Source organism: Thalia democratica, chromosome 4, assembly GCF_965202585.1.
Source record: "Thalia democratica chromosome 4, ktThaDemo2.hap1.1, whole genome shotgun sequence".
Taxonomy (NCBI): domain Eukaryota; kingdom Metazoa; phylum Chordata; class Thaliacea; order Salpida; family Salpidae; genus Thalia; species Thalia democratica.
Window position 1 is genome coordinate 27,831,133 of NC_139168.1, and position 144,179 is coordinate 27,975,311.

General features: G+C 26.4%; 2 protein-coding genes across 2 annotated transcripts; one reads left to right on the plus strand and one right to left on the minus strand.

Annotated features, from left to right (window-relative positions):
• Positions 1 to 24,339: 24,339 nt before the first annotated feature.
• LOC145834982 (AP-3 complex subunit mu-1-like) lies at positions 24,340 to 28,614 on the minus strand. The gene is made up of 7 exons (XM_082942511.1): positions 28,384 to 28,614; positions 28,151 to 28,227; positions 27,902 to 28,033; positions 27,602 to 27,802; positions 27,035 to 27,129; positions 25,921 to 26,173; positions 24,340 to 25,378 (listed from the first exon to the last, which is right to left on the minus strand). Exons 1-7 carry the CDS (start codon positions 28,598 to 28,600, stop codon positions 25,103 to 25,105), a joined length of 1,251 nt encoding a protein of 416 aa, XP_082798637.1. The 5' UTR covers positions 28,601 to 28,614; the 3' UTR covers positions 24,340 to 25,102.
• A 15,388-nt stretch (positions 28,615 to 44,002) lies between these two features.
• Positions 44,003 to 106,574, plus strand: LOC145833199 (uncharacterized). The gene is made up of 48 exons (XM_082940398.1): positions 44,003 to 44,009; positions 44,142 to 44,227; positions 44,931 to 44,981; positions 45,055 to 45,147; positions 45,607 to 45,735; positions 45,800 to 45,922; positions 47,464 to 47,584; positions 48,436 to 49,430; positions 59,771 to 59,993; positions 60,212 to 60,415; positions 61,071 to 61,571; positions 61,939 to 62,075; positions 64,039 to 64,177; positions 69,003 to 69,084; positions 69,368 to 70,209; positions 70,962 to 71,197; positions 87,945 to 88,119; positions 88,264 to 88,298; positions 88,890 to 89,064; positions 89,205 to 89,239; positions 89,829 to 90,003; positions 90,144 to 90,175; positions 90,968 to 91,150; positions 92,134 to 92,187; positions 92,354 to 92,522; positions 93,375 to 93,552; positions 93,964 to 94,098; positions 94,290 to 94,440; positions 94,758 to 95,150; positions 95,579 to 95,745; positions 95,916 to 96,193; positions 96,428 to 96,666; positions 97,218 to 97,295; positions 97,581 to 97,662; positions 97,926 to 98,081; positions 98,396 to 98,412; positions 98,647 to 98,678; positions 98,877 to 98,930; positions 99,260 to 99,303; positions 99,999 to 100,172; positions 100,361 to 100,516; positions 100,835 to 100,903; positions 101,442 to 101,621; positions 101,851 to 101,937; positions 102,122 to 103,614; positions 103,807 to 103,896; positions 106,198 to 106,384; positions 106,513 to 106,574. The coding sequence occupies exons 1-48, from the start codon at positions 44,003 to 44,005 to the stop codon at positions 106,572 to 106,574; spliced, it is 9,504 nt and encodes a 3,167-aa protein (XP_082796524.1).
• Positions 106,575 to 144,179: the final 37,605 nt, after the last annotated feature.

The following is a 144,179-nucleotide window of genomic DNA, read 5'->3' on the forward strand; positions in this document are numbered from 1 at the left end:
TAATACAAATCTTTTACTAACAGCTTTTTTTATTTTAACCAACAAGATTGTACCTGCTCATATACTTTTATAAAATGTATTTTTTATAAAACCATTTAGTAGCTTGATAATTGCTTATGATACTTTATCCTTTTTCAGGTATGTTAATCGACAAAAATTTGCTGACACCACCACTTATATAAGCTTTATTGAAATTTATTTTTAATGTTATATCAAGGTAGTACTGAAAATTTTCATATATTGAGTTTATTAAAATTATAAATTTGTCTGGAATATATATTTGCTATTTTAAAAGTAAAAATAAATCAAACCACGAGTTAAAACCAATATGAGCCCAATAAACACCAATTCAATATTAAAGTAGAAGCAAACTAATTTGCATTCTTTTATAGCGAGCAAGGTCTACTAGAATAATTGTTTCGCAGAAACTCTGTAGTTAAAAAAATACTAATCGTTTTGAACAACTTATAGAAAGTATTTTATAAAAATTATCATTTTTGTACATAAATAACTGAATGAGTTCAAGTTAAGAGTACAATTATTAATGTTTTCTTCGTAAAAGGTCAATTTCGTTAGTTTTAAACAAGTTTTTTCTGAACCTAAATACGCGTTGTTATTATAAGCTCGTTGGTATTGATTAAGGAGTTTATGAAACGAGTTTGGGAAATCGTGGCTTAAACAGTTTTCTAACATAATGCTAAGTATTTATATTTTAGTTTATAATTTGGTTAATAAGTATAAATCTAAAGATTTTTTTAAAAGTTTGTCTAAACTTAAACTTTCATCAGATTAATGTTATAAATGTTATCAAGCTACATAAACAATGTTTATTGGAAAAATAGTTAATGTTGTATAAGTATATAAAACTCAATCGTATTAGATGAATCTACGATTAAAAGGTTATGTTTTAATACAGAATAAGGAAATACTTCACTTTTTAAAGTTTATTTACATGTTTCAAACAAACTAAAACAGTAATTAAAACTAAATATAGAAAATCATGTTTATTATTTTTATTATAAGATCGAAAGTATACAAAGTACAGTTTTGCTACTATTTAAATATTTTGTTCAAACTTTTAAAAAGTTTACTTATTGTGCTTGTATCCTAGCTCATACCAAAATCCTTTCATGTTACTGTTTATCAACTTTAAGTGGGTTACTGTTTCGTATATGTTTTATGCTATTGTATATGATTTTATACATTTTCCGCAATTAGTATATACATTTATTCAACAAACAAAATTGTTATTTATAGGATGATAATTTTATATAATCCCGTGTTAAAAGAGTATTTGAACTTATCATGTTCACCTAAGTATTTTACGTATTTCATATGCTTACATAAACTTTGTTTTAAACACACATTATTTACGCGGCTAGTTAACATTTATAATTTTAAGCTTGTAAATAGTTCATGTTCAGAAAAAAAGTTACATAAGTTCATTTAAACTTTAACAACGTTAAATTTGTGATAACATAATGTTAAATTTTGTTTTATCTTAGGAATATTAAATTTTAGAAAAATAGTTAAGATAAAAACATGTTTATTTGACTAATACAAAAATATACCAATATATTTTGTTTCGTTATTTTTTCAATAGTTTTAGAAAAAAAAAAACTCGTTTTAAAAGAATTGAAAACTTCGTAAAATAGGAAACAGTTAAGTTCGTATACAACTCTAAGTGTTTTATAGTTTAAACTTATGATGAAAGTAATTAACAAAGTTTTATTTGTTTGATCAAAACAGAGCTTTAACATAACTTTAAGATAAAATATTATTTAAAACTTATAATCAAGAATAGAAAAGTTATGGCAAGCATTGTGTATGTGCGAATGATTGCAAACAAAATGTCAACTTAAAAGCAATTTTGATACCAAAGCAAGTTTCTAAACTCCTAAAAGATAACGTTCTAATGAAATAATTAATTCATATGCACAACTGAACAATCAAAAACAACCTTAGAGCACAATTACAAATGTGTGTTTTCAAAATTTCAATTTTGTCAGTTTTGCGCAAAAGGTTTTCAAGCTGGAAGTACGTCGCGGGCCAGATGTTTCAGCTTAGTTGCCAGGTTTAAACCATCCACTTTAACTTTAAGATAAAACACAAACGGAAAAAGAAGTCTGAATAGACATATTACAGATTTTTGAAAAATCTGTTTTCATCAGTGTTAAATCAAGCTTTTTGGTTAGTGCACATTAGCTCAACATATAGATTTATTCTTTTTTTAAACAATTATTGATACTTTAAGAGTGTTTTTTGTATTATTTTGGTTCTATTGTTGTATTTTTATCCAAGCTCATGTTTATGTAATTTTGGTTTGATATTGTTTCTGTGCTACTAAAGTAATTTTTCTTTGCTGACAAAGTTTCAAAACTAAAATATATATTGCGATGTGCCACTCTTTTTTTTATGTTAAGTTATTTTTATATTGTTCTTCATTTCTTATTTTGATGTATAACTACTTTAAGATTGCGGAAATGGTCAAACTGGCATGTTTTTAATGTAATCTTGAGTTTTTGTTTTATTCTCTTTAAAGAAAAACATTTAGTATAACATTTATTATAACTCTAAATGAGATTGAAAAATAGTTTATAAAACTTTATACAAACTATTTTTATTCGAAAAGAAAAAAAAAAAAAGACATGAAAAAATTAAACTATTGCAAACAAAAACAGCTTTAGTGTCTTAGTTTACTTTTAAACTAGAGTGCATTTGGTTGATATTAGCAGAGAACATTTTTATGTAACAATAACCTTGAGTTTAGGTGACATTTGAAAGTTTTACGTAAAAATGTCCTGCGGCAAAGTCACGTATCTATATAAAAGTAATCACACTTTTATTACAGCAAACATTATACTTGTGATCTTTAAATCAAAGGAAATGAAACTCTTACAGTTGTTTATACTCGTTATCACTATTGCTTTTGCATCTTCGTTTAAATGTTAGTATACTAAGGATGTCGTCTTAAAACTAATTTACTAGAATTTAAGAATATGTTATCAGAAAAATATTTTTTCTACCTCCGTTACTGTACTAACAAATCTAAATAAATTAACCAAAAGTATTATCATATGTTGTATAATATTTTTATTAAGTGTTCAGCTAACTATTTAAGTTAACAATTTTTAAATATATTTGTAAAAATTTTTAATAATTAAGCAACTTCACATTACGTTTATTTTTAACGAAACTGAGCAACTCAAACCTGTCAGTTTAAGAATAAAAGCAAAGAGTTAAATATTTCACGTGCCAATCATAAAGAAGCACAGAACAGCTTTTATGTCGAAAAGAGTTTTTGTTGCTTACATTTGAGAACGTATTTTGTTGCAGTATGGACTGACGGTGATCGTGAGTTTAATCCAGGCGATGTTCCAGCAGACGGCCCGCCAGGAGGCTAGTTTTAATAATTATATTATTTAAAACTTTTATAACCTAAAAAAGATAAGCAAAAGTGACGTGTTTATAAAATTTTTTTACAAACTATAGTTTGTAGCGGTCTAAGCAAACATTTAAACTAAATATTAAAAACAAGTTAGTAAAATTAAGTTAAAACAAAGAAAGCAAGCAAAAAAAAAAAGTTGTCAAACTTTCTTTTTAATGTTTAAAAACTCAAGTCTTTTTGTTTTTGCACAGCAGAGTGGCTAGAATTTTCGAATTTAATAATATATACATTATACATGTATGTTAAATACTTGTAGGTTTTAGCTGATTATTCCATCACCACATATAATCATGCAGTTTTTGTGTACAAAAGTGGCGATTTTTTAGTTTTGGTTTTAGGCAACTTTTTTGATCAGCGGATGAGATTCATCAGAAAGCGTCTTTTGATGGTCACGTATTTTTAGAGAATATATAATAAAAATGAAATAAAAAGCAGTATTTAAAAGGAACTATTACTACTAAAAGTAAAACTAAGATATTTTTTTACTTTAATATATATATACATATATATTACATTTATATTTAAACTGAGTTATCTCTTATTTTGTTTTGTATTGCTGTATTTGCCATAAATTTCAACTCAATTTTACTTATTCTTTACAGTTTTTTTTCTACTCTCTGTCCTTAATTTTAACTTATTTTACTTTAAAATAGCTAATATGATAAAATCAACATTTTCAAGATAAGTTTGAGTTTTGAAATTTGTTTTCTATACATTCTTTATAGTATCAACTTGATTTAAATCTTACTAAGGTTTGGAATGTTTTACTTACGTTTTTACTTTAAAAACCTTTTTGAAAACTAGACATAACATTTTCAAACACTCATAAAATCAACTTTACAATAGGTACTTTAACTTGTGTATGTAACTCATATAAAGCAGACCGCATTGTTATAACATAAAATTTATAGTTATTCCATATCTCATAATTTCGATGTTCAAAGTCTGATATAATTTTTGTAAAAGTAAGTTTTTTTTTGCATCAACAATGACAATTGTAAGAAAAAGTTTTGGAAAAATGAAGTTCTTATATTTCAAACTATACCTGTTATAATTAATTTTATACATTCTTTAAACGTTTTCTAATTATCGTTCGTTATTTAGTATTTTAAAATAATTGTTTTCAAAGTAAGTTATATTAATATGAAAATTCAATGTTTCAGATAAATTTAGTTGTGATTTAATAAAACTTTTTTAGTATGTTTACGAAGATAATTAGCCATTGTGTTTTATGTAATTTATGCAAAGTTGTAAACTTGGTTTGGTTTGCCACACCTAAAATTTTTATAAAAATTAACAGTTTTCGAATATGTTTGTAATAAATTTCATATAGTTTACCTACTTATTTTAACTCATAACTGTAGTCTTATTGTTTTTTCTAAAGGAGTTCATAAAAAAATAAAGCTGGTGAATATTTTTTGTGGTAAGTATAAAGAAGCCAAGTAATACTTTATTGTATAAATTTGAAGACAAAAATTTTTTTGACCAATACTTTTTTTGCAGGTATGAAAATTTGTCTAAACGCTATAGGGGCGTTTGTACCATGCATGAAGTAAAAGCTCGTACCATGCATGAAGTAAGGTCTTTCTACAATTTTTAAAGACTTTATTTCTTTATCATGTTTGATAAACTCACTTGCTAATATGTGTCTTTTATTCTACACAAGCTAAGAATTAATTACAGTCGTAAAAATTATTAGTTTGAAAAATGTAAGCGTATAAGATAAAAATACATTTTTTAAAGTAAAAGTGTTTCTAAACAACTAATCTGTAACAACAAAAATTTAACTCCGAGCATTTAAAATAACTACTAGTTTCGATAACTTACATATAGCGCTTAGCTAGTGAATTTCACTATGTTAATTAACCATTTTTATTTGTTAAATACCTGTATAATTACATATAAATAGTTAATATATTTATACATAAAAAATAAAAGCATTTTGTTACAGTTTCATATTGAATTTTTACTATTTAAACACTTTTAAAAACAATTAAAAGTTTTGTGTAAGGCCAGAATTTGTATATGATTTATAACTAAAGCGACGACTAATTAAGTTTAAAACTAAATTTGCTTAGCTTATTAAGTTTGTAAAAGCAGCGCAAAATTATTAAGCGTTTATTAAATTGTAGAAACTTTATTTGCTAGCGCTTTTTGTACTTCTTGAAAAGGAATTCGGTATTTAAAATATAAATAAAGTAAATAACAAAAATCTAAACTGAAACTATATTAAAACTTTGTGTTTGTTTTTAGTCTTCAACTAAACTAAGCTAAACTTTGCACCTAAATATCAAGCATTTTTAATAAAGTTTAAATCTTATTACTAAACCATTATCACTATTAGTCGACCCAAATCTCGTTTAGCTTAAAGAAGGAAATTTAACCTTGTATAGAATAATGATTAAAACTATTTTCAAACATTAAACTGTATTCTAGCCCATGATTACATCACTTTAGTTTTATTCAAATAAATATAAACAATTATATTCGATAAAAAGTTTACAAAATTAATAAGCGTTCTAAATTTTTTTTGCTATCTAAAATTTTAAACCAAATTTTTTTTTAACTTTAAAATGAAAAAAGTTAAACTCAAATGTTTAAAAATATAGTATTGCTAAAATGTTTGCTAAAAAAGATCCTAACCTAATAAGCTTGTTAGAATACAACAATAAAGTACTCGCTTTATTAAACTGAAGTAAGTTTCTCTGTGTTCAACAAATAACGCTGTTTAACAGAGTTCTGAAAAAATAGTTGCTTCTAATTTTAGAAGATTAATACATGAATTTGAACTTTTTCAAACTGGTACTGTATGTGATTGACATTTATTGTAACTATTAGCTGTAAACTCGCTTACTTACACTTGAATTTATTATATAGTTATAATATATCAAATATCATAATTTGTACAAATGTATAGATACTAGATATTAACAAAAATTTTCAAAAGCAGACAAACATACAAAATTTAGAATAATGTACGAGTAAAGTACATAGTTATACAACATGTCTTTATTGAAATTTAAACCAATGATACTCTATCATATAAAAACAGAGGTACTTTGTTAGGAATTTAGTGCATATATCATTGTTTATTGAACGACAAAGAAGCGCTCAAAATAATTTGTTCCTAAGACTTGGTGCACGATAAAACGTTTCAGTTATCGAGTAACCTTTTGTGTACCTTTTAACGCCATTACCTTAACTGTTTTAAATCAATGTTAGTATCTATTTTGTGCTATGTTAATAGTTCTTATGGGATGATAAAATGTTAGCAAATGAGTCATAGATTGTTAAACTACGATTCGCGTGGATGGTTTAAACCGGGCAACCAAGCTGAAACATCTGGCCCGCGACGTATTTCCAGCTTGAAAACCTTTTGCGCAAAGCTGACAAAATTAAAATTTTGAAAACACACATTTGTAATTGTGCTATTAGGTTGTTTTTGATTGTTCAGTTGTGCATATGAATTAATTATTTCATTAGAACGTTATCTTTTAGGAGTTTAGAAACTTGCTTTGGTATCAAAATTGCTTTTAAGCTGACATTTTGTTTGCAATCATTCGCACATACACAATGCTTGCCATAACTTTCCTATTCTTGATTATAAGTTTTAAATAATATTTTATCTTAAAGTTATGTTAAAGCTCTGTTTTGATCAAACAAATAAAACTTTGTTAATTACTTTCATCATAAGTTTAGACTATAAAACATTTAGAACTGTATACGAACTTAACTGTTTCCTAATTTACGAAGTTTTCAATTCTTTTAAAACGAGTTTTTTGTTTCTAAAACTATTGAAAAAATAATGAAATAAAATGTGTTGTATATTTTTGTATCAGTCAAATAAACATGTTTTTATCTTAATTATTTTTCTAAAATATATTACTTTTCAGGTAAAACGAAACTTAGTATTATATTATTACAAATTTAGAGTTGCTAAAGTTCGAATGAACTTATGTTTTTTTCTTTTGAACATGAACTATTAACAAGCTTAGAATTATAAATTTTATCTAGCCGCGTAAATAATGTGTGTCAAAAACAAAGTTTATGTAAGCATATAAAATATGTGAAATATTTAGGTGAACATGATAAGCTCAAATACTCTTTTAATACAGGATTATACGAAATTCTCATCCTAAAAATAAAAATTTTGTTTGTTGAATAAACGTATATACTAATTGCGGAAAATGTATAAAACCATATATAAAAGAATAAAACAGATACGAAATAATTGATAAACACATAAAGTTGATAAACAGTGTTATGAAAGCATTTTGGTATGAGCTAGGATACAAGCACAATAAGTAAACTTTGTAAAAGTTTGAACAAAATATTTAAACAATATCAAAACTGTACTTTGTACATTTTCGATCTTTAAATAAAAGGAATAAAAAATATTTTCTAAATTTAATTTAAACTACTGTTTTAGTTTGTTTGAAACATGTAAATAAAAACTAAAGAAAAAAGAAGTATTTCCTTATTTTGTATTAAAACATAACTTTTTAGTCTTAGATTCATCTAATACGATTGAGTTTTATATACTTTTACAACATTAACTATTTTTCCAATAAACGTTGTTTATGTAGCTTGATAACATTTATAACATTAATCTGATGAAAGTTTAAGTTTAGACAAACTTTAAAAAAACTCTTTAGATTTATATTTTTAACCAAATTATAAGTAAAATATAAATACTTAGCATTATGTAAAAACACTGTTTAAGCCGCGATTTCCCAAACTCGTTTCATAAACTCCCTAATCAATACCAACGAGCTTATAATAACAACGCGTATTTAGGTTCAAAAAAAAATTGTTTAAAACTGACACAATTGATTTTTTTTGAAAAAAAAACATTAAAAATTGTGCTCTTAAATTGAACTCAATCAGTTATTTATGTATAAAATGATCATTAAAAAAAAAGGCTACCAATAAATTTTTAAAAAAACGATTAGTATTTTCTTAACTACAGAGTTTCTTCGAAACAATTACTCTAGTAGACCTGGCTCGCTATAAAAGAATGCAAATTAGTTTGCTTACTACTTTAATATTGAATTGGTGTTTATTGGGATCATATTGGTTTTAATTCGTGGTTTGATTTATTTTTACGTTTAAAATAGCAAATATATATTCAAGACAAAACTTCTATTTTTAAATAAACCCTATATATGAAAATTTTCAGTATTACCTTGATTTAACATTAATATCAAATTTTAACATAGTGGTGGTGTCAGCAAATTTTTGTCGATTAACATACCTGAAAAAGGATAAAGTGTCATAAGCAATTAAATTTTTTATAAAAAATACATTATAATAAAGTATATGAGCAGGTACAATTATGTTGTTTGAAATGAAAAAAGTTGTTAGTAAACGATTTTTGATAAATATGATGAAAAAATATAATTTAAGCAGCATGAAACAAATTCCGTTTAATTATTTTTCGTATTAATGATTGAAAACCGCAACAAAATAAACGTGTTCGGCAATTGAAGTGGAATTTATTATCTACGTAATTTAAACTTAAACAGTTACATAAACTGAATTTGAAACTGTTACATAAATTAAAAGTTTCTACAACCTAACTTTCTTTTTTATATGGACTATATACAACCTTATTCTATTTAATGTAATGTAAAATAACATAATAGCATATTTCTATCTGGTTTAAAGTTTTTTTATAATTAGTATGTTTTAATTAAGTATTGAACCTGCTATATAAAATCCAAATTATCTCTATTTCAACGAGGGCTTCCAAAAGTGGGCAATATCGCCTCTTATGTAGCGAAAAAAAAACGGGTAATTAACCAGTAAAAGGGCAATACCTAGTAAATTAGGGCGATACTATTAAATTTAAGGGGGCGCTCATTAAATTGAGTTTAGGAAACACTCGTTTAAATGTTTTTTTAGCATGAACTCTTATCTAGTAGTATGTTTAAGCTATTACTGAAAAAGGTGCACTAAGAGAAGGATTAATAATAGAAAAGTTGACTTACAGTCTTTTGCAACTTGACCAATGTTTTTATTATTAGTACAATTTCATTAGCTCAGAGTTGTACAATGCATCTTCAAGCAATATGTTTGAAAGCGCATTTTGTAGTGAGAATCATATGTCAATAGTAGTAGACTCAATACCGTTTTAAAGTAACAATTTTTGTGCTGTATATACAAGTATTTATGCTTCTTACAAAAAATATTAATGCTTTTAGATGATAACTTAAATAAAAGGGTAATGTTTAAAAAACCAGACTGGTTTTTAATAAATAATTATATAAAACTAAATAATAATGAACTGTTTCAAAATATGATTATGCAAAAATTTTTTTGTTCTTAATTTTTCTATAATTTTCAAAAAGAAAACTCTTTAAGTTGTATTACATTTTAAAGTTAATTAGTAATATACTTATTCATGAAATCAGAATAAAAAAAACCTTTTTCATATTTGTTCAAAATAATCAAAATTTCTATTTTAATTTTAAAATCAAATTATAAAAGCGTTACAAAATCAAGTAAAATAAAAAACTTGCTGAAATTAACAAATAACAACGTAGATTGTTAACTACGTAGTTTGCGACTCGATGACCAAAAGGTCTTTCTATACACCGAGTCATTTGGTTAGAATTTTTAATTTTCGCTTTTTATCGTGTTCACCAAGCTTATTTATTTAAAAAAGGTTGTGTGCATGAAGGAAAAAAGCTTACTCTCATTTTTTTTAATATGGTGAAAATGCAGTAAAAAACAAAAATTTTTTAACATGAATTTATATTTTACAAACACTAAGATTAATATTAAACTGTTTAACAATAATATAAAAATAAAATATCAAAATTTATATCGAACTTGCTACTATTAACATAATAATTACTTTTTGCTTTAAATTGTTTAAAAAATATGATTTGTGAATTTCTATCCTAAGTTATTCACACTTGGTATTTAACACAAACAGACTAAGGTAAACTTTTTAACATTGCTAGACTGCACGTACTAGTTAATAATTAGTGCTGGACAAGACGTTAAAAGGTATCAGTGGTGTGCGACTCGATAACCGAAAGGTTTTTCTGTACCAGGTCCTGGGACCAAATATTTTAAGCGTATTCTTTTGTCGTTCAATAAAGCATAATTACGGTTAGTTATAAAAATAACCTTAGTTGCATTAAACGGTAAGAAAATTCCTTTTGTTGCTGTTAGTTTTTCGTTTGTGTAAAGATAGATATAACTATATATTTACACGTTTATTTTGAAACTTTTTCACATCAGCTACTCTAAAATAATTCACACCACAGTTTTAACATATTTTAAATGCTGACAACAATCAAATATCAATAGTTTTGCCACGCTTTTCCGGATTTAAAAATTTTTCTTTAGAAACGATGCTCTACTGATTTGATTAGATTAAAAAGCTTTAAAAGAGTCACTTTGCTTGTAAACATAAACTCTTATTTGTTGCATTGTTACGGTGGCTCCATATTTCTAATGAAACTATTTTTCTAAATATTGCTTAGCGAAAAATATCGATGCTATTTGAAAAACTTTAATCAGTTTCTGAAACAGTAAAAAAATTTAATTAATAGTAATTAAATTTAGCAGTTATTAAATTAAAGTAGTTTTTGTACAACTTGTTATAGTGCATTCAAAAAAAACGTTAATTCAAAATAATACTTTAACAATAGAAAAAATTAAAAAATTTATACTAACAATAATTTAAAATATACATCTATTATAAGTTGAGCTATACTTCTAAAGTTATCATGATGAATTTTAATGTCAATCCAAATAATAATTATGATTTTTCACTAATAGTAATTAAAAATTGATATTAATTAACAAATAAAAACTTTGTAAAAAACTATGATAAATTATATCTTTCAATTAAAACAAGGAAAAATATATTTCTTTGTTAGATACCAGATTAAAATATCAAATTAGAGTAAAACAAAAGTCATATACACAATACACATCACCATAATAATTACAACCATTAGTAATAGCTTCACACAAGTGTAATATTTAAACATATCAACACTTTTTCGTGTATTAAATGCAAAGTCTTTGTTTATCTTTATTTATTTGACTTTTAATCTCAAACCAGCTACCTCTAGCTTGCAAATTTGTAAATGTATGATCAGAAAAAAACTGTTAAAACTAAAAACAAAATGACTTTGAGTTTAATAGCCCTAAAAACTGCATTTAAACAATATTAAATATTTAGCAGTGATTTAAATTTTTAAACATAAAAATAACTCAAAACATAATTAAATGACTTACACACATAGGTTTTAGTTTTTAATGTTTATCTCAGTTGGTATTTGACGACAATCATTTACAAAATAGGAAAAATTTGAAAATTTTTTATTGAATCCAAAATTTCAAAACACAGTAATTTCTTTGTTCTTTGGTTATAATAAACATATTTTAAAGAATTTAATAGCTGAATAAAAGTGCTAAACTAATTTTTTTTTTCAGTTTGGGTTTATTGGGTTTGTGCAAGAGCTCATATAAAAAGTGGGATATTTTGGATTTTTTTATTCCTCAAAATATCTCTTAAAAAATAGAAATAAAATTCTTTTTATTAAAGTATTTTGCGATAACTAAAAAATATGCAAAAGGGTCTATAAATATTTTATACTTCTCGCAACATATTTTTGTAAAAAGATTAAATAAACATTTATCTTTATTTTTAAATGTTTAAAAAAACATCTTTATTCCTCAGTGAATTGTAATTTTTTTAATACTTTTTATTTTTTTTTTATAGAAAGACCATAATTAAAGAACAAAACTAAAAAAACCAGAAATAGCTAAAATCTCTAAAAATACTAAGTTTATATAAAAAATAAAGAAATTAAAGATAATATTATCTCACTAAAGATTAAAAAAAAGTTTAAAAATATATACCTGTTTTTAAATATGTGTTCCGAGAAATAAAAAAAATCCAAATTGTCTCACTTTTCCTATGCGCTCTAGCGCCTACTCAATAAACCCAAACTTAATAAATAAACATAATTAATTTTAGATCTATCATTTAGCTAAAAAATTCTGTAAAAATATAGTTTAAAACCAAAGAACAAAGAAATCATTGTGTTTTGAAGTTTGTGAGTCAAAAAAAAAAACTCAAAGTTCCCCTTATTTTAAAATGGTTGTCGTTGATATTTGACGAAATCATAACTTGTATTGTACATAACTCTTTCGATCCATTCTCAGTTTTCTTTAAGTAAACCCACTTAGTTCTTTACCCTGTTAGTTAATAAGGTTATTAAGACTTTTAATATTTAAATTTTAACTTTACTGAGATGTTGAAAAATATGATAATAATTGATTTGAATGATTTGAAGAAATTCAAAACTTCCCTGAATTAACTACTCAACATGCATTCTCAACAACAAGCTGAATTTAAAATAAATTACAATATGTATAGAGGGCTTTGGGGTAAAATTTTAATAAATTTTATTTAGATACCTTTTTCTTATACTATCAAAAACTATTCCAGTCTAAGATTTCAGTTTTTAACTTATGACTTTCGTTTTTTATTCTAGTTGCTCTTTAATATAATTGTATTTTTCATGTTTATTAAGTAAGTAAAAAAAATTTAAAAAAATTAAAAAAAAATTAAACTACTACGAAGCCTGTTCTGATATCTTCCAAATAAAGTTATAACAAACTAGCAAAGCGTGACAAATGTCAAAATAAAACACGGAAATAAAAAAGTTTATTACTTAACACTAAAGTATCAATTTATTATTCCAGTCTAGGCAGTCGCCAGTCACCACTTACCTGTAATAAAATAATACCTTTAATGCATAGCTTGTTTCTATTAAAATTAATTAAAACTTTAAATAATTTTACTGTTTTCAACACCTTTCTATTAAATTATCAAAATGCTTAATTGCACTCTAAAGTTTGATCCTATATTCATATAATCAACATTTAATATTAAAAAAACTTAATCTTAACTAGTTTTTTCATAAAAAAATAATTTATAAAACTTTTAAAAACAATTTGAACAATGTTTTCTAACTTTTATTTTACAAGTTTTAAAATTTTCATTATCATAAATTGGAAATGCTTTCGTAAAGTGATTTGTAAGTTTTGCAGATCCAATGTCCTGGACAAGATGCTAAAAGGTATCCAAGTGATGTGCGACTCAATAACCGAAGGGTATTTTCGTACACTAAGTTTTAGGACCATATATTTTGAAAGCCTTTTTTTTCATTCAACAAACTATAACAAAATTAGCTGTAGTGTTAATAAAACGTATCAGATAGCTTACCTAATCCCATAACAACAAAAATAAGTTTATAGGTTATTATATTCTAAAATACAAAACATAACTGATAGTTTATTAACCGACCAATATTGCTAATCAACTTTTAATAATATTTTTAATAAACTAAAAACTACAAAAATCCAAAACTAAATAAATATATTGAGTTATTTAAAAAAATAAGTAGTTTATTAAGATTAATTATTTATTTTTTACCTGTAAACAAGTATTATAAAACTTATTAAACAATTAACTCAAATTCTGTCGGCTTTTAGACAAGTTATTAAAGATTTTATACGGATAATATACATTTGTTAATACTGATACTTTCAGCAAAACTTGGGAAGTTTGCTGCAGTCTACTTATAATAAAATTTAACACTAAAAGTGCTAACTATCTTGCTGTATCATATTTAACAAAACTTTTAAGTATTTCTTTGTTTGTTAAACATTATATTTAAGTTTATTAAACGTTTTTTTAAAATTATATTTTAATATTCTATGTCTAGCACTTAATTCTGTAATTTTTATTTATAGTTACTGTTGTTGACAGTGCGTTTTGAAATGTGTAAGGTATAAAGCAATTGATGCATAAATTGACGATCATAGATTTTCAATAAATTTCAAGGGTTTTCAAAATTCAACTTTAGTATTCGAAATTCATTATCTTCACAAAAAAAAGCAACATAAAATATGTTTAGTTACATACCAACATTATATAAATGATACTGAAGTGTGATTATGTAAATGTCGTAGTGAGTTTTTTTTATCTGGGTATTTCAAAGTTCTATAACCTTTTTTACAAAATCAAATAAATAATATGAAAACATTATAGTATAGTGCGTTCGGTAATCTATTGTAATACAACCGAACTTTTAATGAGTTTTTAATTATAACAAATTAAAAAATTTTTCACATAACTTTTTAACCTACAACTAACTACGTTTACTCAAAATTGAGTAAATATCATTAAATTACAATTTTAGTTCTTAGTTCCAAAATAGTACATTCCATACTCTTATTTTGTTCATGCAAGTCACTTTTTATTAAAAACTTTATTAATAAAACTAGTATACGTTTCCTAATGCGATTGGGAAACGTATACTAGCTTTAAAATATATATAACTATATATAAAAAATTATATACTTAATATGGCATCACAATTAAAACAGCTGATTCTTAGTATTGCATCAAAATAATATGAAGCTAATGTTTACACCTTGTGAACTCAACATTCAATAATTAAAAGTTTTTTAAAAAACCCAAGCAAACTTTTTAGAAATGTGTAAAGTTGCTGATAAAGGTTTTAATTAATTTTTTTAAGAGATGTTTTATTTTCTTTTATTTTTTGAGGGTCTTACAGGGCTTTCAGGCTCCAAAAAAAGTTTAAAACCTTCCTAGTATACTAGTGAAAAATATAAGTTTTTAGGTTTTGAAGAGACGCATTTCAAAGTTTGTTTACTTTTTTATTAAATAACAACACATACTTGAATTTTATTAATTTTTAGATATTTTAATAACCAAACTATAAAACTAAAAGAAGGTACAATAAATATTTTTTTAATAAAAAGTTTTTTTTTTTATATATTGATCTAGAATTTTACTTATAGTTTCATATTTATTTTTAGTTAAACTTTTTAAACTTAATTGCTACTTACTAATTTTAATGATAATTTACTAAACGCTACTTTTAAATATTTACTAAACACTGCGTTTCATACTGTTTCCTCTAAATCTAAATTGATTTAATTCTTAATGCTTACTTTTTTCAAAACAACTTACTTTTGCTCATAATTGTTTATAGTTTGTTTATTTGTTTTATTTGTTCTTATTGAAAAGAAATTAAACAAGAAATCTAAAGAAAACAGATAAAGATAAACAACAGGTACTTCGTATGATATAAGAAAATATGTAAATACATGAAAAATTAATTTAGAATAATTAAAAAATATTGACGTGAGATTACAAAGACAAACTATTTGTTTCAACATTTTCCTAAATGTTGAAACAATGCACTTGTTTTATAAAATTACTTGATCATTTGCACACTAACAACGGTTGTTTCTACACTGTGAAATTAAATGAAGACATTGAAAAGTTTTAAAAAATTCAAAACAGTTTTTTTAATTTATAACTAGGTTATAAGTTAAGTTTTTCATTAACTGCCATATTTTATAAACAAATATTTCTATCACTTCGCATTTTTAAATTTTATTGTCAAAACAATGTTTCACTCGTTTAAAATGATTCATACAAGTCCTCAGTTGATTAATAAAATTACATTTTGTTTGAATAAAATTTTAATAATCAACTAGGGATCAAGTCAAATTATTTTAAACTAGTGAACATTGTTTTGACGATAAAACTTAAAAGTTGAAGTGACATTGTTCTCTTTATTTTTAGGTTGAAAAATTTTATTTCAGTTTTAGAAAGTAAAAAGCACATAAACATTTTATACTTAAAATATTTTTGAACAAAAAAAAAAGTTTGTCTAATACTTTACAAGAGATCGGTAGGCATTTGGTGGTCGCGGACCAAACTTAAATAACAAAAATGCCAACGGGCCGCAGATGTACTTTAAGTTTTGAACCTTTATTACAAACCTGAAATAGTTAGTTAAAGTTTTAAATTTCCCGTGAAATTAACCTGAGACTGTTTTTTTTATCTTCATTTCTTGAGCCAGAATATTCAGGTAAGCTTCAAAATTTTATTTCCCGGGCCGCACTTTAACTTCTCACGGACCGCAGTTTGCCGACCCCTGTATCAGACGAATAAAGTTCAAATTTAGTAGAATTCAAAATTAAATCGAACTTTACTATAATTGTTTAAATAAAAGCGTTATATTTCGTGTAAAATAGTTCGAAGAAACGTATTTTGTAGGAAACTATTGGCCGTAATACCTCTGCTTTCATCTTTATTTTGTGTCAGCTTTTTTGTTTCGTGTCTGAAAGTAATATTAAAAAGAAGCTTAAAGATATATAAAAATGCTTTAACTTTTTAAAACTTTTTAAAATAAGTAATAAAATTAACTTTATTTTTGATAGTGGTTAAGACTAAAAAACAAAGAGTTTGTTTTGTTAATTCTGACTTTAACCCACTTGTTTTTGAGAAATTTTTAACAGTACACTTTAAACATAAAAAAACTATTTGTTTATTTTTACGATACATCATTTTTAAGTGCTTAAAAGTTACGAACTTTAAATTACATAAGCAAAAATTTAAATTACATAATTTCAATTTGCTTTCGTAACAGTAATATTGATTAAAAATTATTTTTGAATGCAACTGTAAAAAATTTAAAAAAAAAACAATACTTCTAATTGTTTCATTGTTATCAATACAATAGATATTTTGTTTACAATGATAAGATATAGTCGGATTTAATCCAAATACATTATACTCTTTTTAGTTTAAAACATAATGTTCAAAACTAATTTGTATAAACTTAATAAAAAGTTAAATTTTTACTCAAACCTTATAAATTAGTTAAGACATACAGTTTAGTATTTAAAACAGTGATTCAGTAGAAAAAGAGATTAAAACAAACTAAAACACTATGTTAGTTCAGTGCTATAAAAAGTATGTTTTAAGTATATAATTTTTGAATAACTGAGTATACTTTAAATGGTTGGTCTTGTACATTTGTTGTTAGTATAACATTTATAGTTTTGTTAGTTTTACGAAATACTTTAATTAATGTTTAATTAACAATTTAGTTGAGTGTTGTCTTAAATATAAAACTTTACAATTGTTTGAGTAATGGGTACGTAATGCATTAAAAAATCTAGATATAACATTTCAATAATGTTAGCATAATAATATTTTACTTAGCAAACTTTAAACTTGTTTATATCAGTTATTTATAAATCCGAAGTTTCTTTTTTAAAGTAACCTCATTTTGGAATAGTACTCTTAACATGCATTAGTTTTAGTTTAAGCTTCTTCATAGGTCTATAAGAAAAACCTATTGTTATCTTGCCATCGGTACCACTTAAAAATCGTAATGGTACCGGAGGTAATAAAATAAAATACAAGTAGTTGCAGCCACCTAAAGATAATTTCTTGAGAAACAGTTTAAAAAGCTAGAATGCTAAAAATTCTTCTAAGTACATTAATATAAGAAGTTAAAATAAAGTTCTACGTTAAAATTTTTAGTAGTCTGTTATGTTTATAAGCAGTTTACAAAACCAGCTACTTTTCCTTTTTATTTTGACAAAAGCACTCTGTAAATAATTTCTTAATAAAAATTACGTGATAAATTATTTCAAAATTTGTACTAAACATGAAAAAAAAAGTCAAATAAATAATTGTAAGTCTAATTTTACGACGTAATGATTTATTCAACTCTTCAATTGAAACTGCAACAAAGCTTTTCAACAGCATTTACTTTATTGCACTACTTTACAGGAAAACCTTAAAGCACCATGAAAGCAATTCATGTCATAAACTTGGTGCTGGCCTGCCAACTTTTACAAGCATCGCTGGCAGTGGAAAGAAAAAATTCCGCCGCGCTGGAAACACTCACCAGGGCGTTCAGCAACGTCACGCATCGCAACCACCGTTTCATCAAGGCCTACTTGAAGGAGGAAATTTACGTGAAAAGGTACACGCGGTCCCAACTCAACACCACCAGCGAAGTGAAAGCGGCCCTCATCCACAGCACTTTCCCGGGGTACATAAAAAATGACACGCACTCTAATGACTTCTATTGTGTTAAAAACATGACTATGGAGTTGCCTGTTTCTGCTTTTGAAAACTTCACGGCACACTTCAACGGCTTCCTGCTCAAATTTGATGACGCGTGGTATATAAGAAAAGTTGAAGAGGATCGCATAACTTACTCGAAAGTCGCAGGTCACAACGTAATGGAGTTGGTGGAGTTTTTGTTCGGCTCTGGTAAATACTTGGACAAACCGATGCGGGTTCAGTTTCGCGTAGAACGTCTTTTAGCGCTGATCCAAGTGAAGTATCAACTGGAAGAAGACATCGGAAAGACGGGAAGGAGCATGTCAGGGTTCGAAGAGAAGTTTTGGCGGCAGTTCGACTTGGGTTCCGACCTCGTTCAGAAGGTTTTGCGCCTGATTTTCAGCGACAGGGCGGCTGACGACTCCGAGGAAGAACGAGATGTTGCGTACGCGAGTTATGGAGCGTGCGGGCAAGCGTTGCTCGCTGAAACGATACCCGACCTGACCGAAGAACGGAAAGAATTTTACGGGGACTTGAGATACGTGGACCTTCTTAATAATTTTTACGAATATTTGGTTTCTGACATGCGGTTGAACGAGGTGACTGAGGATCGAAAGATGTTTGAAAGGGACATCAGAATTGCTACTGCCAACGAATATTTGAAAAAGGATGATGGAGATGAAGGTGAGGAAGCAGAAGCACTTGACAGTGAGAACAATATCAAAAAAGACGCTGTCGAGGAAAAGAAAGTTTATAGAAGATCTGCAGACGATGTTTCAATTGAAATGAAAGGTCGTTTTTTTGTTTTGTTTTGAAGATAATAAACTAAACTTGTTTTACTTACTGTTGAAATAAAGTGTATTGTTATAAGGTTTTTTGTGAAAAATGTGAAAAGTGTTATACCAACAAACAGGTAATTAGAGTAAATTCTGTTTGTGCAGTATTAAATTCATTTTAAATACACAGGACACGAAAAACTAAGACGAATGGAAAGTGAGGTTGAAGCAGGGTTTTATTCGACTCATGAAAAAATTGTGAGTTAATACTACTTGCTGTTACAAAACAAGTAATACTGAATAAGTTAATAGAAACTTGTTAAAGTGGAAAAATGTACAATATATTTTAAACTATTAATAAACTTACTGTTCAAAAAAATGCTTTATTTTAAAAAAATGTTCAACGCCACTACTTAACATCATTTTTATACAAACGCAAGTTCTTTCTTTTAAATTTAAAAAATTACACACTTAAAAAAAGCTTTATTCGTAGAATATCAAAACAAATTTTTTCAAATGCCAAAGCTTAATAATTAAAGATTTTTTTATAATTTATGTCACACCAATGTAAAACTTAACTTAAGACCAAATATTAAGACTTTACACATGTTTTGCAATACGTTTATGCTTTTAAAAACCTTTATATAACTTTACAGTGTAGAAACAATCGTTGTTGGTGTGTAGATGATCAAGGAAAGTTCTTTAAAAAAGTGCTAAAAAACTTTGAAAAATGTTGAAAATAAATAAGATTGTCTACTGTAATTTTATCTTAACATATTTTACTATTCATTTGAACTTATAATTCATATAATACATGTAGTTTATTATCTTAAACTTTACTTATTATAAAGTACTTACTGTTTACGTTTACCTTTTAGCTCCATATGTGTATATAGCTATATACATGCCTTATCATTCTTTTTACCTAATAAACGTATATTGCTTAAAAAAAATGCAGTAAAAAACTATAAGGTTATTTTAATGTGTATATTTTAAGTACGATACTTTGTGTTTCATTATAAATCATAAATAAAATTGTTAACGGTAAAATGGTTTTCTTTTTAAGTTTCTGTTTTGCTAATATTAATCGACAAAATATTTAAAAGTAAAGAAATAAATATTTACACTTTTTTATGATCTATTAATTTTTTTTTGATTTATCTAATACCATATAGCTTAAAATAGTAATGTATTTTGATAATTCATAATATTCTTTTTTTTACTGTTCTCAAACCAATCAGGCTGCATTTTTTTTAGTTAATCCTTTTTCGTTTTAAATTTCGTAAATCAAAACTTAGTTTTCAAACTGTTAATTTTAAATAAAATAAAATACAAAAATAAGCTGTATTTTTACTCGATTATACGTAAATGTAATCATTATGTGCTTGTTATTAAATATCTAGTTAGGACTAAACTTTTAAAGAAAAATTAAAAAGTTTATTAACTTTACGACTTACTTTGGAAAATGAATTTAACAAATATTTACAATAAAATAAACAATTTCAAAAAGTTTTATACAAATAACGCTGTAGTTTGATAATTACAGTTTAACAAAAAGATAAAGTAAAAAAAAAACAAAGTAAAGTAAAAAAATGTTTTTAAGATAAATAACAAAACGAACCAAAATAAGTTTCAGGTAAGTCGGAATAGTTACTTTCAAAATTTTTTGAAACACTTTTTCCACACTATTAAAAATTATAGGATGTCGAATTAGGGATATTATGAAAAATCTTAAACCAAAAATAAAACTGCTCATTAAAGTTTCACAGTTTGATTTGCTTGAGTTAAGCATGGCTTTAATCAAATCAACTATCACCCATATTCGACTAGATTAGACAAACGTTCTCAACAGTTCCGTTTGATTTAGCACGTAATGTGCAATCATCCGTTACACATTCTGAGAGTTCTGGCATAAATGCTTCGGTTTTCATCACGACATTCTGTACGACTTCAACACTAATTGCACCATTTACAAAATCTGAAACGCATTCAATATGCAACTTGTTGATTGAATGAACTTGTGCAATGCATTTCATCAAACTTGATTTGTTCATGTTTATTACAGCGTTTTCGTGGTTGACCAGTTTTTTTTTTTGAAACGTCAACTTTTTTTTTGAATGAAGCCTTCTGCTTCTCAAGTTATTGCAAAACTTTACGTTTGTGTATATTACTTGATGGTCGTTTTTTCACTGGGCATGTGTACATGTTTTATTTTAAGGTAAAGTTGAACTAGCTTTAAATTTTATATACACTAGTTGGAGCAACAACAAACAAACGGGTTCATAACTGTATATTTAACGACATGTCTGTAAAATTTAAACCTTTTTTTATAAAGAACTGATTGTTTTAAAATGCTTTGGGTAATGGCCTATACATTGAAAAAGCAAGTATAGGTGTTTATTAAAGTTAAAATTTAAACAATCGTAAAACTTAACAATTAAACAACATTTATTAACAATTTGAACGGTTTTAAAAAGTTAATTGTCAGTGTTAGAGCGGTTTGTCTGATTTTTTCCAGTGATAAATCGACTATATCTTACTTGCTCTAAATTTATAGTAGTAATAGTTTTTTATTACAATTTGGTATTTAGGTTTGCTGCAAAATGTAAAACAGTCGCATTTTTGAAAGCCAACGTGAAAATATTTATCTTTTTACTCGTCACTACAATGTGAGGACTTACACTTTAATAGAACCCTTAATGTTTATATGGTGTACAAAACTTGAAAATTTTTTGTGCTTGAAGTAGTTGAGAAGTATATAGTCTATAAACAATTTTTGATCGGGAATATAAAATTTGTTCTCTTCAACGTCCAACGAAGTTTTACTTTTACTCCTTTTTAAATAAGGTTAACAATTTTGTCTGAAACATTTTTTGTTTTAGTACCATATAATAATAATTATAAAGTACTCCTGCTAAAAATAATTCAGAGGTTTTTAACATTAAAAATTCCTTAAAATATGTTCTACTTTATTGAAAAAAGTATTAAACTTCCGAAAGAGCTCAAGTCTTAGACTTTTTTTTTTATAAAATAAAACTTCTCGAATTAGGATCAACTAGTAAAAAAAAGATATTCTAATGAGGAAAACAAACTACTTATTTTTTTACTTACGCACATAACTAACTAGTTTTAAAAAGTAAAGATATTTTTTTAATCAGAGTGAAAAAGCATTCCATTTTTAATTTTAGTTTATTTTAGTTATAATTAACTTTAATTATGTAAAGGTAAAAAATTGCAATAAACATTACTCAGTTTATTCTTAAAGTAGAAGTATGAATAGTTAAATTCAGGGCTCCCACTAAAATAAAAAACTTATAGGAAAATCCATAAAATACAGCAAACTTATAGGGAAATAATGCCCCATGAAAAATGTGTAAGTTACACGTATGTTCACTAGCTTGGGAAGATGTTGGTTATCACAATCCTTACCTAAGGTTTTAAACAATAACCAGTTCACATCAGGACTATCCATTGATAGTTGGATTAATTCATTTTGGTCAAAACCTTCAGTTGCTTTTTTTATAGAAGACCTTTCGATAAGTAGTGTGTCAAAAACTCAGATGCCAAATATCGATTACATACTTTAAAATACTTTTATCATCAAAATAATCAGACAATAATGTCCATCTGAATTTTTTTTGTAATTGGGTACTGAAGTTTTTATCAAAAGATAAGCATAACAGGTGCTCTCTTAAACTTTATTTATCAAAATACCTTTTGCATATGGAGCAATGGAAAAATTTCAGACCTATGACAACTTGGTAGATTTCATTTTGTAGCTATCGAACTATAATGAAACATAGTTTTAAATAGTTCAGCAAGATCCTCTGATGAATTAAAATAATAGTTACTTTCCACTGTTTTTCATACAACAAGAATATTTAAAAATGCGCTTTATGTTTTGCACTCTTAAAAAAAGTGCATATATAGTATAAATGAAATTTAAAAGATAATAATAGTGGTTATTTTATCACAAAAATTTCAATCACCAAGCAAAAAAACGTAATTTCTAAGGGTTTTCACATATTTATCTGTTTTTTATAGGGACTTTTCAGAATATTGCAAATTTCAGAGGATAAGTAGAGAAGTGGGAACCCTATACATTGTATTTTTTCAAAAATTTGACTTTGATAGAAAAATTGTTAGTAGATTTAAAAAAGAGTAATTTAGTTTTAAAAACAAATTTATATTTGTAACGTTGCACACAAAAATATTTAAGACATTTTCTACTCTTATAACATTAAGTACTTTCAACTCTCAAAATATTTTTCAAGTAACTGATGACCAAGTATTGAAACAATTAACATAAAAGTTTTTGTACAAAAATTTTACAGATAGAATGCTAAAAAACTCTAGTGCATTAACTCTACTGTTCTTTCTTCCAGTTTATCTAGTAAAACTGATCTCAAAAAAGATCATAGAAATTTAAAGTTTACTAAAAGCAGAGATCGGCAAAACGCAACCAGCAATTCAATTTTTAGCTAAAATCGTTTCTTTTGCAAAGAACAACAAAATATTTAAAAATTAGTTATTAATCTATTACCGAATGTATTATGTTAAGTAAGAAAGAGTATTTTTGCTGATACCTACGCTTATTTTAACAACCGTGGCTAACGAATGACGCTATTCCACCAAGTGGTCCCGCAAAACATTTTGCAAGGAAAACTGGTCCATTACTTATAAAAGGCTTCCTACCTCTAACCTGGAGCAGTGGTTCTTTGAATTTAAAAAGCTGTGATCATTAAATTTCGAAAGAAAAAAAAAAACTGTGACTATTTTTGTGAAAACCATTTGAATGTTACCATTTGAAAACAAAAGTAGATATATTAAACAGTTATTTTAGAAACAATTTTACTAGCCATCTAAACTTTTGTGCACGTTTAAATGACATCTATGCACACGACTGTGCTCATTCACCTTGACTAAGGAGTTTAATTTTTTAAAATCGAATTCTAACAACTAAATAAATTTAATGTTTAGCAAAAAAAAATATTACAAGTATGTCATTAAAAATATTTCAAACCGGAAATACAAAAACTTGTTAAATGTTGCAAAGAAAAAGTTTAGTTTGAAAAATTCCAGCAACAGTCTTATTACTTCCGTGCTATAACTTTAGCATAATATAGTTAATATTAAAACAAACAGACAATTTTTTTTTATATACATGTTTAGTAAAATTAAATAAACACACATGTTACTTCGTGCAGGTTATCTTTTATATCAATAATTATTTAAGTCCGAAAAAAAACGTTAATAACACCATGTTTACATTATAGTTCGTAAATAAACAAAAACTAAGATGAAAAGTTTTAAAAACACGTTAAAATTTACGACAGTAAAAACTAAATACCATAAAATACACGACTTGATTTGTTAGATGTTTTATGTGTTCAACATTCATTAATTACTTTTACTTTCAAACTGAAGTTTTGTATTATTTGTTAACAAAAAAGGAGCAAAGATTAATTACGTTGAGATTAGAACGATTAATTCACTTAATTTGTATTGCACGAACATACTAAAATGTTAAGTTTAAAAACTTTTACATTGATCATCAACTTGAAAAATTATAAAAATAGTTTTTTTGATTTTACATATACTACTATAACCGACGAAATTCACGAACAAAAAATAAGTCAAAACGATAACAAAGCATATAAAACTAAATAGATTTAAAAACATATAAACGTTTACAACATGTAAGAAAAGCAAATTATACAAAAAGTTTTCAACGTTGCGAGTAAAAAGAATGTGTGTATAACAATATTGAGCGTGGTTCATTATATTTAACAGGATAAAAGTTTTTTTTTCTTCTTTAGTAAGAATTTTTTTTCTTCAACAAACAAATTTTCAACTTTTTTCACAAACTATTAGAACACAAAAAAAAAGCGAGTGACAAAATGTGCGCGAAAAACCACGTGCATCTTGACAGGAGAACTTTCACGTTCTCACCTGGAACTTTCCCGCCTTGGTGATGTACTTGACCCCCTTGAACGGCTTGTACCGTTCGTTCCTCATGTCCAGCCTGCTGATCCGCAGCCCGCTCAGCGCCACCTGCTGGATCTTGAAGTTCACGTTGAGGCTCGGCTTCTCCTCGGGCGCCGGCACGCCCGCCTGCAGCGACAGGACTCCCCTGAGCTGGGGCGGCCTGCCCGGCTGCACCTTGCCCACCTCCCACGTCAGCAAGTTGGTCACCGGGCTGAACGAGTACTCTCCCTGCGAACGTTGGAAAATATGTAAATGGTATGAACCGTTATACTATAGTAAGTAATCACAAACAAAAAACAACAATTTAATTAAATTATATTTTCAAAGATTAGTTTAGATCTCTGACGAGTAGTCTCCCTGAAAAATAAATGAGGCGTTACAAACATCAATTTACACGACTTTATATTAAATTATAAAATGTGCGGCTTGATCAAGCTTGACAAAGGAATCAAAGCCCGTACGCGGTAAAAATCAAAAACTTTCAATGATTATCTCTCAATTAATTTCGTGTGACCTTAGAAACTCTTAAAAATACATTAAGCCGAAAGCGATAAAAATATTATGTGTGTTGCCCAATGTTATATTAAAAACAAGAATAAAAACAAGTACGTAAATAATTTTAAAATATCATTTTGGCAGAGACTTTGCATTCATACAAAAAGTAGCTATGAAAAGTTTTCCGCCAGAAAAAAAGTATGAACTTTTAACTTAAAAGGTTTAGCAAATTATTTCACACAAAAATCAGTTATAAAACGTTTGTTTTTTCCTACCTGCGACGGTTCCAGGCTGACGTTGGTGACCTGCTTGGGCAGCTTCGAGGTCACCCTGACCTCTTCCACGGTCTTGCCCGAGGTGTGCCTGCCGCCCACCGACACTTCCAGCTTCCCGCCCGACCCCTGGTACTGGACGTTGTGCTTGACGTAGACGGGCACGGACACGTTGCCGCCCTGGTTCACGTGGTACGTGCACAGCTTGAACTGGCCGTCGGGCGGCACGAACGACATCACCCTTTCGTTCTCCCACCTGAACAAACACATTTCTCGAAATGCTTTTATCAACAAACTGCATGAAAGGTATCAATTTTACTTATAAGTATTAGGACCTTTTGGAATGAATATCTTTCATGGTTAACTTTTATTAAAAAAACGAACATAAAATGACTTATATGAAACATAATGAATTTAACTATTAATATAACTCTATAATTATTTTATTGTAGCTCGCTCCCCAACCTTATATTTTTATCAATTTCAATAAAAAATCACGCGCGCAACAAGTTGAAGCGAATTTCCTGCATTTCTAAAAACTGCAGGCCTTCTTTTTGTTTACTTTAAAATATTTTTTAAATTACAACAAAATAATTGTTATTAAATTTTATTGTATTTTTAAGTAATTGGGTTTGAATTTAATCATTTGTAAATAATATATATAAAACAATTTATCGCACCCTCTCCCAGTTCCGCAGTTACTTAAAGGGCTTGAGTAACTTTTATCAATAATTAAACTACAAGAATGGCAGGGTTGCCAAATGTTTTTGGGAAAAAATTCTCCAAGTTTTCAAAATTTCCTCCGGGTTTTTAAAAGTACACATTTTGGGTCTATTTTTAGTTTAAAATTAAGTTTAAGGTGAAAAACTTCGTTAAATAGTATAAAAACATTACAAATATACTGTAGAGATAATTTAAATGTGTTTTTAAAATATAAAATTGTTGATTAGGAAAAAAAACTTCATCTATATGATACATTATTAATGTCAAATAAAATTTTCTACTTAACATGTAAAAACTGTTTAAAATTCCAGGTTTTTTTAAAACTACAAGTCAAATCTGAAATAAAAAATAACGAATTTATCTTTTAACACAAATATACAATTGTAGCAAATACCTTCGCAGCCTGACGCACGGGTGGAAGCTGACATCGTCCAACAGGCGCGGGTTGACGAAGTTCATGCACAGGTCAGGCATCCCTGACAGCTTCACCTGAATGAAAAGATTAGTTGAAGCTTAAAATTAAAAACCCTAGTACGTGGTATTTAATTTTCTCATAAGTCTCCATCAGATACTATGGTTTGGCACACCAGACAACTTCACCTGACAATTAGAATATTAGATGAGGCTTTTTTAAGAGGTTTATTTAAAGGATTTTATTTGATAACTATTAATGCTTTATATTTAATTTACTCTTCTTGAGTCGCATAAGATACGGTTTGTTGGGATTAACAAATAAAGTGTTAAGATTTAATGAAGTTTTCATACTTATTGATTGAGCACCTAAATGTATGTACTAGTTTAAAAAAGCATGATCAAGACAGTAAGAAATAATATTTTATACTTAAATAAAAGTCCTAACACATAGAAAGTTTCATCTGCGAGACTATTAACAATCTAATTAATGGAAAAAATTCTTTAGTGTAATTTGCAGGATCAAATAAATTAATTTTTTAAAGCGTACCTGTGCGTTGATGGATCCCTGGATCTCGGCAAAAACAATCGAACCGGAACGGTCGATGATGGCGTCAACCTCCTCTGTGACGTCAAAGTAGGCCTCGTTCGACGCGTACTTCACCCCCTGCCTCCGCCACGGCACGTTGCTGAACTGACCCGAGGGCAGTTGGTCGGCCACGTTGCTCTTGCCAGTTACGCTGTTCACCACCTTTCATGTTGGGGGGTTTTATGAAAAATAAAACAAAAATGCTCAAAAAACTTATCTGCTGGAAAGATATAACAAAATATTATTAAAGCTGATCACCACCTTGCGTATCATGTTAGGGGGTTTTATGAGCTCCTTGAGCACGTTGCTCTCGGTTGCCAATGGATACCCGTTGTCCAGCATCTCCTCTAGCAACTCGTAGACCACGACGTAGTTGTCCTTGATGGTCCGCTCCTGAAGAAAATTAAAGTTTTCAAACGAAGACTTAATTCACAAAACACAAAAATGAGTCGAATAAAATATTAACATACTAGAATTTTAAAATTAATGTTTTTTTTGCTACATAATAACCTGGCACTCGCCAAAATACGAGATGAAAGTATCCACGATGCAGTGCAAGAACTCGACCACAAACAGGGGCTGCACCTCTTTTGAATAAAAATAATTATTATAAATTAGTCAAAATTTTATTTTTAAATAATTATTTTAATAGTTTAAAACTTTTTAAAAGTTTAAAAAAACTAATAAAATAATTTACAAACATAAAATCATGTGCACAATAAAAAATCAACAAAAAAAGTTACCTTTGGCGACCACCGACACGAAGTACAATCTCTCCCTGTAAATGCTTATCAAGTAGTGGTTGGGGGTGACTATTATGGGCGGGACGTCTTCCGGGTTGGCGGTTTTTTCCAGTTGCTGGAAGAAGGAGTCGCACACCGACTTCTTCACCGCCGTCCTCCAGTGCTTCTCCATAAACACGTCCCGGTGCGAGTTGATCATAAACAGGGAGTTTATCATGGTTTCAAAATTTAATAAACCTGGTAGAAACAATGTTTGACTACATATAACTGTGTAGTTAAAAGAAAAAAGCTTATAACTAAAAAATAAAAAAATTAGGAGAATTTTTTTAATAATAAGTATAGTATTACAGACTGAGTTTATCATCATTTTAATATCAAATACTTGGTAGAAAAACAATATTTAATAAATATAAGGTACTTGTGGGAATGTTAAACATTTGTAACGTTATTCCAAGACAAAATGGCGTGCTTTTTTTTCAAGGCATAGTTTTAAACGCTAGTAAAAATTTTTTGATGAAAATTAAATAAACTTAGTTGACAACATTACTTGGTAAAAAGTTTTGCTTTTTATTTTAATTTTATTAATAATCAAGTATTTTTAAAGTTTTTCAATAGTTTTGTTATAAAATCTATTTGATTCTATAATGTTTTTTAAAAAGTGTCAAGTTTAATCATTGTTGGGTATATAAAGTATAAAGAACACAATACCAATTAAAACATTTAAAACTACTATTACAAAAAACAGATATTCGAAAAAAAAAAATAATAATATGAAACGTATTATTCTGAAATTGAATATTTTAGAAAAGTTTTGATAAATTAAAAAGAAATCTACAGAAAACTCTAAAACTATAACATCAAACATCAAAATTTTTTACAGCTAGTTACTTCAGCCTAATAAAAACATCTTATAAGCTTTATAACGCAACTATTATTTACAAATTTAGAGAACAAGAAATTAAGTAAATACAAAATGATTAAACCAAGCTTGTTTCACTGTTATAATAGCAAATGGTGTTTGTACATTTAAAAATAAGGCCGTTTGCTATACTAAAAATGTACTTTTGATAATAACCAGAATAGTATAGGCTGGATTTTTTTTTCTAGATAAATATAGTACTTTAATACGCACATCATCACTACTCCATAAAATAATGAAAAAGTATGTTATGGGTACCTAAACAATGTTAATTTGTGAGTCCACACAAGTTAACTAATGATAGAACATTAAAGCATGAGTATTTAACTAATCAAACTTGTCCACTTGTTTCTTATTTCAGCTTTTTAATTTAACCTCTTGCTGAAAACATACTTGAATTATTTGTACTTTGCAAATTTTACTGTACGGATTTTGAGAAACAACTGAACAGTCAGAAGCCATTCAAACATCAATCTTTAACATTGATCAGGTTGCAGCAGGTCCAAACAGATAAAAACCTGATTCCTATATGTATACACGTGTAGCTCCAATTTCCTTTATGTACTTCAACATTTTGGATGGCTACCTGGTTGACAGGGTGTTGGATAACAGGGTTACCTCACTGCACTTTAAGATGCATTTTTACTTTAAGATCATTCTATTTCAATTGATGTCACAGCCACCAAGTTGTTTAGTGTGAAAAAATGTAGACCCGGTATCAGAAAATCTTTTTAGAAAGTCAGGGCCATAACCAGTAAAGGGAATACTAAGACAACTTTATGAAAAATTTTAAACTGGGGTTTCTAATTAAAAAATTGTTGAGTACATTTCTTAAGAAGCTTGAAACCTACTCTAGTTATTCTGGGTTTGTATGGGATAGCAAAAAAGAGATTTGAAACTAACACTAGATGTTCTGGGGATCATTTTATAATTTCCTGAAAAAGAGTCTTTATGAAAATGAGTCTGGAAACTCCTGGTCGAAATGACTGCTTTTATGCAGCAGTTTAGGTTGTCTTTAATTAGCTATTTATTACTACTTTCAGGGTTCCCACTAAAACTTCAAAAAAATTATAGGGAAATCATAAAATATAGCAAACTTATAGGGAAATTAACAAAAATAAAGAATGTTAAGAGTTACAAACATATCTTTAAGATACATAAAGTAAAATATGTCATTAGGGGAATAGGGTAGTTAACACCTTTTTTTTGAAATTTGATCTTATTTTATATAGTTTTTACTAAGCTACAAAATTCTTTTTACAGATTTTAAAAATTTCAAAATAGTCTTTGAGATATAGCCGGTCAAAGTCCAAGGCAACAATATGGGAGGGGCAAACTAAAACGGCAAAAATAGACTATTTCACTAAAAATCTATCTCCTCCTACGTTTTTTGAGATAACTACTTCAAAATTTCAGGAAATGTTCCTTGATATATTTAGAAAATTTTGTTGGAATAAAATTTAAAAATTAAAAATTTTCTATAAAAAAAAAACAAAAAAACAGTTTTTTTACTTAGTATTTTTTTTAGTTTTTTTATTAACTTTTTTATTCCATTTTTTTTAAACTTTGTTTTTACAGAATTTTATAAATATAGCAAGGAACATTTTCTAACCATTTCAGGTAATTATCTCAAAAAACGTAGGAGAAAATAATTTTTTATAAAATAGTTTTTTTACCCCTTTTTTACCGATATAAAGCAAAATTTTTATAAGTAATTTGGTCAAACAGGCTTAAAGCTAGGAAGCTAATTTTTGTGCTTTCTATTTATTTTATTTCCCAACGTCAAATAATTTTACTTAGCAAAATTCCAAGGTCGGGCAACAGATGTACCCTAATATGTATGCTTCTGTATTAAATGTTCACAAAACTTATGAGAAATACTGTTTTTAAAGATTTAATGATATAAGTAAAATAAATCAATTGAGATTAGAATATAAAATATGTAAATAATTTTATGTAACCATGTTAGTAAACTTTATATATAATAGAAAATAGTTATAATTTTTTTTTGACATTATAACTGACTAACTTAAATCTTACCACATAAGGTACTAACTTGCATGAACAAACTTAATACATAATAACTTTTAATTTCAGATATAAAACAAAAAATTACTGTTATTTCTAAGAATAGTGAAGAGCTAGATGCAAGGCAGAAAAATTTAAACAAACATTTTAAAATCAATAACATCATATCTTTAAACCAAATTGTGTATATAAAATAAAAAAAATATTGAAATTGGATCAACTTAATCTCATTCTAGATCTAGAAAAATCTAGCAAAAAATCTTAAAACTATTCAGTGATTTTTTTTAAGAATTTTCCTGAGTCATCCTGAGTACAAAAAAAAAGTAAAAATGTGCAGAATTATATTGAGTCTTTCTAAAATTTTTTACTACTTTTAAATATTCTGAGTTTCCCAGAATACCATGAATGTGTAGCAACCATGAAAGGAATGAGTCTAAATTGCACAAGAAAACAAAATTATACAAAGATAATTTTGCACCAAGGGTCAATTTTGCACAAGTTACATTTTTGCACATAAGTAACAGAAAAATTTAAAAAATAAAAAGAAAAGCTACTGACCAAGGGTAAGGGGTAACAGCGATAGAAAAATAAAAAAATGACTAACAAAAATTGAAAAAATAAGAATATAAAAAAAAGCTACTGACAAAAGGTAAGGGTTAGAGGTAACAGAAATAGTAAAAAAAAAAAATTTTTTAACATTAATCAAAAAAAACTTATAAAAATAATAACTTTCAAAACAAGGGTAAGGGTTAGGGGTAATAGTGAAAGAAAAAAAAAGAACTAAACTAAGAAAAAAAAAATTAAATTAATAAAAAGATTTAAAAAAAAAAAATTAATCTTGCAAAAATGTCTCCGTACAAAAGTGTCTTTGTGTTAAAAATAACCCTTTTTGCAAAAGTGCCTTTGTGTAACTTTATTTATTTGTGCAAAAGCATCTTTGTGCAAAAGTATCTTGGTGCAAATTTGACAGCTACCCGAATTAAGCACATAAGGTGTGCTTTCAAATCACTATCATTCTCCATACTAAAGTTTTGATTGAATATTGTTTCATTATAAGGGATAGGTTTAAAAGGTAGTCTCTACTTAAATTATATTTTAGAAAAAAATATTGATAAGTACCTAATAATTCTATACTATATATATTGTAAACACTCCAAGGATTAATTCATTTCAGTTTTGTAAAAATTTATTGTTTTAAGGATATTTATACTGACCTTTTTAGATTTATTTTATAACAATGTATATAAAGGGCATAGGGGGGAAGGGATAAAAAAACTTTTTTTTTTTGAAATTTGATCTTATTTTGTATAGTTTTTACTAAGCTACAAGATGTTTTTTATAGATTTTAGAAATTAAAATATTTTTTGAGATATAGCCTGTCTAAGTAGGAGATCCTTATTTGAGGTGCAAACTAAAACAGCAAATAACTAGAAATCACTAAAAATCTATCTCCTCCTACGTTTTTTGAGATAACTACCTCAAATTTTCAGGAAATGTTCCTTGCAATATTTAGAAAATTCTATCAAAACAAAGTTTAGAAAAATTTAAAAATAAAGATTTAATATGAAAAATAAACAAAAAAATGTTAGTACAATCCCCCTATGCCCTTAATTGTACTAAATTTTGATTTTTTTCCCGTATCCAAGACAATGAGAACTCCTTTGTTCAGACAGTAAAATACAATAAATAAGTAAATACAAAATGATTTAAAAAATACAATATTGCTTCTACTGCCTTTGAAAAATGAACAAACACACGCTTTTGTTTCACTAGTATTTTGTTTAGTGTGTCTAATTGATAAAACTTTTTTTTTTTGTTGAAAACACATATGGAATATTGTGCACAGAAATATTAATAAACTTTCTAAAACTAAGGGAGTGGAAACCATGCAATAAAACAGTATACTTACAATTCCCACCAATATTTTTTTAGCATAACTTGGCAAATTTTTTAAACTTGAGTTATGAACCAGTGTTGAAACATTTTTTAGCATACTGTTTTAATGATTCCTTTACTTTCATTGACAGAATTAGAGATATGTAAGTAAATATTATGTTTATTGTGACATTAAAAGTCTTTTTACTAATGAACCTCTGGAAAAGGTCATTGAAATTTGTATTGATACATTGTATAAGATAAGTAAACCTACAATAAACAAAATGAATTTAAATAAAACTTTTCAAACTTACAACTTCTGGTGTTAAGTTTAGTTTTAACTCTTTAAGTCCATAGGGGGAGTAAACTATGTTTTTTACAAGTTGATCTGATTTTATAGAGTTTTTTCTAAGCTTCAAGATGCTTTTTATTGATTTAAAAAATTCGAATTATTTTTTGAGATATGACCAGTCAAAGTCGGGCCGCATAATAGGTTTCCTATGGGAAGGGAAAACTAAAACAGCAAAAAAAGACTATTTCATTTAAAATCTATCTCCTCCTAATTTTTTCAAGCAATCTTCTTCAAACTTTCACAGTCTAATCTTTATACAATAACAAAAAAACGTTACTTTGAATTAAATAAATTAAATTTTTTTTTTTGAAAAAAATCTTTTTTTTTTTGTGATAATTTTTTTTTTTTTTAAATTACTAAAATTCTAAAGTAACATTTTTTCCTTTTATTATAAGAAACTTTTCCTGAAAATTTGAAGAAGATTGCTTGAAAAATGAAGGAGGAGATCGATTTTTAGTGAACTTTAAAATTTCGAAGAAAATTGACCTAAAAAAATTTGCGGTCCATTTGTTTATATTGGAAAATTTTTACAAAAATTAAATATTTCAAAAGTTAAATGACGTTTTTGAATTCTATAAAAACTGGCTTGTAGTTTGTACTTAAAGCTTTCATATAGAAGCCATAGTAAATTTTTGTAAAAAAAAAAAATGTTGGATCCCCTATGGCCTTAATTTATTCCCAACTGACAGGACAGCCATGGGATCCCCCTTAAGACCAATATTGGCTAACAAATATATGGGTTTTATAGACTTAAAAATTATTCCTGCTTTCTAAAATAAATTATTGTACTTTAGATGTATTGATTGTTTTGTGTTGGTCAGAAGCAAGAAAATTGTGAATTATTTTTTTAATATTTTGAATAATAATCATAACTCTAACAGTTTCACAATGGAAAAAGAAAATATACTAAACTTGCTTTTTTAAATGTACATGTTAAACAAGAATAAAATAGATTTTCAACATCTGTGAATATAAAGAAAGCTTTTACAGGTTGTTATTAGATTTTTAAATCAAATTGTAGTTTAAAAAGAAAAGTTAATCTAATCAGAACTCTGTGTTATGGTGCACATAAAATTTGTTCCCCAGAGTTACTACTAAGTGAAATCAAACAGATCAAGTCACTATTAAACAAAACTGGTACACACAAGAGTTAGTTGATAAAACAACTCATTTACATTTGAAAAATTTGGATAAAATAAAGACATTAGGACTTAAAAAAAATGTGCGCTTACTTTAAAACTCCCATTCAATTATAAAAGCTCAGAAATGTTAGAAAAGAAAATTAGACAACTGACAATAAATACTTATTATGCAGCAAAACCTAGGATTGTCCTCACGTCAAAACCACTATTACCACCAGGTTGTAGAGATCCAATATAAAACTTAAATAAAATTATAGTAATTTACCAATTCAGCTGCTGTTGTAAAGCAAGCTACATTAAATTGACAACAAGACAAGAATAAGGATAAAAGAGCATATTCCAAAGAGTGTAGAGAATTTTTGATTTTCAGAAAAAAAGGATGACATACTGGTCAAGATTTTAAATGCATCTAAACCAGGGTTTCCCAAAGTGGGCCGTACCGCCCCCCTAGAGGCGATTTTAGTAAGTTAGGGGGGAAATAATTTGTAAAGAGGCAAAAAGGGGGGGGGGGGGGCAATTTTGAAACTTTCACTAGATATTCTTGAGTTGCAGATGTTGAGCAAAAAAAGGTCCTAGGTGTTTTAAATGGTAGTCTTGTCAGGGGTAGGTGTTAGAAAAGCACAGCATCACTTTAGCACGGAGTGACACTTTAGCATGGCGTCACTTTAGCACATAGTGACGCTTTGGCACGGAGTGACACTTTTGCTTGTAAACATTTTAAATATTTTAAAATGTTTATCTAAATAATGTTTAATTATCTAAAATAATTAACTTAACAAGCAAACAACTGTTAAAATTAGTTTTAACACTTTTAAAAATACCGTCTAAAAAAAATTATAAATAAAGTTTTTACTATGGGCTTAAAATGAAATAAGAAAGTTTTCAATCTTTATATTAAATTTAATAATGTTTTTATTTAAACCTTACGCTTAAAGTTTTTAGTCTTATTAGAATTAGTTAGAAGCATTTTAAAAAATTTAATAATCTTAGAGCTTGTATTTATTGCTAACTTTATTAAAATTGTTTTATGTCAAAAACTTTAAAGTAAAAGTATCAAAATATTTTTATCTAAAGTTAAATAGTGAAACAAGTTAATAAAGTTTTTTAATTAAATTTTTTCTTAGTTTAAGTAAAACTTAAACTTGTAACTCATTTAAAGTTTGTTAAATTTTAGTTTACATGTTGCATAGTTCGTTTTTAGATTTTCTAAACAGTACAGTACCTAATGTGATTTAAGCAAAGAAAAAAATGCAGAATAAATTCTGTGCTAAAATGACACTCCATGCTAAAGTGACCCTGTGCTAAAATGACATTCTGTGCTAAAGTGTCACTCCGTGCTAAAGTGTCACACCGTGCTAAATTGTCACACCATGCTAAAAAATCACTCCGTGCAAAGTGTCACTCTGTGCTAAAGTGTCACCCGTGCGTTTCTGACCCGTTCCCCTTGTTGTAAGGGGCAAAAGTCTATTCAATTACTTCAAAGGGGCAATTTGAAAAAAAAGTTTGGGAAATCCTGATCTAAACGTTCATACATTGCAAAACATTTGGTTAATAATTTAATATGTGCAAACAGTTATAATCTAAATATATTTAAAATTATTAAAACTTTTAGTCATGTTTTTGATTTGGTTAAACTAGAAGCTATTTGTATTTTATTAAGGAAACTTATTTTATGTAAGCAAAAATATTTTGATTATACCATTTCTTTATTTTTGTAATACTTTATAAGTCTTATTTTCATTATAATGATGAAAAGTTTTACTTTAGATTAATTATAATGTAAGTAGAGATAAATGATTTTAATTGTTACTAATTGCTTTTGTCTTTCATTTATGTTTTGATTACTTTATGATCATTTGGTTATTATATAAGTTTGTAAAATGTTATCTGTTGTTAGCTTTGTACTCTACTGGTGATAATAGCTCAAAGTATATTTAGTTTTATTGAATTTGTGTGTCTAGTATATCTTATTGTACAAAATTTTTTGTTATTTTCATTAACAGTTTTTTTTTTGTTTGTATTTTCTTTTGTTTATCTCTTTTATTTGTAACTATCACTGTTACCCCTAACCTGTACTTATCATTGGTTGGTAAGCAACTCTCAGATTTGATCAGGTGGGAATTGAGCGGTTCCCTAATGAAACAGTTGTTTTGTCAATAGAAATTGTGATAAATTTCCTATCTAGTTTTGTTACTACAAAGTTGTTACTAAAATTACCTTTAGTTGTAGAATTAATGGTGTGCTAGATGAGTTCAGCAAATTTTGAATAAAACTAAATGATAACAAAACATTAAGTGGAAAGGAACTTATTGATAAAAAAGTTTTGTTTTTATTCAGTAAAGTTTGAATTTTTAAAGTTGTTTGTGAAAGTGAAATTCAAGTTTATATTGTTAAAGAATATAAAACTTATTGAAAGTATGCATTTACATTATCCAGGACTCCACTTTGTGAAGTTTGGTGAAAAATTTATTACTCCTTGAAGCAAATGCTTACAGTTTATAGTATGTTTCTTATGGAGGTTTAATATATTTTATAGGCTGAGGTAGCTCCAATTTATAGTTTTGGTAAAAAGTTATGATAATAACTGTAAACCTTATTTACTCCTGTCCACCTATTTTAAAAAAGTTTTCTATGCTTGATTGTAGTTTTAAGTTTGTGTTAAAAAAATTATTCATAGTAACATTAACAGTTCTTTCTACTTGTTTATGTTTGATTTTTTATTTATTTGTTTGTTTAATTTTTTGCTTTTGCTCTTATACAAAGGTCAACAAAAAAAATATAAATATAAATGATTGAAAAAGTCAAAATTTAAGAGGAGACATTGTGGTTTGAATGCAGACCATGCTTTCCAGTAAAGGGTTTAAAAATACAAAATTACATTTTTCCTAAAAGTTATTTACTTGATTATTTTTTTTTAAATATTATATCTCATAGTTATTTTGTTTATGAGTGGACAACTGGGTATAGATCTTGTAAAGTTTAACTCAAAGAGTTTTCAAAGACACCACTAGGACTCCTACAATGAACCTATTACTGTTTATTAAAGGGAAAAAAGCACTTAAAAAGTTTTGTTCAAGAACCAGGTGTATGAAAAACCTTTTTTTAGTTATTGAGTTATACACCACAGATACAGTTTAATGTCTTGTCCAGGGACTAGACAATTAAAAAAAAACTGAAATAGCTCAAAATATTATTTACAATCAAATGGTGTGTAGCTTAAGATCGAAAAGTTATTTCTCTAGTCTTCCATTGACCATAATTGTGAACATTCACATTTTCCTTTCCTTCATTTTAGCTAGTAGTACACTTTCTTTTTGGATAACTTAATAGCATCATTTGAGCACAGATTAATAATACAGTTTATGCATCAATTGCTTTATATTTTACACATTTCAAAACGCACTGTTCACAACAGTAACTATAAATAAAAATTACAGAATTAAATCAAAGAATGATAAAACAAAATTTAAAAAACAAATAACAAACTCAAATTACAAAATTACAAACTCAAAAAACAAACTAAATAAACGAATAAAAAAAAAATTAAAAGATTGTTTAATATGCAACTAAAGTTAGATACTTAACACTTATAGTATTAAAAACTTCTTTAAGTAGACTGCAGAAATTTTTCAAAGTTTTGCTGAAAAAAAAACAAGTATTAGCAACTTGCTAATTGCAAGTATCTATCATCCGTATACAAAATTGTATAAAATCTTGTTTAAAAGCCAACAGGGTTAAGTTAAGTATTATTATAGGCTTTGTATCAAAAGTTATTTAGTGATCTTGGTCGGTTAATAGAATATCACTTATGTTTTATATTTTCCAAAATAATAACCTTTAGGCTTATTTTCATTGTTTTGAGATTGAATAACTTCTTTTTGAAACGTTTAATAAACATCAAAACTTATATAGTTTTTATTTTTTAAATGAAAAAATACTCTCAAAATACTTTGCCTTAAGACCTGGTGTACGAAAAAATCCTTCGATCATCGAGTTGCAAACCACTTGAAAACCTTTTAGAGTCTTGTGCTTGTCCTATACAATAGGTCTGCAAAACTTACAAATCAGTTTACGAAATCATCTTCAATTTATAAGAATAAAAAATTTTAAACTTTTAAGATAAAAACTCAGAAAACATACTAGAGTAAATATATTTTTGTTAAAGATTTCAAAATAATATTTAAATACTTATTTAATCTTTTTACAAAAATATGTTGCGAGATGTATAAAACATTTATAGACCCTTTTGCAGATTTTTAGTTATCGCAACATACTTTAATAAAAAAAAAATGAATTTTTAGTTTTTAAGAGATGTTATGAGAAATAAAAATCAAAATGTCCCACTTTTTATATGGGCTTTAGCACCAATCAAACAAACTTAAACTCAAAAAAACTTTTTTTTTTATTAGTTCTATCATTTAGCTATTAATTTCTGTAAAATATGTACTTTATAACCGAAGAACAAATTACTGTGTTTTGAAACTTTTGAGTCAAGAAAAATTGAAAAAAAAATCCTTTTTTAAATGATTGTCGTCAAATATCAAATGAATTAGACATTAAAAAACTTAAATATGTGTGTGTAAATAATTTTTCTATGTTTTAGTTATTTTTTACTTAACATTTTCTGATTTAAAAGTTAAAACAACTGCTTACACAGTTGAAAGTTTTTAAAGGCAGTTTTTAGGGCTGTTAAACTCAAAGTCATTTTGTTTTTAGTTTTAGACAGTTTTTGATCCTTCATTTACAAATTTGCAAGCTAGAGGTAGCTGGCTTGAGATAAAAAGTCAAATAAATAAAGATAATCAAAGACTTTGCGTTTAATACACGAAAAAGTGTTGATATGTTTAAATAGTACACTTATGTGAAGCTATTACTAATGGTTGTAATTATTATGGTGATGTGTATTGTGTATATGACTTTCATTTTACTCTGATTTGATATTTGAAATTTTGTATATAACAAAAAAATCTTTTTTTCCTTGTTTTAATTGAAATATATAATTTTCATAGTTTTTTACAAAGTTTTTATTTTTCAATTAATATAATTTTTAAATTACTCTTAGTAAAAAATCATAATTATTTTTTTGATTTATATTGTAATTTATCATGATACCTTTAGAAGTAGAACTCAAATTATAATAGATATTTATATAAATATGTTATTAGCAAATTTTTATCAATTGTTTTTATTATTATTAAGTATTCTTTTTTATTAACTTTTTTTTAATGCACTGTTACAAGTTGAACAAAAAATTACTTCAATTTAAATTGGCTTTCAAGATTTTTTGTATATGTGTCAACCACTGGGTTTTATTCTCGCATTTCAACTCAGAGAGTTTTAAAGCTGTCATTAGGACCCCTACGCGATCAGTACATACAAAAACAATAATAAAAAGTTTTACTCCTTTTTAATGTAAAATTTAGTTCTAAAAGTATATTATTTCTTGTTTTATTTCTAGTTCTTGTTTTATTTGATTATCCATTTTTTTATGCTCTGAGGCAATGTTTATAAAAAAAAAAGTACTAAAACAAACTATGTTATTTTACTTAGTCATTGCCTAAGTAAATTAAAAGTTGTATAATGAAATAAGCTCGAAAGCTTATTGTTTTTATTTTAAGTATCACCTTGATACAGTGAAGTTGTTTTGAATAAAATTAACAAACTTTATACTTTAGTCCTGTTTTATAATTATGGTTTAAAAGATTAAGTTTAGAAATTTAAAAGTAATGACTGAGTATTTCTAATAAGTACGTTTAAAATAAATTAGTTAACATTTCATCAGAAACTAGAAAAAATGGTTCTTTAAGATAATACTTTAGTTATTTTATGATAAGTTAAAACATTTTTTTGTCGATTTAATTATATATTTCATAAAGATACATACTCAAATAACAATATATATTTCGTGCGAAACTCTTAAGTTATTTACAAAGCAATAAGAATCAAATCCAGCTTATATAGTCAAAAGATAATCAATGTAAATGTATTAAAAATGAGCAAAGGGTAATTAGAAAACCATAAGTAGTTTTAATTACACAAACTAAAAATAAATAAAACTTTTTATAAAACTATTTATGAAAACAAAGAAACAATATCATCAAATATTTTTGTATACACAACTTAGTTCTCTAATATAAACATATAACCCCAAGTTTAATTAAATCAAAAATGTTATAACAATTCTTAATAACTTTAAACCTAATCAAATTACAATTACTTGCAAAATCAGGTTTGCTAACTAGATGTTCTGCTACAACAGATCTTTTTGAAGCATTTACTACTCTTTTGGATTTATTTTTATTAGTACATACTCATTTAACAAAAGTTATTAATACTTTTTGAAATATGTACTTTTATTCTTTTACCGAGTTGCCTCGAAGTCATACCGACATAACTATCTTCACAGAAGCAGTTGAACTACCACACTTTTTTTATATTCTGATATCAGATCTTTGCCCCCAAGTCTTATCAATGGTCTAGATGTGAAAACAACTCTCGATTTTGCTGAGTGATAAGATTTATAGGGTAAAGTATTTTACTAAAGAGTAGCAAATGCTTCAAATGGATTTGCTATTGCAGAACACCTAGTTAACAACCCTGATTGTGCAAGTAATTATAATTTGAAAAAATTTAAAGTTATTAAAAATTATTATAACATTTTTGATTTAACTAAACTTGAGGCTATATGTATCTTTTTTAAGAAAAACCAAGTTGTGTCAATATAATGATTTTGATTATACTGTTTCTTTTTTTATAAATAGTTTTATAGATTCTTACGTGTGTTTTATTTGTTTTTAGTTTCATTGTAAATAATACTACTTATGTTTTGTTAATTACCCTTTGCTCATTAAAATTATATTTTGATTGATTACTTTTTGACTATATTGGCTGGATTTGAAAATTTATTTTTATTTCTTAGTAAACAACTATAGAGTTAATCACAGAATATATATTGATATTTAAGTTATATCTTTAAAGTAAGTATTATAGTAGTTATATATTAAAAAAAAAGATTACTATGGTGCACTTTTTAAATCTTATTCTAGCTTATTGGGACTAGATCTAACAATATTAAATTATACCACCACTTATAAGATTTAAAGTTTTTTTATATTTTCCGTTTTCTGCTTTTTAATTTAATATTTTTTTAAGGGTAAATTTAGTTTTTCATATTAAATTTTGTGCTGTGAAAGAAAAAAGTTAGTCAGTGTAATTCAGAAAGATATAATAACATTTGGTTGTTTCATTTAGGTTTTGTGTTTTTTAGTACTATGCTTTTTACTTTTATTTTTTTGTAATATACAGGGTTTCCACTTTACCTATAATCCTGGAAAAACCTGGAATTCGATAATTTAGGCAAAAATAACCTGGAAAAACCTGGAATGTGAAAAATTAAAAAAAAAACCTGGAATTTTGAACGAAAACCGCCTAAAAAACCTGGAAAAGCCTAGAATTTTAAATTTGTTTTCATGTTCAGTTTTAAAATTTCATTTTGACTCAAAAAATCTATCATATAAATAAAAAAAATTGTAATCTTCAAAAATTTTTTATTAAAAAACATACTTAAAGTAACGTTACAATATCTTTTCAATGTTTCTATACTATTTAACACAGTTTATTACCTTAAACTTAACTTTAAACTAAAAATAGACACAAAATGTGTACTTTAGAAACCTGGACGAAATTTGGAAAACCTAGAAAATTTTTTGAAAAAACGAGTGGGAACCCTGAATAAACTGCCAAACGTTATAATAAATGTAAAGAACAATAGTTGAAATAAAAGTGTAGTATTACAGAGAGGGATTAAAAAAATGAATTGTGTTGTTTTAAAATATCAGAGGTTTACAAATTTAACTAATCAATAATAACTCTAACATGTGCAAAATAGGGGAGATTTTTATGGTTTTATAATGCTTTTTCTTAATTAATTTTAGTTCTAACAATAGCAACTAAACTAAAAAAGCTATAATGAGATTTAAAAAAAAGTTCAATATTTTTTTAGATTTTAGCTAATAATGACATATGAAGATGTCGACAAGCTTATTAAAAGCCTAGAATTAGGTTTATCCTTGGACAGGCAAACAGTGGAAGAATTGTCTGAAACTTTATCAAATTTAAAGTTGCACAGTAAACTTTCAAAACAAATAAAAGACGGTAACAATAGTTATGTAAAGAAGAAAAAAGGTTAAACATAGTTTTTGTTATAAATGCATGGTTCAAGACATAAAAAAAACTTTGTTAATTAGAAATTAAAGTAGATTGCTATAAGTTTAGTTAAGTTAAAACAAATTAAGTTAATTTACTTAAACTGGTAAGTTATGTTGTTAAAACAACTTACCTATGTTATATGTGTTGGTTGTGGTGGTTATTTAAGTATGTAAATTTTAGTTATATCTAGATTGTATATAAGTAATTTAAATTCAAAAGTAGTACTTCCAGCTTTTTTTAAAGTTAATGCTAGTTTTAGTTTTAAAAAGATTCAAAACATAAGATCTATAAACTAGTTTATAAACTTAAAAGTTAAACGACAAAAACATTATAAACCTGACAGTGAAAAAACTCGTTCAAGTATGATATGCTTCATAAATTTTAATAAAATGTTTTACTTAAACCTCGTGACTGAAGTAAATAACTTTGTACAAATAAAAATTGCTCCTTAATGATAAATGTTTTGTGAGCTTTATCGACTCTTTTGTGTATAAATTTAGTTAATAGTAAAAGGCGTTCAACACCTTATTTCTTAATACTATGATATTAGTTTGGTTATATCAAAATTAGTATGAAACTTTACAATAAAAATTAAAATCTATTTTTTAATTAGTAAAATTGGTACAACTTCTAAAGAATTTTTTTAGAAAGCCCTTAAATAATTTGTACAGTTTAATATTATTTAGACATATAAAAAGTTATTGTAGTTAAACTGTTTTTTTTGTAGTTTTTAAGTAAATGTTCAACTGTTTTTTTAAGTTCGTTTATTCAAATGAATTATTAAAAAAAAAAAATTTAAAAACAATAATTAAAAAAAATATGGAAGGAAAATAAAAAAAAAAAAAGAGCAATAAAGGCTCCAATTTCGCCCGCGAGCACTTTTAAATATGTATTAATTTGAATTTTTTTTTATTTTCAGTTTTAAGCGAAGAAATAGCCTAAAGTACAAAGAAAAACAAAAAACTTACTTCAAAGAAAGGTTATTTTCTAATATTTTGTTTTAATATTAAAACTTTTATTACTTACTTAACTTTTCGATACACAAAAAGTTTTAATTGTTTTTTTTAAATAAATTCATTTTTTGTTCTAAATATAATGGAAAGTAATATCTTTTATTTAAAAACTTATTGTATACGTAAAATTTTAAGTAAATTGTTAAAGAGAAAACAGTAAATTAAATTTATCTAAGACTCTTATCAAACAAAATTAATATGTAACAATTACTTATAATCAGGTGTTGCTGTTTCTAAGTCCACAAAATTAAAATCGGCAAAAAACAAGTTCGATATTCGTAACAAAGATGAAATTATTGACGCTGATGTAAGTTGTTACTTTTATTACTTAAATTATACCACAGATGTTTTTGTGTTAAAACCTTATTCCGAATTCACTGCATATTATTTCATTGCTCTCAAATAAATTTCAGAACAGATCTACGGAGTCTCAAAAAAGCTCTAAGAATAGGCTTTTCGAGACTCCGTAGATCTGTTCTTAATTTTAACTGAGAGCAGTGAAACGCCGTTAGTCGGAATAAAGCTTTAAGACAAAAGCATCTGTGGTATATATATTTGATAAGCTTAGCTTATCAGGATCTCTAGGATTTAACGCCTTTTAATGTTACATCTTATAACTTAAATTATAAAAAGTTTTGTTATAAGTTTTTTTCAATTTGATTTATAGACATTTTTGCTTCAAGAGTCTTGTTAAGTATCTAATAACCGTAAGTTAAACTGCAATTAGTAAAATGTAATATTTTTTTAATTGATATGAATATTAAATCATATAAAAATGTAAAAACAAGTGTTCTTAATTTTAATTGAATCAAACACAAGCTCAAATGAAGACTTATCAATAGATCTTTTGTTTTAACATAATTTAATAAAATATATTGCTTTCTGAAGTTGATGTATAAAATCTATAGTTATTCTATAATCTTCCTTGATTTGATAATGATATAATATGTGCTAAAACTTGTTAACTACATAAAGGGATTAAGAAAAAAAACAAATATTAATAATTTCAGAGTTACGTTTGTTCTAGTTCTACATGTCAGGAAAAAGATATTGCAAGAAAGGTAATTTTTATTTAGTTGATTTGGAAACCAACTTTTTATTTAATTAATATGACCAATTCATTCAACATTTTAGATACACGAAAACAAACAAATAGAAGAGTTTATTGAAGAGTGCACGTTAGAGTTACAGTTGGAAGATCCGACTACTAGTGAATATAAAAACAAGGTTTTGTATCTTTATCACTTTATGAAAGTTCATATGTTTTTTTTTTATCTTTTGCATTCAAAATATGCTTCTTTGAAACTTGTTTATATACTCTATTTCAAAAAAAATACACCAAGTATTTTTTGTATAAAATATATGTTGTAGCTAAAATGTAAAATGGTGTTTGTAAGTGAAGGAAAACACAGTAACATGTTGTATTGAAATGTTTCTTTAAGCAAAAACTAGCTGCAAAACTTGTTTTTTAGTTATTATTACTTACCGCAGAATTGTTATTTTTTTTATTTGTAAGCTTCAGTCTGTCTTTATCGTTACTTAACAAACCTTGTACTACTGTACTACGTATTTTTATAATACTTAAATGTGTCGTTTTTAAAACTTCAGATAATACTTGTTTTTAATGGCTGCATTTATAAAATTTATTTATATAAAAACTGGTACAAAACTATAACATTATTCCAGAAAAGGGTTATATCCGCAATGAAAAAAGACAGGGGAATATTAGTTAAGAAGATAAGCATTCAAAATCGATTCGATTGTCAAGTTTTTGTTGAAGACTTTAGAACTCTTGGATTTCGCTTGGATAATTTGGTACGTTCTAATGAGATTTTATTTAATAAAAAGTGTTAAATATTTATTTTTCTTACTTTTTCAGGTTATAGAGTTTGCTATTTACTCTCATTTGGTTTCTTGTGGAAAACAAAACGACATACTGTATCTGAATCACGATCTCACGAGAAGAATTTTATTTAATGGAGAGTTTTGTTTAAACGATGAAGTAAGTAAATGCAGAAAATTATTTATTATTTTTTCTAAATTATATATTTATGCTTTTTACAGTTGCGGCTAGAGAAGTATTCTTCGTTTATTGCATTTCTTTGTCTGAATGAAAAACACTGGGTATTGATAGTAAGTAAAAAAAAGTTTTAAGAACTAAAAAATTAGTAAGCTTAAGTGCTTAAACAAAAAGAGTATTAGATAATTTTGTTTACTTTTTACAGGACTGCCGTTTTTTGAACCGTTAAAATGTTTTTAACAATAATTAGTAAGTAATTATCAACAATTTCTGATTCTGTTTGAACATACTTAATATTTTTAGTAAGTTTTAACAATTATTTTCGTTTACTACAACATTTTACACATTTTACTAAAGTTTCATTGTATACTTAACTAACTAATAAACATAAAGTTTTTTCTCTTTTTGATTAAATCAAATGAGTTTATAAAACTTTTTAGATTTATAATTGAGAGTTAACAAAAATAGTATTGAAAAAATGTTGAGTTCATAAGTTAAATTTCTTAATTTATAGTATAAACAGCTGTACAAAAAAAAGTTTATGATATAAATTTTTACAGTTCTTTAGCAACAATTTTTTTTTTGTTTTTGACTCGTTAGTAAAAGATGACAAAATAAAACGTAGCATGGCAGAAGAAATTTCTAATAAGTTTAAGTTAGTTTTCTATTTTCTACAAACAAACATACCTAGTATTTACTAATTTGTTTTATAAAATTGTTTTAATCATTTATTTAATACTTTAAAAGTCCTTCAACATAGTATAATCAAAGAGTAAATATTCTTAATGTTATAGTAAGTATTAAGTTGATTAAATGACAAAGTACAAAATTATATTGCTTCACAACTATAAACCTTTGTGAGGATCATTTTGTTTTTGCTTGATATAAAAAGTAAGTTACTATTTTTCAAATTGACTTCTAGGAAGGTATTTAAAGAAACAATGACTAGTCCTCAATGCATTGACTGGCTTAGTAATTGGAATTGTGGATTTTTGAAACACGATATTCAGAGAGACAATTCAAGTTGTGGGGTTCACGTTATTGAGGTAAAAAAATAAACAGTGAATTCATTATTAAGTTTTATTCTTTCTGGACAGAAAATTAGTTTAAAACAGTCATATTTATTAGCCTCAAATAATAATTTTGATAAAATAATAACACTTTATACAGATATGTAATATTTAAAAGCTTGTTTTAATGTTTTCTCTGTATAAAAGTTGGAAATATTTATCAAAACACGAATAAGTTTTTGCTTAAACATTTAATAAAGCAAAAAATTTAAAGTAGTTATTTACTTATTAAATAAGTTTTAACTAAAGATTATTCAACATTAATTGGTTTTCGTTCACAATGAAATTGGAATTGAATGACTATGAAAAGAAAATAATAACAAATATCTAGCATGAATTTTGTCTAAATTGTAAAAGTTATAAAGTTTTGACTTTAAAATTTTTCTTATTTTATTGCTGATATTGCTAGTTTTATATAATATTGTTATATTATCTAATAAATTATTTATGCAGACAGCTGAAAATCTCATAAATAATTATCCTTCAGTTCCTTTTTACCTTTCTCTAAGTGACACAGAAAATTCATCTAAACTAAAAAGAATTGAAATCGGAATGAAAATAATCAACTTTAGAAGTAAGTTTGAGCCTAAAAATTGTTAATTTCTTCGTATTTTTTTAAGTCTTTTAAATATATGTGTATATTAGTTTTTTTTTTTCTCCATCAAATTTTTATAATGTCTTATTTGAAGTATACCTAGATAGCTATTACAAGCACAGGATTGTTTAAATTTTCAATAGTTACGTCACGACTAAAATAAGCTACGTTAAAATGCATCTCAACTTTAAGATCACTTTATTAACTACATTTTTGCTTAAGCAATGTTTACTTTGAAAATTAACTAGAAGAAAAAAGAAAGCTACATACAGCTTTTAACATTATAATTTTTGTTATATGAATTTTAAAACTTAACTAAAATTTAAACTTTACCTTTAATTCAATCTTAATACTAAAATTTAATTTGTTTAGTTTTTTAAGAAAAAAATTTGAGTAAAAAATTGTTTTTATTTTAATTTAGTTGTTTAAATGATATCTTCCATGACTGTCACATATCTTTTTAGATTTGTTTAAACACTGACGAGGTCTTTGACCGAAACTTAGTTTGTAAAATAAATTTTTGAAAAAACAAATTCATTATTTTTATCTCCAGTAGTTGAAATCTCTTTATTTGTTTTCTTAAAACCAAAACATATAGTTTACTTAGAAAGCTAAAAATTAATATTCTTCTTTATTAAATAATTGACTAATTCTAAAATTTAATTCAATCCTCAAGAGCACAGTGAAGTAAGGAAAAGTAATTTGTGTAAATGTAAATTATTTTATTTTAGCACGCATACGTTTTAAATGATAAAAGTATTAAAAAAAATTAAATTGATACCAAAATTTACGAGTTTATTAAGCTTCACACAAATTTATTTTTTATCAAGGTGAAATAAGACTAGTCGATGCCAACAATGACAGCGAAGTTGATCATCAAATCTTGATTGACAATGTGTGCAACGATCTGCGTGATTCTTACGGTGACGACTACTTTACGCTTGTTGGAGATCAGCAAACACCCTCGTTTTTAGACGACGAAATTAATCTTTCTTTGATTTTTTTCAACGATCTAGAGGACTCACCAAACTATGATTCTTTAGAGCTTAATTGCCTTGGTGATCTTCACAAAAGCGACTCAAGTGCAAGTCTAAACATTCACTTAGACAACTTGAATAAAACAAATGATAACGACAGTAAAATGGACTGGATTGCAGACGATCATGTTTTTTTCAATAACCATGATAATAAATATGACTTAAGAAAAAGCAAGTGCTTGTATGGTGACAACATATCGTTTGTGAACAATCTAGGGTCTTTTAGTACGCTTAACAAGTCTTCAGAAGTGGATACTGTCTGTGATTTACAACAAAATTACCAAGGTACAGGTCTCTACGATAACTCAGAAATGATAAACAAAAGCTTTGGTAGTAACACGACTGAATTTACCAAAAACATAGACGCAGATTTTTCTAAAATGCCATATTATAGTAAAACAATAAACTTGGCAGATGTGGAACAAAATGGATTGTTGGTTTTACAGCCTGAGGATAAAATGAGTAATAATGTAAATCCTGAGTTTAATCTACTTGACTTTTATAATAAAAACGAAACATCTTTCGAAAACAAGTCCTATATTACTTCCAACTGCAAAAGATCACAAGACCTATTGACTTTGGTTGATCTAAATGAAACTGATAGAAATCAACCACAACTCAGCAGTGATGATGCTGACTTGTTTCACCAAGTCGAAGTTTGGCACCCTGGCATAATAAATTTTGATAAGACAAAAATTGATTTCAAACACGAGCTGGACCTTTCTGGAAAGTATTCTGAAAAACATTTAACTAAAGTTAGCTTAAGGTTTCCTAACAAGGAGGTTGATGTTAGTTTGTTAAAAAAACTCTTTTTTGGACATCTGATGTACAAGACAACTGAAGGTAACATTTGATCTGCTAGCACAACTATTGTGGAGTATACAAAAAATAAAGTTTATAATATAAAATATAATAAAAAGATATAAAATATAATAAAATAATATAAAGTCATGTTGTTTTTATAAATGTATTGAAAAAAAAAGCTATAACGTTAACAACTTTGAAGTTTGTCTATAATACTGGTTTGTATAAAGTATACTACTGTTTCACTTTTTATTGTAATTTATAAAACTTTATTAGTGACACTTCAACTAATTTTTCAGGTCTACGCTGCACGTTTTGTTCAAAACTCTATCCTTGCATCACAGGACTTTTAATTCATCTTAGGCAACAACACAATGACATTTTTCCAACGAGTTACCACTGCGTCACTTGCAGCAAAAACTTTGCCAAGTTGTGGACGATGAAATTGCATCTAAACAGATTTTGTCACATACATGCATAGTTGCCAGAATTTTTCTGCTATTTTTGCCCTCATTCAACTTGTATTGGAAAATTGACATATACAGATTTTTAACCGTTAAGTATCGCCCAAGAGCTAAGTTTGGCTTTTTTTTGAATTTCAGTAAATGAATTAGTCTACAACTAAAACACTATACTATAGTGCTATTCTTATTAACTTTCAGTTTACGGAAAATAACTTCTTTATACTAAAATACTAAAAGAATAATTCTTGCAAACTTAAAGTACAAATTCCGGTATCATTCTTTAGCTGATTTGAAAGTTGCTTGCAGTTTTTTGTTCATACTTAAAATTTTCAAATGCAGAAGTCTATCAGTTAGGTTCGTGTTTTTTGAGTTCGCACAGTCGCTTAAACTTGCAAAATTTGAGTTCGCACTGCTGTTTAAGTTTGGATTTTAAATTTAAAATATTTGCTTAGTATGTAACTTTTTCAATTTTAAGTTAAGTGAATTTAAGTTTAACATAAGCTTCAAAATATTATTTTTGATTGAGTAATTTTTTTCTAATGTATATAAATAAATATATAAAAACTTTAGAAAAAAACAAAACGTAAAACTTTTAAATGTACTTTAGGTTCTAATCAAGGAAATAAACTTAATTCAAAACTTAAATTTTATATTTCTGTAAACTCAGTCTCAAAATAACAGTAATAAACACTTTTATTTGAAAAAAAGTAAATTATAAGATTGTTTTTCAATTTTTACTAAAAGACGATTCTTTTAAAAATCTTTAAATGAAATTGTACTTAATGTTTAGAATATGATTTTTTTTTATAATTCACAGTAACTTCAAAATGTGTAACCTTTTTGTAATAAATGTTGGTTTAAATTTTAACGATAACAATGGATAAAATCATTTAATATTATTAATAGATTAATTTATAAAATACAGTAATTAAGTATTAAACTCTAATATTTATATAGCTTTAGACTTTTACACTGAACACGAAGTGAAATTTATTAAGTGTATTTAAAAAAAAGGTTATTTATCAGTTTTACAATAAATATTATAAAAAAAAAATCTTTAGTTTATTTAGTTTGCATATATTCCTACAGTGAACAGGATTTTTTGATAACCTTAGAAAAACAAATGATATCATTTCTAATAATTGGACGTGTACAAATTCGGTGCATTTACCAATAGGATACAGAAAACTTTTAAATGTAAAAAAATCATTAGTTTAAAGTTTAGTTTTTAAAGCTAATTTAAGTATTTTTTTCCAATACTTGAAATATATTAAGTTATTTGTTGAATAAATTTGCGATAAATTAGCTAAAAAGAATATATTAAAAACTAAAGCTTTATCATAGTCAACATATAAAATTTACAAACAATAAAAACAAATCAAAGCAATTGCAGAAATTATTAATTGCAGAAATTGTAAATAGTTCACTGTCTAAAATCCAGCAAAACTATTTACATAACTAAAAAACACCTTAAAAAACATCTTATAAACAGTAAAACTTATTTTACAATACCTTTACAATATAAAACACCTAGAAGAACTTATTTCAAATTTTATGCTGGTCTTTTAATCTTTTTTGTTCATCATAATAATGAAAAACAAATGGATTAAAGCTATTAGAACTAAATTGCTTCTATTGGTACTTCTTAAAACTAAATTATAAAAATAATAGGTATTAATTTAAGCTTCATAATTAACTGTTTTATGTCATTATTTTAGGTATTGATTTGAAAAGTTAATAAGAAATAGGTCAAAAAACATCATATAATCTACTGTGAAATTAAAAAGACTAATCAAATAGATTTAAGATATTTTCTACACTATTTATTCTTAAGAGGTAGTTTTCACATAAAAAGTAGAGCTTACTTTTGTAGTTTCAAAATTTCATTTCTATAAAAGCTTTTGTGATTAAACAATTATGAAAAACTTTAAATTTGGTATAAAGAAGTTGATAAAAAGATACAGCTTAAAGTGCATTTTAAGATCAAAAATACTGAATATCAAAATGTTCTATTGAAAACAAAACTTCCAAGGTACGAGGTAAGAATTTCACTTAGTTTTAAGCATCTGAACGAAAAGATCGGTTTAATAAAAACACAAATTAAATTTAAAAATATTTTGAAATGTTACATAAGCTTGGTTTATACAACTAATTTGTTTAAGCATTTCTAAAAAACTAGTAAATCAGTAAATCAACAAGACAAATAAGTTTTAACAAAACCAACAATTCATAAATTGACACAAAGAATAAAAAACTGTTTACTATTTCTAAAATTTTTAATAAAGTTAGTATACTAAATTGGTAAATTTTTACATTTAAAGTAAAAAATAGACTAAACAGACTAAAACTAAATAAACTCTTATTTAATTAAAATAATCAGAAAAAAACATCAGTAATAATATTGTAGATTGTAAAGTTGGCTTAAAACATAAAGAAACTCTAAAGCAATTAAAACAAATTGCTTTAAACAGTAACCGTTTTTATTTTTAAGCCACGTAATTATTTATTTCTGATTGAAAAATAACACTAAAATGGAACAAAACTACACAAAGGAGGAATTTTCTATTGAAACCATTAATTTTTAACATACATCACTTTAAAAAGTCAATTGCTACAGTATATAACTTTTAAAATGTTTGTTCTTTTAATAAACATGACTATAAATAATAACCAGAAATTTATGTTTTTGTTCAAAATTAAATAAATTTAAAAGATCTAATAAAACAAAAAATATTTTTTGAACATATTTTAATTAAAAAACAAGTAGTTTATATAATTTTTGTTGTTTAAAGTTGTTTTACAAAACAGTTAGTGATAAAACTATTAGTTCTATAACTTCAAAAAACACAAGAACAACATTTTGTGAACAAATTTAACACAACTAAATTTACTTAAGTGCAAAATTTGTTACATAAAGCTGTTAGTAATAAAATAATAATTATACACTGAACTAATTAAAAATTAAAAGAGTTATATTTTTTTTTATTAATCTGAAAAAACATTTAGAACAAATTACTTCAAGTTACCCTAGCAGTGAAGTATATTATATTTAATGTATAATAATTAAAATTGCAAACAATTAGGAAATGAAATAACTGGCATATAACAAACATTTATTTATTTATAGTTACAGAACATATACCTTTATATATATTTATTTAAAACTTATTTAAAACTTTTCTTCTAGTTCAAATGTTTATCTAAATCATTTAATTTTTTATCATTGTAAATTAAAAATTTTTAAATATTTTAAAAATTATTGTGCTCTCAATTTTAAACAGTTATATTTCAAAATTTGTTTAATAAATTAAATAAACAGTAAATAAACAACATAAAATTTAGTTAAAAATCTACAAAGTAAGATCGAGCTATACATTGTTTTAAAATTCTTTAGAATCTATTAAACTTCAATTCAACTGATACAGTATTCATGAAGTAATACTTAAGTTAACCAAAAATAAAAATTACAGTTCTTTTGATCAGAAAGTTGTATTATATGACACAAAGCAAGAGCAAATTATAACAAAAATAAAGCACTTTGAGTATTTTTAATCTCTAATGTTTACTTAAACTTAAATTAGCATTCTAATAAAAATCTTTATACAAAAGTTTTAAAATTTGTTGATTTTTGAGTAAATTTATATCTAAGTTTAATTGATAATTTTATGTTTTTCTTCATTGCAAAAAAAAAAAAAATAATTCAAGGTTTTTTGCTTAAAAACATAAGAAAAGTTGTGTAAATTAGTTAAAACTTTTAAATATAACTACAAAAGCTTTGTTTTACATATGTTTGTATTTGAAACTTTTTATAGAGAAGTAGAATTTCAAAAACTTGTTTATCACTCAAAAATATTTTTTTAAATATTTGAAAATCCATTGTAGTTAAATATAATATTATTATACATTTTAAAACGAAGAGTTAGAAAAACAATATAGATATTATGAAGTGGAAAAACAGGAATCATACTTTTATATAAGTTGAAAAAAAACTTTAGAAAGGTTAAAATCTTTTTTTTAACTAACTTTTAGACCAAAGTATCTTTTAATTAGGGAAGATGGTCTAAAAATAAATAAATAGATAAATTACAAACACTGATGAGTTATATAGAATAAATGAAATATTAAAACAAAAACTAACTTAAAGAGATGAGTGCTCCTGGGACAATTAAAATCCTACTTGTTTTACAACTTTGACAGGCACTATCAAATTGAAAAATTCTCTTGAAATCTTAACTAACTTTTTGCGGTTGGCTTTACTAAAATCAGTGCTTCAAGTGATATAAATTCCTGTCAAAAAATTTTTCTAAAATAGGTTGAACTAGAACAAACACATTTAATACTAAACAAAAAATATAATTAAAAGTAGAAAGCTATAAAATTTATTCAAGTATAAAACATTAAAAATTGATTAATTTGTACAAATATTTCAATTAAAAAGTTAAACAAAAAATAAAAAACAACTTTCATACAAATACACTTTATCAAACTTAATAGATTACTAGAAATAATTGTATATTTACTAATAATACTTTTATAATGTTTATAAAATGTTCGAATATAATTTAATTAGATTTAAATTGCTTTTATATGCAATAAAATGTACGTGTAGTATATTATTCTTAATTATTTTTAACAATAAATTTTAAATTAAATTAAAAACTTAATATTAAACATTCTTATTAAATGAAAACTGTGGACTTAAATAATTGGAAGAAACAATATCTCTGTAAAAAAAAATTATAAAATTATTGAATATATAAATATCTCATTTGTGGCCTGTGAATAAATCTAAATTATGTAAGCTTAAATGTAGCAAATTTTTCCTTTTTGAAAAAAGAAAAATAAGTTGAAAAAACCTAAAATTTTTATCAAAATTAAGGCCAACATCAACTGCTAAAAAATACTTTAGAAGCTTTTATATAAAAACTTTTTTAGGTTTTTCGATTTCTTTGGTTTAGTGTTAAAAAATGTCAGAATTCTTTAAAAAATTGAAAAAAAAGTGTATATTTTCTCAATTTAAAACTTATAATCTTTTGAAAATTTCATTGATGATTTATGGTAATAATATACTACAAAGTATTTTTAAAAGAGAATATTTCAACTGCTTGGTGCTGAAATATCTTCATTTTTTTATGTTTAAGCAAATGTGATAAAAATTCTATGTACAATTTTACAAAATAAAACAATCATTAGGAAATTAACTAATTTTAGGTTTATACAAGCAACATCCTGATGCCTATTTGCACTTTTTTTTTTTGAAAAAATATCAAATAAAAAAAGTTAAGTTAAAAATTTTAAGTTTTTAAATAACTTATTGTATTTTCCAATACTATTTCAACAAAGTTTAAGAAAAATGCTAAAAAAGTTTCTCTAAATTAGTCTTACAGAAATTTTTCTCTAACATTCTGCAAGAAAATTTTGTCAAAACTATTAAGAATTCGGAGTAGTTTTCAAACTGTATAGGCAAAAACTAGTTGGATTTAAACTTACATAACTTCTTAAATACTTCAAGCAGAAAAACAACAAAACCAATTTTAAAACAAAAAGAATCAAACTTTGTTAAACTATGTTTAAAAATTTGTAGAATTTTTTTTTTTAGCAAGATTATTTTATTATAACCAATGGCCGCTTTAACCCGTTTTCAGCTTACTGTGTTCTGGTAAAGTTTATACAAAATGATAATATTTTAGAAAACAAGCATGCATAATCTAGCCCATCTATGAAAAAATAATCAATAAAACCTGTTATTGAAGTTTTAATCATGAATATCTATGAAAACTACATGCTAATAGTAGAGCAGTATGAAAATTAGTTTAGTTATTTTTAAAATCAAGAAATGCAAACAAATTTTAATAAAAGTATCAAGGGCATAGGAAGGTTAACACTTTTTTCACATTTTGATCTTATTTTATTGAGTTTTTAAGCTACAAGATGGTTTTTACTGGTTTTAATAATAAAAAAAAAATTGAGATATATCAGGTCAAAGTGGGAGGCAACAATAGGTTCCTTTAGGGAGGGGCAAAGTAAAACAGCAAAAAAAGACTACTTCACTAAAAATCTATATTCTCCTACGTTTTTTGAGATAAATACCTCAAACTTTCAGGATATGTTGTTTAAAGTACTTCAAAACTTTGTCAGAAAGAATGTTTTAAAAATTAAAAAAAAAAAATTATAAAAAAAAAATAAAAAAACAAACAGCTTTTTTTTTGTTTTTTTGTCACAAATTATCTATTTTTATTTGTTTAAATTCTCTTCCGACACAATTTTTTAAAAATTGCAAGGAGCATATTCTGAAATTTTGTGGCATTTATCTCGAAAAACGTAGAAGAACATAGATTTTTAGTGAAGTAGTCTTTTTTTGCTGTTTTACTTTGCCCCTCACAAAAGGAACCTATTGTTGCTGTCCAATATGACCTGCTATATCTCAAAAAGTAATTTTATTTTTTTAAATTTGTAAAAAGCAACTTGGAGCTTAGTTAAAATTCAATATTATAAGACTAAATTGTAAAAATGGTGATCACATCCCTATGCCCTTAATATGTTTTTAATTGTTATTCAAAATTTTTGGTAGGATGATTAATTAAAACTAACTTTTTTCAAATGTTGGCTAGTATTAGCATGGTATTTAAGACTTAAATTTTTTCTTAAAATATCTACACCATTATGTGGTATGAACTAGAAACATCAGGCATAATCCAGTCTATTAGTAAAATCATATTCTATATTTAATAGATAAGTCTTATTTATGTAAAGCAATAATCAACTACTTTACCTTTAAACTCAGGAACAGATTTCCATTTAGAAGTGTATTTTTGTTTATTCTTCCTAGTAGGTGCTTCAATTTTGACAGCTATCATTTTTAACCAGCTGTGACAAATAAATGTTTTAGTGCTTTATATTAAATAGGCTGTTATAAAGTTAACTATCATAAAATAACAAATAAAACTTTTTTAGTATTTTGGATTAAATAAATATTGGGAATCATAATTGTACATATTTTTTTAGTAATATTGTTACTTTTTTTAAATTAATCAATTTAAAGTTCTTGACTTAAATGCCTATTTCAATATTTTGTTTTTAATTTTATTTTACTTCCATTTATTTGGTCAAACTTTTTTTTTTTCAAATTTGTTAATAACAACTGAGGATCTCCTATATACAAATATAGGAGTAAAACATTGTTTTGTTAGTAATAAGCTATTAAAATAAATATTATTATTTTTTCTTTACTTAATACTTAATAAAAATTCATTAGTTAGTTAGATAGATTTTTTTCCTACTTTTTAAACAACTTACAAATGTATACTTTGCTTTTAACTATTCTAACTACTAAGTTAATGCAATTATAATTTAGCTGAGTTAATAATAATCAGAATTGCCACTCTTTGAGACAAAATAGTCAGTCTGTGTTACCTCAGACTAGTTAGAGTTTATAATTAAATAGAAACAAAACGTTTTTGTTATAAAATTTTTGATTAAAAATAATACTTATTAAGTTTAAATACGAAAAGATACCTAAATAATTACAGAAGAATTTAAAAAATCAATATTTGTAAGAAATAAGAAATAATTAAGGCATAAAAACTGGTATGAGATACTTAAAGGATATCAACACTAGCATGAGATTTCAAAAAAAGTTCATACTAGCCTAAGAGTGCCACACACAGTATGTATCTGAAACTTTTTTTTAACTGAATATATCTTAAAAGTTAATTGAAACTGTTTTTGGTTGTATAAAATATCTTAGTAAAGACTTGATAGATGATACTATAAAAAAAACTAATCTACTGATGTTAAATTTTTACATGATACAAACAAACTTTAAAACTGAAACATTAATTCTTAGCACAAACATTTTATCTAAAGTCCACCACAAAAATTAAAGTACATTTTCATTGACTATTTGGATGCTTTAAAAACCATAACTTTACTTGTTTGCTCATATATTGTAGGATATGAGAAATGTGAGCTGAAAACTTTTTTAATGAAGCAAATCCATCAAATTTTATAATGAATATTTTATTAAAACTGTTCTTAATGATTCTTTTTTATAACAATTAGATGATTAAGATCAATTATTTAACTATTATTTTGTTATACTTATTACACAAAACTTATTTTTAATTTTTTTAGGATTATTTTACATAATACTTGATTAATTGTTTTTAGTGAATAAAAGACATTGTTTAGTTTTGATTTAAACACAGCTGTTTTTAGAAAAATTTGTACACTTCTAAACTTAAGCTATAATATCATAACTTCTATAATTCTTGTAAAACATAATTTATCAAAACCAAAATTGTAACAAAACTATTTGTCAAATAACAGAAGAACTTATTTAAGAAATCAAAGAAGAGCTAAAAAGAGTAAATAAAATGATAAATATTAAAAAGAAAACATTATATAACTGTTAAGTTCTAAAATAATAGATAAAGTGTTTTTTACTAGTCTAAAGTCATTTAGATAATTCTTGAATAATTAATAAGTATACAGTTAAAATATTTAGTTGTTACAAAAGGAGAGTCTTCAAAGATATTTTTAATAAGAGTTAGCTTATAAAACTGGACTAATTTAATAACACAGGTTAACCAATTTCATCATTTCAATGGTTAACACAATTATGCACATTTGTAGGCTACTTTGTATATGGCTCCTATACAAACAGTCCTAGACTTTATAATGCAAGACATAATTAAATTAAAATTTGCAGATAGATTGTTACAAGAAATCTTATTTACCAATTTCATTAAGACTCAATCTGTTGTTTTTTTTGAGTAAAGAGTGACCAGCAAAAATGTGCAAAAATTAAGTCAAAGAGACATTTCTAAAAACTAAAAAAAAATGTTAAACCTTATTTTTGTTTTTGAAAAAATGATAAACTTATGTTTGAATAAATAGTAATTTGAATATAGTAATGTTTTGGTTATAAACTATATTACTTGAATGAAATCATAAAATTTGAAATTTAAATAAGGCATTTGAAAATTCATTATAACATTCAACATATAAAAGAGAATACAAAAATTTAAATAAAAAGAAAACTTTTTGATAAAAATCTTTAAGTATTCTAAGACTTTAATCACAATTTATTATTTTATTTCTAGGATATTTTAATTTTTTATGGTAGACAACCATCAGATTTACTCCACCCTCCTCTATTTTGCTTCTTAACATTAAATTGAACACTTTGTAAATTTAAAAATGTGTATATTTAGTGTAATTAGGGATTTGGCAATGTTTCATAAACAACTTACTAAGCTTACTATTTTGCTGAAAGTCTTATTTCGTCTTATTTTCGTAAAACAATATAAAAAAGTTTAAATAAGTTTAAATTAACATTTAAATAAGTTATTTAATTTTCTATCTGAAAAAATGAAAAATATATATAATTTATTGAAATTTTAAAACATACTAAAAATTGGCTTTTTAATACTGATGATTTTTTTTATAAAAGTTATGAGCATGAGCATTTTTTAAATATTTCCAAATTTACTTTATTTGAAGAGCAGTGTTCCTTTAGAACCTTTTACAATGATTTAACTTGTCACAGTTTAAATTTATTATTTTAAACCTTACAACTTGTAGTTACAAGCATTGTTACTACAGTTTATAAACTTTGACAAATTTTTTTCAAAATGTTTTGTATAACGGGATTCCCCTTTACGTGACGCCCCTTAAGGCCGATCTGCTACAAAAATAAAAATTTAGGTTAAAAGAGGTTTATGCTAAGCTACCAGCTATTGTGGAAAATAGCTCATTTTTTAACCAATTTTCCGCGTTTCAGCTACATTTGGCTTCTATGCATACATGCCTCGGAAAACAAAAGTGGGAAAAGTCAAAATGAATTTGATAAAATTCAGCCGCAACCCAGTAGTCTTGACAACAACCTGCTGCACCTGGTTGAAGTTTGGTATCCCGATACAATAAGTTTCGATGAGACAAAGGTTGATTTCGAACGCGTATTGGATTCACGTTCCGGTGAAAAGTTCAACAAAGTTCTGTTGAAAGTTCCATGCTGGCAAACTGATATCGCTTCGATTAAAAAGATACTTTACAGAAATCTGGTGTCTAAAATTGAAAAAAGTAAAGTTTTTGTTTCTATGTAATGTATACTATTTTGTAGGAGTAAACTCAAATTTTTTTTCTCGCCTAAATTCGAAAAAATGTTTTAAAGTTTTTCAAATTAATGGCAATTTTTTAATAGCTCACATCTTGTCATGCTTCAGAGTTTTAATGAATAATTTCGCTCACAACTTAACAAATAACTACAAAAAGTACTAATGTCCTACTTTTAATTTCAGTTGAAACATGCGTGCTGTGTGGAATAATAGTTCGGGACTTCGACGGATTTTCAAGTCATTTTAATTTAATCCATGAAAAAAAGTTCCCTGTGAAGTTCCACTGCGTCACATGCAACAAAAGCTTCTCTAAACTGAAAAGGGTCCGACTGCACCTGGAAAGAATTGGTCACAAAGTTTTGTTGAAAAAGCAAAGTGCGAGTTCGGGTTTGTATAAAGTTGCTGGTTAAACTTTAAAAACTACTTTTGTTTTACATTAGTCATTAAACAACAAAAAACATTGGCGAAAGTCTGCAGAGCAGAATTCCGGACTTTCGTTTGCCGTGAGACAAGCTCAAGTTTAACAATAGGGTTGATCATGCCAATTCGATCATCAGACCACAAGTTTCGGTAGACTGAGACCGGTTTCGTCCTTATTAGGACCCATCAGTCAGTCACAACCGAAAAACTTCACAAAACTTCACAAAGATTTTCGGTTGTGACTGACTGATGAGTCCTAATAAGGACGAAACCGGTCTTAGTCTACCGAAACTTGTGGTCTGATGATCGAATTGGCATGATCAACCCTATAGTCATTAAACAAGTAGAACTTTTAGTTGAAAGTTCAGTATACAGATTTGAACTTCTATCCTAGCGATAACCAAATTTAAATTTGTATAAATATTATGTTTCAGTAGTTTCATACTTTTATACAAGTTATTGTTAATTAATTCTAATGTAGTCGCTTAAACTGACAAAAATGTAAAATACATTGAAAATATGGTTTAAAATTATATGAAGTAAAATTAACTTTAACTATAACTAAAATGCTAACTTAGATTTTAATAATTGGAGCTTTTTTAAAAATATTTAAATTCAACAGCTAATAAAACAACGACTGCAACGGATTGCCAACAAAACAAGACGTTACCTTTACATTTTGCGTCGTCGAAAAATACTGAGGTATTCCCTAAAGCGTCACCTGAATTCGATTTTGTTGACTTTTGTGAACACAACAACGTAACTTCAGGCATAAAGGTTTCTAATGTTCAAATTAAAAGCAACGCTCACTCAAATAAAGCTGAAGATACGATTAATGATTTTTCCGTTCTAAGCGAATACGATTTGAAAAATCAACAAAACCTGAATGTCGATTTGAGTGAAGACGATCAGAAATTAGTTCACCAAGTCGACGTTATTTACTCTTCCAAGATACCATTCGACGCGAACAAAGTAAATTACGTTTATGAGATGGACTCAAGTGGCAATGTGGCTAAAACGGTGGTTCGGGTCGAAATTCAACATAGCGATGAAAGCAAACTTGTGACGTTTGAAAATTTACACTCTCAACTGATGACTTCTGATAACGAAGGAACAAGTAGAGGTAAGTGACTAATACTTTTGTTAATATGCAGCTATTGCTGTGCGAGTTATCATACATGTTTTCATGACGACATTTCAAACTAAATTCGAAGTTTTTTGCGAAATAAAAACATATAAATAAACATTTAAAGCATTTTAAAATCTCCAACTTTGTTTTAAATAAAATTTAACTAAATTGTGAAAGCATTTAAAGTACACACTGTAACATGTTTATAGTAAGTAGAATAGGCAAGTAGGTGAACTTAATACGGTTTATATAATTTTTCAAAGGAAACAGTAAAATAAAATAAATAGTCTTCAACTCAAATACAATTAACTTTTTTAATGCAAGTAAATTTTTGTTGCAAAAAAAGAAAAACTATGTAAAGCTTCAGGTCTCCGCGCGTCCAAGTGTGCCTTATGTAATAAAGAATTTGAAAAATTCAGTGCACACTTGGTGAGAAAGCACACCGATGTCGGAAGAATTTCCTACAAATGCGCTACTTGCTGTATCTATTTTTCCGGAGTACATAATTTAAATAGGCATCTGAAGGCCAAATCACACAAATTAATGCTCGAAACTTCAATAAATTTAGAATCCTTAAAAGGTAAAAACGTTTTTGTTAATATACATGTACGTATTTGATTAATATTTGTCTTAAAAACCGAAAAGTTATTTTTTTTTTACATTTCTAGGATTAGTATAAAAAGAAAGCATTTGGCGAAATCAATTGAAATAATTAAAACTTGTTATTAAAAATTTAATAAAATTTGTAACTTTTAATAATTAATTACAGTTTTATTCTTTACTAGACTCAAAATACGAAAAGTTACTCACAAAGCTGTATTAGAAAAGCAAAGAGAAACTTAAATCAAGAAAAAGGCTACTAAAGGACAAATTATGTAAATGACTTCTTTTTTTAAGAGAGATGTTTGTAAAAAATTTACATGACTATTAAAACTATTTTATGAAGTTTTTAAGATTTTTAGAAATGAAAACTGTAGTTTTATAAGTTAATAGCAACTTGAATATTTTTATGCTTTGTGAACATGTTATTGTGCAATTCGTGATTTAATTAAAGCTTGATGACAAAATGTAAAAAAAAATCTGCTTGTAAAATCTTTTGAATTTATTTAAATATGTATACTTGTCGACAGTTTATTGGCAACTTGATTTAAATTTATCATCAAAAATACTTGTTTAAATAAAAAATGCAAACTCAAAACTTAAAAAAATAAAACATAAAATACATTTTTGATATGATTGTTTTAAAAAGCTACAAAAATTTTGAAAATGGGATCTTTAAAATACGGACTATGGACCTAATCTGATCCGTTTAGGTGGTTTCTTCAGGCTGCGATATTTTCTTAACTTAAAAAGCTTCTACGATGAAACATTATAAATATTATAAAAAGTTTATTTAGGCTTAACGAACATGATACAATTAAATTCAGAGTAAGTAAAATTTTTTATTTGATTATTTTTTTTGATAATGAACGCAGTTATTATTGTTAACCTGTACTTACTTAAATACGGTATCCTGCAAAATGTATTGGCTATGTAACCCGGTACACTTATGCTTTGCTGCAAACTCTTGATTTAGTTTAAAAGCTCAGTTTTTTTGCAGATAAAGAAAAATATATGCTAAATTTAGCCATCTAACATTTTATTGCTTTTCGAACGAAAAACAAAGCGTTCAAAATAACAGGTCCTAGGAGCTGGTGAACAAAAAAAAAAACCTTTCGGTTATTTAGTCGCACACCTCTTAGATAACGTCTTGTCCAGGACAGTAAAAGCAATTTAATACTTGAATGTTGTTTGACTTTAACAATGATACTTTTCTACGCCTGCAAGTAACCATAAGTTCACATGCACGGTTGAGATTACTTTTGTTCTTTTGCGCACACATAACACAAATCGCCTTTTCTTGCTCTATGATTTTCAATGTTAAACCAGTTATTTCTTTTTAACGCATAACTATATACAAATATTAAACAACTTAATGTAAATTCGCTAACAGAAAGACATTTTTTTAGAATTTTTATGTGCATTATGAAATCCCTTAGTTAGACCGTTTAAAATGATCTTATATTTAAACAAAAAAGTAGTTTCTAACAACTTGTGTTAAAAATTTTGAACATAACTATGTGTTATTTCAAAAAAGGTTAATATTTACACTCTCTGTGCTAACATTGTTGTAAGTTACACCTTTTTCTTTTTGTTAACTTAAAATAAGAGAAAAAAAACTAACACATTAAAACAAACACAATCTATTATGTATATATGAAATTTTCCATTTGAGTGCTCACTTTTAAGCTAAAAAACTGTGTTAAAACTTTAATTTCACACATAAAAAGATTACTAGTAAAATTCAAAGAATGAAAACTTTTTCATACTCAAAGAAAACTAGATAAAGTGTTTTGCGCTACAGATAGTGTGTAGGCCAGGATTTCCCAATTTTTTTTTTTTCGAAAGAACCCCTTTAAAGAACTTCAACAAAAACATCAGCGAAAGTCTTCAGAGCAGAAGCCTGGACTTTCGTATGCCGTGGGACAAGCTCGAGTTTAGCAAAATGGTTGATCATAGCAACTCGATCATTAGACCACAAGTCTCCGGTAGACTGAAACGTTTGAAAAAGTAAAAAAAAAGCTATGTCCCCCTAACAAGGTTTCTCAAAAAACTAACGATAAAAACGCCTAAGACCTTTTTTTTTGTACTAGTGTAAGTTTCAACTTTTTGCTTAGTGGGCCCTTAAATGCTAATGGCCCCCATGGGGGGCACTTGGCCTTTCGGGAAACCCTGTTGTAGACTGTGTGAGTTCTTTTTAATACTCTTACAGTAGTTATCACAATTTTAGAGCTTTCTCTTAATCACAGCTACCATTAGTATGTAATTTTACCATCAAATTCAACAATTTTTAAAGCAAAGTCCTTGAAAAGAAATTTACTTTTAAATGCAGCGGTCCTAAATTTTTACTGTTTCAGAAACTCGTTAAAAATTTTCAAAAAGCATTGATATTTTTTGTTAAGCAGTATTTATAAAAACAGTTACATTAAAAATATGTCGCCACCGTCTGTCGTAGTTCAAACTTTTAATATAACAAAGCAACAAATAAGAATTAATGTTTACAAGCAAAGTGACTCTTTTAAATTTTTTAAATCTGATTAAATTAGTAGAGCATGGTTTCTAAAGGAATATTTTTTAAATCTAGAAAATTGCGGCCTAACTAATGACATTTAATTATTGTCAGAATATAAAATATTTTAACATTGTGGTATGAAATTTTCTAGAGTAGCTGATGTAAAAGAGTTTCAAAATAAACATATAAATACATAATTATATCTATCTTTACACAAACGAAAAACTAACAGCAACAAAAGGAATGTTCTCTTATTCTTACCGTTTAATGCAACTAAGGTTGAAAAACGTTGCTATTTAAACAAAACTATTTACAAATTAAGAAATAAATAGTTTAAGTAAAAAGTCTCGATTTTTTTAAAATTTTTCTCTCCAATTTTCGATATAGTGACAAAATAATTATAAAAAATAACATTTTATAATCACATGTCAAAGCAAAGACGTAATTATAAATAATTGACATGTTGGTAAAACACTGTAATGATTGCACAGTGTTTGTACACATAAAAACTTTTATACTAAATAAATTTTTTTATTGCATTGTCAACTTACTGAATCTAACAAATTTTTCAATCCAAATACGTGGAATTTTGTATACACTCCAAGATGTTGTTGTTTGAAAGGAAAAGCAAGATCTAAACTTTAAGGAAAAACTGCTAGAACTACTATATGTCTTTATTACATATTTAAGCTTAAGCAGTGAAGATAACAAAAGGTTTTTAATGATATCTAGGAACTTAAAAACAAAGCTAATAAAAATACTGTTTTTTTTTTTTCGAAAAAGTCAATTTAAAGTATAGTTTTGTTTAGCGGGCCAAATTTAGATGCTCGAGGGCCACATTTAAATAAAAAAACATGCTCGTGGGCCGCAGTTGGCCTGCAGTTCCCTGTTTGTCGACCCTTGGTTTATAACAACTTAGTGTATTAGTTATACTTCGTATTAAGCCAAAATAATTTTTTTTTTTGTTTTTATACTTTTTCATATTTTTTTTAAACTAGATACTTTGCAGTATTAAGTGTAGTAAGTAATTATTAAAGCTTCGAAAAATTGATCTAAAACTCTAACCTGCTTTTTTTTGTTGTAATAATATTACATTACATATCAATCTAATATAACTAAACATTTATTTAAACTGAACATTTAAAATAATTTGTTTACACAATGTATACATTTTATAAGTACAGTTTACAACAGGGTTTCCCAAAGTGGGCCATGACAGATACTCAGGGGTCATGAGCAGTAAAGGGGCCAAAGGGGGAGGGGGGTCATGAGGTCATAATAATTTGAAAATTACACTGGATATTCTGGAGTTGTTGATGAAGAGCAAAAAAAAGGTCTTAGGTGCTATTAGTAATAATTTTTTGAGTAATCATGTTGAAGGGGGCTATAGTTTTTTTTAATTTCTTTAAACGGGGCTATTTGAAAAAAAAGTTTGGGAAACCCTGATTTAAACAGTATAATCGTCGATAGATAATAGTTGGAAGATCGAGATTCTACATATGCAAAAAACAGCTATTTGTTTTATTCAAACCAAATAAAAGTTATAAAAATGTTTAGATAAAATGTAGAAATAGCCTAAATTATTGTTTTTTTTTGTAGTTGTTAAATTATATTGCTTTATAAGTGTATAAAAATTACTAAGTAAATTATTTTTTCTTTGAATTTGCTATACTAACGGAAAAATAGCAACAGTGTATCACTTTTTCCATGCACTTCAGAACTATTCAAGCTAACCAGCTAACCCAAAAAAAAAAAATTCAACCTAGATAAATTAAACTAAAAATTACCGTATAAAGTATAAACCTATATTTGAAAGTTGGATATATTGTGAACTATGCAAATAAAAAAATATGTAAGCTGTTCTACACTTGAAAATAAAAAACAAATTTTTTTTTTTTTTGTTTACCAAATAAAAGTGGCGAGTCTAATTGAATATTATGAAACGAGTAAAATATATTATTATGTTAATTTGAATGAATTTGTTATTTTATAGGTTTAATATAAATGTAACGTAAAAACTATTCACTTATTGTCAAACTTGCTATATTTACAGAAAATTAGACAAAATGTATCACTTTTTATACAGGTTACATCACCATTCATAATAACCCTACAACAAAACGAAAAGTTACGAAATAGTAGATTTAACTAGAAGATTGTGTATAAAATATACTCTAAAACTAGAAATAAGTAAGCTAGGAAACTAAAGAAGTTTGATAAAAACTGTAAAAGTTATACCGTAAATAAAGTAAAGCTCGTGTTTAAAACAAGGAGCGAGTTTTTAAGTCTTTTTGTTAGTTAAACTGTAAAACTTTCTTGTGTGTAGCGCTATAATAGAATATTGTTAGTATGTAACAATTTTTTAAAAATACTACAGGTTTTATTTTAGACTTTTCTTACAATTTTAAAAGTTATTACGACTATATAAAAAGACTGTAAAAAATTTATTTGCGGCAATATAGAATATCCGGGTAGGTGTCAAGTATGTACGAAGGGTCGCTTTTGCGCGAAGACAATTTAGGCAGGAAAGCAATTTTGCACTGCTTGATATTTATTTTGGTTTAAATTATTAATATTTTCTGATTTTTTTTCATTTTTAATATCACTGTTACCTCTAACCCTCGGTCTGTAGCTTATTTTCTTAAATTAATTTTATTTCTTTATTTTTTTTATATTCATTGTTAATTTTTATTTTTACTATCACTGTTACCCCTAACCCTTACCCTCGGTCAGTAACTTTTTTTGCCTTTTTTATGAAATTAATTTTTAGTTGTTTTTTCTATTTATTTATTTTAATTTTTTTCCGTATTTTTTACTCTCGAGCAAAACTGACCCTTGGTGCAAAATCGTCTTTGTGCAATTTTGTTCCCTCGTGCAAATTTGTGCACTCGTGCAGTTTTGTTCTCGTGCAATTTAGTCCCCTCGTGCAATTTAGATCCGTTCCCCATTTTGTTTATGCTGTCTATTAACTTTTTTTAAATAAGTATAATTTTTTAGACTGTTAGTTATAATTATAAAAGTTAAAGTTTAAATTTAGACGATAACATAAATCATAACTAGCTTTTTTTCTCTCATTTAGAATGTAATATAAAATATTTTAAAATTAATAAATATTTAGAAATTTTATTTAGTTTATGGTAGTTAAACTTATAAAAACATAATTTTAAGTATCAAAGAGTAGTATAACGTTTTGTAAATTCAATTGAAATTAAAGTGATTTTGTTTCAGTTTAATAACTTTTTATAAAAACTTTTTTACTTCTTGATTACTGCTCATTATACCTCTCTGTAACAAGTGTTTTTTATGGTTTTATAACTAGAATAAGTCTTAGTAAACATTAAAATGCAAGTTTTTGTTTAAAAGAAATAAAAACTATAATTAAGTATTATTTAGGTATAAGTTTCAATGTGTTTTCTTACATAAGTTAGTGGTATTAAAGATATCTAAGTCTAAATTTTTACTAAAGTAGTTTGTTATCTTTTAAAAATTCATGATTAAACTAATTAACACTGCTTTAAAATACTATAGTAGAAACATTCAAGAGGTCACCTTTATGCTGATAGTAAGCTAAGTTTTAGTCTAATTCTAGAATCAAAAAAAAAAATCCGAATTAATTTAATAACACATATGTCAAACGTTGAGTGATTAATTTTAGTAAAACTTGTAGTCTCTTACTAGCCACGTTTTTATCTTATTTAAAAGCCTTTGTTTCTTTCATTTTTGTTACTAAAAAATGCTTAAATTTCAAAGTCAATTACAATGATTAAAAGAAAATGTCTAGCTCTTGTAAGGTTAGTAGAACTATTGTAGTTTTAAGTCAGTTTAAATTTGTAGTGAAATTATAGAAAAATGAGCAATAGAAAAACATATGGTACTGAGTGTAAATTAAGTTAACATAGATTTTTTCTTACTTACAAGCGATTTATTTTAGTTATGTTCATTTTCGCATGATATTATACAACTTTTAATACATATACTGTTTATTAAATGATATAAAAAAGTTTGGTCTAAGGACCTGGTGTACAAAGGAACCTGGAAAGGTTATCGAGTCGTAAACCAATTTGATAGCCAAAGTTTAAGAAACATTGTACCATAAATTAGTTTTAAAATCAAACTTATTAATGTAGTAATTTAGAAAAACCTAGAAGAACAAGTTTTGTACTAAATGTTATACATTCTTTTCAACAGCATTTGAATAAACTAAAGATTGAAGATTAATGTCTTTCATTTAAGTATTTTCTAGTATTAAAAATTTTATTTATGTTAATATTTTATATGTCAATTAGTACTAGTTTAAGCTGATATGAATAAAGGAAACGATACTGCCAAAATTGCTGACCAAGCAAAAATCACTTGTAGGGACTCGAATGGTCATAAAGTTACTATAACAGATAGGTAAGAGTTTCCATAAATATTATGAATTAAATAAGTACTTAAATTTAACTCTTGTTAAAAGCAGTTGTTTAAAACAATTTTTGTTGTTGTTTTTTTGTAGGTAGAATCAAAAATTAATTACACTTTGGCACTGTGTATTAATACTTTAAAATATTTCAAATATAAAATAATGAGGAGACATAAAAATTTTACTCAAATTACTGTATTATTATTATTTGGTAAACATAGTACTTATAAAAGTGATTTTATTAATAATTGAACTGCTTTGAAAATATACTTTAAGAACCCAAAAGCAGAACGCTTCTTCAAAAAACAAAGAAGATGAAAGTACAAATTCGTCTGGTGATGAAGATCAAAGTACAGATTGGTCTCGTGATGAAGATGAAATTGCAGATGATTCTGATGATGAAGATGAAAGTTTAAATCCGTCTGATGATGAAGATAAAAGTACAAATCCGTCTAGTGACGAAGATAAAAGTACAAATCCGTCTAGTGACGAAGATAAAAGTACAAATCCGTCTAGTGACGAAGATAAAAGTGCGAATCCGTCTGGTGATGAAAATAAAAGTGCAAGTCCATCTGATGATGAAGATGAAAGTACAAATCCGTCTGGTGACGAAGATAAAAGTGCAGATCCGTCTTGGGATGAAGATAAAAGTACAGATCCGTCTTGGGAAGAAGATAAAAGTATAAATCCGTCTGGTGATGAAGATGAAAGTACAAATCCGTCTGTTGATGAAGATAAAAGTGCGAATCCTTCTGATGATGAAGATAAAAGCAAAGATCCGTCTTGGGATGAAGATGAAAGTACAAATCCTTCTGATGATGAAGATAAAAGTGCTAATATGTCTGATGATGAAGATAAAAGTACAGATCCGTCTTGGGATGAAGATGAAAGTGCAAATCCGTCTGGTGATGAAGATGAAAATACAAATCCGTCTAGTGACGAAGATAAAAGCACTGATCCGTCTTGGGATAAAGATGAAAGTTTAAAGACGTTTAGTGACGAAGATAAAAGTGCAAGTTTGTCTGACGATGAAGATGAAAGTACAAATCCGTCTGGTGATGAAGATAAAAGTACAGACGATGCAAAATCTAAGGACACTGAGAAGTCGTATGATTATGGTAATGTTAAAAGATAGTTCTTATTCAAGTCTTGGTGTTTTTTTTAAAACAAATATAGACAGTTGTAGAGTTTAACCAACAAGAAATTACCTAAAATCTTTGAACATACTTTTAAGAAAATAAAGTTGTTTGTGAAAGAGAAAATAAACAATTGTGAAATTTTAATATGAGCTTTTTTAATATAATACTCAATAAGTGTTTATTGTTAGTTACAAAGTTTTCAAAGTTCAACAACTAATTTTTGATTTTTAAGTTTACTTAATGTGCTAACCAAATTTCAGAAAACACTAAAAACATAATTGACGTAAATTCGGTCCGTCTAGTTGATGTACCTTCAGGCTTTAAAAGAGGTTTAAATTTTGACCGAATAGTCAAAATTGTAAAAGTAAACGGAAATGTTTTATGTCAAATAAAATGGGAGGGATTCCATAGTTTAGAATACATATCTCTTAATGAGCTAAAAGAGAATGAAAACCACCTAAGAGAAAAAAACAAAGGTTGTTAGTTATAGATACTGTATATTAATTGTAATAATTAAATTTAATAACTTTATACAGAACATGTTTAAGCATAAAGTTTTTAATATACAGCAGTCATCATGTCGTATACCTTAAAATAAGATTTTTTTGTTTGTTTGGTTTATGTAGAGAAATCTAAGTGTTCAGAAATAAGTGTTTAACATAAGAAACGTATTTCTAATATTTAAATTTTCAAACTAAAGTTTTTTTTACAACTATGATTTTAACTTTTAGATCCTAGTAAAAAGCGTTTGGAGGAAGCTCAAGAAATAGATCCGGAAAAAACAAAAGGGCTTTCAAACTTTAAAAAGGGGTTAAAATTGGAAAGGATCCACGGCGTAGTGGATGTTAATGGTTTCAAATATTGGAAAGTGCAGTGGATCGGGTCTGATTCAACTGATTATGTCAGTTTCCCCGAGATTGAGTTTAAGGATAAGGGGGAAGGAGAGAAATTTTTCGGAAGTTATCACGTAAAAAATATCTATCATGGTCAGTTACATTTTTGTTTCTAGATATTTACCATTTCAAAGATTTAGAATTTACACTAGAGTTTTGTTAATTAGTGAGTTTCTTATAGTTGTGGCATACTTTATATGATTGTATAAAACTTTTTAGTATTGATATGTATCATACTCAATATTTTTTTCTTCTTTATAACAAAGATGTTTATGAATTTTAATGCATCTTTTTATACAACATGGCTGTTATTATAAAATTGTTTTTAAATAATTAACTTGTCTATCTCAATAATGTGTTAAAAAAGTTAAAAAATTTAAGACGAAACATCAGATAATCAAGACGTTATACATAGGAACAACGAAAGAGAATCAAGGTAAACACCATTAGATAGTTAAAATTAAACTTAACTCAAAAAAAAACTAAAGTGAATCAAAATATTTACTACGTATTTAGTTGCAAATACCATTTTTAAGATATCAGTTGGTTAGAATTTTGAATTTTCGAAGAAGTAAAACTAAATTAAAATATTAGATTTATACAATAGTTTTGTGTTAAAACAATCTTCAGAAATATCGTTCGACAACTTGAAGATTTTAACAAACGGGGAAATAAAGAAGAAATGTTAGTTTTTATTTTGAGTTAACAATTTTTTAAATTCTATTATAGCGTACTGTTTTTAAAGATTCAAATAGTTTTAGACGAGATTAAAAACAATAAAATGGTTTCATTAAAATTAAAATTGCCACATTTCAATTTCTCAAAGAATTTTAAGCGGTAATAGTTTGAATAAAACTAAAGAACTGAATAATGTAAAGTCTAATAAATAGTGTTAAAATGGAATAAAAAATGTAAAGCTACATTTAAAGTAAGTGCTTAAAGTAAGGTTCTTACACTTAATTTAGTAGGTTAGGAATTAAACGAAAGAGGAAAAAAACTGATCGATTGCAACACAAAGGATAGTGAAAGATTTAAAATTTTTAAGATAAAAAAAAATCTAAATTGAAAAGTTACTCTGTGAAAAATCGGTCCGCAAGCCAAATGCAATTTATATTAAGTTTTTTTTTCTTTTTGAGCATTACTTGAAAATGTTTTTGCAACTGTGTAGACTTAGAAATTTGATTTCAATATATAAATTAGGTTTGACACATGTACAGTAATTTTTGAGTTGAAATTTTTATTGTCTGCTGAATATATTTTTCCCTGAATATATTTTGCTGTTGACTTACAAATAAAAAAATAATGCTAAAATATAAGTGTATAGTTTGTTATATCTGAGAGTCTTTAACTTAAAACAGGAATATAATTTTTTGAAAGAACAACTAAACTTATAGTTTCAGTCTAACATGTAACCATAACTATCTTAAATACAACTTTATAACATCCTTTTAAAACTTCTTGGATATGAATATGCACTTTTTTATGTATTTGAGAAATTTATTTAATATATAGTTAGCCAGAAAAATTAGATTTTAGTTAAAGTATTTGTAGTTTGGTAGTTTTATTTGAATATATTACACAGAAAACGGTGTTAAAAAACCTGTCAAATTGTTTCTAGTAAAATTTTGAAAACAAAATAAAAAGTTTTAAGAACTTAAAAACACTAAGCTGATAAGTATAAAATACATTATAATAATTACTAGCTAAACAAAACTTGTAAAGCAAATACAGTTTAAACTACTTAACGATAAAAAGCTTCAAAATCTTTCTATTTTTTGCAGGACGTTAATGTTTAAAAAAATTGTTTAGACTGTTGTAAACCAAGAAAGTGATAAACAATGCAACAACAAAACAATAGCAGTTACATTTATTAAATTAAGAATCTAAGGGTAATATTTTATCATAGGTTTCAAAGCGAATGTTTGCCTAGAAAGTACATAACGGGCCGTAGCATCAGGACAGGGGCGTACCGTGGAGTGAAGCAGATGATCCACTTAAAAAAAATAAGACTTATTGTAATATTTTGAAACCAATAAAAAAAGATTTTATAGTCTTTTCTTTCAAACGATTTGTAGGAACTGTATTGTATTCACCTAAATAAATTAGTTTGAAAAGTATTAATTTAAGTTATATTATTGATATTTTTATTTATTTTGAAATATCATTTTTTGCCACTTACCGTGAACACTAATTATAATTTAAATGTTTTAAAACTTTAAAATAAAAAATAAAAGAGTTTAAAGTATTACTTTTCTAATGTTAGGTATCCCAAATTCTACTGAATTATCTATAAAAGTACTTAAAACACTATGAAAAAAACAAAAAAAAGTTAAAATTTAAAAAATGAATATAACAAAGTAGATTAACCAATATAACTCTGCGGCAAAAAATAAATGCAATACAACTAGTTATGCTTTACAAGTATTTTAAGATAAAATTCAGAACTGAATACCGTGTGAACTAAAATTCCTTAGCTATTTTTTCAACTTAAAAAGTTTTATCAACTGTACTGTCCTCTGACCTCAAAATGCTCTGATACCGCTTTATTAGTGCATGATATAACATTATGTTGATTAGTTTAAATATCGATAGTTAATTGTATATAAATAATGGTCCAAGTATGTCTACCAGTACCCGAAGTTTATTCAGCTACTTGCGCAAGCGTGTCGTGATTAATAACCATTTTTGTAAAGCTACTCGCAAACAAAGGCTTAGTTTTAATGTTACTAGAAGGATATATGTAGTAATTTTTCAAAAACTAAATTTAAAGCAAGGTTTTCAAAATCATTTTCACAAACACCCCATTTCAGAAAATTAAAAAATGGCCACCCTCCGATTATTGCAGTTTCAAGAATACCTAGTATAATTGCAAGAAGGAATAAATTTAAAGTAATTTTCACTTTTTTTTTCTAGTATAAGTAACAATTATTTGTAAATTATGCTTAAAACCTTCTTGATTTTATTTTTGATCTTCAATACAAACCCCATAAAATCTAGTATATGTTTCGAAAACTTCATTGTACTTCTAAGTACATCCTTAATTTGCTATATACTTTCTATTTAGAACTTAATTTTAGCTTGAGTTTATTTAACAAATTTAATTAAACTTCAAAGACTGTAAATATATTCATAATTTTCAAATTTGATTTAAGAACAATTTATTTTTGGGTTGATAAAACGATAATTCTACTTAGTTTACTTTTAAATTTAGTTTTATTTAAATTTCGCAAAAGTTATACGTTGCAATGATCATGCAGTTCAAAAGTGTTAATTACTGCAGAAGTGAATACTCGTGTAAAATGTCAGCCCTTTAAAAGTGACGTTGTGTAAAAGGGTTACATGACTATTCAAGTTACGACAACTCAAGTTCTGACAGCGCAAAAAAAAAAAAAAGACAAAGGACCATATCTCAAATAGCAACTCAAAACTGAAAAAAGTAAAATAATAAACGTTTGTTTAGGTCTAATTAATGAAACTTCAATAAATAAAAATTTGAAATGATAAACGATTACATACTATGAAAAATTAGTGAAAGCGTTAAATCTAAGAATTATTAAAATTTGAGTTGTCAAAATTTTAGTTGTTCAAATTTAAATTGCTAGAATTTTTATAGTCGTGCACAAAGTTGGAAAAATGCTAATGCTAACGGTTGTAATGTCACTTGAGCACTGAAGCTTATAATCTTTCGTTGCTGAAAAACGCAAAAGTAGTTAGTCATGCAGTAAAACAAACAACCGTGCAAAAGTGACCCTCGTGCATTTTTCACACCTACCCGTTTAAAAAAGGGTGAAGAGAGATCAGGAAATATCTGCGAGACAAGTGAACAAAGATAACACTAGAGAGTGTTTTTTATGCTTTACTACAAGATATGTGAGAGAGGTTACCTCACACCTGTTCGAAATAAAAAGGTTTTTCAGAATTTTCTTCTTAAACATTTAATGGCTGACCCAGCAGGGCGAGAAATCGTTTTTTTATTCAAAGACTGTTCTCATTGGAGTTTCTTATAATATTTAGGATGACTCAGTTATAACGCAAAAACTCTTGATATAGAGTAACATTGCAAAATATCTTTAAGTTGAGACATTTTATAAAACATACTTTCCACAAACTGGAAGAACATCTAATAAACCTGTGAAAGAAGTTTTGAAAACCTGGAGAAAATTTACTAAACCTGTGGCCTACCTATGTATGTAATACTATATACTTTAATTTGTAAAACTTTTTCAAAGCAAATTATTATTATTTTTAATTAAACTGTTTCCTACAATTTTTTCAAAATGAAATATTGTTAATCCTGAAAAATTTTCAATAATTGCTCAAAAAATGAATGATAATATAGGTTTTTAGTGAAAATGTCTGTACTTGCCTTTTGAATTTGCACTTTGGAAAAAAAAACCTATAGAACGTTCTAGCTTTGACTGGTTATAGCTTCAAAGTTACTTTTAATTACAAAAAGTTGTTGAAACTAACTGGTAGCTTAAAAATTGTAAAAAGTTAAGACTGAATTTCAAATAAAGTGATTTACCCCCTCTTCTATGCTCTTATTAAAATTTATTTTATAATACTAGTTAGCTATGAATGCACAACAATTTTATTCATTTCTGGATGGAGAAGTCATACAAATGATATTCCAAATTATTATTTTGAACATTAAATAACTAAAAACACAACAACAATGTCTTTTATATCTTTAATTTGAAAAACATTAACAAAAATACAAACTTAAATAATAATTTGAAAACAAATGATAAAAGTAATTAGTTTTTTTCTAAAAAGCGAATTTTTCTTAAAACTTTTACAGCTGCAACCAACACAGACTCTTTATCACACGCCTTCGTTTTAAATGCCTGGGCTTTCGTTTGCCGTGAGACAAGCTCAAGTTTAACAAAAGGGTTGTTTATGCCAATAAACTGGAAAAAGATAAAATGTGAACTTTTTTGAAAATCTATGGTCGTACAAAACTAAGATGTTGCATATTTAGAACTTTAAAATACTTAATGTATAATTGGATTTAATACGTAAATATGCTTTCGAGCTAGTAAATTTAACAATTTCTTACTGATCAACATTAATAATAATATAAGAATTAAACCTATAAATAAACAAAAACTGTATTTTGAAAGCAAACTTTGAACACTATAATTGTACGGTGGACATTGTTACCACTTTTGGAGTCAAAAAACTGTTCCGATAGACCTCAAACTGTTTTGAGTTAATTTACGCTATACTGAGCAATCCTGAGTTTTTTCAAATTCCAAAATTATTTTCTTATAAAATAAAATTAAGTTCTTCAACAAAATATCTATAAAGGGTTGCCAAAAAACCTTGAACCCTTGAATTTGACAACTTATGCTAAAAAAAACCTGGAATTTGAGACATTTTGATATAAACTTAGATTTCTGAACAAAAACCACTGAAAAACCTTGAGTTTTTAATAAGAATTATTAAAACACCTGAATAATTAAACAACTTTTTTATGTTAAGAAGCAAAATTTTGATTTAACACAAAAAATCTATCATATAGATAAATTTTTTTGTCATGATCTAATTTTATTAAATCAAAATTTAAACAAATTTAAAGTAGCTTTACAGTATCTTTTCAATGATGTCATACTACTGAACACAGTTTTTTTTTACCTTAAACTTAATTTTAAACTAAAAATAGACCTTAAAACATGTAATTTTAAAAACCTTGAGAAAATTTTCCAAAGACATTTTGCAAACCTGTGTATAATACAAATGATTGAACTAAATCAACCAAACATAATTTAAATTTATTAAAACAACTTGCCTGAGATTTTCTAAAATCTTATAACTATCCTGAGTTTTTTAATATAAAACCAAAACTAAACTGAATCATCCGGAGAATTTTTAAGTATGCTGAGTTATACTCAGTACTGCCACACACTTTAGATATTCAGAATGTTTTAAAGGTTTTTGAGAATCACAGGATGACTTATGCCAGCTCAGGATATGGTCAATATTTTTGAAACACAGGCTGACTCGTAATAATTTGTTTTTAAAGTCTTAGGATAGTTTCAAGATATTTTTTAATCTCAGAATTTTTTTATTTTGTATTTTGAATGAAATTTAGTTGATATAGTTGCAATATTTTTAGTTTTTTATAATCGATTTTATTGAAAATGTTGATTGAAATTAATTTTTGAAAGTAAAGTAAACTTTTTTTTAGTATTTGAAAAAACTCAGAATATTTTAAGGTCACTTAGGTCACTTTTTTTTTGACTCAAAGAGTTGCAACCCTGTATCCTGAGTATGTGGCTACCCTGCTTGTAGTAAATTTTTTGAAGTTTTCTTTTCTGCTCCAAGTATTTTAAAATGGAAGTTAAAGTTTGTCAGCTACAATTTCTAACTGCTTCTGATTGACTAAATTTTCAATATTATTTACTTTTAATTTTAATTAATAAAACGTTTTTTTACAGTTTATTTGATATATGTTTCGGTAAGGTGGGTTAGGTTTAAATTAAATTTTGAGGTAAAAAGGTTTGGGAATAGAAGTTTAGATTTAACTAATGTACTGCTGTACTTGATTTAACTTTACCTCATTTGCATATTGTAAAATGAAAAATTTTAAAAACCCTATTGCTGCAACTGACTGTTGAAATGGAACACTTTTACTTTGTCAAATTAAAAATTACTAAAATATACTCAGGGTTGCCAAAAAACTTGGAAAAACCTGGAATTTTAAACATTTTTTACATGCTAAGTGGATATTTTTTGATTTGATACAAAAAATCTACCATAAAGATAATTTTTTTGTCATCATCAAAAAGTTATTATACTTAAAAAAACATGTGAAGTAGCTTTTACAGTATCTTTTCAACTTTTTTAATACTAGATAATACAGTTTTTTACCTTAAACTATACTTTAAACTAAAAATATACCTGAAATTTTGTAGTTTTAAAAACCTTGAGTAAACTTTGAAAACCTGTAGAAAATTTGCCGAAAACACTTGGCAACCCTGTATAGTTTAAACTTTGGTTAAGAAATGTTTCAACTACAAAAAACAATTCAAACGCCCACTATATTTATAAGATTTTGGTTATATGGGCGATAAGTTGCAAAGACGCCATAGGGGACTATAACTAGTAAAGGAGCCGTAGGAGAATCATAATTTCAAACTTACACTAGATATTCTGGAGTTCATGTAGAAAAGGCCTTAGGCATATTTAAGGGTAGTTTTCGAACTTTAACTAGATGTTTTAGAGTTATAAATGAAAATAAAAAATATCTTACACTATTTTTTTGAGAAATTTTGTTTTATTTGGCCAATTTTTTACTTAAAAGGGGCCCTATTAAAAAAGCTTTAAAAACCTTAGTATTTAATATAGGTGCTGATTAATTATACAAGTTGTTTAGAAATTTTGTTTTCGGTATATTTCAAGCTTTAATTTGTGCTTTTAATGCAACTTGAGGCCTTGGGAGGTCCAATTTTGTTTTTAATTAAGATTGGCCTTAACATGAAAGTCAAAATTATACACTATAAGATACCTTTCAGAGAATATAAAGAACTAATAATTTTTTAAATTTAGTCAGTTTTGTAAAAAGTTTCCAATACAAATGTATGGATGATATTTTTTAACTGCTTATTTTTTATGAATTTAAAAAAAAATATTAAAAAGTATATGTTCTTAATTTTTTAAAACCAATAAACTTATTTTTAATCAACTTTTGTTACATTAATAAAAATTCCTTTTGTAAATATTAAAAAAAAAAAATAATAATTTGTTTATGACCGAAATTAAATATTTTTTTTTTGTGAAAAAAATTATTTTTACATAATTTATTTTTAATTTCATACAATAGGATTTTTTATTGCTAAATTAAAATTAGGTTGATAAAGTTTCAAAATGATTGCTTAAAAATTGAAGTAAACGATAGACTTCAATGAATTAGTCTTTTATGCCATTTTCCTTTGGCCCTTCCATAAGGAACGTATGGAATACTCCGACTTTGTACCCTCATATCTCAAAATTCAATTTTGATAAAAAAAATTAAAACGCCTCTACTTGTTAAAAATATGATCAAAATTAAAAAAAACGTTTTACCCTCATGTGGCCTTAAGTGTACATTGACATTGAGGGCTATGTAAATTAAAACATTATCTGATTTTTCCAAGCTAGAACACATACAGTATGAAGAAAGCAAATAAACTAAAAATTTTGTTTAAATTGAAAAACTTTTTGTTCAATAACATTATTAAAACTAATAAGTATTTCTTAAATATTTACTTTTCAAACAACTTATTATTATTTTTAATAAAAAATGTTTTAGAAAAATCGTGAAAACAAAAGCTATACTGCAGGATTCTTCTTGGTATTTCCCGTAGTTCCCAGGACAGTTGCAGTTTTATCAAAACACTCGAATTCCTTTCATAAATTAGAAAAAATATATGTGTATATTAAACTGGTTCAACATGCATTTTACCCTTGTGATAGACCAATTATTAACTAGTTTTACAAATTTTAGATGATAAAAAATTGAGTAATTATAGATAATATTAGGAATATTAAAGAAATTCAATTGCCTTTAATGTAAAGTTGCTTAAATGTAAATTTAAGTAAACATTTTTCGATAGAATTCTCTAGATTTTTACTCTTTTTCTATGGATTTTTCTACATCTTTTTAAATATAAGTGTATAAATATAAAAATATAGTGGTAACCCTTTTTATACATTATATAATTTACAATGTAAGAGCCAGTGTACTTAAGAAAAAAAAACGTGAACCCTCTATTGATATTTTTATAAAAACTGTCACTTCATTAAACTACTAAATTTTGTTTTCAAGATTTTAAAATAAAGTTAGGATAACTCAGGACAGTTTGAGGTTATTCATGAGACTTCTATTGGTTCAAAGAGTTGCAATAAAGTACTTAAGTAATGTTGCATTGCAATTAATTAAACTATCGATGGAGTAATAATCTTAGCATTTATTATAAATAATGGAAAGTTTTCAAAAGTAATTTTAAGTTTAATTTTAAATAAAATTGTTTACAAAATGAACCTTTATTTTTTCCGTTTTTTTTTTTTTAATTTAATGTTATGATGAAGTGCAGGTTTGAAATGTTTTATTTGTTTAAGCTTTCTATTTTTACTTTCTAAATTTTAAATTTGTTTTTACAAAAAATTATTTATATACCCAAGAATTTTAACATTTTGGTCCTGAAAATTGTTAATTTTTGTTTTGTTTTATAGGTATTAGAATTGCTACAAGTGATGAGCTATTACCTACACCTACCTATTACCAGAAATGAAGTGAAAACTTAAAACTGTATCAGACCAAAAGTTGAACTTTCTTTTGTTTTCTGTTTTACTTTTTAATTCATATTTTTGGATAACTTATATTTTGCTTAGTTTTTGAGAATGTCCATATAATGTCTAAATTTGATCTTAAAAACATAGAAATTTAATTAAAATAAACTTGGCCAGATTTCTAAAGTTTATATTAAAAAATTTACCACTTAAGTTTAAAATTTTTAGAATATTACGGTAAATATTTAAATTATTCTAATGTATAATATCACTATACTGGACTGAGTATTTTATAATTTAAAATTTAACATCAATTAACTGCTAAGAATACTTTTTCTGAAAAGTGAACATAAATATTTGATTGAAAACAATTTTATTTAGTTAGTAAGTTGCTATATGAGAGTTATTTAAAATGTTGATTTTTTTGTAGACTTTAATAAACACTTATATTGTTTTATGTATGTTATAAAAGATGTACATTTAGAATAAATAATAATCATGCTAAGAAATTAATCAATACTTTTCAATAAATAGTTTTGAAACTTACTTATAGTTAGTTTTATTTATAGAAACCAAAACTGGGTGAAAATTTAAATATTTTTTTTAATAATTGTATTAGTAAAATAACTTAAAATTACACAAAAACATGTATTGGAAAGTTTAATTATAAGATTATTATGGTAAAAATATAGAAAGAAAAATATACTGAAAGTGTAAAGTCATATTTACTAAAATAAGCCACATATTTATATAAAGTTCTTAATTTTTTTCAGTCAAATCTCATAAATAGCTTAAATAAAAATATAAAATAGGTCTAATTAAAAATAAAAACAGTATTTTCAAATGAAATACTTTATAATAAACCAAGACTTGAATCGTTGTGCAGTGTTCATCCACAAACAAATATACTTTCTAAAAAGACTTAAATTAGAAATAAATTGAGGTCATTCATTGGAATTGGAAGTTTAAAAATAGTTCAAATCAACAATTAATTAATCTTTTTTATATTTTTATTTATCAACCCTAATATTCAATAAATACCACCCCATAAGAGCCCACTTACTCTTGCCAATGTTTTATTTTTCTTATATTGTTGAGATATAAACAGTAAAGACAATCATCAGTTAGTTCAGTAAAACACTTTTTTTGGCCTTTAATAATTAAATATATATAAACCAAAACAATTTTTTTTAATGAATAGTTTTGTGGAAACACTTTTTTAGACAAACTAAAAATTCTTTAAAACTATAAAAATAATTTACCCACAGTAAAAATATAAAGTACAAAGTAGCATTAAAAGTTTATTTACTGTAAGCTAATCTTTTTTAAGGGATAGGGTGTCCAACGTTTTTTTTTTGACAAAAATAATATTGGCTATAATATGAAAAAATTATGTACAAACTAAAAGCCAGTTTTTTAAGCTCAGTTGTAAAAATTCTCCTATATAAACGTAAGGACTGCAAATTTCTAAAGGTCATTTTTTTGGAACTTTAAAATATCACCAAAGTTCTATCTTCTTCTACTTTTGAGATATAGACCTCAAAAGTTTAGGAATTTTTTTTTTTATAATTTAAAAGCCTTTAAATGCCGCAATTTAAAAATGATAATTTAGATTAAAAAAAAGGAAGTTTTTTTAAATATTTTTTTTTGTCAAAGTTAAAATATATTTTGCATTAAATCGATTGAAGTATTAGTAATGGACTATCTGTAAAAAAAAAAGATTGGTTAAAAAAATAAATGAGAAAACAGATGTTTAGTGAGATAATCTTTTTTCGCAATTTTGATTAAATAAGTCCGTTAAAAAAAAAATTATGTTCGGATTTTATGTTACAAACCTATAAGTTAAATCTTAATCAATGAGTTAAAAGCTAGAGATAACATTTAGGTAAATCTTAAGGTTTAGAGTAAGATCATCAATTTAACTGTGAAGTAGCGTGCAAATCTGATAACTATACTTGAGAAAAATGTGGTTTAGTAATAATGTTTGTAAAGGCTACGGTTTGTAATACTTCGAACTTTATGTGTCTAATCTTTGACATACTAGTGCAATACAGTAAAAATTCATATTTTTTTTAATATTTAAGAAAGTTTCATTTAAAACAGGGATCGGCTCACCACTCGGCAGCCTTTTAAAATTGAGGGCAAATTTTACTAAAAAAAGTATCCCCTAATTTCCTTTTACAATGAAGTAAGAAGGTTCACTTATCCACCCGCACAGCTCCCAACCGAATCAAATCCCACCCACGCAATTCCTAATCCAAACAAATTTCCCCCCAAAGTCTAATTACATCAACTCAAGTTAAACAAAACAAAAGGATTAGATAAATGATATGAAAAACAATAACAAAAACAGTCACCGACAAAGGGTAAAGTTTAACATTGATAGTAAAAAAATATCCATAGTATTAAAATAGTATATAAAAAAGAAAAAAGTTTCGGCCGAGATGTGATGGCGTGGGAGATTATTTGGTTGGAAATTGTGTGAGTGGAAATTGTGCGGGTAAGAATTGGGAGTATACCAATTGTCGTTTTTAATAAAAGTAGACTGTAAATATTTTAGGCAAAAATTGTAAATTTTTTGCCTAAAATAATTTTTAATTTAGTTGTTTTAGTGAACCATTAAGAAAAAAGTATTAACTTTATTTTACTAATCTCCTTTATTATTGTAAATTCTTTATACATAAAAATGGTAATTTTTTAAGACATAAGCGTAAAAAGACAAAATGTTTTATTTATCTAAAGGTTTAAGCAAAAAAAAAAGTAAAAAAAATGTGAACCTTTACATTAACTGATAGTGTTGAAAATGATTTGTGGTAATCGAACTACGCACTGTGTGCTTAATAGATAGTGTCTAGGCTCCAGAGCTGTTTTTTTACGTAGTAATAAGAATAATATTTTTAACATTAACTTAAACTAGTTTTTTTTTTTAGTTATTAAATTCAGATCTTATCCATTTAATCTTAGTCCAAAAAATGTTTTTTTTTTCGAATCCACTTCTTTCAATTGGTTGACTCAACCAATTGGAAGACAATGGAATCTATAGTCTAAAGAATTTAAAAGCTAGTCCATACTCAATTATTGGTATAAAATTCAAAGTGATTATTATTAATCTGATTATTAATATAATATAAGCAGTTAACAGATAATTTTTAAAATTTGAAAAATTCTTATTCTTAATTTTAATTTACTGATATGATCATAATTTTCATCTATATATTTATGTGGTCAAGTTTAAAGTAAAGTTTGCCTTTAATGCTTTTCACCAACACTTTTTTTTTCTTTTTGAACTTAAATTAGCTAATTTACATTAAAAAAAACAGAATTGCCAATAAACCTGGAAAAACCTGGAAATTTTAAATTTGTGACAAAAAAAGTAGGAATTGGTGAAATATTGAAAACTTAATTAAATTAAATTAATTAAATTTTAAATAAAACAAGGTGGCCACTAAACTCAGAAACTCCTGAAATTTGACAATTTAGGCCAAAAAAACTATAAAAACCTGGAATTTGAGAAAACTTTAAAAACCTGGAAATTTGAACAAAAATCACTAGAAATCAAATTTTATACAGTTTTTACATGTTAAGTAAAGAATTTTAACTTAAAATACTGATAAAATTTTTTTGTCATTATTGTTTTTTTAATTTAAAAACACATTTTATGTAGCTTTATCTGACTTATATTTAAATTAAATTAGACTAAAAAACGTGTAAGTTTAAAAACCTGGAAAAAATTTATAAAACCTTAAAATTTCCTAAAAATCAGTGGCCACCCTGAAAGAAATCACTAAAACTCTGGAAAAATCTGGAATTTTAACCAACTTTTTCATGTGAACTATAAAAATTATATTGTTTACAATTATGGTAAAACTTAATTTTTTTTGTATCATTTAGAATTTCATAAACTATGAAATACATTTAATGCATTTAAATATATTTTAAATGATTTTATATTATTCAAAAAAAAAAAAAACTTAAATTCAGTTTTATAGCAGAAATGGTTTAAAAAACTTTAATATGAAAAATCTTGAAGTAATTCTAAAAAGCTGATATTCTTTTAAACTTGAGGTAACCCTGTAAGAATTAATTTCATTACTAAAATTGAAAACTTGAAATTCATACAGTTTTATACAAAAGAAAATGATATTTAACAATTTAACATCTTTAAAAAAATTCTGAAGTTTATTATCATTGTTTTCACCTATAATATACAGTATTTACTGTATTATTAAACTTTTATCTTTAGAAATGTTCTTTTAATCAGTTCAACTATTATAAATACTACAGTTTACTTTAGTACATGCAGATTAGTGCACAAGTTAGTCTATATTTGTTTGGTAGATATTAAACTGATTAGAAATGGTACGACTGGCAATGTTGTTAGACCGAAGTCTTAAAGGCGACTTTATCATAAGAATAATTCTATTTTGTTTTAGATTTGAAGCTACTTATTTTTTTTGCTCCACTAAAATATTTTATTTAAAATTAGAAATTAATAATTTTTACTAATATTTTGTCTTCATAATAACTTTAAATTTTATTTATGTGGTCTTTAAAACTTGTTGCACATCACAACACATAAAAAAAAAACTTAAGTATTAAAATCTGTTAAAACTTATTTTGGTCTTAATTTTTTTTCTTCTGAGAATTTAAAGTAAATCAAGTTGAAGAAAAACTAAATTTTCTATGCTGTAATTTATTTATTTATTACAAATATATATATATTGAACATTAAAAAAAAATTAAATGAAATTTTGCAATACCGTATAAGTTGTATCTGAAAATATTAATATTTTTTCAAAGTTAGTTAAACGTTTTGAGTTTTTATGTTACTATTCAGTAAAAATTGTTTGCAATTTTTCAACTATTAAATCAAAGTTTAGCCCTGCTATAAATTTAAAATTATTTTTAATAGTCCAAAATGTCTATTTCTCTTTTTGTCAAAATTTTAGCCAATCAAATTAAAGCAGTACTAATGTGGCTGGGAGCTTCTGCTTTTCAGCCAAAAGTGTAGGTGTTCCATAAATTTTCACAATAAATAAACAAAAAAAGAAAAGTGTTTAAAAGACTTTAACTACTTTTAAATATAGATTAAACTAGAACTGAAATTCTAAATATTAGGAGTAAACTATGTATAACACATCTTTATATGCTGTGCAGATTTTTTATACTCCTAGTTATTAACTTAGTAAATTATAATATTTTTTAGGGTTGTTGTTGATATCAAAATCAACATTATTTATAGTAAGGAGTTAAAAACTAATAAAAAAAATGTTACACATGTTTTATACTAAAATAATACTTAAAAGTATTCCAAGCTTATGTTTAAAATTTTTATTTGGCTGATACTTGTGACTGTTTTTTAGTAATTTTGTATGTCATCATCTTAACTTTGTTTTATCTTTTATTTTATTGTAAAATAACTTTTTAGTTTTGCTGAAGCCTATTTTGAAATAAAAATTCAAGTATTATATATTTTGATTAACATGACTATTTTTAGTGCTTATTGTAACATAGTAACATATTGAGATTTTTGCAAAATACTTGTTATAAATTGTATTCAGAGTTATCAAAAACCTGGAGTCCTGGAAAACTTAGAATCTGACAATTTAGGCTAAAAAACCTGGAATTGTAAACAAATTTTACATATTAAGTAGTAGAATTTGATTTGACACAAAAAATCTATCAAATAAAATTTTTTGCCATCATCAAAAAAAAAAAACACATTTAAACTAGCTTACAGTATCTTTTTAGTGTTTTTTTTATCATTTAATACAGTTTTTAACCTTAAATTTAATTTTGAACTAAAAATAGACCCAAAAACCTGGAGGAAATTTTAAAAACCTAGAAAGAATTTGCCAGAAACATTTGGCAACGCTGTGTACTGTTTGCAGATTTAAATATATAAAACTTATTTTTTAATCAAGACCACAAGGTTAAGTTTTAGTAAAATTTTAGAAATTGTTTACATTTAATTTTTTATTCAGTACTAAACTTAAGTTTTAATTTTCTAGATAATTGTTTTGAACATTTAATTCTCATAACACCAAAAGACTACAAAATATTTTTTTTTTAATTTAGGAGTTGTTGACATTAAACCTTTATGTTCAGTGTTCAACTTCAGTTTGAAAATTACTTACCTATGGTTTTGAACACTGAATTTTGCTATGAAAATTAGACAAATTGTGTGTAGTTGTAACTTAGGGGATTTTTAAAATCTGTTTTAAAGTAAATTTCATTGATTGCACATGCTTTTTTATAAATTGAAACACTTTTGCATACTTTTCCAAAAAAAAATCATGCCTAGTGAAAGATAAACATTGCTTTGGAAAAGAAACAACAAAAAAGTATATTTTTTAAACAGAACAAGCGAAAAAAAGTTAAAGTAATTAATTATAGATAATTTGGTAATCACCTAGGATGATGTTGCACCATATCAAGCTGAAATTATATTATGATATGTTTTTTAACCATAAATTTAGGCTTAAAAAATATATAAAAAATTGAGCTTATTTATCATAAACTAATAACATTTAAACATTTAATTATTTTAATTTACAATACAAAGTGATGATATCAATACAATAATTTATGATAGTTATGATACTGTAAAATTAAATCAATTAAATATTTTAGTTTATAATAAATAAATTCTTACTATGAATTTATATAGCTTGTTTTAAACAAAGTATCATTTTAGATCAAACATATTAGGCTTAAAAATTGATTTTTAGCCTAAAGTTATGGTTAAAAAAGACATTGAATATAATATAACTTCAGCTTGATATTTGTGCTACATCATCCTAGGTAACTACTGATAACTTTGTATATTTATTTTCTATTTATTTTTTAAGGTAAAAAATTAATATTAAACTGAAAAGTAGTATTCCATTAATTAAAGTGTTTATAACTACAAATGTACTTAAAGAATTATAAAACTATTTATAAAAATGTTAGTTTGAAATTATTCAGAAGAGTATTGTTTTTGGTTTATATACTAAGTTATAGTATATATATATATATACTTAGTTTTGAGCTTAATTTTATAATTTAGAATATTATTGAACTTAGCTGAATGCAAATTTGAAAGGCAAACATTTTTATGGTATAATTTTATAGTACTCCAAATACAGAAAATAGTTAACACAAAAGCAAATATCTACAAATTTTTAAACAAAGGTTAATTTTGCTTTTACATGTGATAATTTCTCTTGACCAATTTTTATTACTTTATTTTTTTCAAGTAGGGTAGTTTATTCATTGCCTGGCATGTTTGACAAGTTAACATTTTAATCTAGAGTCTTATGTTGAAGTGTTGTATAAATAATTCCTTATATAATTCTTCTTATAACTGAAATACTTTTTAATAATTATTTTATATAACAATATGTTAAAATACTTAAAAAAAATATTGATTAAATAATGACATTATTTATAATAATTACTAAGTTTTTAATTAAGTAATAACTATTTATAATTATAATTTAAAATGATTAATAAATTTATTTTCATTTAAATAATTTTCTTCTCATGGTGCAAACCTTTTCACAGACATTTGTTAGTATGACTTCAACCAAAGATGCGGTGTATTACACAAACAAGTATCCTGGTGACTACGCGGAACACGAAGGAGGGTTGGCCTGCTGTTGGTGCATGAACCTGATTCCCTTTGAACAGGCCGAATCTCATTTGAAGGACCTTGATCACATTGCAACCAAGCGAAAAGGTATTACACAAAATTACATATTTGTAGTCAAAACTTCAGCTATAGTAAAGAATACTGTTTTTTGCTAATAGTTATATTTTTTGTTTTTTAATTTTTCTGTGTTTTTGTTTTTGAAATCTGCTTAAACTACAACTGTTTTTAAAGGAGGATTGCCAAGTGAAAAGCAAACTGAAAATGAAGTGAGATCTTTTTGAAAATAATTAGTTACAAGATATATAGTTTTAAATTCTAATATACCTATCATTAAAACTTATTTGAATAAAACACTATCCTAAGCACTAGTACACTTAATAATTTAGGTTTCAAATGCTCAATTTTTGACACAGTGTTTAAATGTTGTATAATTTTTAAGAAATAATTCCATGAAATAATACTTTTTTTTTTCTCAAAAGAAATCAATAAAAATTAAAGTATTTAATGTATAATACATAGTTATTATAATGATAATATTGTGTAATAGTTATACTACTTTAATTTATTTTATTACTGTCAAAAACATTCTAAATTTAATCTAAAATCTTCTATTAAAGTGTTGTATAAATAATATTTTTATAATTCTTCTTATAATTGAAGTATTTTATAATAAAAAATATTTATAATAACTGTTTAAAATAGTTAATAAAATTATAAATTTTTATGGTTACATTAGTTATAATAGTTAATATGTTTTTAAATTATTAATAACTAACTATCACAATAATTTTAAATGATCAATAAATTTCTTCTTTCTTAGAATATTTTTTCTTCTCATGGTGCAAACTTTTTCACAGACATTTGTTAGTATGACTTCAACCAAAGATGCGATGTATTACACAAACAAGTATCCTGGTGATTACGCGGAACACGAAGGAGGGTTGGCCTGCTCTTGGTGCATGAACCTGATTCCCTTTGAACAGGCCGAATCTCATTTGAAGGACCTTGATCACATTGCGAACAAGCGAAAAAGTATTACACAAAATTATATATTTGTATTCAAAACTTCAGCTATAGTAAAGAGTACTGTTTTTTGCTAAAAGTTATATATTTTGTTTTTCAATTGTTATGTGTTTTTTTTTTTTGAAATTAAACTACAATTGTTTTTAAAGGAGGATTGCCTAGTGAAAAGCAAACTGAAAATAAAGTGAGAACATTTTTAAAATAATTAGTTACAAGATATATAGTTTTAAATTCTAATATACCTATCATAAAAACTTATTTGAATAAAACACTATCCTAAGCATTAGTACACTTTATAATTTAGGTTTAATATGCTCAATTGTTGACACAGTGTTTAAATGTTGTATAAAATGTAAGAAATAATTTTCATGAAAAAATAAATAAATATTTTGTTTCTGAAAAGAAAACAATAAAAATTAAAGTATTTAATGTATAATACTTAGTTATTATAATGATAGTATTGAGTAATAGTTATACATACTACTTAAATTTATACATACTACTTTACTAGTTTCAAAAATATTCTAGATTTAATCTAAAATCTTCTATTAAAGTGTTGTGTAAATAATATTTTTATATTTTCTCTTATAATTGAAGTATTTTATATTAATAATTATCTATAATAACTGTTCAAAATATTTATAACATTAGTTATAATAGTTAATATGTTTTTTAAATTATTAATAATTAACTGTCACAATAATTTTAAATGATCCATAAATTTCTTCTTTCTTGAAATAGTTTTTCTTCTTATGGTGCAAACCTTTTCACAGACCTTTGTTAGTGTGGCTCCAACCAAAGATGCAGAGTATTACACAAACAAGTATCCTGGTGAATACATGCATTACCAGGGAGGGTTGGGCTGCTGTTGGTGCTTTAACCTGATTCCCTTTGAACAGGCCGAATCTCATTTGAACGACCCTAAGCACATTGCGAACAAGCGAAAAGGTATTACACAAAATTATATATTTGTATTCAAAACTTCAGCTAAAGTAAACAATAATGTTTTTGCTAAAATTTGTATTTTTGTTTTTCATTTGTTCTGTTTTTCTTTCTGAAAATTGCTTTAACTACAATTGTTTTCAAAGATATACCTGCAGAGGAGCAAACTGAAAACGAAGTGAGAACTTTTTGAAAATAATAAGTTACAAGATATTTATAATTGAAATATTATATACCTATCATTAAAACTTACCTGAATAGAACACAATTCTATGTACAAGTAAACTTAATAATTTAGATTTAAAATGCTAAAGTTTTGACACAGTGTTTAAGTTCTGTTTATGATGTAAGAAATAATTTGCATGAAAGTATAAAAATAGATTAAAACTTTCATTTTTGTTTTCAAATTAAATCAAAAAAAGTAATTAATGTTTAGCACATATTCATTATATATGAAAAGTATGAGTATAAGTTACACTATTACTACTTTAATTTATTTTACTAGTGACAAAAATATTCTAGATTTAAAGAAACTATAATTAAATGGTTTTTATAAATATTTTTTAATAAAAAAAGTTTAGACTTGTATCTAACTTTTTTTTGTTTAATTTTTTCTAAAAATATGTATTATTATATATGAAATCATAATTCAACTTAACTATAATAAATTTGATCTTCTTTATAGAAAATATTTAAAGTGTTTAAGAAATGCTTACTTTTTGTTGCTACTGATAAAGTAACTCTTCTTGACAATAATGTTACATATTTTTAATTATTGAATAATATTGTACTAATTTTTGTTATATAAAGAAAATATTTTAATACAATAAATTGTCAAAAATTTTGAATTAACATATAGCACAGAAAATCTTGTAATTATTGTGGCCTGTTTAAAAAGGTATATTCTTTATATTTTAAATAAAAACGGTATCTATCACATTAACTTTTTAACAACACATAAAATACCCAGAGCACAGAAAATTTGGTCATCAATGTGGCCTGCTTGAAGAATCCAAACGTGTTGGAGAAGTTTGTCGAAAACGGTGAAGTTGCTCTGAAGTGTTTGTTGTGCAATGAAATAGTAAGAAACATCAATAATTTAGACGATGTTAATGTTCACTTGGATAAACAGGAACATATAGATGCTGTAAAAGTAAGTATACTGTGATTAAATAAATGGTTAAAAATTATATGGTTGTTCTCAGAATTTAATTACCATTTTTTATACTTTTTGTTGTCAACTTGGAGAAAAAATAAACTTGTGTTTTTTAAATATAATTGGTTTTTTATAATCAACTTTAGATTTTGTATGATAGCTGTGGTTGCATATACTATAAGTTTTTTTTCAAGTAAATATTTTAAGTCAAAGGATTTTTTGTACCAAAATTTGTCTAAGTAAATTATTGCACCTATACTATTTTTTACAACTTAAAAAACTTATGCTAAATAAAACAGTGCGGGTTTTTAGTTTGCTAACACCTGTACATTTAAAGTTGAATTTGTGTTTTTTGAAAATCCAATCATAACAGATAAGTTTATATGCTTTTTGTACATAACTTAAAAGTAGTTTTTTAACTGATTTCAAACCAGTTCATAAAATGAAGTAAACTCTCTAACATCTTATATCAAAAAAGAGTGTAGTTATAGAAATAACCTGCTTACATAAACTAATTGATAAACTTTTGTATAACTTAATTTATAAGTTTTAAAGATCTGTTGCTCTTGGGTAAACTTATTAGTTTCCCTTTTAACAAAAAACAGAGTAACCAATAAAAATATGTTACACAAAAATTTATACAAGTATATATATTTTTTTTACTTAGAAAATTGGAATTTTAATAAGAATTTTGAGAAAAAAAGAGATTTTTTTTGACTTAAAAGGCTAATTGTGTTTACTTTATTAGTTCTCTCATATAGAAATTTTGAAGCTCGAAAGATATTTACTTTTAGGTCATTTAATTTTTTGAACTTAAGCTTTTTATGTTACATGTTTAATTTAGCTTGGTTGTACTCACTTTTGTTTAATTATATATGTATTATAAAGATAACATATTATATTAGAGTTGCTTAACCCAGTGGTCAACTAAACTGACTATTTTTTATTTTTATACATATTTTCAATGATCTTTTTCACAGGCAAAAAAGGAACGAGATAACAAAAAGAACGGTAATGTGAATGAAGATGACAACGTAAGTATTATAAAGTGTAATTTTTATTTTTATACATGTTTATTTCCATGGTTTTTAAATTGCAAGAAAATAACTGTGATCGCTCAAGATAGACTCATTTATTGGTTAACTTGATAAAGCTCAAATATAAAACATGCAATTTCTTAGTTCAGTTGTTTTTATCCAGATGAGCCCAACTGACCTTTGCATCAAGTACATTGTCTTGTACCAGAAAGATTTAGAGATGGTAGGCGAAGATTTGCATTGTAAAACTTGCAATATTGTAATGCAAAAGCCATACGACACCTTCATTCAAAACCATTTGGAAAGCAAATCGCACTCAAATGCTAAAAATGGTTAGTTTCTTTTTTAGATTTTAGAAATTATTTAAAAAAATGTTTAAATGAATATTGAAAATATTCTGTATACTGTCTAACTCTATAAAAAAAAGAATATAAATTGTTACACTTCATTTCCTCCTAAAAGTAGAGAAAACTTGGTAACTAAGTTTTAGAATGAGTAAACATGATAACATGATACAAAGCACAAAAGTTAGCTTTTCCTTTATTACATGTTTCAAATTATATGTAAATTGTTCAACTTATTTCAGAAACTTGAAAATAAAGTATATCAAACATATACTTAAGTTGGTTTGTTTCTAAATCTTCTAAATGCTTTGTTGGAAAACAGTAAACCACCTTGTGTAATTGGAAAAAATCCAAAGAGTACTTAAAGACTAAATCAGTTGATGAATATACTTTATTTTGAAGTTATTTTTTTTTAAAGATTTTATTTGAAAAAAGTACATATCATCATTCTTTTGAAAAAATGTTATTTAAAGTTTGATCACTTAAGCTCTATGCTTAATTATATACTATGTTTAAATATTATTTTAATTAATATTTATGGACTGCATGACAGTTTATCTTAGGAGGATTTAAAGATTTTAATTTTTTAACCTGTTCTAGTAACCGATAGAAAATACTTGACTTAATTTAATTCTGCCTGACTATTTATTTAGGTAAAATTTTAAAATGTTTTAATATTTTTGCTCATTTCTTAGTATGAAAAAAGTTTTTTTTGCTGCAATTCAAAAAAATTTACTGTTAACATTAACATTGAATATTAGGGAAAATATAAATTATATTTAGATATATTAGTTAAACTTGCATAATTACATAGTTACAGTTAATTTAAAAAAAAATTAGGTAAAGCAGCAAGTTTAAAACATACCAAGAAAAAAGTGATGACAAAAGCAGAAAAGAGAAATGAGAGAATCGCCAAAGAAAACGAGAAAAAAGAGAAAAAGCGAAAATCTGGTATGTTGTCCGAAGATGAAGTGGAGTATACTGAAGCAGCAAGTAAACCTGTGGTGACCAAACACAGGTATTTTTGTTTTTTTTTATTTAATTGTTTTATGAAACTAGTAACAAAAAAACAATCATAGTTTTACATTAATTAATTTCCACACATTTGATTTTTGACTGGTGTGATTTCTCTACTAAATCAGTTTTAGCCAAGTAAATATTTTTTTTTCATACTAAATTGAAGTTAGAAAATAAAGAAAACTACATAGATACTTGTTTAGTTCTAAACTCTTTAAAAAAACTTTAAAACTTTAAAAAATAAATTGTGTGGTTTGTATCATAATAGCTAACAAGCTAGAATTTGATTAATTAAGTACTTTGAAAAAAAAACATAATGTTCCTAAATTTTGACAAAAATTTTCTGATCGCACGGTTCTAATAACGCTAATTTAAAACTCTAAAAAAAAAGTAACTGATAATAAAAATCAAGGACAAAAGTAAGGGAGAAAAGAGAAGTAAGGAAACCGAACAAATTCAGAAATAATTCGGAGTCTGATAAGGATAAGAAACAGGTGAAAATTTCAAAGTTACCCGTGGGAAAGAAGAAACTTACCGAAATCAAAAAGTAATTTTCTAATAAATTAATCAGAAATAATCATAAAAAATATAACATACTTCAATTTATTCAAAATCAACTGTGTTTTTTATAACTAGTCTAATAATTCAACTCTTTTCTTTTTGAAAAATCCACTTTACAGCACTACATAAATACCTTCTTTAGAAAAAGGTTTTTTTTTACTTAAATTTAAATTTTAGGAAAGTAACTCCTGAAAAGAAGGAAGTCACTTTGACAAGAAAAGAAAAGGAGGAAAAAGAAGAAAGTCCTCCAGTTTTCAGAAGGTCTTTGAGACACGAAAGAACAGAAAACAAAATTGATGGGAAAAATGAAAAAATATCTAAAGTGCAAGTAAGTTGAGTTTGTGCGCTTTTAAGCGTTTAATGTTTGTGAAATGTCATCTCTGCATACTTTTTCAACACACATATATTTAATGGGTTTTAAAAATTATTTGTTACAAATATTTCCTCATAATTATTGCTTACTGATGTATGTGTATTTTTTGTAGCAAACTAAATGTTTTTGAAATTTTGTTTTTAAAACAGTTGCAAAAAAAGGGAAAATCAAAATATAAAAGTAAAGATTTATTTGATAAAACTGGTGCATCAAATGATAAACATAAAACTGCTGTTAAGAAAGCAACCTCTAAAGTCTCCCCAAAAAAACAGCTCGATACCAAAACTAAAAAAGATCCAGCAGTGGCAAAGCAACCGCAAGTGAAGCAACCTAGAAAACCAATCTTTGAAGTGATGGGCTCCCCGGCGGAAAAGAACCCGGCAAAAGTTGCAAAGCATCAGCCTAAACGAACTGAGGTCAAAAAGCCGGAGTTCAAATCCAAGGTCAGCGAGGTCGCCTCCCCGGAAATACAGCCGATCATGCGGCACGTTCCCGGCGTCGGCATGATCGGAACTTTCAAGAGGACTTCGAGGCCGAGCGGCGGCGAGCCGACGCCTCGCGGGACTGCGGAGGGGAGGAGGAGACGGACCAAGCTGCCGCTGAAGTACAGGGACAGCGCGATCGACCCCGGCGCGAGGAAGAAGAAGAAGACGCCGTCAACACCCGTGAGTTTGCTGAAGATTGTTGTGAGATGGAAAATTGTTTTTGAAGTATTTTCACATTGAAGCTAGCATTAGTTATTGTTAAAACTATTTAAATGGTTCATTGAATATCAATGTGTATTGTACTTTTTACAAAATTATAAAAAAAAATGTTTTGCTCAATGAGCTTTTTAGTGCATTAAATAAATTCTAAATCAGGTAGAATTTTTGAAAAAATTAAAATACAATCTTTGATTAAAAAGAGACCTCTAATTGAATTCAATAACAAAACTTATATTAATTATCAAAATATTTGTATTAAAAAAAGAAGGTATATTTAAAATAATGCTTATAACAGTAAACTGGTTAAACTTTGGGTTTAAGTAAAAACTTGAGAAAGCATTTTGTGTTCAACAAAATAGATTGTCTTTCTTAATCTTTATAAAATACAGAAAAAGAAAGATGTAAAAGAAAACGCCAGACCAGACAGTGACAGATCTTTGAAGAAACCGCAAGTTTTGGACAAGACTTCAGTCAAGAGGAGTAATAGACTTTTGCAGAAACAGCAAGAAAAATCACCATCATCAAGTGGTGAACCAAAAAAGAAGAAACATCGCAGGTATTGCAGTAAAGTTCATCATACAAAAAACAAAGAATTAACTTAATCAGCACTTAACTCTTACTTTCTTGAATTAAATTAGCTAGCACTAACAAAAAGGGTTACAAAAAAAAATGTTTTTTTTATTCATTTCATACTGATCTGACTACTTAAGTTTTCATTTTTTACAGAAGCAAAAAACCCCAAGAAGAAAGCCTAAGCGGAAAAATTGTCGCAGATGAAGCAGCTGAAGAGCACAAAAACACTGACCCTGCAGAAGGCATGGACTTCTTCGAAGAGTTATACCGGGCCGTGGATGAAGACGGTGGTGCTTATAAACCAAAACAAATCGTTGACAAAACAATTGACGACGACGGCCCGGCCGAATATTCGGATAGCGAGGACCTCGTCATGGATTTATCGGACGAAGATCCGCCTTACAACGTTGGTCGAGATCTCCCGGATAAAGGTCTATATTTATTTTTTTTCAATTTACTTTATTTCTGTAAAACCTTTTTCATTTATATATTAGTTCAGATATTATTATTTGTTTCATAACTTTTTTATATGAAGTTGTTTGTTTATTTTAAAGGTGCATTTTTTTTAATTTGTTTAGTGCAATGTAACTTTTTTTTTTATATTTTATTTTATAAATTATTATCTTTTTTTAATTTAAAAATTAAATTATTTGTTTACTTAAAAGGTGAATTTTTTGATCAAGACTCCATGGCTGAAGACGACGTTGACCAGCATACTCCGGTGGACAGTACGTCTCCTGAGTTCGATCAGGTAAAAGACATTCCCGAGGATCTGCCTCCTGCATTTGATCAAGACATTGCTGAGGATCTGTCTCCTGGCGTTGATCGGGATGTTCAAGAAGAAAATAGATGTCAAGTAAAGAAGAAGAAGACAAAGAAATCGAAAAAGAGCAAGAAGAAAAAGGTAATCTAAAGTTTTTGATTTTTGTTTATATAACCGAAGTAAGAATTTTTGGTATCATATTTAGTTAGAAGCCTTACATTGAAAACTGTAATTACAATTTAATCTCATAATGTTTGCTTATGTACCACTTAAACTTTGAATTAGTTACGTTGTACTATTGCTGTAACCAATTTTTCCACATTCTTCTAACTAAACTATTTTGCGCTTAAGCTTTCTTTAATTATGTTTTTTAAAGTCTGTTCTAAAAATTGATTGTTGACTTTCTTTTTGACGGTATAAATGGTTGTGTGTACACTTAATTTTTAAATTATTTTAGCCGTTGTTGTATCAAGTTTTTTTATACAAATTATTTAGTAGTATTTTAGTGTGATAAGTCTGCACTACGTCCTTTAACAAGTAAAAGCCAGTAAATATACAACAGCATTTAAATTAAAAAAAAAATAACTTGGAAGTACTATCCACCTACTTATTTTTACATTGTATTAAAAACTCTGCTTCAAATTAAATATAATATTTTCGGAGAAACACTTATTAAATATAATATTTTACAGAAAAATTCTCCTGCCGCAGGTGCCAGAGAGTCTAAAATTTTGGATGACTGGGATAAACGGTACGAAAGCGAGAAAAAGGTTTGATACAAGTTATATCGATAAATTCAAAGTTTATTAGCATTTATGATATACACAAAGACTTTGTTTGACGGGTTAACAAAAACAACACAGTGTTTTACTTTAGGCGTGTTAGAAATACAGTGTTTCGTTATCATGTTTATAACATTACAGCAGTTTCCACAAAATTTATTTTATCAAAAACCTAAAGTCGTATTCTTTATTTCAAACTAGCAACGCAGCTTTGCGAAGTTTTTCGTGATATCTAGCAAACATTTTTTACATTTACAAATCATGTTTCAACAGAAAAATTCGTATGCATGGCCGACTTACGAAACGGACGACGCCTGCGACATTATGGAGTTGGCGCAGAACCACAAAATCAAATGTTTGTTTTCAACACTTTTATGTCTTTTTCATCATAATTACAACAGTTCTTTAAATTGTTTTCGTTTATAGTTTTTAGAACAGTTGTATGGCTTACATTCTCCCCCTTATCTTGTCAATGTTTTCTAAACAAAGTGTTATGTTTTAACATGGTCGTTTACATAACTTGACAGTTGGAAAAAAATAAGTTTTTGAACGTAACGTTTTACAGCTGTTAAATAAATAAAAAATAGCGTATTGATAATTAAAATTCTGCGACAACAGCTGCAGTGCAGGACTGCTTGGTTTTGATCGGCAACGATTACTTCTGCAAGTTCTGCTTCAAAAGGCTGGCGAAAACAAGCGACTCGCTGCAGAGTCACTTCGGCAATCAGAAGCACATCGAGTGTTGCAAGTTTTCCACAACGATCAGGATTATGAGTAAGTTGTTGCTAATCTAGTTCTACATTTTCAAAAGCGGTTAAAACTTGTTGCGTTTGCAATATTCGTTTTGGATATAAACTAAGTAGTTTTTAGTTGTCTTATATAAAAAAGTAAAATAAATAGTGTTTACGAAATTAATTTCATTTGTATAATCAAGCACTACCATTTGATTTTAATTTTAAATGCTCCCCGCAAATAGTAAAATTGAATAAAACGTTTTAGTAGTACGAGTTTGGTTTGAAATTCGTTAACATATTTTATAGATGGTCTTTTTTGAAGTACTCTGAATTAAAATTATTTTTTTTTTACAGGCGTACCTACTTCTGCTGTGAGTTGATTGTTAAATTGTTTAAATCTCATGTTTTTTGTACACAAACTTAATCAAAAACATTAGTTTACTAGCTTTTTATTTTAATTTCCAAGTATAATTATTTTATTTTTTGTAGTGTGTTAGTTAAATTAAATGATTTTGTAAATACTCTGCATTTTACTTTTATGTTTCACTTACACAACTTGGTTTTTATATACGAGTATCTAAAACAACGTAACCATTTTTAATCAGGTACCACTGGACTACACTAAAGAACACTTAGAGTGAGTTTTTCACTTGATATAAATTTATTTTGATTTATGATTTTGAGTACAACAAAATGTTATTCACTCCGGCATAAAAACGCATATTTGAAAATAGCATTCGTTTGTGATCTGAATTTATCTTAATATAAAGACTGTTGCAGCAAGTTTAAATTTTATTACCAGTTGCACTAAACTTATGAAAATAAATCTTCACAGAAACAAGTTCAACGTCGGAACAACACTTAAACCAAACAGATTTGACACAAATATGTAAGTTAAAACAGAAATAGTAGCTGTATAAATGAGTTCAAACAGAAAATTTTAATTTTTTTTTGTAAAAGTGTAAAAATGTATACAAAATATTTGTTATAACTTTTTGTAAAACAGTATTTGTTCAGCTTTCGAATCACTTATACTTTTGTTAAGAAAACTTGATGAAGTGTTTTTTGTTTTACTTAGACTTTAAAAAAACTTATAAGCAACAAGTTCCTTTTTTTAACTTGTAATTAAATTCCAAAAAGAACCAAGTCTGCTTTTCTTGTTTCTTATATAGTTAGAAGGTTGTAATTTTATTTTAATTCAATATTTTAAAATTACAGACGGATACACAACAGTGACTACAGAGATTGTAAATACATACCAAGTTAGTTTCCTTATAAGCTAAATTTATTTTCTAAGGAATTTTAAATATATATTTTTTTATTCATTAAGTTTGAACTTCTGAAATCTTATAAAATCGAAATCAAATTTTAAAATTTAGTTCTTAGTAAGATTATATATTTTCTTATGCATTTGCTAAAACCGTTATTTTCCAAAACTGTATTCATTGACCAATAAACAAAATTTTTGTCAACCACAATCAACTAATTTAAAACATCAAACCAATACAGTAAATCTGCAATCTTGCAAAAAATAATTATTAAAGTTAGAATTGTTTTTAACTCTCGGCAGGATTGCCACTTTACCTGGAAAAATCTCGAATTTGACAATTTGAGCAAAAAAACCTGGAATATTTAACAGTTTAAACATGTTCAGTAGTAAAATTTCGATTTGACACAAAAAATCTTTTGCATAGATAAAATTTTTTGTCGTCATAAAAAAATATTTTATAAAAAAAAGATTTAAAGTAGCTTTACAGTATCTCTTCAATGTTTTTATACAATTTAACACAGTTTTCTTGCCTTAAACTTAATTTTAGACTAAAAATAAACTCACTAGTGTTTACTCAAAAAACTGGAAAAATTTTTGATAAAACTAGTTGCAACCCTGTGTTGGTATCCACAAATCAATACACACACTTGTCACCAACCACAATCCTATTTAAATATTAAAACACAGCGCCCCTGCACAAGCAAGACGTGGAGAACCAACAACGCGCTTTGCACAGCTACCGCGCGAACGCCAACCAGAACAGAACCGCGCAAAGCAAACTCAACCAGCTGTACGACCAGGTACCGTTTGGCAACCCGCAGCAAAACATGAGGAATGCTCTCACTAACAGCTCCAACACAGGTGTTTAAAAAGTTAATTTTGAGCCTTTTCCATAAAATAATACAATTGATCTTTAATCTGGTATTGCAGTGTTGCTGTGACTTAACTATGAAATTCATTAATTATCTTTCAATTGTTAACGTTTAAGACATTAAAAAATCAATTTATCTTTTAAAAAACCTGCAACAATCTAAAGCTTTCATTTTCAGGTGCGAACCGCAAGTATGTACCGGTGAAAAACAATCGGTTGAACGGTGTTGGTGTGAGTGCCAACCGTCAAACAATCGGCAACGGGCCGAAGAAAGCGGGACTGAACGTCAAATTGGGCAAATTGGGCTCCCTGGGTTACAACAACGAGGCTAACAGTTATTTGTTTACTTTCTACTCAAACTCACGCTAAATAGATTTTTATAGTCACAAAAGAAGTTAGCGTGCCAATAACGCTGAGTATTTTTATATGTTCAACTATAAAAAAATTAAATCAGTTTCTGAAAGTAATCTATGAAATCTGTTAGTTGTTGTACAAAACTTTTTTTTATTTTCAAGGTACTTTAATTACTTACTAGTAATGTGTTATTTGTATTTAAGCTGTGTGAAACACATTATATAATGTTTTAAAAGTAAGTTTTAAAAAACATGTTAATATTAAAATTCATATTAACTTATAACTCATTTATTTGCAGGGTACGCAAAAGGAGAAGATAAACTTAAGGCTGCCCAACGACCAGGATTTTTCAGAAATGCTCATCAAAGTAAGATTTCATTTCGTTCAACGTATTAAAGTATTAGATATATCTATCGTTTAACATTGTGAACAGAACTTTAGGAATATTCTACTTTGATTTTTACTTTAATGTTCATATTTGAACTGCAATGATTTTAAAAAGTTATTTAGTTGTTAAAAACTAAATATTCAATATACGACAAGTTTTGGAACAAATCAAATGATTTTAGTATATGTAAAACGTAGTAAAATAAAGTCAATATTGTAATGTTTTCAATTTTATATATATATAATTGTTAGTAAAACTTTTTTATAACACAGACTTTTAAATACCAACTAATAACAGTTTACATACTTTGTAATAATGGTTGTAGAAAATATAAAAATTAATTACTGTTATAGAAATGTATAAACTAAGTTCTATTTGCAAATAAGAAAACAAAACATTAAGTTATTTACTTTGCAGCAAATTAAAGCTTCTACCATCTTAAAATTATTTCCATAAGTTTTTCTTCAATTCCCATATGATAACCTGTAAATTACCACTTATAAAATATTTTTTGCAGCACCCAGGCCCATTGCTCCGAGACCGACTTCTGCCAGTTTTAAGAAATACGAAAAAGTGCTCACAAAACCGCTCAGGCCCGGTTACAGCCAGCCACGCGGCAAAGGTCATGCGTACAACCCCCCACATATGAACTACAACCAGCAAACGGCCATCAACAACTTGCTCTACAGATTCTCAGGTTACTATCAGGCTTTTTTTAAACAAGCTCACTTTTACAGTGATTAAGTTATGAGTGCACTCACACTTATGAATAAAAAGTTGGAATGACATTAGAAAATTTAGATTGTACTTGGTATTTAGTTACAATTATATAAAGTATTTAATGCACGGTAAACACAATTTACTAATAAAATATACACATAGATTATTAAAAAAAAACTATACTAAAGCCTGAAGTATTTTTTCAGGTAAAAATATGAATAAAGGAAATAAAATGCAGAGTATTACCCGTTTGAAACAACCAGCACTAAAAAAACCCACCATAAATATTTCTGGTAATTATTTCAATGTTACAAAATATTATAATAACATCTTATTTGCATGTTTAAAACCTTGTTTTAAAAAATATAAATTTAATGCTGATATAAAGTTAATAACATTTGTAGACTGTTGACTTATAATTAAACACTAATATGATATTTGAATTGACCACTAAAGCAAACAAAAATTAATAAACAGTTCCCACACAAATGAACGGCCAAAAAGCTTTGAAAAGGCCGGAAGCTCCAACGCATAGAGCCGTGCCTCCGAAGATCATCAAGTTGGACCCAAAAAATATAAACATAACGCAGTTGAACGGGGTCAAAATATTGAAAATCCCCAAAAACGGTCAAATTGTCAGGCGTTTGGACAAGAACAGTCCCGTCATTCCCATAACTTTGAAAAGTTTGGAAAAGTTAACGCAAAAAGCAAGTCCTATGACGCCTCAGATGTTACCAAAGGGAGCTTCTGTGAAGTCACAAAGCGCAGCGAACCAACATAACGATGACGTCATAGTTATCGACGACAGTTCTCCGATAAAAGGACCCGGAAGGGTCGTCAGCACTGTGGGTAAAGTGGCGATTCGCACCAACAACGTAAACAGTGCTAATACATCCAACACGATCAGTACCACTAAATCCGCGGCTCACAAATCGGCCACGAAACCCGACGTCATTGTTCTTGACGACGATGATGACGAAAAGACGCTTGGAGGCGGTGAAAAGGACGCTGACGGAGGCAACAAGGTCACGAAATCAGCACCGAGCAGTGGCACTGCGGCGAGTGAGATGGAGTCAGCTGCCAGCAACAAGGTAACTGCTAAAAACGCAGTAGCAAACAGTGATACTGCAACAAATGTTATTTGCATAGATGATAAAAGTAAAGGCAAATCAGCTGGTGTTACTGAGGAAAATGCCGACGACGTGGTAGATATGAAGTTGACCGATCTTGCCAGCAAAAACGCCGACAACGTAGTAAAAGTTAGTTCAACTGATTGCAATCAAAAGTTACCTGGCTCGAAAACCACCGAGTCCCCGGCTAAAAACAAGCCAGTGGAAGTTTTAGATTTGACCAAAGATGACGGCACCGCGGGAAACAGGCTGGGCGCGGGAATTCTTGGCTCCATAACATTGCAGCACGTCAGCAACCGCTTCCTCCAGGAAGATGACGTCATAGTACTTGGAGATGACGCGGAAACGAACAAAAGTGCCAATAAAAATGCAGCTGAAACTGAAAACAAACTTTGTGTGGAGAAAAAGATAACTGAAAAGGTTGATGCGACTGCTGAAAGTCGTGAGGCGAGTAAAAGTAATGCCGGTACTGTTGTTGAAGGCGAACAAAAAGAAACCGTTCCTGCCGAAAAAAATAGTTCTGAAAACGACCAAGTTGACTTACCAGTTCCCGAGCCAATGGATGTCGAAAGCGGAACTGAATTTATGGAAGAAAATAGAGAACCAAACGGGAAACTGTCTAAGGAAACATTGAACAATGAAGAGTCCGCAAAAATGGATGTGGACAATGAAACGAAAGAAAACGATCGTGTTGTTGGTGAACATGAGTCTGATAAAACTTCCGATCAGAATAGCAATGAAGCTGCACAAAGTACAAACCAGTCAGACAATTCAAGCTCAAACAGCGGTGAGGAGGCTGAATACTCTCCTGATTCTGGCCCACAAGACTTCGAAGAACAGGTTTTTTGTTTAATTATTCAAATTAGCGCAACTAATAGTAAGACTATATATAAAAAATTGTTTTTTGGAACTATTTTTATAAGGTATTTTCTTTTATACTTTTATATCAGATTTTTCATCTCAAATTAGTTTTGATGAAACTAACGCCATAAGTTTTAAAGATAAAAAGTTATTTACTAAATTTTAACTTAGTGTTTGGAGTCATCTGATGAAGAAGATCAAAGTAATCCTGAAAATTTAAACATATCTAAAGATGAAAAAGAGAGTTCAAATGATAAAGAAGTAAGCATTTTTTATGAAAAATCAAAAATTGTTTTGCTGAGTTTTCAATTATTATCACACACTTAAAAATTACTTACTAAAATTATCACAAGTTTCTTCTCAAAACTAGTTATAAATGTTTTAAGATACCAAAAGGTTTATTTTAATTATGATGACAAATATGAGTTTTATTTGTAATTAAATTTGTTTTTTCTTTTAAAAACAAAAAAAGTATATAGTAAATTTGTAGCTAACAAGTGTATCTAACAGAATCTACTAAAGCAAATCTTAACTAATAAAAGTTATATTTTTGTTTGTTTTAATACTGCTTTTTTTTTATTTTGAAGTTTTACCAGTAACTTTTGAAACATAATGTAAATAATATTATGTTTTAAGTGTAAAAAATTGAATAAAATAACTTTTTAAGTTTCTAATAAACTGAGGCTCTATGAATGTAGTTCAGGGTAGTTTTTGTTCACTCATTCGCTTTTTGCTCCGAATAAACACAATCCTTAATATTTCAAAACTATTTTTTTTATTAAAAAATACATTTAAATTAGGTTTACAGTATCTCTTCAATGTTTTTATACTTTTTAAGTCAATTTTTTTTTTACCACAAGTTTAATTTGTACTAAAAATGGACCAACAACTTATAATTTAAAAACCAGGAAAAAATTTACAGAATACCTTTGGAAAATCGGTAATTATTTTTAAATATTCTTCTAAAACCAGAAATTAATAATTATTCAATTAATAATAAACATACTCAGACTAACTCCAGCTAGTTTAGTTATTTATCTTAAATATTAGGTGAGTTTCTTATGACTTTATTTATTATTTTTCTCAAATTTTTTTTTTCTTAAACTCCTCTATCATTATCTTGGTGTTTTTAGGTATTTAAGCTTGATTTTTCTTTTTTTATTAGTATTTGGCTTATATTAATTATTTTTTAAAATTTGATCACAAACTCAGGCTTAATTTATTTTTTCTGCAAAATTTTTACTTGTTTAGATAATTTTCATAAAACTTGGGATATTTTTTAAAACATTTGTTTAAATTTATGCTTTGATTAAGTGATGATGTAACTGTTCTAATGTTGTTTTTTTATTTTCAACTGATTTTTCATAAAATTCAGGCTAGTCTTTAGTCACTCTGGCTGGCTTTTTTGCTACAAAGTTTGGTTTAATAAGTAATTAAGTTAAAATTCAGAATTAAAAAAACTAGTTCAATCAAAAAATTTCTATTTTTAGTTGCTTACGGTTGTTATGCTAGTACAGTATTATTTTTTCTACAATGTTTCAAACTTATAAATGTCTGTATCTTTTTTACTTCGGTTTTGGCCAACTAGAATACTAACTAGCCTGCATACCATTTTTAGCCTCAACTTATTTGTTTTGATATTTTATAATAAAGTCCTGCTTTTATTTAAGAATATCAATTTGTTTTGACATTTCCTTTTTTTCAAATGTATATTCATAAGGAAAAACGATTAAATATTACAGTGTTGCTACGTCCATCAATAGATCTTCTATATAAACAACTTCAAGTATTAAAAAAGAAATTGAACTTTTAAAATCTCAAACTTTTTATCATTAAATTTCATAAATAGTATTTTTTATATCTCATTAGTTATAAACTATAGAAATAAATAAATATATATATATATAAATAATTGCTTATAAATGTACTCAATTAATTATAGTTTTAAAACTACAACTGTAGTTAAGCAATAATAAAACAATTTATAGAAATTTTAATGTAAAAATATTCAATTGTGTATTTTATGTTTTAGTTTAAATACTCTACTTAGTTTTGAATTTAATTTTATAATTTATAATATTATTGAATTTAGCTGAATGCAAAACTATGCAAAATTTTTTATGATGTAGCTTTATATTACAAAGAATAATTAATACAAAAACAAATATCTACAAACTTATAAACAAAGGATAGTTTTGCTTTCACATATGATAACTTCTCTTGAATAAATTTAATTTAACTTAATTTTTCAAAGTAGGGTAATTTATTTATTACCTGACTTATTTAACAAAATAACCTATTAATCTAGAATCTCCTATTTAGAATTTCCTTATAATCTCCTATTAAAGATTTCCTTCTATAACTCTTCTTATAATTGAAATATTTTATAATAATTATTATTTAAAGTTATAATTTAAAATTCTTAGTAAGTTTATCAATTATTATGATACATTAGTTATAATGATTTATAAATTATTTAGTAGGTAATAATGATTTAAAATGATAAATAGTTTTCTATTCCTTAAAATAACTTTTCTTCTCATGGTGCAAACTTTTTCACAGACCTCTGTCAGTACGGCACCAGTCAAAGATGCGATGTATTACACAAACAAGTATCCTGGTGATTTACTGGAACACGAAGGAGGATTGGCCTGCTGTTGGTGCTTTGAGGTGATTCCCTTTGAACAGGCCGAACCCCACATGAATGACCCTAACCACATCGAGAACAAGCGAAAAAATTTTACGCAAGGTTGTTTATTTGAGTAAAAACTTCAGCTAAAGTAAAGATTAATGTTTTTGCTAAAAGTTGTATATTTTGTTTTTGATTCGTTATGTGTTTTTTTCTGTTGTATGTTTCAACTACAATCGTTTTTATAGGAGGAGAGCAAACTGAAAATGAAGGTGAGGAGCAAACTGAAAACGAAGTGAGAACTTTTTGAAAATAATAAGTAACAAGATATATATTTTTGAATTGTATTATACCTATCAATAATGTAGGTGAAAACAAATTAGGAATATGTTTTTTTTCACAGGATGAACCAATTGAAACGCAACTGCTTGAAGAGACAGATGATGAAAGTTCTAGCAATTAAAGGTTTTCATTTATTTATCATAGCTTGCTTTTATAGCTTCTAGGTATTTAAAAATAGTAGGTAGTTTTTTATTTAAATAATAATTTTTTCAGAAAAAATTGAATTTTATGTGTTATCTATAATTGCTTTAAAACCTCAGTATTTCTTTAATAAACATTTTTAGAATAACTACAAACTTTATGTCTAATATAACTATGTTTGCAATGTAAATGTTATGTTATGAAACACGGTAACAATTTTTTAATTTAAGGAACGCAAACTTGATTTTGAAGTTAAATGGAAAGATGCTGTGTAAAAAAAGTTCAAGCTACAGTTTTTATTTACTATTTTTTGGAATTAGTACGTTTCTTTCTGCCACGTTTTTGGTATGCCAGTTCACACAAACCACAAGTTGTTTGTATTACAAAGGCAATAATGGCATTTCTTTTTATGTTGATGTAACTTTGAAAAGCCTTTTCTTTTGGTAGCAGTTTTGACTTATGCTCGATTTTACAAATAAAGCTGCTGTTTTGATGCACAGTTTGCTAATTTTGTATTTGTCCTCAGCAGCAAAAATTTTATGTTTTTTTTTTCTTAAATAAAGTTAAAATGTTTTCATATCCTTTGGTTTCTTGGACCAATTTACAAAGCTGCTTATTATTTTAAGGTATGTGCTACCTTTAAAATTGTATATAAAATTACTGTTTTATTAAGTAGTTAGTGAAAAGTATTAAGATATTTAAAAAAAAAGTTCAAACGTTTTTTGCTTTTATTTAGTTATTGCTTTTTTCCAGCTTAAGTTTATAAATAAATTGAGTTTTTATACTTCAAAGACTAAACATACAATCATGATAAACTTCCTAAAATGTTCTAATATATAATAACAAAATTATAAACAGTGTTAGGAAATTGAATTTAGTAAATTGATTTTTTTGTTCAGTTTTTGTTGTCTCACATTTACTTCAATATGTTTTTGTTAGTGTATATCTTTTTCTCTTTTGTTATTGTCAATTAAACCATAAATAAATAAAAAATTAGCTTATTTTTAACTTGTATCGCTTCCATTAGTTAAAATTTTGAATAAATTGGTTTTCTATAAGACCTAAAATAATAAAAACTAACGTATGTTTTGTGTAGAAACATGAAGTTAAATATTTATTTACTACTTAAAGGGTTGCCATAAAACCTGGAATTTAAAGATTTAGGCAACAAAAATCTAGCAAAAAACTGAAGTTTAAGAAATTTAAAAAACTGGAAAAACCTATATTTTTAGACTATTTTACATGTAAAGTAATGAAGTTCAGATTAGATAAAAAAATCTGTCATGTACAAAAAGAATAGTTTGTGTTGTTTACAGTTTTGTTTTAATAAAATATAAATAATGAAGCAGTACAGTATCTTTTTAATATTTTTATACTGTTTAGGATTTTTTTTACCCTAATTTTAATGAATTAGTAAAGATGGACAAAAAACTTATATTACAAAAAACCTGGAATAAGTTTAGAACACCTGGAAAAAAATGTTAAAAAACCTATGGCAACCCTGTGTTTAAGGTTATTGTATAAAGTAAATAACAAATGAAACTTTAAACAACAAGCTGTAAAGAACTACCAAAATTGGATTATTTTTTTTTTTAATAAGCATATAATTTTTCTAAATATTATAAATTAGTTTTACTAAGTTGTAGAAACCGCTCAGTTCTAACCCACAATCGATTCCGACCCGATCAAATCTTAAAACCGCTTACCGACCAAGGGTTGAGGGTAAAAGTTATAGTAAAAAATATACTAAAAAATAAAGATAAAATAAATAAACAAAAATAATTAAAAAACATGTTTGACTGGGAATTGTAAGTATACCGTTACTTATAAAAAATATAAAAACTAAATGTTTAAAATATGACTCCTAGTTTTATTTATAACAATGATGTATAATGTATAACTTGTTTCTTAACAACACGAACAAAAGTATTCATATATACCCCTTTCTGCTAGAATTAAACAATTTACACAACAAAAAAAAATTTAAATTTTATTTCAACTGCACGTAAAAAATACAATATCATGATTAGCTTGAATACAAGTTACACCAAAGTAGCTCTTATTTGAAATCAAAAGAGTTGTAATACTGAAGGTAATATAGTTTTTTCTAAACCGTTTTATTTTTTGTAAAAAGTTACAATTTACTCCAAATTTTTCGATTGTTGTGGGTTAAATAACTAATAGTTATACTAGTTGAAAAAAAGAAATCATAAAAAATTTATCTAAGCCTATTTATTTCTTGCACTAAAAGTTTTCAAGGAGTTTTTAAAGTAGTAATGATTTATTTGTTTTTATTTAAAAACGAGCCTCATCAATTATTTTCTATTTTAAAAATACAAAATAAACAAACGTTAAAAAAAATAGATTAATATTTAGTAGTAAGTTAGCTTTTAAATTTTCATTTATATTTTATATACAATGTAGAAAGAACAGCAAAATTTTTAGAAAATCCAAACCACAGGTAACATTTTTTAACTTCTTATAACTACGTTTTGAGATACATCAGTATTTGCCTCTATGTTATTAATTTAAAAATTATTTTTTTAAGGGTTTGAGTATCTATAAGATTTAGATTTTGGTATGTTTAATATAAAATATTGACATAAGTATGTCTTAGTTATTTACTACTAAATCTAAAAACAGTTATTAAAGCCTACTAGTGATGAAAGATTCGATAACCGAAAGGGTTTTTCGTACACCAGGTCCTTAGAACAAACTTTTTGAGCGCTTTTTTATCGTTCGATAAACAATATACTAGTAAACGACTATTACGAGATGTCTCGGTACTTCTAAACACCATTAAAATTTGTAACATATTCATAAAAACTTATCTAAATATTTCGAGAAACTTTCCAACTGAGTTACAAGTAACCTAGATATGATTTTTACAAAATCTTTAATAATTTTGTTTTTGTTTGATTTAAACAATTCTAAAGATTATTTTGTCAAAAGTAAGGGTTAAAATTAAAACATTTCTAAAGAGTTACTAAAGAGACAGGAAACATTTTTATTCTGTTGACGATACTGTTTTATAACAACAACATAAGTTTTTAAACTAATTTAGAGATAAATTAAGTGATAAGAAACGTCCATTAAAATATTGCTTCAGTCATTTAAACTATTTTAAAATGTTTACTTAAATGATTTGTTTTAGTTTTAAACTATAAATTACTCAATTAAATTATATTTTTTTTTAAATAGTTGTATTAATAGTATTTGTATAAAAATACACGCAAAAAAAGTTTATTGCTAAAGTAAAATTAGTTTTTTACTTTGATTTTATTATAAAAATTTTAAATAAGTTTGGTCTACTTTTCAACTTTTTTTTAAACCAAGTAGTTTCAACTTTTTTTTATTTTTTTAATATTTTTATCTTTAAATAATTTTTTATTTGGCCTATTATAACTGAATATTCATTTATTTATTAAGTTATTATTTAATATCAATATTTTATAATTAACTTTAGTATTTAATTAAACAAAGTTAAGCCTTCATATGGAAGTGCACATATGATTAAATTTACTTATAAACCATGCACTTTTATTGGTCACAAACTTTTCTGTTTATGATAGATATAATTTTCAATTTTAAGAAAAAAGTAGCTAAACAAAGTATGCAGATACATTTATAAGCTTATTTTATTAAATTGCAACAAAACATAAACTAGCAAACAAAAGAATATTCTCGCTAACAAAATATATTCAACACAGCAAAGGCAACACATTACAAAATCAAACTGAAAGCCATCCACGTGATCAATACCTCAAAATACTGGTGCTGATGACGCCATGAATATCCGCCACCTCCTTGCTAACTTCCCGCGGAACTTCCGCTTTCCCGCCAAAATACTGAACTATCTCGTCGTTTTCCCTGTAAAGCTGAAGCCGCTGACCGTTCCAGTTGGACGCGTCCTCGATCGCCAGCTTTATGATGTCATCAACGTTTGTGACGACCTCCTCTTCGGAATTGATCTTCCAAAAGTGGGCCACCATCCTCCTGACGTAGTTGACCATCCTGACCAAGCTGAAGTACTCCATTTCACTCGTCGCAGCCTCAAAATCAAAACCGTGTTTGGTTTTCATGTGCTCGAAAACGCGCTTGATCCCGTATAGAGCGTCGGGGCAAAACAGGCAAGCGCCCAGCCGGTCCTTTTCGCGCCAACCGGAGAAATTTTCGGCCTCGTTTTCGTCGTCGGCGCTGATCAGGCAGCTCGGGAGAGTTCTCTCTTTCAGCATTTCCTTCCAACTTCTTCCCGGCTCGAGGTAGTTGACCAGGTAGAACTGGTCGAACTCCTTCATGTGCTCGCTGATGTACAAGAACTTTCTCCTGCCCCGTCTCGCGTCCAGCTCCTGATGGAAGTGGGCGATAACTCCCGACGGGTAGAATCCCCCGCAGTGAAAGCACTGGTTGCTCGTAAGCTGCGACTCCAGCATGCCCAAAAACTGCTCGATGTTGACCAAATCGTCAGGGTCGCCCAGTTTGATGCAGTGGTCGTCCCTGAGGTGATGGACGAAATCGTGCCTGGTGCCTCTGATCCTTTCCCGGCAAACGAAGCACTGGCGCTGGTAGTGGCTGTCGCTGCGCTCGTACTCTTTCCACGACAGCAGCTTCTTCAGCCTCACGACCTTCAGCTCTTCCCGCACTCTCACATCCGTGCCCTGGTTCGTTCCGAAGTGGTTGCTTCCGGGCGCGCTGCGCAAAAAGTTCTTCCAGTTGATAAAGTACAAGCGTTTTTCGAGGATCTCGTCTTCCTTTTCCAAAAGCTGGTCGTGGTCTGCAACGAGGTGACAAGCATACTTGTGGAAACTTTTTTGGTCGGTGTCGATGTCGAACGCCCGGAACTTGTCGCAGAACACGCACGGAGTTTCGTGGTCCATTAAGTTCGGTGCTTCGAGCTGGAGAAACGTTTTCTCTTTTGGCGGTTCTTTTTCAAATTTGTTTTTTGCCTTACACGCCTCAGCTGGAGTGAAATTGAAGTTCGAGTCTCCTTTGAGCATTAGCATAAGGTTTCTGTGTTCCACAATAGCTGTTGGGCTGAGTTGCACGTTCACATAACTGCTCAGCACCAACTGTTCTAAAGCACTAAACGGTTTTTCTTCAGGAATTTTTGTTTCAACCAAACTACTTTTGCATTTATCTTTTTCAATGCGTGCTTTTTCGGAGCTGGTTTTCATTTTTTCTGAATCGCTACTTAAAGGCTTTTCTTCAGAGATTTTGGTTCCAACCAAGCTATCTTTGCATTCGTCATTATCATCAATACTTGCTTCTATAGGATGGAGTTCCATTCCTTCTAAATCACTACTCAACGTTTCTGCCATGTCTCAGATAATGCAGCAAACTACTAGTCAGTTTAAAAGTATATAGTCTTTCTTACAATTCTAAAAATGTACTAATTTAAGTTGATTGAGAGAATACATGGTCAACGTCAAACATTTTAAATTGATATGAATAAGGTTTAGTACAAATTAGAATGGTTAATTTTAAGTTAAGTCTATAAAGAACAATATTTTGAGATAAAGTATTTTCTACTTAATTAAGAGATTGTTTTAAAATACGAATAAGTAGTTATATTTAAGAACTTTTCTTCTGTAATTTTATCATTCTAAGTTCGGTGATACTTATACTAGACTATTTAGTTTACAAATATTATTTCTCATTAATAATTGAATACATTGGAGGAAACTAGTAAAGCATTGTTTTATATACTTAACAAAAATTAGAATTAGTTCAGATGTGTTTTAAAACATAATTTGTTGACTTAAACTATTGTAAGATTTAACATTATATTATATAGTTTGTCTAGATTATACTAGACTGTAAAAGTTTATAAATAATATTTTTCATCAATATCAAAAAAAATTGGAGGAACTAGTAAAACATTGCCTTATATGGTTAATAAAACTTAAAAATAATTTAAGTGTGTTTTAAAATATTCTTGTTGACTTAAACTAGTATAAGAACAATGCTTTTAAAATTAAACAATTTAGCATGTATATATTTTTACTGACCTTCAAATAATGAAATTAAAGTTAAGATGAATGAGCCTTTCTGTGAAAGCCAATTTGTTACTCACTTAAAAACTCTAGGAGTGCAAAACTTAGCTTACCTTAAACAATGTTTCTAAAATGTTTTAACTATTTTATTAGCTTTAGTAATTTGAACTTTTTAACACAAAAAGTAAAGATATTTTATATTTAAATTTGTGCATAAAAATATTTAATTAATTTAATTGTTTTTTTATGCTTAATTAGTACGTAGTTTTATTTTAGAACACACACGGCATTAAAAAGTAATAAAAAAAGAATTTATAAAAATTTTTAAAAAAATAAGAAGAACCATAGGAAAGTGATATTGTTTTAAACTAATTTTTAAAGCTGGTAGAGCTTACTTAACTCTGTTTGTAAACAATTAGTTTCCTTAATCAAAAAGTTTACTAATTTTTTAAACTATAAAGGATACTAAACAAAATGGACTTAGTTTAATTTTAAAAAAACTAAATATAAAAGTGCTATGTTCGAACTTTTATTTATTTATTGCTATATACTTATTAGTTTTTTATCAGAAATTATTTGAAATTAATCTTAAACTACGGGAAATGCTGCAATGCTTGAAACTTGCCTAGCTGCTATAAATATTTACATAAAATAATTTATTTTTTTTTTAACAAGATAGCAAATACCAATCTTTATCATGCCTATTTTACAATCGTAAAGCAAACTAATGCTGTTTAGTTTTAGTTTTAACCAACAAGTGCCTTATTTTTTCCGTTTATAACTTTTGGAGAACTTTTATTTGAACAAAACTTTTAAGTTGCATTTAAAACTTGGTAAATTTACCTGAGCTATGTTATATTAGTTGTATTATAAAGTACTTGTAAAACTTGTCTTAAATTACAGCTTACTTTGCTAAGTTGTGGTTGCCTTTCAAATTATTAAAAAAAAATGTTTACAAAAATAAAAAGTTAAAAGTCTTTAATGGAGTAATTAAAATGTGCAAATCTTAATTTTGATTATATTTTTTAAATCTAGATCTCTTTTGAATAATAGCTTTATTTTTGATATCAAAAAACACATTTTCAACATTTAAAGCACTATGTTTACTGTAATCGGCTAACTAAAAACCTAATTTATACTTTATTATTTTCTTGTATTTTCTGAAATTCTTTCAAATTACACAAAGCTTATGAGGCATCTTTGCTAATAAATTTTAAAACGTTAATTAAAATTTTAGCAGTAACCCACGTTAACACTAGGTTTTTATTGTAATACAAAACAAGAAAAACGTATAACAAATATTAGAACTTTAGATCATAAAATCACGGTATAAACGTTGTAACACAAGTATTAGCTACAATATAAACTGTCGCTGATAGTCTTTTTCAAAGTCTATAAGCACAAAACAAATTAAACCAAGTTGTTTATCAAATAAGAGATGTTAATGGTTTGACTGTTTATATCGTTGCTGTAGTTATATGAAATGGAGAATGTTTATTAGTTTTACTTTTTTATTTCGTTTATTGGTAAAGCAGTTTTAACAAAGAAGTTTAAACATTAAAAAACAAATTTATGATCAACTTAAACTTGAAAGAATGTTTTGGCAATTGTAGTTTTAAATTTTGTGCAAAAAAAAGACTTTGTAAGCTTAAACAGCATAATAATTTTATACCTAAACAATTATTTATAAATATGGTGTAAAATATTTTTAAATTGCGGTAATTAAGTCAAGTAAATAAACAGAAAAATTTCAGTACTTTACTCTTGTTTTAAAGTTTTTCTTCTGAAAAATGTTGAAGACACGTTTTCAAGCTCCTCAACAAATTCATTTTCTTCTCCTGCGTTCCTCAGTAGGCTGAATGTTTGTTCCGGTCCGTCCGTTTTTTTACCTTATTTGTTTCAATTTTTTTGTAACCGGAGCCTCTTTTACAGTCACCTTAAACTTTTAAGATTTTTATTTTACCGAAATGAGCATAGTTTTTAGATAAAAATAGTGTTTTACTAATATTGTGTTCAAACTTTTGTTCTAAACATCACTAAAACTATATGCTGAACTGATATGCAAATAAATTACAGCAAGGACTAACAATCAACTTAAACCAAGTCAGGGGTTGGCAAACTGCAGTCCGCATAATAAGGTTCTGCGACCCGCTAATAGTTATCTTAATTTTTTAATTGTGGTAAAAACTTTCAAAATGGCTCTTTCCTAATTTAATACTTAATTATTAGTATTAAATTCATTAACTTACACAAAGGCAATGACGTTTCACCCCTTGTCTCCGAAATTAATTTTGTTGAGACCTCTTGTGCCTAAGGAATACTCATTTCATTTACTTAATTGTTAATAGTAGTCTAGTATTTCTGATTTTATCAAATTTTAGATATATCTTACTGCAACTATTTTAATTATCCGAGTCCCGCAATCACCGTTTTCTATAAAAACCGACCCAAAACATAAAAAAAAATCTAAAAAACTATTTAGAACAGTTATGAATGTTTTTTAGTACGTTGTTCCATTAACTACGAAAAAAAAACATACTTTGTTAATTTAACTTTTTTTTTAAACTTTCGTTTTGATCTTCCTCATGAATATTAATTAAATTCACATTTTTAACAAACCCAACTACTTATTCTTCTAAATAAACTTATTGATCTTCAGCTACTAACTGTAGAGTTATAAAATTGATGATTTATAGACTTAGTATTTGACTTAAAGGTTTAGTTTTCATGATCGCCCACTTGGCAGTAGTTTAAAAAATACCCACTTTCTTAGATATTGCCCATTACAATATATATTTGCTATCTTACAGTTTACTTTCATACTGTTTAAAATGTTTTTTAGTTAAGATAATCAACTACATACGAATGTGTACTAAAAAAAGTTACTAACAAAGAAGCCGTATAGATTAGTTAAAATATTAGCTACATTCAAGAGAAAAAAACATTTAAAATATATCAAAAACAGTTTAATCACTTAATTGAAAAAGCCGAGAGAGTATAAACTTATAATAGTACAAGTAGTTTGAATTAACATGCTCTCTTATTTCACCTTCAGTCAAAACAAAGAAACTAATATCAGTAAAATTAAGAGCGATTTTGACTGACTTTGAGTGCATCAAAATGTAATTCAGTGTGTAGGAAGCTTTCAATAGAGAACTGTATAGTTATTTTTTTATAACTACTAATCAATTTCCTAAAGAATTAAAAATTTCTATCAATTTTAAATGTTCAAAGTTTTTGCTTTTTTAAATAATTTCAATACTAATACTTACAGAACTTTTATTATAAGAACATTAACACAGTACTATTTTCTTAATTTCAATGAGAAAACTGTTTATCTCAAATAAAACACAAGGTATAAAAACAATTTAGTCCAGAACAAACTTTGTAGCTTTTGTGTTTTCATAACTATAAAAACTTTACAAAGCTAGTGCGTTCAAAATTCCATACAGTTTAATTATTACGTCATAGACAATAGATAAAACAAAGAAAAAAAAGTATCATATTTATATATTAATTAACTTTAGGTTAGCATGTCCAAACTCGAATATTGGAGCATCGAAAGGGTTTATTCCAAATAAACATCTCAAATATTCTTATCAAATCTAACAACTACATATATTTTCGATAATAAGTTTATGTTTATTTTATGGTGTGTTCTAATTACTGACCTTACTATAAATAATTATTTTTTAATTATCATTATCTTGAAACAATAATTCTCTATATCTAGTTTTGATAACAAGTGCTTATAGTTTAGTTGAAACTTTTTTCTCGTTCTAGGTATGTTTTTTTTTGGTTAACTTACTGGCTGTTGTTCAAAGTATAATTTTGAGGTTTTAGTATTATACATTTAGCATAAAAGAAAAATACAACTCATAACAGTATAAAAATTGTTTATTATTACATCATAATTACATAATTTCATTTTATATATACATTCATACCTCAAATGTCATCAGCCAATTTTCTAGCGGGTGCAGCTTTTATAGTGGCGTAATGAAAAAAAATAATAATACTGATAATTTATTCATTGTAATCTAGAAGTATATATATATAAGTTTACACATGATGAATTATTCAAGTTGTAACTTAAATTTTATGGCCTAGATTTTACCAGTGATTTACTAAGTATTAGAGGTTCTGATTTCTAAGAGATTATTTAGTATCATACGCATCTTTATAAACCATACAATAAAGTATGTGTTGATGTAAAACTTTGTTTGAACAAGCAGGTTGAAACTTTTAAATGATGACAAACACAACAAAATTTTTTATATAAAAAAACTATCTAAAGTTTTTCGAACTGTTAGTATAAAAATATAATTTATGTACACAAAAGATCTTATAAATATAAAAATACTTTATCCTATAAGAACAAAGTTTTCGACTGACTTATGGCTTCTCTAAAATTAAGTCCTTCTGCAATTTTTTTAGTATAAAAGATTTGTTTTAGTTTGCATTAAAAATTGTTTCTAATCAGACTTTATCAATACATGAAAAAAAAGCAACAACATTGACTATTTTTGGTACATTTGTATCTAATTCTATTAAATAAGGTATGCAGTGTTAAAATATTATTCAGATGTTCATTAGAATCTACTATACTCTCTGTTAAAAACTTATTAATTTTTAACGGTTTTACTAAAGTAAACAACTAGTTGAAATATAAAAGAAAACTTTTTTTCCTACACACAAATACTTGTTATTTATAAAAGAAAAAAAAAGCTCTTGTAACTACAATGATTAAAATAATTGTATTTAATGTTTTGTTTTACCGTAAAACGTTTAAATAAAATTTTTATCAGTGTTCTAGATTTCGTATGACAAACAAAATTTTAAAAGCAAGTAAAACGTACTATGTTTTAAGCTATTTTTAAGTTATCAGTAATCTAAAATTTAAAGTTTTCTTAAATAAGATTGGCTGAGTTTTACGTAACTGTTTTAAGCTAAATCTGATTTATTTTTAATTGTTTAATCCTTTTTGTTGTTAACTTTTTGTGAACATTATCTATTTAAACAAGTAGTATTTATTTAAAAACATTAGCAACAGATTGCTACAAACAAATGCATTTGTTATTCAATTAAGATTATTAAATGTCATACGAAAAATTAACTCCGGTTATTACTATTTATTTTTTGTACGTTTGCTAGAAAAGTAATGGCTTCTTACTAGTTTTTATGTTTAACTAATACTAGAACTGTATTTACGTTAGATTTAAGTGTACTAACAGTCATTATGTTACAATCGAATAACATAAAGTGTGTGTTAAAATAACTAATAAGAAATGGTTTTAAAGCTAATTTAATGTTGTATAAAATATTATTATTCTTAGACCATTGTTCGTAATTATTGTAAGAACGATTATCATTTTGGTAACAAATCGAATTATATTTGTTGGGGTGCGGAAAAAATAAAACTATCGTTAAATTTGTTAGAAAAAAAGAAAATAACCATAAGCCGAACTTACTTTAAAATAAAGTAAATTATTTGTTTTTACTTGATGAAAATCGGTTGGTGTAACACTTAAGGTTTTCGTTGTCTTTTTTATTATTACTGTCATATTGATTAACTGTCTTTTACACTTATTGTTTACCTTTGACTTCACAAAAAAACCAAAGTAATTGTTTTACTTCATAGTTAAAATCATTAGTTCATCTTTAAACAACAAATTTGAAAAACATCTTTCAAATAAAATTGAAATTTGTTTTTAAGGAATGTTTAAACTGTAGTTATTAAATATGGTTACGGTTGATTCAGGATTGTTTATCAAAACTCATTAACAACTTTTCGAGAGTAGAAACTGTTAACACGTTACAATACTTGTTTATAAAAAAAAACGTACACCTGAGTTTTATCTTTACATTCTGTTTTAATTGGCAATGAACTCCAAACGATTTGACAAGCTTTTGTTCTAGAATTCTGATTCTAAGACAAAAATATATAGCAAGTTTTTTGATAAATTATAAAAATACATAACACATATTTTTAGATAGTTAAGATTCTATCTATAGTGTATTTAAACTGCCATTTTAAGCCAGCTAATTTTGTTAGTGTTGTTAACTGAATTTTATTTTAATACATGTAATGGTTATATTTCTTATTAGCGATATTGAAGTTATGCTAAAGATTATTATTATATTATTAAAGATTAGATAAGAATAAAAAAATTTGACGAAAGTTTTTAAACTATAAACGGTCTTAAAATGCCAACAATAAATAAACACAAAGCTGAAGGGAAAAAAATACAGAACATATGAAAAATATTTACTTAAACTGTTAATGACGTGTTTAAATCAATGTTATTTTTTAACTCATAATTTTTTTTGTATTTAAAAAGGTTTTGTAGACAAACAAGGAACAACAAAAACGTTAATCTAAAATATATGATTATATTGCGCTTAAAACAGTAATTTTGAATTAAGTATTTCTTTTTGTAAAAGATTAGCTTTAAATTTTAGATTAATGTTAATTTAAGTTACAGCTTAAAACATTATGGATTTTACTTATTTTGTTACATTTCTTTGTCTTAAAATTCTAAGACATCAATAAAACTACTAAAAATTTTTGATATGAACTAAGCATAAAACGCAATACTTTTAATCATCGGAAGTATAACAGCTTAAAGTTTTTTTCACAATAAACAAAAGTATTTTTACTTTTTAACGTGGAAGCTTACTTTTACTCTTCGGTTATGTTATATTAAGTTTAGAGCAAGTAATAAAAATTAAATATCTTTTTATAAGGAGTATCGAAAAAATTCTGAAAACTTTTAAAGAAAGTTGTAAACCTAAAGAAACTTAGTTGGTAAGATAAAAATGAGTATACTTTAAAAATATACATATAATCATGTGTTTATTACTACTTGGTTTTTCTTTTAGTTTGTTGTAATAAAATTTTAGTTATAAGTACCTTGAGCAATAAAAACAGCACTTATAAAAGCTGTTTGTAAACTTAAGTTTGTAAAAATCAATTAAGACAATCTAAACAAAGTTCAAGTTTATTTAGTTTTAAATTCAAATTGAAAATACTTTTAATGTACAGCAAAACATACTTTATATAAATACTTTAACAAAGTTTTTAACAGTTTTAGTTTTTTGTTTTCTTAAAACATTATATAGTTTTAGTGTTTAGCTGTTTTGAATATTAGTCTGTATTTTGATAACTTTAAGTTTTTAAAAGTTCGATTAAGTTTTCTTTTGAGATTTTGTAAGTTTTAGTTGCTAAAAACTTTCTGTTTTTTTATCAATGCAAACTTTGTGTAAAATGTATAAAGTTACGTTGAAAACTAAATAACCATGAAAATCAAAGATTTTATTATATATAAAATACAGCTATAAATTTCTAAATTGTTAGCTAGACTATTTTCACGTATAGAAAAATAAAATATAATTATATGATAAAAATTGCTTAAAAAAACATTTTACGCACGCTTCAATATATTAGCCAGTTAATAATGAATACATTATCTGTAATATGTTTGTTTGTTTTCTATTACGTCACATTACAAGCTGCACCCGCTAGACAACTAGCCGATGACATTTGTGGTCTGCATGTAAGTTTTTGTAACAATAAAAAGTTTAATATATGTTACTTTTGTACAATTATCAAATAAAAGCTTTTACTTTAAGATTCAGAATGCCTTATTAATCCTTAAAGTATTACTTTTTTTTAATTGATAGTTTTTTTAATACATTAAAGTAGTAAAAAGTTCAAAAACATATAACAATTCGCAGTTGAAACAAACTGAACATTAGTATTATTTCAATTATACTTAGTAAAAAGTAGCTACAACGAAGTCTAAATAATAACAAAAAAAGTGAACCGAAACTAACTTTAATATCGAAGCAAATACAAAAATATTAAATAACTAGTAAAATTTCTTCTAACTGTGTTGCAGCCGGCACATTTGACAACCGAAGAAAAAAAGGTTCTTTCCCTAACAGGAAACAAGTTCAACAGATGGGTAAACCCCTTTGGTGTTCCAATATTCGAGTTCGGACATGTTCACCCCAAGTTCGTTAATGTTTAAATACGCAAGTTTAAAGTTTTTGAAAATATATAGTGATATGTTTTGTACTTTGTGCTAAGTTATGTTTGATAACACTTATGAATTTATTAGTTCATACGGTTTTTTTCATACTGCACAAGCAATTTCAACTTATGCTGCTATGCAGAGTTGCCCTAATGCTAAAGTCAAACGTTTGTTTTAACTGATTGAAGTCCGGCGACTATGCAGCTAGGTATTATAAAGTAAAAGTTTTTATAGTTAATAGATCAATAAAACAGATATACTTAAAAGCTTTTTTTTGGTCTAAAATTATTTTGTATTTTACTTTGATTAAAATAAACTGTTTGCTAATTACGAGGTAACCAAATAAATTATAAATATGAAATAAAAATCATAAGAGTTAGTGAAGAGTTTCTTAAGAGTGATTAAATCTTTCTAGTTGTTTGTCTACAATTAGAAAAAAAAGTTCATCAAAACACTTTTAAAATTATTGTATGCAGTTTCAGAGGTAGTGTACTAGTCTAAATAATGGTTAACGCTATAAAAAATCTAAAAAAATATGACTTGAATTTTTGTTTCTGAAAATATTGCTGTTTGATAAATATAAAACAATAACTAATAGCTGTATACCCAATTTGAAAAATGATTACTATTTATATAACTTTTTTATGCAGTTCGCTATTGAAAGCTTGCTACACACTGAAATACATTTTGATGCACTCAGAACCAATCAAGGTCGCTTTCAATTTTACTGATATTAGTTTCTTTGTTTTGGCTGAAGGTGAAAAAAGAGAGCAGGTTTGTTCAAAACACTTATACTTTTATAAGTTTATATTCTCTCAGCTTTCCAATTAAATTTTATACTGATCATAGTTATTTAGTATATTATCAGTGTTTTTTTATTTTTAGTAAAACTAACTTGTTTACTTTACTATATGGTGCACTTTGCCATTGTTATTTTTCTTGTTAAAACAAATTTTATCTTCGAATATAATTAAAAAACTTTAATTAAATAGTTATTTATTGATGAAATAATCTTTACTTACAAATAAGTTCATCTTAAAAAATCTGTTCAGATACCGGGTGTGATTCTTCCTCGTAACTATGGAGACGACGGGGTCTCGTTCGCAAGGAGGGTTGTATACGATCCGTCCGAAGGCGTCCGTATCCTTCCTGCTGTGATCTTAACTGAGAAGTTCATGGAGTGCTTGCAGTTCGTTTTAATTTGTGTAGTAAAAAAGTTCGATGGTGTAACAATTTGAGTTTTAAATTAGCTATAAATATTTTGAAATTTCATTAGTTTAATTTTTTGCGGTTGTGAGAGTTCAATTAAACTAGGAAAAATGTTTAAAATTATGTATTTTAGTCTTCTTAATACTTAAGTCTTATTTCTAGCAAAAAACATAATTACTAAGTTGGTATGTTCTCCAATTTTTAAAATGTTTTAATGCAACTATTTTTCATTTTAAACCGCAAAAATTAAACAATAACACCACAAGTATTGTCCTGGACAAGACATTAAAAGGTATCCAAGTGGCGTGCAACTCCAAAACCAAAAGGTTCTTTATGCACCAGGTCCTGGCAATATTTTGAGCGTCTTCATTAAGTCTTTTAATTAACTGTAATATACAAATTTATAATAACGTTTTTACTGAGCAGAATTAACGAGATATTTCTGCACACGGTGATTAAGTCGATTTCAATTTACATGGACGAATTCTTTCAACCTTACTTGAACCCGTCGCTGGTAACCGATGACGTCAAGTTTCTTTATGACGTCGACGGCCTTTTCTTCAGATCAAAGAGTTTTTACCGGAACCCGTCGGTTCACGATTACTTTGCTGAAGGTAGTGTTTATCTTGTTGCTGTTTTTTTTTGTTTTAAAGCTGTTTTCATATATGAAGGTAAATAAAGCCGGTTTTTTTCTCCAGTTTTGATAAATTGTAGCATGACTCTCAAAGTTGATTGTTAAGTCATTACAAGTCGAAAATAATTAACTAAAAGAAAATAAGTGGCAAAGTTTAACAATTAAGTTACAAACTATTTAAAAAGTGTAATGATTATTGAATGATCTTTAGGTTTGTTTTGAGAAAACATTCTGCTAGTTAAATACTTTAAAACTTTTTAAATGCAATACCTAAGTTGCTAAATAAACTTGTTATACAAGTTGGAACTAACTTTTAATACTTTTAAATATTTTAAACATAAAAAGTAAACATAAAAAAAAAACAGCTGCTCTTCAATATTTTGAATATGTGGAGGCAAGAGATAATGGGTTTGAAAATGAAGCGATGGTGACTTTTTTGAGGGGAAACATGAAGGATAAAGCGTTGTTAAAAATTTTTGTCAATTTGTTCCCATGCGGAAGAGAACCAATACTTCCATTGTTTATTTTTTTTGCTAAATATAATTTTTGGTATCTACATATATGACTAACTTGGTTACAGTTTTTTTTTTAGTAATAAAATGTGTTACTGTGTTTCAAAGTAAATTAATATAGAGTTGGAACTTGGTAAAAACAAAACTTTTGCTTTAAACCTTACTTAGCCATAATCAACAAACTTATAATTTCTACTAAAAACCTAAACAACTAAAAAAAAATTCTAAAAAACTTAGTTCCAAAACTTAGTTTTAAACAGCACTTAAAAAAAAATACATTGAAAAAACAAATGCCGACCAAAAACCTTTCAAACCGGACACAGGTGTACCTCAGCCTCCGACATGGGGAGACAGGTGATAAACAACAAGTGTTCCACAACGCTGCTGAAAAACTGCAGAAACGTTATACCAGATGGCAAATGCGACAGGTTGAAATCCATGTTCATTGGAAATTATCCCGGTTCGGACTATTGCGGGAACAATGTGTTCTACCACATGTGTCCCGATTCTTGTCGGTTCGTCGTATTAAGTATTTATTGTTAAAAAGTAAAAACAGTGTAGTTTGTTTTAATAGAAATGGAATTAGTGATTAAATTTTGTGGTATAGTTTGATTCAATGATTTTTAACGTTAATTTTAAGTTGATCAAGGACAAATAAATATTTTGTTTAAATTAATTTAGATTTAAATTAGTGAATTGAGTTCAATAACAGTATTGATGATTAATACCGTTAAAATTAACACTAAGCCATTAAACTAAGCTCTAAATCAAATTTTGAATACTTGAAATAGTTGCCATAAAAGGAGCTTCCGCGATTCGGATTACGAAAATGAAATCACTCTTTATGAAAATAGCTACAACGAGAAATTGGAAGAAAGTTTGATGCAACTTTACGGGGTAAGGTTTTAGTAAGAAATATTGAAAGGTTTTCCTTTTAAAAACTTCGGTGTATCTTTGATGCACCAAAAAGTTAAATCCAAAAAATTCCATAATGATAAAAAATATTCACGACTAATCCTTTATATTTTTTTTTTGGTTCAACACTAAGTAATTTTTTCATCAACGTTTCAAAACTATAGTTAGTAGCCGAAGAGGCGGAAAAATACTATGTTGAAGCTGAAGTACAAAACGAAGATGAAGTGATTGGAACTGTAAAAATTGTACATCCAAATAATCATCATGATACAGAAAAAAAGGTAAATAACTATACTAAAGTAGGTGTTGTTTGTGAAACTTAATAGAACGCGTATCATGAAACTATCATGACTGTTCAAAGAAAGTTTATCAATTTTTTTTAAGTAAAATTCATCCAACTAAAATGTATTTTACGAAAATTTCAACAATAATATACTTATTACTAATTAATTTAATAAAAAAAAAATAATTCTTGTTCACATTTATTTAATTCATAAATTTTTATTTTATTTTTTTTTTTTTTAAATTGCTCTTAACTAACGAAAAAACACTTTTGTACATAAAGTTATTGCTAAAAATGCAGGAAATTAAAAATTCAAATTCAAATGAAGTTATTGGAAATGTAGAAATTATATATACAAACGATTTCAATAAAAGAGAACCAGAAAATATTTTGAATAAAATCAACCAAGTGTGTTTTTAACTTATTTAGTTTATTAAATACTTGTAAATAAATGCACAAAACTTTAAAAATATTACATTCCCCAGCGTTTGAAAGTTCATCGCGTGAAATAAATTTTTCTCTACTTAATTCAATAAATTAAAAAGTTTCATAGATTTTTTACAAAATTACTTAAGAAGCTTTTAGATTCAAACAAAAGCCGTTGTATTTAACACTAAGGAAGCAATTATAGCACAGTTTTTTTTAGATGTAGTAATGATGAACAGCCACTTTGCTTAAAATTTTGTAATTAAATTTGACTACTTCAAGTAGTAAAAATACAAAAAATTTCTGTTACATGTAATAGCGACTGAATTTACTTAAACACTTTTGAAAACGCTCCTATTGCTAACATTAAAAACTTGAAGGTAACTGTGAAAGAGGCTCCGGTTTACGAAAAAATTGAAATAAAAGAAGAGGAAAGAATAGAAACGGACGGACCGGAACAGACATTCAGCGTACTGAGGAACGCAGGAGAGGAAAACGAATTTGTTGAGGATCTTGGAAACCTGTCTTCATCTTCTTTCAGAGGAAAAAATTAGAAACATGAATGCAATACCGAACATGTTTCTGTTTATTTACCTAACTTAGTTCGCATACTTTGGAAAAAAAATTATTTCTAAAACTATTTATAAAAGTATAAAGTCGTTATGCTTTTTACTATTTATACAGTCCTTCGTTTTACACACCTTTTAAAGTTTCCAAAAAAGATATGTTTATTAAAAAAAAACATATGCAAATACTTTAGAATTTTTAACCTACTTTTTTTTGATTAAAAACTGTTATGTTGTTGATTTTTACTATGCCAACTTATAAACATGATCGTTTTGTCAACGTTAATAAAAAATAATTTGTTTTAAGTTTATTTTAATTGTTGTTAGCTTTACTACCAATAAAACTTATTGTTGAATATATTTATGTGTTTTTAAAGTTACTTAGAATTCTTATAATAGTGTTGAGATGACTTAACGCGATTAATACTTATCATAAACAACTCAAACTCGAGACAGACTGAACTACAATTTAACATTTAGAACATTTAAAGTTAAGTTAGCTTAAATATAGCTGTGGCATCACATTTTAAATTTAATGGCAATATTTTTTGAAAAATAAACTGGAAAAATTATATGATTTTGACCACTAAGTGTGCTGTTTGAACTCAAACTGTTCAATCTAAACACAAAATTCTTTATAACATAAATGAGTTTTTGTGGTCCAATAAAAATTCTTTGTTTCGGTTGTTATTCTAGTTAGTTGTATAAGTTTTTTAATTTAAGAACATAATTATCTGATTAATATTTGGCTATCAATAAAAATATTGTTAAATATTAATTTTAAAAAATGCAATAAATGTCACCAATAACTACTTAATAGTTTTTAAGTATAGAAATTGTTTAAATTTTAGCAACAACAATACTTTTAAGGTTATTTTCGTTATTATTATATTACTAATAGATTAGTAAATTAATACATTAAAAACAACTTAAAAATTAAAGTATAACTGGTGTAGTTTACTAAAACATTTAGTTTTTATTAATGACTATAAATTATTAATTGAAAAAACAAAAAAGTCGGTTTTTAAAAATTTTACACCAACAGAAATTAAATATATCAATAGAAAAGTAAAACATATTTCTGAAAACTTAAACTGTTGTAAAGATTTCAGATTTTTTACAAGTTAATCTAATTTTATATGAAGTTATTATTATAACTGTCAAATTTTAAAAATCTGTAGCTGAAACTATGCACTTAAATTTTTTTTTACTACTAAACTAATCTGAGATATACTTTTTAATTTTTTGTGATTGTATTGAAGTATAGCATGAAGCAAAATAAAATTCGTTATTTGTTTGGTAGTGTGGCTGGTTGCATAAAATTATAAGCTTAACGCCTGAATGGTTTTTTGTTTTTTCTTTCTCGCTTCATGTTAAGAAGCAATGTAAGGCAAGTCCACTGTTCAGTTAATGAGTTTTAAGTGTAATTTTTTTAAATTATAATAATGAATTATTATGGTAACTAGTAAGTTTAAAACAATTGTTTGTTATAAACATTATAAACACTGCAAAAATTGTAATAAAACATTATATTTTTTTATGATTTGTTATTAGTGTTAAATGTAAGGCTTTTATTATTATTTATTTTTCATTAATATGATAGTTTTTATGTTTTTATATTAGTTAAATTCCATTCTATTAAGTTTTTAATTATAGGGTTACAGTTAGAAATGATTAAGATTTTATTTGAATGTTTTATAAAACATAAAAGTTTTCATTTAAAGAGTTTAAAAATACAAACTTTGGTAAAAAAAAATTATACTAAAGATTTGCAGATATGTTTACAATTATATTTACAACTTTCTTACTCTTAAGCACAAAAAAATAAAACTTACAACTTTTAAGGAAGTTGAAGGTAATTTAGTAAGTGATTACTTATGTATAACATCTTAAGGTTTGTAATACATTTTAAAATATTTAAAAAAGCTCTAAAAATAAAAAAAACTACTATCATTGTTTTTTTTTGAAAATTTATTAGTTAAATGAGTTTTAAAGTTTTTTTGTGTTACTTAAATTTTGGTAATATTTTAGTTTTACACCTTTAAATGTTTGTTTTATATCTAAGTGCTTTACTAAAAGTTAATATTTTAATTACTAGTTACTATTACCTTTATTAATACCCTGTGAATTCTATCACAACTGAAATTAATTAATTTTACAACTAGTTTTTTGATGTTTGTTCATATAGTTTATCTTGTTAACTAATGTAAAAACAATGTACTGTTATGCAAATCATTTTGCATATGAAAAGTACTAAGTTTAGCCCTTGGGCATTTTAGTATATGGACTAATACATACTCACACAAACTCACTAGTTTTCATTGTACTTAAATATAATTTAACAGCTTAATGTTATATTCTTGATTTCTTAGCAACTAAATATCTTTGCTATAATTTTTTATCCAAACACTAAGTTTCTTTACTTGAATCAAATTGTTAAAAAAATATTGGTAAATCATTGTAAAACAATACAGGGAATTTTTAACAAACTCATTTAAATTTAATGTAGTATGTAGTTTATTTATGCATACATTATAAGAAATAAAATGATAGTTTAAGAGAATTAAAAACTCAAAAAAATCATTAGACGTTGAAAGTCTGTATCTATATGAACTAGGTCTGTTTATGTTTAGGTTTAACAATAATCTGTAACAGAAAACTTGAAAATTTACAATAAAAATGTAAAAAATGTCCATAATTATCATACCAGGTCTTTAGAAACAAAATTTTTCCTATCTAGATTCAACAGCAAAATAGGTCATAAATCACTATCTTACCGAGGAAGTAAGTTATGGACTGAGCTACCAATATAATTAATAAAATATGTGTCATTTTGGAAAATTCCAGGATGAACTTAAAAGTTATCTATGAAAAAGTGATTAACAAGGTCATTAAAGATCATTGCTACTCGTCTATTTACTTTTGTTTAAAGAGTTAATAGTATTTTTCATTTAATAAATAATTCTTTTATCTATTTAATTTTTTTTTTTTTTGGTCAAAAGTTGAATTGCTCGGTTACAATAACAGTGGTTTAGTCTAGGCTGCAGCATTTTCTACCTGGTTATTCTTTAGATTATTTTTTAAGATTACTATTTTCAATTAAGTTTAGAATACTTAATTTTTAAATTTATTTATTCACAAAGGCAACAATCATGTTAGCAACAAATTAAGTTTGTCTCCAAAACTATAATTGTCGAGACCTGTTGTGCCCAAGGAATAATCCTTGCATATATAAGTTTAGAATACTTTTAAACATTGTTTTGTTAGCATGCCAACGTAAAAAAAAATTGTAAATGTATATACTTTAACAAAAAATTAAGTATTTAAAAAGTACGCTGAGATAACTGTTTCAAATCAACTTAAGTTGAAAAATTTCTTTTTCTAAAAAAAAAAAAAAAAAAAAAAAGAAAAACTTCTTCTTTATGTTAACAATTATTTTTTGCCTTCTAATAATACAATTTTAGACTTAGACAAGTATTCAAAAAAAAAAATTAAACAGAAAGAAATTTGTTGTTCTTAATATTATTATAGTTTTTATTTTTGTTTTCTTATTAGGAGCATAAATTTAACATTACTTGTCTTTTTATTTTCATTTATAAAAATTAAATTCAGTTATGGTAGAATTCACTTCATTAAAGTTATTGAAAATTATGCACCAGTTTATTTATCTAATCCAGTGTGAAGTTATTTTTACTGTACAATTTAATAAAATAAAGAACAACACTTTTAGCACAAAATACTGACAAAATTGAACGTAAAGATATTTTAGCGTATTACATTTTTACTTTCTAAAAAGAGGTTGTAACCTATCACTCAAGTATTCAAATGTTTTTATTAATATTGTTTATCTCCTTTTATAAGTTGATTTTAAGTTATATATATTTTTTTAATTCTTATGTTACTAAATAAGTTTTTAAGTAAATTTTATACACAAAGTTCAGTAAATTTTTGTTTAGTTTTTTTTTCTTACATTTCGTTTCATTGATTGTTTTATTACAAAAGGTTTAGATATTTAAATGATAAAGAATTATATCTAATAGCTAGTCAGAAATTTTATAAGTATGTGGTGTACAACTCGATAAACAAAAGGTTCCTTTGTACACCAGGTCCTTAGACCAAACTTTTTGAGCGTTTTTTTTTTTATCGTTCAATAAACAATAGTAAATTAAGTGACTTTTTATGCATTTTAACTATTCAAATTTACATAAAACTGAACTTTGACAGTGTAACTTGAACTTTACTCTTGAGTATTTTAAAGCTTAATGTATTATACTTCAACTTTTGTTTAATACTTTTGTTTCAATTAAAACAGTATATGTTTTAGACTATTACACTTAGTTAAATACAGCAATGGAAGCGGAAATTTTAAAACTTATAGAAGTTGAAAGAAGAGTGCTCAACTCCATAGAACTTCAAAAGAAAAAGTTGAAAAAACGCAGAGAAATTCTTGGAAGGCAAAACGAGAGGAAATCGACCCTGCCTTTGAGGAGCGCAATCGCCGAGTGCACCATCAGCGTTTTCGACTTGGAAAAACAGACAAAGAAGACGTCGAAAAACGTGGAGCGCTTGAGAGAGCAGCACGAGAGGCAGACTTACAAAAGACAGCTTCAGGAGGCGATGGGGGAAGCTAAAATGTACCTTGAAGAAAAGGAACGGTTCGAAGAGGAACTTGAGTATTCGGTCAGGGAGAAAAACAGAAAGGAAAACGAGATGTTGAGGGAAAAGATTGCTCAGTACGAGCGGTCGATAGGCGAGGACGAGAAGCGAGAAAAGATGGAGCTGGCCGCGAAAGTGGCGGTCAGGGAAAGCAGCATGAAAGAGGTCTTCGGAGCGAAACTGTTTATGGAGGAGTCTCACAAAAGAATGGATGTTTTCTTTTTCGCGTTGGAAGGAGTGAGAAGGTTTAGAGAAAAGCTTGAAATCGAGGTTTACCAGCTAGACGCATTGCAAAAGACGCTTGACAAGTGCAAGGACTTGGCAAAAGTGAAGTCGTTTAAGTATCTGGAAGACAAAATGCTAACTTGCGTATTGGAAATACAGGTCAAAAAAGAGATCAAGAGGAAGACTGAGAAAACCTTAAACGAAAATTTAAAACTTTTGGTAAAACTGGAAAGTGATGAGTTGAATACGGAGCACAAAGAACAAGAGGAACTCCAGAAAATTTTGTTCGAGCTGGTTTTCAGTCGAAATAAAGAAAATGAAAAAGTTCATGAAGGTTGTGCCAGCTGTTTTTGGGATCGCTTTGTGAAACAATACTTTCATGAGTATGTCTGTGGAGATGAAGATGTGAATGATTTGTCTGCAATGCTGTCAAGGACAAATTTTTCTGGTGTTAACTCATTCAAGAGCAAAAATGAAGAAACTTTTGCAGTAGAAAATGGTTCCAACAAAGACGATCAAAGTACTCTTTCACAGATTGAGCAAATATTGACAGTACCAATGGAGCAAAGAAAGGTTATTTTTTATTTTTTGTATCAAGTGTGTATATTTTATTTAAAAAATTGCTTCTATGAAATCAGTAACTTTTTGAAGTTTAATGCACGCTTATTTTTGTAGCCCGAACAGTCAAAAACATTGGAGGTGAAAGTTAAAGAACTTGTTAGTAGAATTTTTGGCAACAGAATGGATTTGGAAAACGTGAACTCTACAAATGATTTTGAATTCAAAGTAAGTTTAACTTTATATAATAAAATTTTAGGAGACACGATCACCAAATAGGTGCTATTTTATCAATAAAATATTACCTTAATTTACAAATACTTAAATAAATATTTTTTTGGCTAAAGTTAAATTTTGTATTTTTTAAATCTATAAAATATTAAAGTTATTAATTTACTTTAGAAGTCGGCAGCCTTTAAATAAGTCACATGTTTCCTAAAACAACTAGTATTTAGTAATATTTCTAACTTATAGCTTAAGTCATGAAAATTAGTTGTTCTAATCAATAAAAATAATGCTATTTTAACAAAAAATGTGGTACATAAGTAATATTTATAATAAGTCGCAAATACTCTTAAATGACTGAAATGTATTTTTTTTAATCAAAAATATTATAAATTCTGTGTTAAGCAAAACAGTACATTGCAAGCCAAAGTTTGCCGACCTCAGGTTTACTTTATAAAAGATTTTGTAAAAAATTGATAAACTTAAAATATTTTGCTAATTACAGGTGAAAAAACTTTAAATAATAATTAAATAGTTATTTTATTGATAAAAAGGTTGGTTAAAAATAAACATTTTAAAAGTTTTAGCTCTCTTTAAACAAGTCCACAACTTTTTTAAATGTTTGTTCAACATCTAAAACTATGCTCCTTTTGTTTTAAACATGCCAACTGTTAAGCTTAACTTTTTATTCTAAAACTTTATCAAAAGGGTAGAAATAAAATACTTATAATTTGTTTAAAAATTTCATGATTTTTTTTTTATAAAATAATAATTTTTACTTACATATAGTTTATTTTTCTAATAAGCAATATTCAAACAGTTAGTTTAAAACATAGTGAGGTAGTTTTTTTAGTTTGTATTTGCGTTTATACTCAAAAAAAAACAAAGTTTGTAACGGTAGACAAAAAAAATATTTTTGTTAATCAAATAGCAAGTTAGTATACGGATTGCATATACAAAGTTGTATAATATAACATTTTTATTTATAGAAATGGAGTGATGAGTTAGACACCAGTTTGTTAAAGGGGCCTTTTTACCAGTTCCAAACGCACTTAGCCGAAAAAATATGCCAGTGCAAGCATTGCCTGAAACTTGGAAGTTGCTTAGGTTAGTTACAAAATTTAAATAACTTCATACAGTCAATTAAATCTATACAGTTGTTTCTTGTTTACTTACAGTCTAAAGCGCTTATTTTAATAAAGCTGATTTGTTTTTAACTTTTGTGTCTTAAATTTAATATAAATATAACAACTTATAGACGAACCATCTCCTGAGCTTGCCAGCGACGGAAAACCGATCCATGTGCCTCCCAAGCAGGAGTGTGATTGCAGCTGAACCTGAAAGCTCTAAAAGCACGTCGTATGGGCAACACTAGATAATTTTGTGGTACATTTTAGAACATTTATATAGTAAAAATTCGTTAGTCAATAAATAAACTGTTATTAACATATTATTTTGTTGGAGATTTTTTTTTTTATGTTTTATATCTTGCCTTAAAAGTAGGTCTGTTTTAAAAAAAAAAGTTAGTTTCAATTTTGATTTTTTTTTTAAATCAAGAGTATTAATACCATAGATTGTTTACTTTAAACTAAGAAATAGTAAGATAAAAGTAACACAGCTACTAAAACGAAACTAGACATATAACTTGTTTTTTAATTTAAGTTTTACAGTATGATTTATATTTATAAACTTGTTCATTACATAAATTGTTAACTGTTATTAATTTTTTATAATTAAACAAATTTAGTTATAAAACTACAAAAGCTTTATGAATGTTTGATGGTACTTGGTTTGCTTAAAACAACCTGGTAATTTTTTTTTAAGTCTAACGGTTGTAAAAATAATTTTTATTTTTATAACCAGATTGTCATCCATCTTAAAAAAATTATAACAGTTTAAATCACAAAGTATGATCGCAAAGAGAAAAATAGAAAAACTAAACTGTATCTTTTTATGTTGCGTCATTTGAAATTAAATAAAAAGCCGTTTATGTTCTACATTTAGCATAGCTGATAAATACTTCTAAGACAAGATGTTTGGTTAAAATAGATAATTTTCTAGTATTAGTTGCCCTAAGTTATTGTTTTATGTTATTATCTATACTATTGTTTTGATTAAATTACCGTTTTCAAATCTCGTCTACTTTTTAAAATACAAGTTTTTTTCATTGTTTTTGAACAAAAAAAAAAAGAAGTTTTTTTTGAATAAATTACGCATTTAAATGATTTTTTTTTAAACTGATATAAGAAAAATATTAAAGACGCGGATATTAAATATACAAACAATTTTGTATTTTCGTATTTATGAAGAACAACAATAAACATTTTTACAACTTGAAATTTACATGACACTATTACAACTTTACTATGTATTAACCTTTTCTTTTCTAATTTCAAGACTTGATAATAGGACTTACATTCTATTTGTAATTTTTCTCAGATACCTTGTTTATAAATACTATTATAAAAACATTTTGTTGTTGTTTTTGAGTTGCACTATCTTATAATTCAAAATATATTGTAATTTTGTTTTAACAGTTAAAGATGAAGATTTCTTTAGGAAAAAAAAAGTTTTTTTATTGTCCTAACCTCCTTACAAATAACAAAAAAAAGTTTTATTTTAGTTAATTTAAAAACCAATCATGTCTCAGAAAACTTATCTTACTTATTTAACCTTACTAATGACTAATGAGTAAATAGATTTGCCAAGAGGTATGTGATTAAAGGTTAATTTTGTTTAGTTTTTAAATTATCAACTTTTTCGATTTAGTATAAATCAGTAGGACTTTGAAAGTTAAAAAAAATATTGTTGTCAATTACTTAATTGTTTGATTATAATTGTATTAAAACATTAAACTAGCTAGAGTGAATAAAACTTATATGGCCATTTTAATTTTTTAAACCAGGGTTTCCCAAAGTGGGCTATTTGACCTTTAGGGGTCATTAAAGAAATATAGGGGCCCTAACTAGCAATAGCCCCAAAAGAGGTAATGAGGCCATAACTTGGAACTTACGCTTGATATTCTGGATTTGATGATGAAGAGAAAAATTTTAAAAATATCTTTAAATTTTTTTTTAAAACCTAATTTATACTTTACTATTTTCTTGTATTTTCTGAAATTCTTTCAAATTACACAAAGCTTATGAGGCATCTTTGCTAACAAATTTTAAAACGTTAATTAAAATTTTAGCAGTAACCCACGTTAACACTAGGTTTTTATTGTAATACAAAACAAGAAAAACGTATAACAAATATTAGAACTTTAGATCATAAAATCACGGTATAAACGTTATAACACAAGTATTAGCTACAATATAAACTGTCGCTGATAGTCTTTTTCAAAGTCTATAAGCACAAAACAAATTAAACCAAATTGTTTATCAAATAATAGATGTTAATGGTTTGACTGTTTATATTGTTGCTGTAGTTATATGAAATGGAGAATGTTTATTAGTTTTACTTTTTTATTTCGTTTATTGGTAAAGCAGTTTTAACAAAGAAGTTTAAACATTAAAAAACAAATTTATGATCAACTTAAACTTGAAAGAATGTTTTGGCAATTGTACTTTAAAATTTTGTGCAAAAGAAAGACTTTGTAAGCTTAAACAGCATAATAATTTTATACCTAAACAATTATTTATAAATATGGTGTAAAATATTTTTAAATTGCGGTAATTAAGTCAAGTAAATAAACAGAAAAATTTCAGTACTTTACTCTTGTTTTAAAGTTTTTCTTCTGAAAAATGTTGAAGACACGTTTTCAAGCTCCTCAACAAATTCATTTTCTTCTCCTGCGTTCCTCAGTAGGCTGAATGTTTGTTCCGGTCCGTCTGTTTTTTCACCTTATTTGTTTCAATTTTTTTGAAACCGGAGCCTCTTTTACAGTGACCTTAAACTTTTAAGATTTTTATTTTACCGAAATGAGCATAGTTTTTAGGTAAAAATGGTGTTTTACTAATATTGTGTTCAAATTTTTGTTCTAAACATCACTAAAACTATATGCTGAACTGATATGCAAATAAATTACAGCAAGGACTAATAATTAACTTAAACTAAGTCAGGGGTTGGCAAACTGCATTCCGCATAATAAGGTTCTGCGACCCGCTAATAGTTATCTTAATTTTTTAATTGTGGTAAAAACTTTCAAAGTGGCTCTTTCCTAATTTAATACTTAATTATTAGTATTAAATTCATTAATTTACACAAAGGCAACGACGTTTCACCCCTTGTCTCCGAAATTAATTTTGTTGAGACCTCTTGTGCCTAAGGAATACTCATTTCATTTACTTAATTATTAATAGTAGTCTAGTATTTCTGATTTTATCAAATTTTAGATATATCTTACTGAAACTATTTTAATTATCCGAGTCCCGCAATCACCGTTTTCTATAAAAACCGACCCAAAACATAAAAAAATCTAAAAAACTATTTAGAACAGTTATGAATGTTTTTTAGTACGTTGTTCCATTATTAGTTCCAAAAAACATACTTTGTTAATTTAACTTTTTTTTTTAAACTTTCGTTTTGATCTTCCTCATGAATATTAATTAAATTCACATTTTTAACAAACCCAACTACTTATTCTTCTAAATAAACTTATTGATCTTCAGCTACTAACTGTAGAGTTATAAAATTGATGATTTATAGACTTAGTATTTGACAAGGGTTACTTAAAGGGTTAGTTTTCATGATCGCCCACTTGGCAGTAGTTTAAAAAATACCCACTTTCTTAGATATTGCCCATTACAATATATATTTGCTTTCTTACAGTTTACTTTCATACTGTTTACAATGTTTTTTAGTTAAGATAAACAACTACATACAAATGTGTACTAAAAAAAGTTACTTACAAAGAAGCCGTATAGATTAGTTAAAATATTAGCTACATTCAAGAGAAAAAACATTTAAAATATATCAAAAACAATTTAATCACTTAATTGAAAAATCCGAGAGAGTATAAACTTATAATAGTATAAGTAGTTTGAATTAACATGCTCTCTTATTTCACCTTCAGTCAAAACATAGAAACTAATATCAGTGAATTAAAAGCGATTTTGACTGACTTTGAGTGCATCAAAATGTAATTCAGTGTGTAGGAAGCTTTGAATAGAGAACTGTATAGTTATTTTTATATAACTACTAATCAATTTCCTAAGGAATTAAAAATTTCTATCAATTTTAAATGTTCAAAGTTTTTGATTTTTTAAATAATTTCAATACTAATACTTACAGAACTTTTATTATAAGAACATTAATACAATGCCATTTTTTTAAATTTTAATGAGAAAACTGTTTATCTCAAATAAAACACAAGGTATAAAAACAATTTAGTCCAGAACAAACTTTGTAGCTTTTGTGTTTTCATAACTATAAAAACTTTACAAAGCTGGTGCGTTCACAATTCCATACAGCTTAATTATTACGTCATAGACAATAGATAAAAGAAAGAAAAAAAGTATCATACTTATATATTAATTAACTTTAGTTTAGCATGTCCAAACTCGAATACTGGAGCATTGAAGGGGTTTATTCCAAATAAACATCTCAAATATTTATATCAAATCTAACAACTACATATATTTTGATATTACTTTTATGTTTATTTTATGGTGTGTTCTAATTACTGACCTTACTATAAATTATTGTTTTTTAATTATCATTATCTTGAAACAATAATTCTCTTTATCTAGTTTTGATAGCAAGTGCTTATAGTTTAGTTGAAACTTTTTTCTCGTTCAAGGTATGTTTTTTTTTTGGTTAACTTACTGGCTGTTGTTCAAAATATAATTTTGAGGTTTTAGTATTATACATTCAGCATAAAAGAAAAAATACAACTCATAACAGTATAAAAATTGTTTATTATTACATCATAATTACATAATATCATTTTATATATACATTCATACCTCAAATGTCATCAGCCAATTTTCTAGCGGGTGCAGCTTTTATAGTGGCGTAATAAAAAAAATAATAATACTGATAATTTATTCATTGTAATCTAGAAGTATATATATAAGTTTACACATGATGATTTATTCAACTTGTAACTTAAATTTTATGGCCTAGATTTTACCAGTGATTTACTAAGTATTAGAGGTTCTGATTTCTAAGAGATTATTTAGTATTTTACGCATCTTTATAAACTATACAATAAAGTATGTGTTGATGTAAAACTTTGTTTGAACAATCTGGTTGAAACTTTTAAATGATGACAAACACAAAAATAAATATAAAAAAAATATCTAAAGTTTTTCGAACTGTTAATATAAAAATAAAAACATAGATACTAATTTATGTACACAAAAGATCTTATCAATATAAAGATACCTTATCTTATAAGAACAAAGTTTTTGACTGACTTATGACTTCTCTAAAATCAAGTCCTCTGCAATTTTTTTAGTATAAAAGATTTATTTTAGTTTGTATTAAAAAATTTTTCTAATCAGACTTTATCAATACATGAAAAAAAAGCAACAACATTATCTGTTTTTAGTACATTTGTATCTAATTCTTTTATATAAGGTATGCAGGGTTAAAATATTTTTCAGATGTGCATTAGAATCTACTATACTCTCTGTTAAATACTTATTTAATTTGAAACGCATTTACTGAAGTATACAACTAGTCGAATTATAAAAGAAAACTTTTTTTCTTATATACAAATACTTGTTGTTTATAAAAAAAAAAAAACGTTAAGCTTTTGTGACTTCAATGATTAAAATGATTGTATTTAATGTTTTGTTTTATCTTAAAACGTTTAAATTAAATTTTTATCAGTGTTCTAGATTTCGTATGACAAACAAAATTTTAAAAGCAAGTAAAACGTATTATGTTTTAAGCTATTTTTAAGTTATCAGTAATCTAAAATTTAAAGTTTTTTTAAATAAGATTGGCTGAGTTTTACGTAACTGTTTTAAGCTAAATCTGATTTATTTTTAATTGTTTAATCCTTTTTGTTGTTAACTTTTTGTGAACATTATCTATTTAAACAAATAGTATTTATTTAAAAACATTAGCAACAGATTGCTACAAACAAATGCATTTGTTATTCAACTTAGATTATTAAATGTCATACGAAAAATTAACTCCGGTTATTACTATTTATTTTTTGTACGTTTGCTAGAAAAGTAATGGCTTCTTACTAGTTTTTATGTTTAACTAATACTAGAACTGTATTTACGTTAGATTTAAGTGTACTAACAGTCATTATGTTACAATCGAATAACATAAAGTGTGTGTTAAAATAACTAATAAGAAATGGTTTTAAAGCTAATTTAATGTTGTATAAAATATTATTATTCTTAGACCATTGTTCGTAATTATTGTAAGAACGATTATCATTTTGGTAACAAATCGAATTATATTTGTTGGGGTGCGGAAAAAATAAAACTATCGTTAAATTTGTTAGAAAAAAAGAAAATAACCATAAGCCGAACTTACTTTAAAATAAAGTAAATTATTTGTTTTTACTTGATGAAAATCGGTTGGTGTAACACTTAAGGTTTTCGTTGTCTTTTTTATTATTACTGTCATATTGATTAACTGTCTTTTACACTTATTGTTTACCTTTGACTTCACAAAAAAACCAAAGTAATTGTTTTACTTCATAGTTAAAATCATTAGTTCATCTTTAAACAACAAATTTGAAAAACATCTTTCAAATAAAATTGAAATTTGTTTTTAAGGAATGTTTAAACTGTAGTTATTAAATATGGTTACGGTTGATTCAGGATTGTTTATCAAAACTCATTAACAACTTTTCGAAAGTAGAAACTGTTAACACGTTACAATACTTGTTTATAAAAAAAAACGTACACCTGAGTTTTATCTTTACATTCTGTTTTAATTGGCAATGAACTCCAAACGATTTGACAAGCTTTTGTTCTAGAATTCTGATTCTAAGACAAAAATATATAGCAAGTTTTTTGATAAATTATAAAAATACATAACACATATCTTTAGATAGTTAAGATTCTATCTATAGTGTATTTAAACTGCCATTTTAAGCCAGCTAATTTTGTTAGTGTTGTTAACTGAATTTTATTTTAATACATGTAATGGTTATATTTCTTATTAGCGATATTGAAGTTATGCTAAAGATTATTATTATATTATTAAAGATTAGATAAGAATAAAAAAATTTGACGAAAGTTTTTAAACTATAAACGGTCTTAAAATGCCAACAATAAATAAACACAAAGCTGAAGGGAAAAAAATACAGAACATATGAAAAATATTTACTTAAACTGTTAATGACGTGTTTAAATCAATGTTATTTTTCTAACTTATAATTTTTTTTGTATTTAAAAAGGTTTTGTAGACAAACAAGGAACAACAAAAACGTTAATCTAAAATATATGATTAGATTGCGCTTAAAACAGTAATTTTGAATTAAGTATTTCTTTTTGTAAAAGATTAGCTTTAAATTTTAGATTAATGTTAATTTAAGTTACAGCTTAAAACATTATGGATTTTACTTATTTTGTTACATTTCTTTGTCTTAAAATTCTAAGACATCAATAAAACTACTAAAAATTTTTGATATGAACTAAGCATAAAACGCAATACTTTTAATCATCGGAAGTATAACAGCTAAAAGTTTTTTTCACAATAAACAAAAGTATTTTTACTTTTTAACGTGGAAGCTTACTTTTACTCTTCGGTTATGTTATATTAAGTTTAGAGCAAGTAATAAAAATTAAATATCTTTTTATAAGGAGTATCGAAAAAATTCTGAAAACTTTTAAAGAAAGTTGTAAACCTAAAGAAACTTAGTTGGTAAGATAAAAATGAGTATACTTTAAAAATATACATATAATCATGTGTTTATTACTACTTGGTTTTTCTTTTAGTTTGTTGTAATAAAATTTTAGTTATAAGTACCTTGAGCAATAAAAACAGCACTTATAAAAGCTGTTTGTAAACTTAAGTTTGTAAAAATCAATTAAGACAATCTAAACAAAGTTCAAGTTTATTTAGTTTTAAATTCAAATTGAAAATACTTTTAATGTACAGCAAAACATACTTTATATAAATACTTTAACAAAGTTTTTAACAGTTTTAGTTTTTTGTTTTCTTAAAACATTATATAGTTTTAGTGTTTAGCTGTTTTGAATATTAGTCTGTATTTTGATAACTTTAAGTTTTTAAAAGTTCGATTAAGTTTTCTTTTGAGATTTTGTAAGTTTTAGTTGCTAAAAACTTTCTGTTTTTTTATCAATGCAAACTTTGTGTAAAATGTATAAAGTTACGTTGAAAACTAAATAACCATGAAAATCAAAGATTTTATTATATATAAAATACAGCTATAAATTTCTAAATTGTTAGCTAGACTATTTTCACGTATAGAAAAATAAAATATAATTATATGATAAAAATTGCTTAAAAAAACATTTTACGCACGCTTCAATATATTAGCCAGTTAATAATGAATACATTATCTGTAATATGTTTGTTTGTTTTCTATTACGTCACATTACAAGCTGCACCCGCTAGACAACTAGCCGATGACATTTGTGGTCTGCATGTAAGTTTTTGTAACAATAAAAAGTTTAATATATGTTACTTTTGTACAGTTATCAAATAAAAGTTTTTACTTTAAGATTCAGAATGCCTTATTAATCCTTAAAGTATTACTTTTTTTTAATTGATAGTTTTTTTAATACATTAAAGTAGTAAAAAGTTCAAAAACATATAACAATTCGCAGTTGAAACAAACTGAACATTAGTATTATTTCAATTATACTTAGTAAAAAGTAGCTACAACGAAGTCTAAATAATAACAAAAAAAGTGAACCGAAACTAACTTTAATATCGAAGCAAATACAAAAATATTAAATAACTAGTAAAATTTCTTCTAACTGTGTTGCAGCCGGCACATTTGACAACCGAAGAAAAAAAGGTTCTTTCCCTAACAGGAAACAAGTTCAACAGATGGGTAAACCCCTTTGGTGTTCCAATATTCGAGTTCGGACATGCTCACCCCAAGTTCGTTAATGTTTAAATACGCAAGTTTAAAGTTCTTGAAAGTATATAGTGATATGTATTATACTTTGTGCTAAGTTATGTTTGATAACACTTATGAATTTATTAGTTCATACGGTTTTTTTCATACTGCACAAGCAATTTCAACTTATGCTGCTATGCAGAGTTGCCCTAATGCTAAAGTCAAACGTTTGTTTTAACTGATTGAAGTCCGGCGACTATGCAGCTAGGTACTATAAAGTAAAAGTTTTTATAGTTAATAGACCAATAAAACAGATATACTTAAAAGCTTTTTTTTGGTCTAAAATTATTTTGTATTTTACTTTGATTAAAATAAACTGTTTGCTAATTACGAGGTAACCAAATAAATTATAAATATGAAATAAAAATCATAAGAGTTAGTGAAGAGTTTCTTAAGAGTGATTAAATCTTTCTAGTTGTTTGTCTACAATTAGAAAAAAAAGTTCATCAAAACACTTTTAAAATTATTGTATGCAGTTTCAGAGGTAGTGTACTAGTCTAAATAATGGTTAACGCTATAAAAAATCTAAAAAAATATGACTTGAATTTTTGTTTCTGAAAATATTGCTGTTTGATAAATATAAAACAATAACTAATAGCTGTATACCCAATTTGAAAAATGATTACTATTTATATAACTTTTTTATGCAGTTCGCTATTGAAAGCTTGCTACACACTGAAATACATTTTGATGCACTCAGAACCAATCAAGGTCGCTTTCAATTTTACTGATATTAGTTTCTTTGTTTTGGCTGAAGGTGAAAAAAGAGAGCAGGTTTGTTCAAAACACTTATACTTTTATAAGTTTATATTCTCTCAGCTTTCCAATTAAATTTTATACTGATCATAATTATTATGGTATATTATCAATGTTTTTTTTTACTTTTAGTAAAACTAATTTGTTTGTTTTACTATATGGTGCAATTTACCATAGTTAATTTTTTGTAAAAACAATTTAATCTATGAATATATGTAGTTAAAAAGCTTGAACTAAATAGTTGTTTATTGACGAAATAATCATGACTTACAAATTAGTTCACCTAAAAAAATCTTTTCAGATTCCGGGAGTGATTCTTCCTCGTAACTATGGAGACGACGGGGTCTCCTTTGCAAAGAGGGTTGTATACGATCCGTCCGAAGGCGTCCGTATCATTCCTGCTGTGGTTTTAACTGAGAAGTTCATGGAATGCTTGCAGTTCGTTTTAATTTGTGTAGTAAAAAAGTTCGATGGTGTAACAAGTTTAGTTATAAATTAGCAATAAATATTTTGAAATTTTAATATTTTAAGTTTTTGTGGTTGTGAGAGCTTAACTAAACTAGTAAAAATGTTTAAAATTATCTTTTTCAGTCTTATTAACAGTTAATTTTTTTGGTGAACTATTTTACGCCAAAAAGCTCAGCTTATTTCTAGCAAGTAACATAATAACTAAGTTTGTATGAACTTTTAATTTTAACATTATTTTAATGCAACTATTCTTATAGTAAACCTTAAAAATTAAACAATAACACCACAAGTACTGTCCTGGACAAGACGTTAAAAGGTATCCAAGTGGCGTGCAACTCGAAAACCAAAAGGTTCTTTATGCACCAGGTCCTGGCAATATTTTGAGCGTCTTCATTAAATCTTTTAATTAACTGTAATATACAAATTTATAATAACGTTTTTACTGAGCAGATTAAACGAGATATTTCTGCACACTGTGTTCAAGTCAATTTCAATTTACATGGACGAGTTCTTTCAACCTTACTTGAACCCGTCGCTGATAACCGATGACGTCAAGTTTCTTTATGACGTCGACGGCCTTTTCTTCAGATCAAAGAGTTTTTACCGGAACCCGTCGGTTCACGATTACTTTGCTGAAGGTAGTGTTTATCTTGTTGCTGTTTTTTTTTGTTTTAAAGCTGTTTTCATATATGAAGGTAAATAAAGCCGGTTTTTTTCTCCAGTTTTGATAAATTGTAGCATGACTCTCAAAGTTGATTGTTAAGTCATTACAAGTCGAAAATAATTAACTAAAAGAAAATAAGTGGCAAAGTTTAACAATTAAGTTACAAACTATTTAAAAAGTGTAATGATTATTGAATGATCTTTAGGTTTGTTTTGAGAAAACATTCTGCTAGTTAAATACTTTAAAACTTTTTAAATGCAATACCTAAGTTGCTAAATAAACTTGTTATACAAGTTGGAACTAGCTTTTAATACTTTTAAATATTTTAAACATAAAAAGTAAACATAAAAAAAAAACAGCTGCTCTTCAATATTTTGAATATGTGGAGGCAAGAGATAATGGGTTTGAAAATGAAGCGATGGTGACTTTTTTGAGGGGAAACATGAAGGATAAAGCGTTGTTGAAAATATTCGTCAATTTGTTCCCATGCGGAAGGGAACCAATACTTCCATTGTCTGTTTTTTTTGCTAAATATAATTTTTGGTATCTACATATATGACTAACTTGGTTACAGTTTTTTTTTTTAGTAATAAAATGTGTTACTGTGTTTCAAAGTAAATTAATATAGAGTTGGAACTTGGTAAAAACAAAACTTTTGCTTTAAACCTTACTTAGCCATAATCAACAAACTTATAATTTCTACTAAAAACCTAAACAACTAAAAAAAAATTCTAAAAAACTTAGTTCCAAAACTTAGTTTTAAACAGCACTTAAAAAAAATACATTGAAAAAACAAATGCCGACCAAAAACCTTTCAAACCGGACACAGGTGTACCTCAGCCTCCGACATGGGGAGACAGGTGATAAACAACAAGTGTTCCACAACGCTGCTGAAAAACTGCAGAAACGTTATACCAGATGGCAAATGCGACAGGTTGAAATCCATGTTCATTGGAAATTATCCCGGTTCGGACTATTGCGGGAACAATGTGTTCTACCACATGTGTCCCGATTCTTGTCGGTTCGTCGTATTAAGTATTTATTGTTAAAAAGTAAAAACAGTGTAGTTTGTTTTAATAGAAATGGAATTAGTGATTAAATTTTGTGGTATAGTTTGATTCAATGATTTTTAACGTTAATTTTAAGCTGATCAAGAACAAATAAATGTTTTGTTTAAATTAATTTAGATTTAAATTAGTGAATTGAGTTCAATAACAGTATTGATGATTAATACAGTTAAAATTAACACTAAGCCATTAAACTAAGCTCTAAATCAAATTTTAAATACTTGAAACAGTTG

Coding starts and splice junctions, on each gene's coding strand:
- LOC145834982 (XM_082942511.1), bottom strand. CDS start 28,600: ATGATAAACTCCCTGTTTATGATCAACTCGCACCGGGACGTGTTTATG. Junction 28,228..28,383: donor CGTGTCGGTGGTCGCCAAAG/GTAACTTTTTTT, acceptor TTTATTCAAAAG/AGGTGCAGCCCCTGTTTGTG. Junction 26,174..27,034: donor CCGTGCGTCAGGCTGCGAAG/GTATTTGCTACA, acceptor GTGTTTGTTCAG/GTGGGAGAACGAAAGGGTGA.
- LOC145833199 (XM_082940398.1), top strand. Junction 44,228..44,930: donor ATGAAATTATTGACGCTGAT/GTAAGTTGTTAC, acceptor TAATAATTTCAG/AGTTACGTTTGTTCTAGTTC. Junction 47,585..48,435: donor GAAAATAATCAACTTTAGAA/GTAAGTTTGAGC, acceptor TTTTTTATCAAG/GTGAAATAAGACTAGTCGAT.